The sequence below is a fragment of the Agelaius tricolor genome, unplaced genomic scaffold (assembly GCF_023055355.1).
Source record: "Agelaius tricolor isolate 1412-34295 unplaced genomic scaffold, bAgeTri1.0.p SCAF_10, whole genome shotgun sequence".
Lineage (NCBI taxonomy): Eukaryota > Metazoa > Chordata > Aves > Passeriformes > Icteridae > Agelaius > Agelaius tricolor.
In genome coordinates this window covers 35,817,672-35,922,612 of record NW_027269270.1, presented here as the reverse complement: position 1 = coordinate 35,922,612, position 104,941 = coordinate 35,817,672, and the positions used below count along the sequence as shown (strand labels likewise).

Sequence of the window (104,941 nt, the reverse complement as noted above, 5' to 3'; positions counted from 1 at the left end):
TACTGTGGTGGAGGGCAGTTTGTTTTCTTGCAAAAGGAATTTAGCCAGATGATTTTTGCTTGTGACGGTGTAATCACAGAATCCTAGAATGGCTTGGGTTGACAGGGACCTTAAAGCTCATCCAGTGCCATGGGCAGGGACACTTCCCACTGTCCCAGGTTGCTCCAAGCCCCGGCCAGCCTGGCCTGGAACACTTCCAGGGATGGAGCAGCCGCAGGTTCTCTGGGCAACCTGTGCCAGTGCTTTTCTTCCTAACATCTAATCTAAATCTCTTTTAGTTCAAACCCATTCAGATATTGCAGAAACGCTGCAAACTGTTCAACACGTTGCTGTTCGTGGGTGATTCGGTGCAGCCTGATGGAGAAGTCCCGGGGCAGGTGCCAAAAGGCACGGATGGGGATTTGGCAAAACTCCCAAGATTAAAAACCGTCCTTGTCCCAGGGCCGGTTTTGCGCAGCTCTGCGGGCAGAAGCCCCGAGGGCGGCGCGGCTGCGGCGCGGAGCGGGGCCGGGCGGAGCGGGGGCTCGAGGGTCCCCGGCCCGGTCCCCGCTCCGCTCCCGGCGCTGCCCGGCCCCGCTGCCGGCCCGGGGGGCGGCGGAGCCGAGCGGGGCGGGGGTCCGGGCGGGGCTGGCCCGGGCCCCTCCCCGCCAAAGCCGCTAAAGCCGCGGGCGGCGGGGCCGGTGAGCGGCACCGGCGGGGGAGCGGCACCGGCCCCGGGGCCATGCGGGGCGCGCCCGGCTCCGCGCTGCGGGCGGCGCTGCCGCTGCTGGGCGCCGCCGTGTCCCTGTGCGCAGGTACGGCGGCACCGGGAGCCGGGGAGCGGCACGGGGAGCCGGGGAGCGCGATGGTCGGGGCGCTGCTCTAGAGCCCCGCTTATCCATCCCGGCCGTGCGCCCGTCGCCGTTCGGGGGGTTCGGGCTCTCGGTGCCTCCAGTCACGGCCACGGGTACCGGTAACTGGGTCAGCGGGGACTTACCGGAGCGGAATCCCTGATCCCCGGGGCTTCCCGCGGCATCCCGGGCGGATCCGCCCCGGGGCTGCTCGGGGCAGATCCTCGGACGGAGCGGCCCCGGTGCCGGTGCAGGAGCCGTCCCGGCGCCCGGCGGTGCCCGTGCCCCAGCGGAGGCGGCCGGGTCCTTCCGCACAGGTAGCACAGCTGGGGAGGCGCTCCCTGCCCTCACTCGGCCCTTCACAGCCCCAAGCCGCGCTCCCCGGCAGCGCTCTGCGAACCAGCGGTAAGCGAGGCAGCGTAGCACAGAATATTTTACAGTTTTGCTGTTGGGTTTACTGGGTTTTACCTTTCTGTCCGTGTTATACCAGAGCAATTTCTCTGTGTGGTGCTCGTTAGGACCTTGCAGAGAGGGGAGGTAGAGCCCCAGGTGCAGGAAGGACCGCGCCCATCCAGTGCCCATCCAGCTGCTCACAGAACCCCTGCTTTTGGCAGGGAGGAGGAACAGAGCCCAGCTGTGGGCTGTGAAGTGCTTCTGTGTAGTACTGCACATCTGGTAACCTCTGGTACCTCCACGGGGTGTAAATCCTGCTCTGCAAGAGCTCTTCTCCTTATTTCTGTGGAGGTGTGCTGTGTTTGGAGTGACCCCAGGGACAGCAGCCCGGCGTGCCCGAGTTAAAGCCGAGCCTTGCAGCGCCGTGGCTGTTGCCAGCTCCCTCTGGAGAGCCTCCAGAGCACTACGGAACCCGCTGGATTTGATTGTTTTGTGAATCAAAGTCCTGCATTGCTTTGCTCTCCGCAGGTGCAGTGCAGGGTCCTCTCCTCCTGCCCTGCCCCAGAGCCGGGCTCAGGCCTGGGGTGTGCACGGACCAGACAGGCAGATGTGTGGCAATAGGGGGACAGGCAGTGTGACTGTCGGGATGGAAAATTCCTTGTCAAACCCCTCAGACGTGACTTTAGGAGTGCTCCGAGCTGGGGACTCTCTTGTGCAAGCAATTCCAGCCTTGCCGTGGATCAGAGCTGTCAGCCTGGGTTATCTCAGCTGCTCCCCTGGAGTTTGTACTCTCAGTCCCTCACGGGCTGGGACCAGCGGGTTCTTGTTCAGCTCCGTGCAAGAGCTGCAGGACACAAAATCCCTGCGCTCACAGCACTCTGCTGTGACACTCGTGTCCCATAAAACCTTCCCAAGGATACCTCGCCTGCTCAAACCCAAAAATGTCCTTTGGCAGCTTATTCCACCAAAGGTAATTTCCCTGGGTGTTGTAGCCCTTTCCCTGCCCTGTCAGTGTTAATTTCAATGCCTGGACCCAGCTCCTGCCTGCTGGGTTTTGCCTTGGCTGCTGAGCTTTTCCAGAATGGGGATTTTGAGCGTCCAGCATCCTCCTTCCCAAATAATGATACTTGCAAATATTTATAAAATCATTCCCCAGATGTTTATTTAAGAAATCAAAACTCTAGAACTCTGTGATGTCTCTCATTCAAAGACATTTTCTTCTCAATTCTAGAACAAATACTTTTCCTCTGTTCTCTACAACTTTCTAGTTTTTGTCCTGTTTGGTATCAGCCCTTCTTACGGTATATTTATATAGGGAGTGTTTCCTCCAACTATTTTCTTTCAGAGCCCTCTCCAGAGCGGGAACTTCTCCATATTTTTCATTATAGTCCAAAAAGCAAATTTTTTTTTTTTAAGACCTGTCATTGCTCAAAATTCTGGTTTTGCCTTCTGAGGAAATGTGTTACAAGAGAATAAATTTGTCACTTCCATGGCTGGGGCTGGATCTGTCGCTGCTGTGCTGAGGGGTCCCTTGGCACCCCCAGCCCCACAGCAGATGCTGGAGGGAGGATGGGCTGCACTGGGGGGCTCTGGGCTGGGAGCTGCTGCCTCTGTTGTACCTGTGGCAGCTGCTGGGAGTCCCCAGCAGGCGCAGGTGGGATGGGCTGTGCCTGCTGGGTACACCTGGAGAGGGAGAGGAGAGGTTCCTCCCTCCTGCTCCGTGGAAGTTTGCAGCCTGGGCTGCCCAGGGCTTTTGAGTGCCTGTGAAATGGTGAGCACCCGACCCCATTCATCTTCTAGGTGTGATCTATGATTTCTTCATAGAACCCTCACACCTCTCCAGAGCTGCCTTTGACATGGCAGCTCAGCTTCTTAATGCCTGATCCCCCCGCTCTCTGTCCTGCAACTCTTCCTGCTTCTCCCGTGCCTTCCTGAGCTGGGTGACAGTGTCTGATCCCACATGGCAGAGCAGGGCTGCATCTTCTCCTGGTGTCTCCTGCTCTCCCCGGGGAGGCACAGCCCTCTGTCCCCAGGGGCTGAGAGTGTGCTGAGTGTGCTGTCCCTGCTCGGGCCAGCTGAGCCCGTGGTTCCGTGTGATGTCGCTGTCCCTGCCTGTTTGTTCTGTGTGATGTCGCTGTCCCTGGCTGTTGGTGCCTCAGCACAGGCAGGGATGGAGTCCCCATCCCTGGAGGGACCCACAGCCCCTGGGTGTGGCACTCGAGGACCCAATGGGTCAGCAGTGACCTCAGCAGAGATGAGGAACAGTTGGACTCGGTCTCAGAGGCCTTTCCAATCCAAACAATTCCGTGATTCTGTGGTGAAATTGTTTTGCAATGCTCTGAAGTCAGTCCCGCTCGTGCCTTCAGCAGCCCCCGTTACCCACTGCCCCTGCAGCTCCCGGGGCTCTCAGCCCGGCCCCGGGGCAGAGCCCGGTGGGTGAGTTAATGCTCCTTCCACAGCCCCATGGCCACAGCCCGGCGGGTGAGCTAATGCTCCTGCCCCAGCCCGGCAGGATGAGCTGCTGCTCCTGCCCCGGCCCTGGGGCCACAGCCCGGTGGGTGAGTTAATGCTGCTCCTTCCACAGCCCGGCAGGATGAGCTGCTGCTCCTCTCTGACACAGCCCGGCAGCCCCAGCCCCAGCTGCTGCTCCTCTGCCCCAGCCCGGCAGGCTGAGCTTCTCTGCCAGCAGAGTTTCCCTGCCGTGGTCAGTTCCCAGCAATTGTGCAGTTGGAGAGCAAGGGCTGTGCTAGACCCACGCCCTCCCCACAGCACCTTTACTGGGGCTTCTTGTCCTGGCTCCGTCACCAGCACGGGGCTGGACCATGGGAAACAGCCAGGCTGTAATTTTTAGGATCTCCTTTGAGCCCCTTTGTCCCACAGTGAAACTTTTGTCAGCTGGGCCCCTTCTGAGCCCGGTCAGTCAGGTCTGGGTGTGTGTGCTGTGGTGAGAAGCATCCCTGCCCAGGGATGGAGGTGCCAGGGGCAGCTGTGTCCTGGCCCTGGGGTCTGTGCCTGGGGCAGGGGATCCAGCCCCTGTGGAGAGCCCACAGTCATCGGAGCCCCAGCTCTGTTACTTGGAAATAAAATCAAATTGTGTCTAGAAGGGCACAATAGACAATGACCATAAAAAAAGATCAAAGATGGAAATGTTCTGGATATTCAGCATTTCCTCCCATCAGGCCACTTAGATCTTTGCTTTCCAATTTAATTTTGAAATGCTCTACTGCTAGCTGTGGTGAGTAGTGATGGATTATGACTTTGTGGAAGATTAGTGCCCTGTTAATCTGTGTAGTAAAAAGTTTGTGCTGAGATGTAGAACCTTGTGTGGCTCATAAGAGAGGGCAGGTCTGGGCTTTGCTCCCCCGGAGATTTTAGTTAAAAATCTCAGTTAAAAACAGAGTTTTAGCTTTTAGTTTTCTGTTAGCCCCATGGTATGTGGGCTTGTGTTAAGTGTTCAGCTCCTTCCATTTAACTTTCGAAGTTGCACTATGAATGTGTTTCAATTATTTGTTGTCTTCACGAAGCTGGTGTTTGAAGCCCTGTTCTGCCCTGCAGTGTGACTCTCTTGCTCCTCAGCTATCGGTGATTCTGTGCTTGAGGCTGACACTCGGTGGCCAAGGGCTGGAAGCACACAAACCCATCTCCTGTGTTTGCTGGGCATCAGGTGCTGCTCCAAGGCTCACTGCAGGGCGTGTCAGCCTGTCCTGTGTTTTCTGGCAGTGGCACGGAGAGCTAACAGGCAGGAAATGTCGCTTTTTGGGGAAGTCAGGCAGATTATTTTCTTCTTTGAACACTAAGTCATCCTGCCCTTGATGCATGGTGGGGCTCATCCAAGAATCTGGCGTGTAGTCCCAGCTCCTACTGCAATAACAGCAGGAAAAATGTCCTTGAAAACCATGAATATGTTAAAAACACCAGAGAAGGGAAACCTCTGCTCCTGGGGTGTGTGTACCCAAAATCTGCTGTCCTTGTGTGCCAGGGTGGCATCTCCTGTGCCCTTTGGCTGGCTCCTGTACCCAAAATCTGCTGTCCTTGCGTGCCAGGGTGGGCATCTCCCGTGCCCCTTGTGTGCCAGGGTGGCATCTCCCGTGCCCCTCTGCCAGCTCGTGTTCTCCTGCTGCTGTGGGGCCCTGTGGCTGCCCTGGAGGGGTCCCTCTGTCCCTCTCCTGTCCGTGGCTCCTGTCCCTGCCAGAGGGAGCCTGTGGGGTCCCTGTCCTGCCCAGCTCTCCAGGCAGTCCTGGTGGGCAGCCCAGGTCCTGCTGGGGTGGGGATGGGCTCTGGGGAGGCTCGGGGCACGCTGGGGAGCGATGCTGCAGAGCTCCATGCTCAGGGGGCTGGCACAGCCTGTGGCCAGGCCTGCATGCCTGCCGTGCTCTCTGCAGCCCTGGCGTGCCTCAGTCGTTCACTTTCTCCTGATTTCTCAACCAGAGAATGGAATGTTTTCAGGGAATTGTTGTGCTAGAGTAAATAAAGGAGTCCTGCTCATTACCAGATTAAGGAGTGCCTCATTTTGAAAGTCTGGGGGCACATTTTCTGCCTGTCTCTTTGATCCTTTAACTCTTTGACAGTCACCTTGTTCCATTCCTTGGTTTCCAGGGGGTGGGAGTCCTGACTTTTGCCCTGAGACAGAGCATCCCCAATGGCATTGCCAGGACTGTGCTCAGGGATGGCTCTGGGGAGGGAGGAGACATTTCTTGCTGCATAGAGGATTTCAGTCAGTAGTTGCCAATTCTTCCTCTTCTCTCGTGCTCTGTGGGAAGGAAGCAGCTCAAGGGTGGTGCTGGCTTGGGCAGTGGGAGGAGGCTCTCCCATCACTGTGCTGCTCCCCTGTGGCCTGCAGGCTGAGGGGGTGCCTTGCTGGCCCCTCTGGGACAGCACGGGGGAAATCAGAGCAGGAATGATCCAGATGTGTGGGGTGAAACTCGGGACACATGGCCAGTGGCTGTAGATAGGCTGGTCATGGAGCTGACCTCCTCTCCAGTGCAAGGAGCTGTTGTGAATGACCAGGAGCAGCCCTGGGGCGCTCCTGATGGAGCAGAACAGATAAAGCACGAGCTCTGGTGAGTGCTGTGTCCCTGAGGATGTCAGCAGGGCTGGGACACAGCCCCCCTGGAGCAGCAGGGGTTGCACAGGTGAGTGAGGAGCTCTGTGTGAGGCACAGCAAGGCTGTGACACCGGGTTTGTCACCCCCTCACGGGCTCCTTTGAGCAGCAGGGGTTGCACAGGTGTCTGTGAACAGGAGGAGCTCTGTGAGGCACAGCAGGGCTGTGACACCGGGTTTGTGGAGCAGCAGTGGTTGCACAGGTGTCTGTGAACAGGAGGAGCTCTGTGTGAGGCACACTGGGGCTTTGACACTGGGTTTGTCACCCCCTCATGGGCTCCTTTGAGCAGCAGGGGTTGCACAGGTGTCTGTGAACAGGAGGAGCTCTGTGAGGCACAGCAGGGCTGTGACACCGGGTTTGTCACCCCCTGCCCAGTGGGGTGGCAGTGGCAAACCCTGGATCTTCCCAAGGGAATGTGCCAAAGGGCCCAGGCTGCTCCCCTGAGTCCACAAGAGCTGAGGCAGCTGAAGTGGCACGGGTGCAAGAAACCTGTGTTTCAATGGCTGTATTCAATCACCTTCCTGCTCTGTTAACAAAGGGCTCTGGATGGACACAAGTGCTCTGGAAACAGGGCCAGGCATTTGCACCAGGTTTGTGATTTCTGACAATTTTTCTGCACGAGAAGTCAGCCAGCAGCACAGGCAGGTGTCTGAGCAACCCGAGGCTTCTGCTTTCGTAGAATTACATTTTAAAGGGGTCTCTGACAGTCTTCTGTGAGGAAAGTGTCTTGTCTTTCCCACAGCTCCAACTCTGGTCATGTCTCTGAGCAGATTCAGTTACAGTTTTCCATTTTCCCCCTGTGTGAGGGCAGGATTGGGTGGTGCAGAGCCCTTGTGGTTGTGGCAATGGCACTCTCAGGGTGAGGGTACAGAGCTCCCCAGGCATCCTCCACTCACCCCATGTTTGTGGGGCTGCTCAGGATGTGCAGGGACAGTTTTGATCAGCTCTGCTCTCAAGTAATCTGCCAGTACAGAGCATGGATAAATCTGTCAGTCAGCCACTGCAGATGACGTAATAAAGATAATTTTCCATTTTTAGACTGTGAGAAAGGGAGAAAAACACCATAATGACGTGTCTAAAGCCCCGAAGACACTTGCAACAATCCTAGACTCATTTCCTCAATAATGCTTTTATTTTGCAGTTGTGGTGATGATGTGTCTGTTTTCCTCCTGCTAGATCTCTAATTTATTTGGGTCTGATGAGTCTTTCTCCTGGCAGCAGTTGTAGGAGCAGGGTGATGTCTTTAGGGAGAGGTTTGGCTGCTGTGCAGGGTGTGGTGGATGGTGCCTGCTCCCGTGCCCTGCTGGCACAGCCTCACCCAGCACAGACACCGTGCCAGGGGGGTTTGCTGCGGGCCCAGGGTGCACACAAACAGCCCCGGCTGTCGCTGCACAAGGGTGGCACAGGATGGGGATTGCGGTGAGGGAGGCAAAGAGGGGCACAGAGACAGAAATCAGGTTTGTGCTGCTGTCTGTCAGGACTTCTGTGTTCCTCTGGGAACTCTGGGATTGCAGAGTTGTGGAATGGTTTAGGCTGGAAAACCCCCTAAGGTCATCGAGCCCAGCTGTGCCCCCAGCACTGGCAAGCCCACCAGTAGCCCATGCTTTACTTTTCAACTCTCTCTTATCCTTAGGTAAAAGAAAGGCCCTCACAGAAAGATTTGTGGCTGAAGTGATTGTCCTGAGCAGAGCAGGGCTCAGACTGGCAGAGTTGGAGGTGGCCTGGACAAGGTGCCTCATCTCAGCACACACGGGGAGGAGGAGGAGGAGGAGCTGTCCCTGTGTCTGTGCCCATGCTGGGGCGCTGTGTGTTCCACCTGGCTGGGGCTGTCACCCACTCAGCTCTGGCACAGCTGGGCTGGGGTGGCCGCTGTGGGCAGGTGAAGGGACAGGCAAGGGGTGCTGTGGTTTTGGGAGCCAGCTTTCAGGGGAGCTGCTTTTTGGGGTGGCCATTCTTCTCCACCACAAAAGACAGATGACAACTCTAAAATCCCCTGGGGCCGAGGTTTAAACACTTGTCACCTGTGGGTGCTGGGGCCCGTGCTGCTGGGGTGCCCGGGGCAGGCAGCTGGCACTCTGTGCTGGGCTCTGCGTGCCCCCGACAGCTGTGCCCAGCTGTGCCCCGCTTGCAGGCCTGCAGTGCGTGTGCCAGCTGTGCGAGCACACCAACTTCACGTGCCAGACGGAGGGCGCCTGCTGGGCCTCGGTGATGCTGAGCAACGGGCGCGAGGAGGTGGTCAAGTCCTGCGTGTCCCTGCCCGAGCTGCACGCACAGGTCTTCTGCCACAGCTCCAAGAACATCACCCGGACCGAGTGCTGCTACACCGACTTCTGCAACAACATCACGCTGCGCCTGCCGCTCGGTGAGTGCCCCGCTGGCCTGGGCTGGGGGCACCTTCTCAACCAGGCTGGGGCTGCCTGGGCACACTGCGGGCTGGGGGCACATTCTGAACCAGGCTGGGGCTCCCTGGGCACCTTCTGAACCAGGCTGGGGCTGCCTGGGCACCTTCTGAACCAGGCTGGGGCTGGGGGGCACACTGCGGGCTGGGGGCACCTTCTGAACCAGGCTGGGGCTCCCTGGGCACCTTCTGAACCAGGCTGGGGCTGCCTGGGCACCTTCTGAACCAGGCTGGGGCTCCCTGGGCACACTCTGTCCCGGGCTGGGGCTGCCTGGGCACACTGCAGGCTGCTCCCAGCTGCTTTCACACAGCAAACCACAAACTGCAGCTCTGCCATAAACTGCAGTTTCCTGCCTTTCTAAGGGTGTCCCAGCACTGGCCTCCATGTCCTACAGCACTGTCCTAGGGCAGAGCAGTGGGGCACCCCAAGGCACTGCTGGGACCCCTTTGGCCCAGGCACTTTCAGCAGCCTGAGCCTGGGGTGGATGTGAGCAGCCTGAGAGGCAGCTGGTCTGTGCTGTCACCCCAGTGTCACCCCAGTGTCACCCCAGTGTCCTGCTCAGCAGGGCTGGGAAGGAAGCTGTGAGATTCCAGCTCCCCATGAGAGGGAGGAAAAAGGTTGGCACTCCCAGGAGCCCGGTGTGTCACCTGGCTGGTGCAGTGTGTGAGTCTGCCAGGCTCAAAGTTGTGTAACAAAGTTGATTTGGTGCTTTCTAAAAATAAATATTTATACTATTTTTAGCGCAATTTTAGTTTAATTTTTTTCTTCTTTCCAAGATTTGGAAAGAAAACAAATTTTGTGTTTATTCCAGGCTTTTATAAAAAAAGGTGCAAAATACACAGTTTTATCAGATAATACCTTTTGTATACTCACAATAGTGAGATATGTTGCAGGTAAGAAAGATGCAAATTAGCACACAATCTAAAATTATAGCTTGAATTCAAGAAGCTATCATGTATCCTTAATGGAATTTGAAAGGCTGTTGCTGGGCAGACCATGGGGGAGCCTTGGGCACTGTCACCTCCTGGTGAACCCTGGTACCAACCTCACCTGAGCCGTGGGGCAGGAATCAGGATTGTTTAATTGGTGCTAAGGATGATTTGTGTGATGCTTACAGATGACTGGGAATACAAGCATCATCAAGTCACCCTAGGACATTGTTTTTCTTTCAGCTGGCCACAGAAGGGACACACTAATTGTGGTCATGCTCTAGAAATAAAGTGCCATGGTGGTTTTTCTGAGTTGGGAAGAAAGCTGCTATTTCTAGAGGAGCAGTGGAGGCACATCTGCTGTTCCAGCACTTGAGCTGGGACTTGCAAAGCCTCTGGTTTCATATTTCCTTTTTTCCCCAAAAAAATGACTGAATTATTACCCTGAGCCCTTTGCTCCAAAGGTTCAGGGGAACCCGTGTGAGTGGGAATTGTGGCAGTGCAGTGAGGTTTCTGTGCTGGAATTGTGGCACTGCCAGGAAGGAGCCTGGGGACAGCTCCAGGGCAGGGCCCTTGTCCCTGACATCTGACAAGTGGCACCTGGGACAGACACCTGGGTAGGGAGGGTCGCTGTGCCTTGTCTGTATCCATCCATGTATCCATGTATCCATCCATCCATCCATCCATCCATCCATCCATTATCTATCTCTCTATCTCTGTGCTCTGTACCCGCTGTGAGCCTGTCCTGCACAGTGTCCCCTGCACAGAGCCACTCCTGCTGTCCCACACAGTGTCCCCTGCACACTCTGGGGTGGCAGGGCTGCCTCAGTGAGGTGCCAGAGCTCCTGGGGTAGGGGATCCCTCTGTGTTGTTCTCCATCCCTGTTTCAGGGAAACCTCAGCCCGGTGGAAATAGAATGAAAAGGGTTTAGGAGATGCTTGCCATGTCAGTTAACAAGCAGCAGTTCCAAGGAGGAATCCTGCTCATAAATCCTCTTACAAACTTCCTGGATCACCCCTGGAGCAGCCTCTTGAAGGCCTCAAAGGGAAAACCTGTGAACAAAATGTACCAGCTTTGTGCTCAGGAGGGTTGGGGTTGCTCTGGTGAACAGACATGTGGTATTGACTGCAGGAAGGAAGCAGTGGGTGCTGAGCCTGTTTGCTGCTGCCTTTGAGACCCCACATCACCGTGGTCACTCTCAAACTCCAGGTTAAGGTGTACTTGAGGCCCAGCTTCTCCCTGAAGGGAAGGAGTAACCTGGCATGGGGTGGAGTTTGTTATCCTTACATCTGCTGCAGCTCCGAGATCTCATTTGTACTCACGGTTCTGAGCGTTGAGGGTTTTTTTATGGGTCATATTTCTGGTTTGTTTCATTTCAGGGGAAAGCACTCGTTGATTTTTCTTTTAAACTTATTTCAAATTTTGGGGACATGGAAAGAATCCTGTGTGTGTGTTCCTGTGCAAGTGAATCCCTCAGCAGTGTCTTCCTAGAGCTTCTTGATATCGAGCTCCATGGGTGGTGGTCAGAATGCTGGCCTGAGACCAGAACAGAAGCTGTGTGGGGGAAAAGCTCCATCACTTACAGACATGTGGTCTGTTCTGTCTGTCCTGTCTCCTGGCCAGGACCATGGTGGGAAAGCATCGAGTGGAGGAAAGGAGACTCAGGGGTGACCTTATCACTCTCTGCAGCTCCTGAAAGGAGTTGTGCTCAGGTGGGGTTGGTCTCTTTCTCCAGGCAGCACTGACACAACCAGAGGTCCCAGCCTCAAGCTGCACCAAGGGAAATATAGGTTGGATATTAGGAAAGAGTTTTTTACAGAAAGGGTGATAAAGTTCTGGAATGGCTGCCCAGGGAAGTGGTGGGGTCACCATCCCTGGGTGGGTTTAACAAAGCCTGGGTGTGGCACTGGGTGCCAGGGTTGAGTGCAGGTGTTGGGTGGGACTCGATGAGCTTGAAGGTCTCTTCCAACCCAGTGACTGTGTGAATCTGTGATTGTGTGATTCTGTGATTGTGTGATTCTGTGATTGTGTGATTCTGTGTGATTCTGTGTGATTCTGTGTGATTCTGTATGAATCTATGATTCAGTGATTGTGTGATTCTGTATGAATCTGTGATTCTGTGTGATTCCTTGTGATTCTGTGTCATCCTGTGTGAATCTGTGTTCCTGTGTGATCCTGTGTGAAACTGTGATGGTGTGATCCTGTGTGATTGTGTGATCCTGTGTGAATCTGATTGTGTGATCCTGTGTGAGCCCATGACCGTGTGACGGCTGCGGTGTCCCAGCCGAGCGGGTCCCTGTGTCACACCGCTGCGTCACGCTCCCCGTGTGTCTGTCTGTCTGTCTGTCTCCCGGCAGCAGTGGTGGAGGCTGCCATTCTGTGTGAATCTATGATCCTGTGTGATCCTGTGTGCTTGTGTGACGGCTGTGGTGTCCCAGCCCAGCGGGTCCCTGTGTCACGCTGCTGTGTCACTGTCCTGGTGTGTCTGTCTGTCTGTCTCAGCAGCAGCGGCGGCAGGAGCTGCGATTCCGTGTGAATCCATGATCCTGTGTGATCCTGTGTGATCCTGTGTGATCTATGTGATTGTGTGATTCTGTAATTGTGGGACTGTGTGACCGCGGCGGTGTCCCAGCCCAGCGGGTCCCTGTAGCCCCTGTGTCACTCTCCCGAGTGTCTGTCTGTCTGTCCAGCAGCAGCAGCGGAGGCTGTGGGGCGGTGCCGCTCGGTCCGTGTGTCACTCTGTCTGTCTGTCTGTCTGTCTGTCCAGCAGCAGCGGCTGCGGGCGGTGCCGCTCGGTCCGTGTGTCACCCTGTCTGTCTGTCTGTCTGTCCGTCCAGCAGCAGCGGCTGCGGGCGGTGCCGCTCGGTCCGTGTGTCACCCTGTCTGTCTGTCTGTCTGTCTGTCCCGCAGCAGCAGCAGCAGCGGCGCGGGGCGCTGCCGCTCGGTCCGTGTGTCACCCTGTCTGTCTGTCTGTCTGTCCCGCAGCAGCAGCAGCAGCGGCGCGGGGCGGTGCCGCTCGGTCCGTGTGTCACCCTGTCTGTCTGTCTGTCTGTCCCGCAGCAGCAGCAGCAGCGGCGCGGGGCGGTGCCGCTCGGTCCGTGTGTCACTCTGTCTGTCTGTCCCGCAGCAGCAGCGGCGCGGGGCGGCTGCGGGCGGTGCCGCTCGGGTCCGTGTGTCACCCTGTCTGTCTGTCTGTCTGTCTGTCCCGCAGCAGCAGCAGCGGAGGCGGCGGGCGGTGCCGCTCGGGTCCGTGTGTCACCCTGTCTGTCTGTCTGTCTGTCCCGCAGCAGCAGCAGCGGCGCGGGGCGGTGCCGCTCGGGTCCGTGTGTCACCCTGTCTGTCTGTCTGTCTGTCTGTCCCGCAGCAGCAGCAGCGGCGCGGGGCGGTGCCGCTCGGGTCCGTGTGTCACCCTGTCTGTCTGTCTGTCTGTCTGTCCCGCAGCAGCAGCAGCGGCGCGGGGCGGTGCCGCTCGGTCCGTGTGTCACCCTGTCTGTCTGTCTGTCTGTCTGTCCCGCAGCAGCAGCGGCGGAGGCTGCGGGCGGCGCGGGGCGGCTGCGGGCGGCGCTGCTGGCGGCCGTGGCGGTGCCGCTCGCGTTGCTGGCGCTGCTGGCGGCGCTGCTCGCCCGCTCGGCCCGGGGCTGCCGCCGCCGCCCGCCCAACGTGGAGGAGCCGCTGTGCGAGGGCAGCCTGGCGGGCACGGGCAAGACGCTCAAGGACCTCATCTCGGACATGACCACCTCCGGCTCCGGCTCCGGTAGGTGCGGGCCCGGCCGCCCCCGCTGCGCCCGTGCGGCTCCGCCTCTGCCCGACCACAAAAATTCGGTTCTTGTGGGAATGGAGGCGTTAAAAAAGGGAGCTCGGAAATCAGAACCGAGTGTGAAACCCAGCGCTGCCGGCCCATGCAACGTGGCAGATAATGGACGGTGCTCAGCTCACCTGAGTGGCTCAGGATGCTGCTTCCCAATTTTTGTTTTTGTGTTTCGTAGCAGAATAATGTTCTTCCAAATTCTTGTTTTGAGCAGAACATTCATATTTTAAACATTTTCCCCATTTTTTCTGTGACGCCTCCATTGCTATTGAGAACTTGTTAAACCAAAGAAACCTAAAAATGAGGTGGGAATTCACCAATTCCAGCTCATTTGACCAGTGATGTACAACCCAACGTTCCCTAACTAGAGCTTTTATTGAAAAGTATGTAAACTATGCTTGCTTTTATTTGTAAGTGAAAAACGCACAAATGATGCCTAATTTAATTTATTTCCATGAGCTGCATACCTCTGAGGATTAAGTTGTTGTTCTTCCCTAATGCCTTTTCACAGCTCTAATGAGCAGACTTTGGCGTTATTTATGCTGAAGTTTTTAACTGTTCCCAGCCATCCCTGAGCCAGGAACAGGGCTGAACTCGAGCAGAGCCAGAGCCCCATGCACCGGGGTGGTTTGTTGTGATTTCAGCCAAAATCAAGGTTGCAGTTATTAAAAAAAACCCCAAAAACAAAAAACCCCAAACCCCCTTGTTTTAAGTCCCCAACAAATACGGAATTAAATCAAACCAGGCAGAATGTGTGGCTGGCAAAGCACGGTGGAGCTGCTATAATGATTTATTTTTATTTTCAAAAATTTCAGCTAGAGTAGAACAACTGATCGACTGCAGGACAGCTGCAGTCTGTATCAAACCAAATGGAGTAGCTTGGGCCAAATTTTAAGATTTTTACTGGGGTTTTAACAAGTTTTTTCTATGTACAGACACTGGGAAGTAACATCAAAAAGTCTGATTTGAGGAGATACTGGTTGGGAGAGGATTTTCCCTTGGCACGGTTGGGAGGCAAAGCCATGGGTGCAGCTCACTGGGAGAGGGCAGTGCTGGGGTTTCAGGTCCCAGCTGAGCCATTTCACAGGCACCTGCCTCTCTTTTTCTCCAGGCCTGCCTCTGCTGGTCCAGAGAACCATCGCCAGGACCATTGTGCTGCAGGAGATTGTGGGCAAAGGACGGTTTGGGGAAGTGTGGCACGGGAAATGGTGCGGGGAGGACGTGGCTGTGAAAATCTTCTCCTCCAGAGACGAGCGGTCGTGGTTCCGGGAGGCAGAGATTTACCAGACAGTGATGCTGAGGCACGAGAACATCCTGGGCTTCATCGCTGCCGACAACAAGGGTGAGCAGCACGGGGGCTGCCTGCCTCCTGCACGGCTCTGTGTCACAGACATCTTTTATGGAAAAGCCTTTCCTTGGGATTTCTCCTCCTGAGAAGCTGAGAGGCCTCAGGAACAAAATGTACCCAATGGTTATCTGCTGCTGTGGGATGCAACAGGAACAAAATGTACCCAATGGTTATCTGCTGCTGTGGGATGCAACAGGTGCATCTGGGATTGGGCTCATGGGGTTGTTTCTAATTCATGGCCAATCACAGCCCAGCTGGCTCGGACAGAGAGCCGAGCCACAAGCCTTTGTTATCATTCCTTTCCTTTCTATTCTATTCTTAGTCAGCCTTCTGATGAGAACCTTTTCTTCTATTCTTTTAGCATAGTTTTAATGTAATATATATCATAAAATAATCAATCAGCCTTGTGAAACATGGAGTCAGATCCTCGTCTCTCCCCTCATCCGAGAACCCCTCTGAACACCATCACAGCTCTGCCAGCCCTAGCAGCTCTGATTCTGTGGGCTGGGCTGGGTGATGGTTGGACTCTGTGGTCCTGGAGTGCCTCCCAGCCCCAGTGGTGGCACTCACAGATCCTGAGTGTCTGTCCCAGCACAGCTTCTGCTGCCCCAGCTCCATCTGAAACACAGCCCTGGGCTCTTCCCTGGCTCACCTCCCTGCTGGCATTCCCCAAAAAGGGGAAGGCTTTCCCTGGCTAACATTTCTGTGAAAAACACCAATCACTTGTTTTTGAAATTTTAGAAGTTTAATAGTAATAAAATGGTTATAAAAATAGTAATACAATTAGGGTAATAATAATTTGGACAATTTGAATTAGGACAATATGAGACAATAAAGACAAAGAGTTATGCACGTCCAAGTACCTTTTTCTGGGCAGCACGAGCCCGAAAAAGGACACAGGTTAACAGAGGATTAACCCTTAAAAGCAATAGCCTGTTGCAGATTCATACACCTCATACATGATACATAAATTCCATTCAAACACAGGATTCTGTCTGGTCATCATCAACTTCTTCCTCTGAATCCTGACAGTGCCTTCATGTCCTGTGGCTGCTATCTTGCTGCGAGTCCTTTCTTTAAAATAAGCATCCTTCATAGCATAGTTTCTACTTTAACATTTTTTTATAACCTAAAACTATATTTAACACACTACTTAAGAGAATTAATACAGCATCACTTTCTAACACAAAACATATAATATGAATTTTAATATTTGCAAAAAGCCGATCATAAAATACATGCATTTTTCACAATTTCTAATACTCCTACTTCCTCTGGCTAGATAATGGGACGTGGACTCAGCTGTGGCTTGTCTCCGAGTACCACGAGCAGGGCTCTCTGTTTGACTACCTGAACAGGGGCACGGTGACCGTGGAGGGCATGGTCAGGCTGGCACTGTCCGTGGCCAGCGGCCTGGCTCACCTCCACATGGAGATCGTCGGCACGCAAGGCAAGTGCTGCCCTCCCATTTTCCTTACAGTGCTTTAAGGAGCCTCGGTGCTCTCAAAAGCGTTCATGGGCGGCGTGGTGCCGTGAAGCGTTTTCCAAGCTGCTGACGCCAGGGGGAACAGTGTGGGTGAGAGTGGTGCAGTGCAGACAGGGGAGAGGGACGCTCCCTTCCCACGTCCACTGTCTGTGCTTTGTCCATGCCTCCAAAGAGATGCCTACAGAAGTAGCTCTGCTGAAGGGGAGTGAGCGCTAATGAAGGAAAACTTGGAGAAATTTCTTCATGGGGAGGTTTGCCCAGCCCTGGCACAGGTTGCCCTGGGCAGTGGTGGGGTAAAAAGCTGTGTGGATGGGGCACTTGGGGAAATGGGTTAGTGGTGGCCTTGTGAGTGCTGAGGAATGGTGGGACTCGGTGGTCTTAGAGGGCTTTTCTGACCCAATCCATTCAGTGATTCAGTAATTTTCTAAACAAATTTGGACGGTGAACTTCCAGTTTCTCCTTTTGTGCTTTATTCCTGAAATACAGATATTGAAAAAAAAAATGCTCCTAAAGTTTTCTTTTGAAGTTAAGAACATTTAGCAGAGCTTTTCTTGGTTCAAAATAGGCTTCAATATTTCTATAGGGTACAGTAACAAAAGTGAATAAAACTGTTTTTACATCCTTGCTCCTTGCATTAAAATCCACACTGTTGTTACCAAAACTGGAGGCGGTCTCTCTTGCTGCGAGCAGGGAAGCCAGCGATCGCTCACCGGGATCTGAAATCCAAGAACATCCTGGTGAAGAGGAACGAGACCTGCGCCATCGCTGACCTGGGCCTGGCCGTGAAGCACGACTCGGTGCTGAACACCATCGACATCCCCCAGAACCCCCGCGTGGGCACCCGCAGGTGGGTCAGGCACTGCACCCCCTGAACATCCCCCAGAACCCCCGTGTGGGCACCCGCAGGTGGGTCAGGCACTGCACCCCCTGAATATCAGCCAGAACCCCTGCATGGGCACCCGCAGGTGGGTCAGGCACTGCAGTCCCTGGGTATGGGTCAGGCACTGCAGTCCCTGAACATCCCCCAGAACCCCCACGTGGGCACCCGCAGGTGGGTCAGGCACTGCACCCCCAGAACCCTGGCATGGGCACCAGGAGGTGGGTCAGGCCCTGCGGCCCCTGAACATCCCACAGAACCCCTGTGTGGGCACCCGCAGGTGGGTCAGACACTGCAGTCCCTGGGCATGGGTCAGGCACTGCACCCCCTGAACATCCCCCAAAACCCCAGCATGGGCACCAGGAGGTGGGTCAGGCACTGCATCCCCTGAACATCCCCAGAACCCCCGCGTGGGCACCTGCAGGTGGGTCAGACACTGCAGTCCCTGGGGATGGGTCAGGCACTGCAGTCCCTGGGCATGGGTCAGGCACTGCAGTCCCTGGGCATGGCCCCTCGCAGCCCTGTCCCCATCAGCCACGTCCCCTCTGCCCTGGCACTGGGCAGGGATGGCCACAGCCCCGGTGGGGAGGGAGGGAGGCTGGGTGGGTGGGGGATGTTGCAGGTCCTGCTGTGGATGGATGGAGCTCTCTGCCCTGTGTGAGGCATCATGTGCTGGTCACCCTGGTCACCATGGCACTCTGGGCTGGGCAGGGCACAGCTGCAGCATCACGAGGGCTCACAGGGCTCCCACGGGCACGTGGCAGCACAGCTGTGGCCTTTGGTGGGAGCTGCCCCAGCAAAGTGACCCTGTGTGCCCCAAAGGTACATGGCCCCCGAGATCCTGGAGGATGCGATGAACACGAACATCTTTGAGTCCTTCAAGCGGGCAGACATCTACTCCCTGGGGCTGGTGTACTGGGAGATAGCCCGGAGGTGCTCCGTTGGAGGTGAGGCTTTGGCCTTTCACCCAGTCCCAGCTGGGTTTGGGTTGGGAGGGACAGTAGAGCCCTCCTCATTCCACCCCTGCCGTGGGCACCCACACAGTGATGCATCTTCCCAGGAATCACCGAGGAATACCAGCTGCCTTACTACGACCTTGTGCCTTCTGATCCTTCGATAGAAGACATGAGAAGGGTTGTCTGTGAACAGAAGCTCAGACCAAGTATTCCAAACCAGTGGCAAAGCTGTGAGGTAAAAGCAATTTTCTAGTTTATTCTAGGTTTATTTTGTAGGGCTTTTTTTTTCTAGTTTTATTTTATTATTTATATTTTCAAGTTTAAATCAAGACAGAACTTTTCAGGGAGAGATAGGGCACTCAGTGCCCAGCTTCTCCTGAATTTAGAAACTTCATATGTCTAGCTGTCCTTCAGATCAATACAGAAAAAACTCTCTGCACCAAGTGCTTGATGCTGTTCAAGGCAGGTCTTAATTGATGCTGCTGCTGTTCTGTCACTGTTTCAGAGCACTGCACTTTATCTCCCTGTATTAAAAATGGAAAGCAGGGGGTGGTGGTTGTATCTCTGGCTGTTGTCTGTCCTCCTGCAGACCCTGTTTGTACCTGGGTCCCATTTCTATCCCCCAGCCCCTATCTGTACCCTGGTCCCATTTCTCTCCCCAGTCCCTGTTTGTACCTGGTGCCATTTCTATCCCCCAGTCCCTGTTTGTACCCGGGTCTCATCTTTGTCCCCAGCCCCTGTCTGCACCCGTTCCTGTCTCTGTCCCCCACACCCAGTCTGTTCCCAGCCTCGTCTCTGTCTTCAGCCCCTGTCTGTACCCGGTGCCATCCCTGTCCCCACACCCTGTCTGTACGTGCTCTGTCCCTGTCCCCAGTCCTGGTCTGTACCCGTTCCCATTTCCGTCCCCAGCCTGGTCAGTGCCGACTCTGTTCCCATCCCCAGCCCCTGTCTGTGCCCATTCCCGTTCCCATGCCCAGCCCCTGTCTGTGCCCATTCCCATTCCCATCCCCAGCCCCTGTCTGTGCCCATTCCCATTCCCATCCCCAGCCCCTGTCTATTCCCATTCCCATCCCCAGCCCCTGTCTGTACCCATTCCTGTTCCCATTCCCAGCCCCTGTCTGTGCCCGTTCCCATTCCCAGCCCCTGTCTGTGCCCGTTCTCATTCCCAGCCCCTGTCTGTGCCCATTCCCAGCCCCTGTCAGTGTCCATTCCCATCCCCAGCCCCTGTCTGTGCCCATTCCCGTTCTCATCCCCAGCCCCTGTCTGTGCCTGTTCCCATTCCCATGCCCAGCCCTGTCAGTGCCCATTCCTGGGGTGCCAAGTCCCTGTCCCCAGCCCCTGTCTCTGCCTGTTCCCATTCCCATGCCCAGCCCTGTCAGTGCCCATTCCTGGGGTGCCAAGTCCCTGTCCCCAGCCCCTGGTGAGTGCCCATTCCTGGGGTGCCGAGTCCCTGTCCCCAGCCCCTGGTGAGTGCCCATTCCTGGGGTGCCGAGTCCCTGTCCCCAGCCCTGTCAGTGCCCATTCCTGGGATGCTGAGTCCCTGTCCCCAGCCCTGTCAGTGCCCATTCCCTGGGGTGCCGAGTCCCTGTCCCCAGCCCCTGTCAGTGCCCATTCCTGGGGTGCCGAGTCCCTGTCCCCAGCCCTGTCAGTGCCCATTCCTGGGGTGCCGAGTCCCTGTCCCCAGCCCTGTCAGTGCCCATTCCCTGGGGTGCCGAGTCCCTGTCCCCAGCCCCTGCTGAGTGCCCGCTGGTGTCTGGCAGGCGCTGCGGGTGCTGGGCCGGCTGATGCGGGAGTGCTGGCGCGCCAGCGGTGCCGCGCGTCTCACGGCGCTGCGCGTCAAGAAAACCATCTCGCAGCTCTGCGTGCCCGAGGACTGCAAGGCCTGAGCCCCTGCGGGACGAGGGGGATGAGGGGCCTCTGCTGGCTCCCCACAGGTGTGGCTGTGTTGTTGTTTCTGCTCTACCTCAGACGGCGCGGTCAGCGCTGCGGTGCCCGAGGCGGCGCCCAGCCCTGGCACTGTGTCCAGCCCTGGCACCGGGCAGCTCGGCGCTCACGGCTGGGGTTTGGTACAGCAAGTCCGTGACTTGCTCTGGCTTTTTTCGGTAAATCAGACACCGGTGAATGGCAGGAAGGAGCTTCAATCATCATGGCAGTGTAAAAATACCTTTTGCTGTTGTGCTTTTCATCCCTGTCAGACCCCAAACGTCCTGGAAGTGTCTGGTGTTGGTTTAAGCCTGTTTGTGAGACAAACCTCGTATTCTGTCCTCAAACCAAGTAAAAGACCAAATTAACCCAGTTTTTTTACCTGTTTTGTTTTTTTTTTTTCAATTTTATTTCAGGGATCTGAAAAGTGGTTGTCAGTAAATGCATTTTGAATTACTATATTTATAATTAACCAAGCAATTAGAAAAGATGAAATTTCCACTAAGTGTGTACACTGTGAGCAAAACCATTGAGTCAGTTCCCTATTAACATTTATTTTTATTGTCTCAATTTCACATACAATATCATGGTTAAAAATTGAGTTGTTTTACTCTCTCTTTTGTTCATTGAACAGATCAATCAAGGGACAACTTTTCCTTTTAACAGTTGTTAGGAAAAATAATTGAGGCAACACTTTCCTGTTAGCTGTGAAGGGATGAAACAGGAGAAATTCTACCTAAACTGAGAAAATATTTATTTTTAGCAATGTTTTTCCAATCACTGGCAGCATTTTTTTAGTGCCTTTTGATGTATTAAGGGGAAGCTTTAACAAAAGCCAGTGCAGCGTGTTCAGAGGTTTTTTACAGAATTCTGTAACAACATGAGGCTGGTGATGAATATTTACATTTCTGACCAGGTCTCCATAATATCAGAAGCCAGCAACGTGAGTTGCTATGTTAAAATTCAACAAAGTTCTGGCATTTTGTGAATTTTCGCCCACTCCATGGCCTGCATATTTGAATGTAGTGTTGGAGTATTCTTAATTGGCTATTTACATGTTTCTAAATCCATCTGGCCCATGGGAATTAATCCTGAAGATGTTTCCAGAATAGCAAAGCTTTGCAGAAATCCGGTGTGGCCCCTGCAGCTCCGTGGCAGGAGCTGTTGGCACAAAGTCTCTTCACTGCAGCTGTTGCAGGGAAGGAGGTGTTAAACTTTTACTGAGTGCAGGGTCAGTGGTGCCATCCATTGCTCTGGTTTCACCTGCTGTCCTCGCCCTCAGGAGGCCGTGGGTGGCTTTGGGCACCTTGAGGGCTCAGCCTGCAGGGCTCTGAGAGCTGCAGCCCAGCCCTGCATCCTGCTCCCCTCCACTGCAGCCCAGCCCTGCAGCCCAGCCCTGCATCCTGCTCCCCTCCTCTGCAGCCCAGCCCTGCATCCCAGCCCTGCAGCCCAGCCCTGCAGCCCAGCCCTGCAACCTGCTCCCCTCCACTGCAGCCCAGCCCTGCATTCTGCTCCCCTCTGCTGCTGCCAGTGCTGCTGCAGGGCGGCTTCTCACACCTAACCAAGGCTGAATGAGGGATCCAGGATCCAGGGCAGGCTGGATGGGGCTTGGGGCAGCCTGGTCCAGTGGAAGGTGTCCCTGGGAGGTAAAACGAGGCAAGCTTTAAGGTCTCTGCTGACCCAAACCATTCTGGGGTTCCGTGATTCAATTCTTGTGTGCTTCAAGTGCAGGAACTCCCCGTGGAGCTCAGTGATGTGGCTTTGCAGGCTGTTGGAGGGGTGATCTGGGCAGCTGCAGGATCCAAAGCCTGGTGCTGGCTTGACTATCAAAAAAAATTGCAAAGCTAAGATCCAGCATCTGTTCTTGTAGTATGTACAAGAACACATTTATCTTAGAAAGGAAGAATCAAAGCTTTATTTTTTTTAAGTGGGAAAATAGTTTCAGTTTCTCCCCTGGAGTCTCTGACAATTGTTGACCAGCCCAGTAATTTGAACAAGACCCTGCTGGTGCCTGGCTGGGAAGTGTGGGTGGAGGATGCTCAGGCTCAGCTACTGCTCACACAGGTCACAGCTCCAGCCCCAGAAGTGCTTTAACCTTTTCCCTGGACACAGCTCTTGGCGACAGACATTACAGTCTGTTTGCCCTGGCTTTTCACCCAACTCAGTATTTTTGCTCTGGTTTTCTTTTCTCTTTTGTTGTTGAGAGGTGAATGTACATTTTGATGAATTGGAGTTGAGCGTAACTGAGCCAAGGGGCTGATGTTGTGTTGAGCTCTGAAATGTTTGTAAACTCTACAGTCCTTTAGAAAAACTCCAAAGAACCCTTGTTTTAGTGGCCTTTCCCCTCCCTGTGGGTTTGTCTTGGTCTAGTTTAAGCACAGAGGTTATGCCAAGACACTTCTCTGCAGTTTAGGGAGGCTTAGGTTTCCTCAGAGGTCACAATGTTCCTGGTAATTTTCACTTAAAGCAAAAGTTCCTAAGGTCATGAAAATTTTCAAGGTCAAGGATGCTCAAAACCTGTTACCACATTCAGCTTCTCCTAATTGATGCTTCTAACTGGGGGGGAGTAACCAATATTTTATAATTTGCTTCTAATAACAATCTAAAGTTTAATGTAGGGATTATGCACTGAAAGGGAAAGTTCATTAATGTTTCCTGTAACACCTATTTTTTTTTGTATTACTTGAACTGCTGCCCCCACACACTCCTTTAGAAACTCAGGCTGTGATCTCCTCTGCACTTCCCTACTTTTATAATTTGCACTTAATCAAGCTCATTCCCTCACATGACACTATAAAGAGTCCTACAATGTTTTAGTAATTGCTGTGTCACTTTGCTTGGTACTAGATTCAGGAATTATGAATAAATGAGTTTAGAAGTGTGCCCAGTCCCCACAGTGGGTCTGGGCTTTGAGCAGGGCAAGTTCTCCCCAGTCCCTCGAGCTCCTGTGCCAGGATGGGCTCAAGGCTGCCCCAGCTCATGGGAAGGAGGAGTTTGGGCTTTGCCTGGGGGCAGCACCGCAGGACAGGGCCAGGGTGGCACCGGGGGCTGCAGGTGGGCACACGCTGGGCACCTCCTTTGGGTGCAGGGGACGGGCACAGCCTCTGGGTGTTGGTGAAGGTTCAGGCTCAACCCCTGCTATGGGTCTGTGGGGGTGTCCTGGGGGGTCCTTGGGGAGCCCCCAGCAGCCCTGCATGTCTGTCCCCTCCTCTGTGGTCCCAGGGACCGTCCCCACAGGCTGTGGGACCCCAGCCCCCAAAGCCTTTAGGGAAAGATGTGCACGTTCTGCTCTAATGGGCAGAGCAACATTTATGAATGTACAGGGAATAAGCATCGAGGTACAATATATTTCTACAGAATATAAGAAATGTGCAATAAATTGTAACTTACACTGAATGTATTTTTGGCATAAATGGACCAGATGTGTTTTGAATGTAGCTATGACATTGTGTCTAAGCCTGCTGTGATTCTCAGTCCCAGGAAAAACGTGTCATGTTTTGTCAATCTACAAACCACTTCCTCAGTGTCTGTTTTTAAAAGAAGTGTGAGTATTTTATCTGGAACACTGTAATATTTCTGAACTAAGTATAGCAGTGCAATGCTCACTTCAACTCTCGTGTTGTGAAATATCTGATCTGTGTACACTTCAGAGTTATTTTTAAAACTATTGCTAAAGTTATTGCTTGATATTGCAGCTGCCTGGATGTAAATAATGGTTTAGCTGTTGTATTTTGTATGCAATTTGGGGAAGACGTGGCAATTTTAATAAATTCGGCATACTCTGCCCTTGTGCTCCCGTGGCCTGAAATTGTTCTAATTTTGATTGTGTGAGGGGAGAAGGGTTGAGCCTGTGGAACCCTTCCCTCGTGGCTCTTGCACCCACAGCAGTGTGAGCTGTCCCTGAGCTCCCTTTCGTGCAGCACTCCCTGATCCTGCTCTTCCCCCTAGTGAGATTTTCAGTGGTGCAAATCTGAGTGGGACCAGCTCACCCTGACACTCAATTCTGGAGTGTGAATGCTTGAAAATTCCCCTGACACAGCCATAATCCAGGAATTTAAGTCAGACTTTATTTTAACTTAAGGCACGTCAACATGAAATCTGATGAGCTGTGACCCAAGAAAGCTCAGTGGCTTTTGAAGGGTACTGTGGGGTTTTTTTTGTTTTGTTTTTAACCAAAACAGACCTTTGCATTGTAGCCATGACTCGTGGGCTCTCTGCTCCCTGCCCACGTCCAGGGCGGTGTCGCTGTCACGGCGGTGGCCGTGCCCCGGCAGTCGGGGTCCCGCAGAGCTCGCGGTGAGCATCGGCTGCCATCCCCTGGCCACGGCTCCGGAGCGCTGCCCTTCCAGCACCGGGGGCATCTCCGTCCCCCGGATTCATTCTGTTCCAGCACACCTGGGAAGGTGGAGGCGGGTGATGCCTCTGCCCTGGGTGCCCCAGCTGCGCATCCCAGCCCTCGGGGCTGCCACCCGGGGGGCACCGCTCGGTGCGGGGGCTGAGCAGGGCCTGATTCCCCCGGTTCTTATTGCCGAGTCAATCAACCCCGCAGCAGCCCCCGGTGTGCGCTTGGCAGCCGAGGAGGGGAGCGGCTCCTGGGCCCCCGAGGGCTGCGCCCACCGAGGGAGGATGGCTCCTTCCTTTGTCCGGGCAAGGCGCTGTGGGCAGACTCCCTGCGGGCGCTGCAGCCTCGGAGGGATGAGTGCCCCATCCCTGGAAGCGTTCAGGGCCGGGCTGGGCCGGGCAGGAGCAGCCTGCTCTGGAGGAGGGCTGAGCCCCACGGCTCCAGCCCTGGCACAGAACCAGCGCCGTGCCCGGGAGGAGGCTGGGGCAGGGCATCCGTGTGTGACCACCGCGGGCACCGTGAGCCCTGCCGGGGCTGCTCTGCCCTGAACCGGGCACCGTGAGCCCTGCCCGGGCTGCTCTGCCCCTGAACCGGGCACCGTGAGCCCTGCCCGGGCTGCTCTGCCCCTGAACCGGGCACCGTGAGCTCTGCCGGGGCTGCTCTGCCCTGAACCGGGCACCGTGAGCCCTGCCGGGGCTGCTCTGCCCTTGAACCGGCACCGTGAGCCCTGCCCGGGCTGCTCTGCCCTGAACCGGGCACCGTGAGCCCTGCCGGGGCTGCTCTGCCCCTGAACCGGCACCGTGAGCCCTGCCGGGGCTGCTCTGCCCCTGAACCGGCACCGTGAGCCCTGCCGGGGCTGCTCTGCCCCTGAACCGGCACCGTGAGCCCTGCCCGGGCTGCTCTGCCCCTTGAACCGGCTCCAGGCCCTGCCCGGGCTGCTCTGCCCTGAACCGGGCACCGTGAGCCCTGCCGGGGCTGCTCTGCCCCTGAACCGGCTCCAGGCCGTGCCGGGGCTGCTCTGCCCCTGAACCGGCCCCGAGCAGCTCCGAGCCCTGCCGAGGAGGAGCAGGCGGGCCGGGAGGGATGGCTGCCGGGGGTGTGGGGGCGTGTGCTGTGATGAGGGGTGCGTGTCGGAGGTGAATGATGCCTGCCGGGGGTCAGGGGTGCCTGCCGGGGATGCAGGGCGCAGAGCAGCACAGGGTAACGGGTCTGCTGGAGCAGCTCGCACCAAGGTCCTGCTTTGTGCTCTGATGAGAGGTGTCGTTTGTTTCTGCCCTCAGCTAGTTTGCAGATGAATCACTGGGTTTCAGGAACGTCAGAAAGGGCTGCCGGAGGAAGCGAAACGCGCTTTGTTTTCAAGCACTCAGCGGGGTGACCGTGAGCAGGAAAAGGGGAAGAGGCTTTGAGTCACCCGCTCCCCGCGCTGGTCACCGTGCCTTGGCAAGTGAGCAGATGACACCCAGGGGTGCAGATATTTTTCTCAGCAAAAGGGAGAGAGCTTTCCCCCTTGCCTGCTGTGCTTTTTGAACATCGTTTTTCTTCCCCTTAGCCCGGAGGGGTTCTCCCAAGGAGCTCGGAGGTGAAGCACAGACATCTGAATCCGTTGTGGTGGTGCTGCTGTGTGCAGCACTTCCCTGTCGCTGTCTGTCCGCCAGGAGAGGCACAGGGACCGCAGCCACCAGCCCTCCTCCAGGTGGGAGGAGCAGATGTTTCCTGAGAGGCTGCTTCTCTGCTCTGAGATGCTGGGTTTTTGAGGGATGAACTTTTAGGATGGGTTTGTACTGACACTTCAGCCATCCAGGGCAATGAGGGGATCCCCTGGCACGAAGAGCTCATCTGCACCAGCCAGTGTAGGCACCTCCTCCATGGTGACCCATCCCTGTCCCTTGTCCATGGACACCCATCCTGCAGCTCCTCTGCTGCAGCTGGCAGAGGCAGGGCCCTTACAGAAGGTGCAGAGCAGCTCTGCCTTGATCTGCTGTGCCAGCCTGCACTGAGCTTCCCCACAGCTGGCAGGCCAAGCCAGCACCCTCAGCCCCAGTCCTGGCTGCTCCCTCTCCTGCCTGGGCCCTGCCAGCCTTTCCTCCTGGAGCTGGCAGCCCCAGGTGTGTGTGGCAATACTTCATCGAGGCACATAAAAGGTCTCTACTCAGAAAAATGACAGCAACCTGTATGTTTTTATTACTTCTCTGTTTTGATACAGGGACCCTGCTTTTCCCCTTGCAGGCTCACATCCCAGCCAGGGTTACTTGTGTCCAGGTCTGGCTGCTCTGTGCACTTACTGCCCCTGGTGTTTGTCCCAACAAGAGCTGTCCCAGTGAATGTCTGTTGGGATGGCCAGCCTGTGGCAGCAGCTGCTGCAGGTCACTGCCAGCCAGCAGTGCCAGCAGTGGGGACATGGGGCCATGTCCAGGAACAGGGACACAGGGCCGTGTCAGGAACAGGGACATGGGGCTGTGTCCAGAAGCTGGGACACAGGGCTGTGTCAGGAACAGGGACATGGGGCTGTGTCCAGAAGCTGGGACACAGGGCTGTGTCAGGAACAGGGACACAGGGCCATGTCCAGCAGTGGGGACATGGGGCCATGTCCAGCAGCAGGGACATGGGGCCGTGTCCAGGAACAGGGACACAGGGCTCCAGCTGTGGCTGCAGGGCTGGTGCCAGGGCTCTGTGGGTGTTTAGGGCTTGGCTGGTGGCTGCCAGGGCTGCAAACTGCTCTGCCCAGGGCTCGCCTGCCCTCCTGCACTGCTGACCTGTGACTGAGGGGCAGCAGGGACAGGCACCCACTCCAGTGACCCCCCAGCCCAGGGCTGCTGCCTGTGCTTCTCCATCACGTCCAGGAGCAGAAAATCTGAAGGCTCTTCAAGGCCACGCTGAAGTAACAACAGGTCAGGTAATAAGTGGAGAGAAAAACCAACTCAGCCAGAAGTTGTCAGAGCCATCGATCTTCCTCGAGCCCTGGCCATGCAGGAAAGGTGCAGGGATGGCATCTGGCCAGGGCTGTCGCTGGCACCGTGCCTGTCCCTGGCAGCGCCCTGTGCCCTGGGGGCTCTGCAGGGGTTTGCTGTGTGCTCCCAGAGCTGCCGTGCCTCGGTCCCCACTGAGACCCGAGTGCTGGCTGAGGGCACTGTCCTGCCCTGCCCTGCCATGCCTCAGCCTCTGCTCCTGGCCTGCAGCTCCTGCTTCCCTCTGCAGCTGGAGGAACTGCGCTGACACCATCAGCCGAGGGCAGGGTAACTTTCCCATCCTTGCCAAAAGGTGAGTGCAGGGATGCCAGGGATGCCGAGCAAGTCAGAGTGTGAACAGGTTGAGGTGAGGTGAGTGCCCGAGGCGGGCAGGGCTGTGAGGACAAACCCCGGCAGAGCAGCAGCTGCTGGTGAGAACTGTGCGCAGGAATGGAAAAATTAAGCAGATTTCCGTAACTGCCAAGCCCCATTCTTAACTCCCGTGTGAGCACAAGGCGCACCGAGAGCCTGGGGCTCTGCTAGGAGGGATTTGTGTAAGTCGCACCTAAACCACAGATCACGTGGAGGCCCTTCCGCCCTCGCCCTGCTCGGAGCGGGGCAGCGGGGCCCGGCACAGCGCTCACCCTGAGCCCGGCACTGCTCACCCCGAGCCCGGCACTGCTCACCCTGAGCCCAGCACTGCGCTCATCCTGAGCCCAGCACGGCACAGCGCTCACCCTGAGCCCGGCACTGCTCACCCCGAGCCCGGCACTGCTCACCCTGAGCCCAGCACTGCGCTCATCCTGAGCCCAGCACTGCGCTCATCCTGAGCCCAGCACTGCTCACCCTGAGCCCGGCATAGCGCTCACCCTGAGCCCGGCACAGCGCTCACCCTGAGCCCAGCACTGCGCTCATCCTGAGCCCAGCACGGCACAGCGCTCACCCTGAGCCCAGCACTGCGCTCATCCTGAGCCCAGCACGGCACAGCGCTCACCCTGAGCCCGGCACTGCTCTCATCCTGAGCCTGGCACAGCGCTCATCCTGAGCCCAGCACTGCGCTCATCCTGAGCCCAGCACGGCACAGCGCTCACCCTGAGCCCGGCACTGCTCTCATCCTGAGCCTGGCACAGCGCTCATCCTGAGCCCGGCACTGCTCACCCTGAGCCCGGCACAGCGCTCACCCTGAGCCTGGCACAGCGCTCACCCTGAGCCCCGGGAGCTGCCTTGAGCCCGGCCATCGAACAGCGCTCACCCCAAGCCCGGCACTGCTCACCCTGAGCCCGGCACTGCTCACCCTGAGCCCGGCACAGCGCTCACCCTGAACCCGGCACTGCTCACCCTGAACCCGGCACTGCCCACCCTGAGCCTGGCACAGCACAGCGCTCACCCTGAGCCCAGCACTGCTCACCCCAAGCCCGGCACTGCTCACCCTGAGCCCGGCACTGCTCACCCTGAGCCCGGCGCTGCCCCGAGACCCGCATGGCCCTGCGGCGGCTCCTGCAGCCCAGCTCCAGCCTCAGCTCCTGCGAGGAGCAGCCCGCGGACGGCAGGAGGATGCAGCACCTGGCCAGCACGGTGGGCACGCTGCCCCGCGGGCGCAGGCAGGTACGGGCTGAGCCCCCGGCCCGGGACGGACCCCCGGGCTCCCCGGGCTCCCGGGCTGGGCTGGGCGGCTGGGAGGGCGGCCGCGGGCTGGTTTGGGGTGGCAGGGGAGCTTTGGCAGCGCTGGCAGAGCGAGGGATGCTCGGGCTGTGAAGGGCGGTGGCAGCTGAGCCCGGCCCAGCTGAACTCTCAATTTCCAGCCCTGCTGGCAGCCAGGGAGGGTTTGTGCTGTCTGGGCGCTCCTTCAAAAGTGCATTTACCTGGGCCAGGCGGCCTGGCTGCCCTGTCCCGCAAGGCTGCCAGCAATAACACCACGAGCCATTTCCGTGTGGATCCGGGGAGTTCCTGTACCGCTGCCGGGGCTGACTCTGCCGCTGGGCTTTTCCCCAGGGCAGCACCGGGCAGCACAATTCCCTGGGTTCCCACAGAACCGTGCTGCTGTGGCTGTCAGTCGCTGGCCGAGCAGCTCAGCTCAGGGCTCTTTGTCTGACACGAGCGAGCCCCAACAGAAAGTGCCTGTGGGGGCGTGAGGATCCGAAAGTATAACCAGAAACTCCTGTGCTCTCCAGGCTTTGCTTTGCTCGGCTGCAGAAGGGCCCTGAGCCTTCCCTTGGTTCGTGTGTGAGGGGACGAGGCAGAGCCAGAGCCGGTGCTGGAGGCGCTGCCCCGGGGGCAGCAGCTCCTGCAGCCCCTCCAGAGCCGGGAGAGGCGAGGGGATGGTGGTGGCTGTGCTGGGCTGTGGCTGGCCAAGCTGAGCTACACCAGGGCCACGGTCACACTGCAGGGCCTGTGCCCAGGGCAGGGGTGCCTCGCCAGGCCCTCTCATCTCCCCCCAGAAGGATTATGCAGCCTCCCTCTCCTCCCCCTGTCCCTTGGCGGTGAATGCACCACGTCCGGGAAGGGGCTGTTTCTGCAGCAGGTCACACCGTGGCACCACTTCATCCTGCTGAAGAGACATCATCTCTGCTCACTGTTACTCCTGTCCCTCTTTTAGGGGCAAACCCCATGTTTGACCTGGCTCTTCCCAGAGACCTCTCCAGGCACACGCGTCCCTGGCCTGAGCAGGGGCCTGGCTGGGAGATGCTGTGCAGACACTGCAGGCCTCAGGGTGTGCACTCCCTGCCTTGGTGGTGCCTTGTGCCTCTCCTGGCAGTGCTCAGTTTGTAAACACCCACAGAATTTCAGAGGAAAGGGAGTAAAGGGAGATGAGCTCTTGGCACAACAGAGATGTGATCTGTGCTCTGAGCTTGCTGCCAGCATCTGACAGGAGGATTTGACCTCCAGATGCTTTTCCTCCTGGTCAGAAAGTTCAAGCCCTCCTTTGACCAAGGCAGAGGTGTTGGTGGGATGCAGCAGCTGTTTTTAGTTCTTCTCTAAGCTGCTGGTTTTATCTGTGTGCCTCAAAAAACCACAAACCTACTGATGCCTTTCCTCTCCTGTTTCACAGCTCGCCTTGGCCAGATCCAGCTCCTTGGGCGACCCCACCAAGCCACAGAGGTATGATTCTATGATTCTGTGATTCTAGAGTCACTGTTCCTGGCTTGTTCTGCATGAAAGGTGTGTCTGGAGAACTGTGCCAGCCCAAGTGGGATCAGGGTGCAAGGCAGAGAGTGGTACCCAGCATTTGGGATGGGCAGGTGCAGCTGTGACCTTTGCCTTGGGCATGGGAACAGGCAGCACCACCGTGGAGGGGCAGTGTGGTGACACCCCACGGCGTGGTGACACCCTGCAGGTACAGGGAGGGACAATGGGGGGACACCCCATGGTGTGGTGACACCCTATGGGCACAGAGAGGGGACAGTGTGGTGACACCCAGTGTGGTGACACCCTGCAGGCACAGGGAGGGACAGTGTGGTGACACCCACAGTGTGGTGACACCCTGCAGGCACAGGAGGGACTGTGGTGACACCCCATGGTGTGGTGAACACCCCATGGGCACAGAGAGGGGACAGTGTGGTGGCACCCCAGGGTATGGTGACACCCTGCAGGCACAGGAGGGACAATGGGGGGACACCTCTGTTTTGGGTGGAAATGAGGCCCACAAGGAGCAGCCCCCCACACTCCCATGAATTCTGTGTGCTCCTCCTGCAGGCACCTTGTTTCTATATTGAAAGAAGACAAAGAGACGTTTGGCTTTGAAATCCAGGTGAGACCTAAGTGACAAGTTGTTTCACTAACACCAAAATGTGGTGCAGAGTGTGAAGTGTCATATCCCCCAAAGCAGCTCAGGCAGGCCAGAGCAGAGGAAGGGGTCTGCCAGAGCCTGTGAAATCCGAAGGGCTTGCAGCACTCATACAAGACAGGGATGTCTCACCAAGGATTATTTCGTAGTGAAGGTCATAGATAAGAATTTCTGGTCTTCTCACAAGTCAAAGTGTTGAATGTAGGAGAAATCCCATCCAAATCCAAATAAGAGGCAATGACAGTGCCTTCTTACCTCGACAGGTGAATGTTTTTGGGAGAATTGTATATGAGAATATTTTCAAACAAGTGAGATCAAAAAACTCTCTTAAAATCACCTTATGCTGGCTTTTTTCTACCTCCTTTAATATGCACAGAGAGATATGTACTTTTCAAGATGTACAATTTTTTTCCATAAATACCTGCTAAGCATGACTTTTGGGGCAGGAGTGAAATCCTATAGGAAGAGATTCTGTTTGGTGTAGAAGTCAGTAAGTCATCAAGTAGGAGAACCAGAATGTTACCCAAGTACTGCTAGTGGGAGATTCTGTGTTTGTGGGTTTTTGTGAGAAAGGAAACTCCTGATCAGCAGGTCTGCTAAAATCCCGGGTAAAGCTAGAAAATGATCCCAGCAATGAAGAGATGCACTTTGGGAGCAGAGGGATCTGCCTGCCAGCAGTAGGGCGCTTTCAAAGTGCTTTCCTCTGTCTGCACACAAAGGGAAAAAGTGTTTTCTGTGAAATTAGTGTATTAGGAAAAGCTTAACTTTGCCCAATTTGGGTCTGTGACTAATGAGGGGGTCAGCACTCAGCTCATGAACAGAGGAGAGCTTTCAGAAGGGAGGATAATTGAGTCAATTATTGGGCCTTTGTGTAAATTGTCAGGGCAGATTTTCATTAAATGTGGCATTCTGATTAAAAATAATTGTTTTTGGCACGTTTTCCTCCTGAACATACATTCAGTGTGAGCACTTCATAGGAAGTGCGGGCTGCAGAAAGACAGCACCCATCAGCTACTGAGGATGTTTAGAAGCTGCAGTTCCATCACTGGAGATAAATTCAGGCAAAGCAGAACAAGATGATGTGAAGCTTTAGGCCTACATCTGCAGGGGGCTCATGCTTCACTTGTCACTCCTAGCTTGGGCACCAATTTTACTGCTAGTCCAAAGGCTGGAATCACCAAGGCACGGGGGGATTCGGCCAGAGGAGCTCTGAGCTTCCCCAGCCTCCATCCCTTTGTTCCACCCTGGCTCCAGTGTGAGCTGTCTCTGGGTTAGAAGTGGCAGTCGCAGGTTTCCAGGAAACAGATGTGGTATTTGCATGTCACAGAAAAGGTTTCCTGCTGCCATGGGATCCGGACAGGCTGCGGCACCGCATTTTGCATTTTTCTGAATTCATGTCAGCACCCACAACCACAAGAGGGATTTAGAGTTATTAGAGTTACTAAATGTTCAGTTAAATATGCAAGTCAAGAATAAAAAGCATTTTGAGGAGTGTGGGGATGTGTGTGGGTGACAAGTTCCAGAGGCCAGAAGAGCAAAATTAAGTTTAAATCTTCCGTCTTTTCTGTTCCAATGCAAACTGAGCTGTCTGGTAGCAGCAGCTGACTCCACACAGCATTCCCAATGAATAGGAGTCAATCCCTTGGAAAGCCCCAGTCCCATCCTGTCATGTTCCCCTGGGAACATGAGACATCATTCCAGAAAGCTATTCCCACCCATGCTGACATAATCTTGCTTGAAGTTACAGAGTTTTTAATGCTGAATAACCATCTTGCTGTAAAACTTTTTGTTTAAAAAAAAAAGAAAAACAAAAAAACCAAAACAAAACAAAAAACCAGGCATCAGCCTGTTTTTAAAACTTATTTGTTGTTTTTCTTCCCTCCCCAAACCCTGTCTACAGGCACTTGTTAAGTGTCTACTGTTTTCTGCTGCACAAATGCATTTTTAATTGTTGGGTTTATAGCATTTTGATCTCACTCACTTGAAATGCACTCATTGAAAAAGTACTGAATTTGAACTGGCTTTTGTGGCTCCAGGATTGGTAACTCTGTCCCTTTGGCTTTCACAGACTATTAGGTTCCCACCCCAGAATGATTTCCCAGTGGAGGTGTGCACTTGTGTCTGCAGGATCCAAGAGGAGAGCCCTGCCCACCTCTCTGGCCTCCAGACTGGTAACTGCCCTGGGTGTTCCTGACCCTCCTGTGTGCCCGTGGCTGCTCCTGTGGGGCAGGGGAGGTGGGCAGGGGCTGCTGATGCCCACTCTGGCCTCTGTGTGTGTCTGGCAGATCACATCCTCACCTGCATCAACGGCGTGAACGTCGAGGGCTTTGGCCATAAGCAAATAGTGGACTTGATAAAGTCTTCAGGGAACTACTTGAGGTGGGTGTCTCTCCTTTGGATGGGGTTTGGCCTCATTTCCTCTGCCACCGAAGGCAGGACCTTGCTGCCCCACAGCCCTGCAGTGCCTGAGGGGCAGAAATCCCACGGCTGGGCTGGGCAGAGCCTCTGTGCCTCAGGGCAGCATCACCCTTCCCACAGGTTAGAGACTGTCAACGGGGCCTTGTTCCTGAGGAAAATGGAGCTGGAGACCAAACTGCGGGCTCTCAAGGTAATAGGATTAATTGTTTGCTCCCCTGTCAAATGGAGATGTCTGTGGGTTCACTGCTGATGGGGGCAGTGGGTGCCCATGGGACAGGGGGTCCTGGCAAGGGCTGATGCCTGTGTGTTCCCTGCTGGCAGCACCCCCAGCCACCCCAGCCCTGGTGCCCCTGATATTATTTTTTGGAAACCAGGAATAGAGAAGAAATGTGGTCACAATCCCAGGACTGCCTGGGTGAGCTGAGGCTGGTCACTTTGGGTGTGGGAATCTGCAGAGAGTCACTGGACTGGTGGGGAGGTGCCTCCTGTGGCTGTCCCCAGGCACGGCCTCGCCTGTTTGGCGATTTTGATCAGCTCTGCAGTGGTTTATGTCACCCCCAGAGCTGACCTGCAGCACAGGGATAGAAGCGTTGCTGGGTGTTGGGTGACTGGTGGCACTGGGGCTGCCAGGATTTCCAGGTGTGCTCCCAGGGCAGGCAGGGGTGGCTGTGCCATTCCCACACTGTGAGGAGAGGTGGGGTGCCTGCTCTGGTGGGTGCTCCAGAGCTGGGCAGGGCTGCAGAAGGACGCTGGCATTGCCTCAGCTGGGTGAAGGTGGGTCCATGCTCTCCAGGCAGGTTCCAGGCTGCTCCTTTCCCAAACGGGACCTGGCAGCGCTTCGGCCAGAGCGCCTCAGCCATGAGCCAACCCCTGCTTTCTGGGAGAAATTTGCCGAACTCTGGCACACCCGGGTGTTTCCTGAGTGTGACCTGCACGTGCACAGACTGTTCAGTTCCCTGGAGTGACGGAGCTGTTCCCTGTCCCACAGCAGGCGCTGCACCAGCGGTGGGGGGAGCTGCGGGCGCTGCTGGCCCGGGAGCGGCTCCTGCTGCACGGTACGTGTGGGGCCCTTCTGGGCAGCCCTTCTGCCATCTCCAGCTTCCCTTCCCTCCTCAGGAGGGCAAGGGCCTGGCCTGGGAATGCTTTTCTGCCAAGGGGAATGACCCTGGCTGCTGCTTGACCAAGGGCTCTTTGCATCACTCCTGGGCTAGGAGTTTATGTGGGTGGGAAAACTTTTTCCATTCTTATTTTGGTTATACCGGGGAAGGGGCTGGGTTGGGTTTTGCATGGACTGCCCAGGGTGCAGGGAGCACCTCACGAGCAGGAGCAGCTGCCCACGTGGGAAGGGGCAGCTCCCTATGCCAAGGGGTTGGGCAGGATGCTCCTGGTGCTGCCAGGGCACAGTCAGGGTGCTCCCAGCGAGGAGCAGGCTGGCCAAGCTGCTCTCTGGGCAATGCTGCTCTGTGGCCAAGCTGCTCTTTGGGCAACGCTGCTCTTTGGGCAAGCTGCTCTCTGGGCAAGCTGCTCTCTGGGCAAGCAGGTTTCTGGGCAAGGCTGCTCTCTGGGTAACGCTGCTCTCTGGCCAACGCTGCTCTCTGGCCAACGCTGCTCTCTGGCCAACGCTGCTCTCTGGTTAACGCTGCTCTCTGGGTAACGCTGCTCTCTGGTTAACGCTGCTCTCTGTCTCATGCTGCTCTCTGGTTAATGCTGCTCTCTGGCTCACGCTGCCCTCTGGTTAACGCTGCTCTCTGGCCAATGCTGCTCTCTGGGTAACGCTGCTCTCTGTCTCACTCTGCTCTCTGGCTAACGCTGCTCTCTGGGTAACACTGCTCTCTGGCCAACCTGCTCTCTGGCCAAGGCTGCTCTCTGGTTAACGCTGCTCTCTGTCTCATGCTGCTCTCTGGTTAACGCTGCTCTCTGGCTCATGCTGCTCTCTGGCTCATGCTGCTCTCTGGTTAACGCTGCTCTCTGGGTAACGCTGCTCTCTGGGTAACGCTGCTCTCTGGCTAACGCTGCTCTCTGGTTAACGCTGCTCTCTGGGTAACGCTGCTCTCTGGCCAACGCTGCTCTCTGGTTAACGCTGCTCTCTGGGTAACGCTGCTCTCTGGTTAACGCTGCTCTCTGGTTAACGCTGCTCTCTGGCTCACGCTGCCCTCTGGTTAACGCTGCTCTCTGGCCAATGCTGCTCTCTGGGTAACGCTGCTCTCTGGCTCACTCTGCTCTCTGGCTCACTCTGCTCTCTGGTTTCCAGGAGAAATGAACGACAACGCCCTGCTGGGTTCGCTGGAGCCGGGGGAGCCCGGCTCGGCTGGCGGCTGCAGCTCCCCGGGGCCCTTCTCCCCAGGCAAGCCGCGCTTCTCCAGCGAGAGCAGCTCCCGCAGCCGGCTGAGCTCCATGACGCTGGGCAGCGAGGACAGCTTCTACCAGGGCAGCGCCTGCGAGGACTGGGCCGCGGAGAGCCTGAGCCGGCAGTCCAGCCTGGACGATGACTGCGTGTTCCCCAGGGACGGGGCTGTGCGCAGGGGCTCCGTGCGCCGGCACCGCAGCATCAGCCTGGCCAGCAGCAGCATCAGCCTGGCCAGCAGCGGCTCCGCGTCCCCGCTCTGGGACAGCGGCAGCTGCTCCAGCAGCTTCGGCACCCTCCCGCGCAAGAGCCGCAGAGCCAGCGTCCGGCAGCACCTCCTGAAACTCATCCCGGGCTTCCACCGCGCAGTGGAAGAGGAAGAGAGCCGGGTCTGATGTCACCGTGTCACCCTCGATGGCCTGAGGCTGCCCCGCTGGGGCACACCGCGGTGGCACCGCAGGGCCCTGCCCCAGACAGCAGCTCTGATCAGAGTCACACGGCTCTGGGGCTTTAATTATTTTCATTTTCAATCAGAGCACGCTGAGGACCTCTTCATTAACGTGAAAAATGAGTGACTCCAAAATGTGAAGAACCTTCGCAGAACTTCCTCAGCGAACTTTACTGTTAATAACAGTTTTAAATTGAATGTGAAGTTGATAGCTATTTATTTCCTGTTACCGGAGTCAGTGTCTTCCAAAGGTCTTTAATAAAATGAGTGTTTCTACTAAAATCAGTTACAGAGTCTCACGGGAAGAGGACGGAGCCCGGAGCGTGTGGCAGAGAGAGCCCGGGCAGGGCGTTCTGGAATGAAACTGCTCTGCCAGGTTTGCATCCCTTGCACAAACGGTGCAGGAACCCAGAGCTGGCTTGGTCTGACCAGCTGCAGCCTCTGCCAGGTGCTGATATCCCGTGTCTTGCCAAGTGTCCCATTCCAGGGCATGTGGAGTGGAAAGGACCCTCCCGAGGTGCACATGTCCCCAGGCTGCTCTGCAGAGCCCTGAGGGGTGTCTGTGACACTGCCCGGAGCAGCTCTGTGTGCCCAGCAGGGCTGGCCTCCCTGGGGCAGGAGAGAACAGATGCAGAGGGCTGTCCTGCAGGGACAGAGCAGGTTGGTGACATCCCTGAGGCAGGAGAGAAGAAGGGCAGAGGGCTGTCCTGCAGGGACGAGCAGGATTGGTGGCACTGGCAGGGCTGGCCTCCCTGAGGCAGGAGAGAGCAAATGCAGAGGGCTGTCCTGCAGGGCTGAGCAGGATTGGTGCCTCTGGCAGGTTGGTGACATCCCTGGGGCAGGAGAGAACAAATGCAGAGGGCTGTCCTGCAGGGACGAGCAGGATTGGTGGCACTGGCAGGGCTGGCCTCCCTGGGGCAGGAGAGAACAAATGCAGAGGGCTGTCCTGCAGGGCTGAGCAGGATTGGTGGCACTGGCAGGTTGGTGACATCCCTGAGGCAGGAGAGAGCAAATGCAGAGGGCTGTCCTGCAGGGCCGAGCAGGTTGGTGACATCCCTGGGGCAGGAGAGAACAAATGCAGAGGGCTGTCCTGCAGGGACGAGCAGGATTGGTGGCACTGGCAGGTTGGTGACATCCTGGGACCCCCCTGGAGTGCTGTGCTGGGGACCCTGCCCACCCACCAGTGCAGGAGCTGCCCCTTGGTCCCACGTTCCCTCTGCTCTCTCTCTCCACACCTGCTCACATTGATTTCAGCTGAGGCTTCAGGCAGCAGGGATCACACGAGAGCGTGTGTGAAGTGGGGATTAATAACCATGGGCGCAGAGGTGAACAAAAAGAGGTTTTTTGCTCCCTCTCAGTACACAGAAAAGGCTGTTTGTTCAGCCCAAGCAGCCTAATGATGTTTTTCAAATACAACTGGAAGCACTTTAAATATAATTCAAGACCTTGTGTGACTCATTTGGGCAGCCTGTGCAGTTGTACCCTCAGGTGCTGCTGTGCCAGGGTTCTCTGGGCTTCTCAGAGACCACAGGCTAAATCCAGCAGCTGCCCTGCGAGATGAGCTCCAAACAAAAACAATCTGTTCCCAAAACTCCTCTGATTCACCAGCGTTGCTGAGACAGAAGAGTCAGCACTGGCCTCTGTAATTGCTGTGGAACAGATTGAGTAGGTGGAAATATGGCACAGCTCCTGGACAGATGAGGGGCACCCAGGGGAGATGGGGGACAGTCAGGGGGATGGGGGACAGTAAGGGGATATGGGGGACAATCAGGGGACACTGGGGGACAGTCAGGGGGCAAGGGGGACAGTCAGGGATATGGGGGACAATCAGGGGATATGGGGGACAATCAGGGGGCTGGGGACAGTCAGGGGGATGGGGGACAGTCAGGGGGGATGGGGGACAGTCAGGGATATGGGGGACAGTCAGGGGAGATGGGGGACAGTCAGGGGACACTGGGGGACAGTCAGGGGACACTGGGGGGCAGTCAGGGGGATGGGGGACAGTCAGGGAGATGTGGGACAGTCAGGGGGCTGGGGGACAGTCAGGGGAGATGTGGGACAGTCAGGGAGATGTGGGACAGTCAGGGGACACTGGGGGACAGTCAGGGGACACTGGGGGACAGTCAGGGGAGATGTGGGACAGTCAGGGATATGGGGGACAATCGGGGGGCACTGGGGGACAGTCAGGGATATGGGGGACAATCGGGGGGCACTGGGGGACAGTCAGGGGAGGAGCTCCCATGGTGTGTACATGGTTGATGCCCTGTCCATGCTGCTGCACCGAGTGCCTGCAGTTCAACCTGGGAGCCCCTCTGCTCTGGGTCCAATATTATGACCCATGATTTTCTGCCTCAAAATAGAGTTTTACTTTTCATTGCCAGTAGCACCAGCTGAAAGGAGAAAAAAAATCAGAGTCTGGTTCTATTTAGCCAAAACGTTGCATTAAGAGCAGATGTGGGGGTGTGCAAAAGCAACCAGGGGCAGAAAAACCAGAACATCTGGTGAGAGTTGTTGTAGGGCCCAAAGGGAATGGACAGCTCCAGCACTGAGAAAGGGACCCTGAAGTATTGCAGAGTGCAAAGGTGAGATTCCTTCAGGTAGGAAGGGTTAATTTGCCACAGTTTGGGACACAGGCACTCCCTGTGAGTGTGGAAAGGCTGGGGGAGCCCGAGCACCCCAGAGGCTCAGGGCAGGCTGAACAAGTGATGCTCTCCCAGCAGGGTGGGGGCACGCTTTGGGTGCCTCCGGATGACAGCTGACACGTTGTCACCACAGTCACAAACAGGATGTGGGTGACAGCACCGAGCCCTGCTGAGCCCCAGCCGGGGGAAGGAAGGAGCTCACAGGCAGCCGGGGTGCTCAGAAAGAAAACCAACCGCAACAGCTTCTGAGCAAGGCATTTCTCCTCGCAGAGAGCACTTTGGGTGGAGCAGGGTGGGTGTGCAGGCAGCATGGGACAGTGACACCAGGGCGTGGGGCTGGGCTCCCTGGGCCTCCAGCAGCAGAGTTCCCACTGATCACAGGGGTGATCACAGAGCTCCCAGCAGCCAATGGATCTTTGCTTATCCCCCGGGGGCTGAGGGGGTAACACGAGTTTACTGCAGCTGGTCCTCGACGAGTGCAATTGGATTTTAAACTCAACATTTCAATTTATTTGATGAATGCTACAGAGCCTGACCTTCTCAGGGGACTTAACTGCTCAGCTGAGTGTTGCCCACTGTCCAGACCCTCACGCCAGGTCCTGACTCCAGGGCTCCATCCTGCCCCACACTCAGGGATGTGGTGCTGCCTTTTGGGTTCCATCCTGCCCCACACTCAGGGATGAGGTGCTACCCCCCTGGCTCCATCCTGCCCCACAGTGAGGGATGTGGAGCTGCCCCAGTCAGGGATGTGGTGCTGCCCCCCTGGCTCCATCCTGCCCCACATTCAGGGATGTGGAGCTGCCCTACAGTCAAGGATGTGGTGCTGCCTTTTGGGTTCCATCCTGCCCCACACTCAGGGATGTGGAGCTGCCTCCCTGCTGCTGCTCTGCCGGGCTGGTTCCTGCAGCCCCACCCCGCGCTTCCTTTCCCCATGGCTGTGGGGCCCCGTTCCCCCGTTCCCCCGTTCCCCCGTTCCCCCGTTCCCCCGTTCCCCCGTTCCCCCGTTCCCCCGTTCCCCCGTTCCCCCGTTCCCCCGTTCCCCCGTTCCCCCGTGCTGGTCACACCAGCTCTCTGCGCTCAGAGCAGAGGATGGCACAGGTGGTTATCAGGGGCAGCTGAGCCTGGCCTGCCAGCGCCCCCAGGCAAAGGGGACTCACTCTTTATCCACAGACAGAGCCAGGAGTGAGTCCTGGTGCTCCCGGCATGCACCAGCTGCTGTGAGTGGTGTCACATCCAGCTGTGGCTGTGCCACACCAGATTGGACAGAACAAAGCTTTTTCATTTTTAAAAGCTTGAAGAGGCAGAAATCCACCCCGTGGGGGTTGTGGAGAAGGAATTGTTCCCTGCCCTTGAGGGGTAGTTTTGCCCAGCTGTTCACAAACAGCTGCCTGCGGTGGGAAGAACCCACAGCTGCCTTTTCCTTCTGCAATCCTGCAGCCCAAATTGTTCTGTGATCCTGTGACAATAGGAAAGAACCTTCTCCTCTCCAGTCACCAGACCTTGCTGGGTGCTCAGCCTCTCCTCCTGAGGGCACCAACAGCTGCCCATTGTCAGCTCACATTCAAACCTTATCGTTTGCTTTTCTTGGACAACATTTTCCAGCAAAGGATGGGTTTTATAAATCATTCACACCAAATTAATTTCAAAACAATAATGAAAACTTGTTGATTTAAAGACACAAACTCAAGAGATGAACAGAAGCAGTGGAAAGTGTTTGGGTCCATTTCTAACCAGGGGCTGAACTTGTCAAGAGGATTTCCAAACCCTAAAGCCCAAAGATACCAGAAATGCTGTATTGCACCAACACAGAATGTCATTCACAGCAGGAGATTACACTGTTATGTAAACCTGGCTTTGGGCACCAGGGTTGAGACGAGTTCAGCTGCGGTCAGAAATGCCCCAGTGCTGCTTGGGTGACTCTCCAGCTTCCCTCTGCAAACCTCCCTCTGAATCCTGCCAGCCTTAAGGGTGACTGAGAGTCACTGAGGGACTCATGGAATGTCTTGGGTTGGGAGGCACCTTAAAGCTCTCCCTGTTCCAGCATCTTGCACTGCTCCAAGCCCTGTCCAGCCTCGCCTGGGACACTTCCAGGGTTCCAGGGGCAGCCATGGGCCCTCTGAGCAGTGATGGCTGTCCAGGGTGTGTGGCTAGGCAGGGGTGGACAGTGTGACACAGTGCTGTATGCAGGGCCTGTGCCTGTCCCACTGCTGGGGCTGCTCCCCAGAGGGCAAAGTGCACCCATTGTGCCCCAGGGCACGGTGAGGTTCATCCATGGTGATGTTCATCAACAGTGAGGCTCATCCACAGCGAGCTTCATCCATCCACGGTGAGCTCCATCCCTGGCAAGGGTCATCCACAGCGAGGTTCATCCATGGCAAGCTCCATCCACGGTGAGGTTCATCCATGGCGAGCTCCATCCACAGTGAGGTTCATCCACGGTGAGCTCCATCCCTGGTGAGGTTCATCCATTATGAGGTCCATCCATTGCGAGCTCCATCCTTGGCGAGCTCCATCCCTGGCGAGCTCCATCCCTGGTGAGGTTCATTCACGGTGAGCTCCGTCCATGGCAAAGTTCATCCATGGCAAGGTCCATCCACGGCAAGGTTCATCCATGGTGAGCTCCATCCCTGGTGAGCTGTGTCCCTGGTGAGGTTCACCCATGGCAAGGTTCATCCACAGCGAGGTTCATCCACAGCAAGGTTCATCCATGGTGAGTTCCGTCCACGGTGAGATCCATCCATGGCAAGGTTCATCCATGGTGAGCTCCATCCATGGCAAAGTTCATCCATGGTGAGCTCCATCCATGGCGAGGTTCATCTATGGCAGGGTCCATCCACGGTGAGGTTCATCCACAGTGAGCTCCACCCACAGCAAGGTTAATCACCATGGAGGTTCCTCCATGGCGAGATTCATCCATGGTGAGCTTCATCTGTGGTGAGCTCCATCCATGGCGAGGGTTATCCATGGTGATTTCCATCCCTGGTGAGCTCCATCCCTGGTGATTTCCATCCCTGGTGATTTCCATCCCTGGTGAGTTCCATCCCTGGTGAGCTCCATCCCTGGTGAGTTCCATCCCTGGTGATTTCCATCCCTGGTGAGCTCCATCCCTGGTGAGTTCCATCCCTGGTGCGCTCCATCCCTGGTGAGTTCCATCCCTGGTGAGTTCCACCCCTGGTGAGCTCCATCCCTGGTGATTTCCATCCCCAGCGCGGTTCCCCGGTGCAAACCCGCTGGGGAATGTTAAGCGGGTTAGGTGGCAGGCTGGGGAAGGTGGTCACCCTCCGGGGATTAGGGGTCAGAACAAAGGCTGTGCCTGTGGCCAGCAGGGACACAAAGAGCCATTGTGCCCAGAGCACAAGCTCCTGTTTATTCCTGCGGGGCTGACATGCCCACAGCCCCGCTCTCCAGGCCGGCACAAAAGCTTCCTTGCTTCAGATTGTTTGTTTATGTAAATCATAATGGTGCATTTAATTATGCAACGGGCAGAGCCTGGCGACGAGGGAGGTGCTGATTGGGCTGGCAAGCCCCGGGCACAGTGGATGGTGCGGCCGGGGCTGGGCACAGGGGACGCGCCAGGGCCACTCACGCAGGGGACAGACCCCGGGGCGAAGGGGCCAGGAGGAGCTGCCCACCCCGGGGCAGGAGCGGGGCCCGGCCCGGCACGGCCCTCAGCATGACAGAAGAAGTGCCCGCAGCTGCCACCATGCCGGCATGCAACGGGAGCCTTCCCCCGCAGGACGGCCCGCTCCAGGTCCTCGGTGGCCTCCAAGAAATTGCAAAATCTCTTGGGACAGTCCCGTTCGCAAATGCTGAAACAAGCCCTGACACCTCACCTGCAGAGGAAAATCTGGAGGAAAATATAAATTCACTGCCAGAGGACATCACTCCTGAGAATTTTGCTGGAGAGCAGCGATGCCAAGGTATCGTACGGGGCTGCCTGTCTCTGGGTGTTGGGAAAGAAAAGTTCTGTTTTATCCAAAACCTGATGAATAATGGGATGTGCTGTGTGTTAGCCAAAATTCCCAGTCTGTGGTAGCTGTAACAGTGACTTGGAGTATTTCGGAATCTGGGACACATTTGAGGGATGCAATGAAAAGACCATAACGAAAGAAATGAGCAATTCTAAATCTGCTCTGAAAACCTGCTGATCTGCAGGTTGCTAATTGCTCCGTCAGCCCATGTCTTGTGCTTTGTGTTTCCAAAGAAAAGCGAGAGGAGAATGCTGGGACACCACAGCAGGGACCAGCGGATATCCAGGACGCAGGGACCAATGGCCAGGGATCAGGGGAAGGTAATGCAAAATGCCATCCGATGTGGGGTTTCACTGGTGTGTGGCACAGACAGTGGATGCAGGTGGTTGTTATTATTTTCTAATTGGGTCAGACCCTTCTATTCCGGGGAGTAGTGACTCATCTCTCACCTGTGAGTTGCTGCACCTTAGAAACCACAGCTGGTATCTTCCTGCCAGAGTTTTACGTGTCTCATGGGCCATGGGGCATCCAAGCATTGTGGGGTCTTCAGGCAGGGGGTCCCAACAGCCTCATGGGGTTGGGAGATTCTCTGTCTTCTGCTCCATGCTCAGAGGAGAACCTCATGAGGCTGCAGGTGCTCACAAAACCCAAATCCTTTTCCTGCCTGATTCACCAAGTGTTGAATCCCCCAATGCCCAGGTATCCACACAAAATTGCTCTCCTAAACACCCGTTCCTGGGTGTTGCTGTGCTCATTTCTGGGTGAAAATGGTGGAAATGAGCAGGAGCCAGGGCTGGAGCCTCAGCTACCTCCTGTGGTGAGTAGGGCTGCAGGGGGATCACTGACTGTCCTGGTCATGAACTAAAAATGTACTGAGTATATACAGAAACGAACATGTTTATTTCACTATGCAAACTGCAGCCTCTTCTCCAAAAGGAGGAGCATTCCATGGTGTGTTAGTGGAGGATAACAGCCACGTCTCTCCAAGGGGGGCTCTGGGCATTATTCCTTTCCTCATCTCCCACCACGGGCTCCTCCTGTCTTGTTGGCTCTTTGGGACAAGAGTGGCTGCACCGGGAACTGCTGGTGATGCTCTGCCCTGAGCTTTGCAGTGGGCTCTAAATGAGCCATGGGCTGTGCCCTGCAAGCAAATCCTGACTCCATTAACAAAAGGAAAAATATCCTGAACATTTGTCATGGCCAAATTAATATTTCATAGCAATTGCCTAGGCTGTGAGGAGGTGAATAGTGGTGGAGGCTTTCCCATTTAGAGCTGACATCCATATTCCAGCTGTGCTGCTTTAGGAGCACACAATAAAACCTATTAAAGGATCTCTCATGGGCCCCCTGCACCCGCCCTGCAACCACAGCGCTTTATCTCCAAATTGCAGGCAGCTTTTTAGTACCCGACCAATTTAGTCTAATTAATACTCTGGACCCCACAGGCAAAACCTTGAATAGACCATTTGTTTCGACACTAGAGCATCATTAACCGCAGAGACGTGCCAAACAGGGCAAATGGGAGATGGCCATGGCAGCAGGGGTGGCCACTGATGAGGAGGGGACACGTCCCGTCGGGGCACAGCTGGGCACTGCATGCAGAACGGCTCCCTTCCCTTCCCTTCCCTTCCCTTCCCTTCCCTTCCCTTCCCTTCCCTTCCCTTCCCTTCCCTTCCCTTCCCTTCCCTTCCCTTCCCGGAGGGGTCATTCCAAAGGACAGGGGGTGGCTCTGGGAGCTGTCCCCAGGTGTTGGGGTCCGGCCTGGCCCCGTGTCACCCCAATGGCGAGTCCGGGGGCAGGAGCCGGTGGTGCCGCAGCCGCCGTGTCCCCCGTGTCCCCCGTGTCGCGCAGGGCCGGCTGGCACGGCGGGGACGGGCACGGTGCCCGCAGCCGGCAGGGAGGCACCGGAGACCCCGGCGGGCAGCGCCGAGCCCCGAGGGAACGCAGCCCGGGAGGAGGAGGAGGAGGAGGCGGCGGAGGAGGATGAGGACACCGAGGAGGACGAGGTTCAGGTGATCGAGATGAAGAAGGAGAGCAGCGAGGCGTCCCGGCCGCAGCAGCGGGACAAGCAGCCTTCGCCCCCGGGCAGCCCTGGCTGCAACTCCCCGCTGGAGAAGGCTGGGGAGCCGCCCAGCCTGGGGAAGAAGAACGACATCTCCCGACACAGCTACTCCAGGTACAACACAATCTCCTACCGGAGGATCCGCAAAGGAAACACCAAACAACGCATCGACGAGTTCGAGTCCATGATGCACTTGTGAACTGAGGGGGAGCGCCCGACGCACCGAGCCCTTGCTCTGGGCTTGGCTTTATTTTGCTCCCCCAAAACGTGTCTCTTCACACAACACGAGGCCACTGCTTTTCTTCTTTTTGTACATGATTTATAATACACTGTGAAACTTTAACATCTTGGCTTTGACGGGGGCACAGGCATCCGTAGCGCAGGAAAATAAATAATCAGTTTGCTAAATGCACACCACTGGATGTCCAGGTTACCCTCCTTTCTCCTCCCTGCCTTTGTAACTGCGTTGAGACCAGGGCAGGGCTGGAGCTGGCTGGGCCCCTCTGGCTGCCGGCTGTGCTGTAAGGAGCTGGCAGCGTGGCAGCTGTGACCCTGCCAGGGCAGGGGCACCAACAGGGACAGCTGTGACCAGCCCCGCTCTGTTCTGCAGTCTGTCTGTCTGTCCTGGTGCCCCCTGCCAGCCCTGCCTGTCCCAGCTCGTGCCCAGGTGCCACCACTGCTGCTGGTGCTGGCTGGCCACGGTGCCAGCCCGGGGTGGCTTTGGGGCACGGGTGACCAGTGCCACCTGCAGAGGCACAGCCGGGCTCTGGGCTGGCCCCGGGGGCAGCAGCTCAGCTGGCACCCCCCTGTCCGTGCCTGTGTGCAGCTGGTGAGCCTGGCCACCACCAGGAGCACCTCTTGTCCCAGTGCTACCACTCAGACTCTCTCAGGTGTCCTGACTTTCATCCTAAGTTTAGGTGCAAAATTTGAAAGATTATTTTGTCAAAACCAGGAGGGTTTTAATCCATTATTTTTGTCTCACCTGGATATTACCCTTCTCCATTTTGAAGGGCCTTTGTGTAAGCACCATGCAGTGGTGTCAATATTTTTAAACTGATTTACTCTAGATTTGTCTGGAGTTGGGACTTAGCTTTGCACTTGTCATCCCAGAAAGCATCTGGGAAAGCTGAGGACTGCTGGCAAGGGAGAGGAGGTAAGGAAGGAGTTATACAGGGCCTCCTGCAGCCATAAGTGCCTTTTAAAGGATTAGTTTTACATCTCCAGCAGCACTGAATATCGCTTTGGCTTTTCTTGTTCTACATAAAGGCAATTATTTATTGGCAACGTGAAAATAATACGGGGCAATTCTGCATTGTGCCAGCAGACATAGCCCTCATTGTGCCATTCACACTTGTTTGTTTGCTCCTTGGCCTGGGCAAGTTCTGAGCGTTGCTTGTACCAACCTATACTGCGGGTCTGTTGCTGCTGGCAGCTGCCCTGGGGTGGCCTCTCGGGGACAGCCAGGGCCACCGCAGCGCTGGGACAGCCCGGGACGGGGAGGCGTCCCTGCCATGGCCGGGCGTGCAACGGGACGGGCTTTAGGGCTCCTTCCAACCCAAACCCACTCCAATTCTGTCGGTGTCTGCGACCACTCCCCGCACTTTCGGTGGAAAGGCTCCCCAGGGCTTTGAGCACCTTGGACTGGCTTTTGCCTCCTTGCAGAGCGGAGCTCGCTCAGCCCAGGACCGCAGCGCCCTCTCCTGCTCTCCTGGGTGAAAAAAGTGAGAAAATGGAAGCGCTGGGATGCTCGGTGGGCCGAGAACCTGCCCACCTGGCCGGGCCCGGGAGGGAGTGGTGTGAGCAGCCGGGGCTCACCGGCAAGGGACGGGCACGGACTGGGCGCTGGAGCTCTGGAATGGCCGGGGGCACAGAGTGGGACAGGAGAGGAGCAGGGATGAGGGACTGGAGCTCTGGAATGGCCGGGGACACAGGGTGAGACAGGAGAGGAGCAGGGATGAGGGACTGGAGCTCTGGAATGGCCATGGGCACAGAGTGGGACAGGAGAGGAGCAGGGATGAGGGACTGGAGCTCTGGAATGGCCGGGGGCACAGGGTGAGACAGGAGAGGAGCAGGGATGAGGGGCTGGAGCTCTGGAATGGCCATGGGCACAGAGTGGGACAGGAGAGGAGCAGGGATGAGGGACTGGAGCTCTGGAATGGCCGGGGACACAGGGTGAGACAGGAGAGCAGCAGGGATGAGGGGCTGGAGCTCTGGCATGGCCATGGGCACAGGGTGAGACAGGAGAGCAGCAGGGATGAGGGGCTGGAGCTCTGGCATGGCTGGGGACACAGCGTGGGACAGGAGAGCAGCAGAGATGAGGGGCTGGAGCTCTGGCTGTGCCCGGGGACACAGCGTGGGACAGGAGAGGAGCAGGAGCTGCCTGCACTGTCCTGAGGGCACACGCAGGGATCTGCTCGCTGTCCCTTGCAGCAGAGGCACTTGGAGGCTGCTGCTGGCCAGGCCATGGCAGCCACAGCCCGAAAATCCATTTTCTCCGTTTCTGCCGGGGCCGGGCTGACGGCAGGTGAGGGGTGTGTCGGTGACAGGTGACAGGGGACAGGTGACAGGGGACAGTTGTCACAACAGCTGCAGCGGCTGTGGCTGCAGCAAGCAGCTCGGCTCCGTGCACGGAGTGAGGAGCCAGGAGGCCAGAATGCAGGGAATTGGTGCTTTGGAGGCTCCTCCTGGGGCGATGCTGTACGGCTCAGCCTGGCAGCAGCTCGGGGGCAGCCTCTCAGATTGAACGCTCTGTGCTCAGAGGAAGCCGCTCCATCCACTACCATTTATTCCTTTTTATTTAACAATTCAGCACCAGGGACAGCAGGGCCCCCTGTCCCCACCCCACACACGGGTGTCCCAGCCCTGCCGCTCCCGGAGCCCAGCCTGGGGTGCCCGCTGGCACCGCTGTGCCTGCTGGAGAAATGCTCTGCTCTCCTTTCTGGAGCAATGCTCTCCTTTCTGGAAGACTGGGCTGACTGGTGCCCTCGGAGTGGTCCCAGCACGGAGCAGCAGCGGGGCCCAGCTCACTGCCAGCCGCCCCCGGGCAGGCTGCAGTCCCTGAGCACAGATCCAGCATTTCCAGTGAGCATTTCCAGGAGCGGGCAGCGGCTGCGAGTGACAGCGCTGCCGATGGGATGTGACCGTGACATCTGACTGCCTGCTGCCCGCTCCGTGACAGCTGATTGAATGTCAGCAAACAGAACCTGATGAAACTCATGCTCCTGATGCGAGCTGACTGCCCGAACAACGTCTGTGTCATTTTTCTGATGGTGACTGCGGGCTAGCTGCGCTGAAGGAGGCAGAGAAAATCAGGAAGACAGCTGGAATAGGAGTCAACTGGGGAAACCTGTGGGGCCAGTCAATATCTTGGCAGACTGAGCCTGTCAGATGCTGTCAGCAGTGATGCACATGTCAGAGGCAGTGCTGGGCCCAGGGCAGGGGCAGGGCTGTGAGGCAGGGCTGGGGCCCGGCCGTGCCCACCGCGAGCACCGGGTGCACGTTCACCCCACGCACCCCAGCACGGGGCAGGGGGCAGGAGGAGAGCACGGCCTCCCACTGCAGCCCTAGGGCACAGGGAGCAGCATCCCACTGCAGGGACTCCCAATGGGAGCAGCGGTGGAAACCCTGCCTTGTCAGAACCCAGGACATTCCTCTGGCTGCCCTGCCCAGGGGGCTCAGAGACCTTGGCACAGGGCCCAAGACCCCTGTGCCTTTGATTTAGCCCTTGGAAAAAACAATTACCAACCTTTATAGGAAGAATTACAAATCAAAAGAGATTAAGTAGAATAATAGTTCGTTTGTCACAGGGTGAAAAAAATAGATTTTTTGAGGTTTTTAGAATGGGGGCTTGGGGTCCCAAGATGGAGGAATTTGGGCGTGCCCTGTCCTTTTCCCTTCTTCTTCTTGGCCTCCATTTTCTGGGTGATGTTGGCACTTTTGGATTGGTTTAGAGTAGAAGCTCACTGTCTAACACAGGTGATGGGTATTGGGAAGTCATTGTAAATATTGTACAGGTAGTTTTTAGTATAAAAAGATAACACAGCCCCAGGGCAGGCAGAGTGCCTCTGTCTGTCCTGCTGAGCAGACCTGGGCAGGTCAGAGAAAGAATTTTATAGATAAGGAGCAATAAACAACCTTGAGACCGAGAACTGAAGAGCTCTGACTCCTTCTTTGAGTGCCGGGCTGGGAAAAGAGAATTTCTGACACATCTGGGGGTCACTGTGAGCAGCCAGAGACCCCAACAGCAGCACAGAGGGCTGGGGAACCAGGGCAGCCCCCGTGCCCAGGAGCAGGGGCTGGGACACCTCCAGGGAGAGGGGAAGCCACCACAAAATGTGGGCTTCATAGATGTGCGAGCGGCTCCTCACAGACCCCTGGGCCTCACCTGTCACACAACACCTCCCACAGGGAGGGATCCTGCAGCCACATCCAGCATGGACATGGTACTGGATATTTTCGATGCATTGGTCAACAAACGTCCAGTTTCTGAGGAGGAATGAGCAGCCCAGTTTGCTGCTTACAGGGCCCCAGACGTATTTCTGTAGCTTATGCTGCTGTCAGAGGGAGCTGAGGGATGTTTGCTTACAGTAGGATGGGGACTCTTTTTTTCAAAAAATATTTCCATTTAATAGCACAGAAAAGGAGTTTTTCCCAAAGTCTCCCACAGAGAGGGGAAATGCTGCTGCTCTGGGCGCTGGGGTCCCTCCACGCGCAGGTCTCACGTCACACGCTGCAGCTTCCATGGGAGATGCGCTTCCCCGTGGCCAGGCACAGCAGGGCAGCGCCGTGGCGCCAGGCCGCCCTCAGTCTGCGTGGTACCTGCTGAACTGCCACTTCTGCCGGGGGTTCCCGGCCTCACAGCCCCTCAGCCGCAGGGCCCTGAACGCGGCATCCACCTCCAGGCACGCCGGCTGCTGCGGGAGGCGCGGGTGCTGCGAGACCAGGTGGGCACTCTGCGGGACAGACAGGGGCTCAGGGGGCTGCCCTGGGAGGCTCAGGGGGTGCTTGGGCTTCGGGGCTCCTGCACCAGCAGCAGCAGCAGCAGCAGCAGCCCTGCTTTCCCTCAGAGAAAGCCCAGCTCCTCACAGTGTGCCCTTTTCTGGCTCATCCCTAACACCTGAGATATCTCTGCTGACTGACAGGGACTGTGGCTTGGGATCCAAGCCTGCACCTGCTGCTGAGCCGGGGTCACAGCACAGCTGTGCATTCACAGCACACCTGTGCATTCACACCACACCTGTGCATTCACAGCACACCTGTGCATCCATACCACACCTGTGCACTCACAGCACACCTGTGCCCTCACAGCACACCTGTGCACTCACAGCACACCTGTCCTGGGCTGTGCTTGGCTGGGAACAGAGGGCTGAGCTCTCTCACTGCCTGTGTGGCAGCTGCCAGGGCAGGGAGTCCCTGGGGCGGGATCTGCTCCACAGGGAATGGATGTGCAGCAGGACCCTGGTTTCTGTGCTTAGCCTGTGGCTGATGAACCCGCTCTCAACCTGGCACAGTCCCTGCGCTGGCAAGGACGTTGGGTGACCCAGCCCCAGAGCCCGAGTGCTGGGGCAGGGAAAGAACAAAGAGTCTGAGTGCCCTCCACCCTTCTGCTTTTCCCATCTGCTTGGATTAACCTCTCTGAGCCCGGGGATGCTGCAGGTGCTGCCACAGGCATGGGACATTCCTGTGCCACTCCTGGCACTGCGGTGATGCTCAGGAGCAGCTCGGTGACACCGAGGTGAGACACTCCTGGTGTGACCTGTGCAGGGGCCTGGGCAGGAGCTGCCCCTTTGTGCAGACAGGAGCTGCACATCCTTGCACAACACAGTGCCTGATGCCAGGAGAGGGCAAAGCACTGCAACTCCTTCAGGCAGCAGCCACTGAGCTCTCCTCATTCTCCTGTTGCTGGCACCAGCAAAAGAGCAGCACCAAATCCATCTCACCCTCAGCTGAGAAACCAGGCTGTGACAGGAGGCAAGACCTGCCCCTGCCCTGTAACAGCTCCCTGGGCACTTCTGCCTACTTTTCACAAAGTGAAGTGACAATTTCACAATTTTCAGTAAGTGGATAAAAATTTTCCCGTATTTTTCCCTAAACACCCAACGTGAGCCTGCGGCACTCTGGCATTCACCACTTTAGGCTGAAAAAACCAAAGGGCAACAGGAAATTGTCTGTGTATTGAATGCTACACTTTTTCTTTCTTAAGTGAAGAGTGTTTTTTTCCCCAACAATAGACTATGCCATTTCAGAGCATTTTGGACAATTACTTGCACCAGGCTGACAGAGGTAGAGCCATGACTCTGTGCAGTGCAGGCAATTAGTGTAAGTATCCATTCTCCTCCTTTCCATAAGTGCTGTCTTTAAACACCGCTGTGAGCTGAGAGCCGATCGATGCTGACTCATCTCCCTTTAAGTGCTATTGACGGTTTCTGTGTAAAACCAGGCTGTTTTGGCTGTTTTGCTGCTGCTGCTGTGGCTGTGGCAGCGCCTGCAGGTCCCCAGTGTCCCCAGGCTGGCAGCCGTGTCGGGACGCTCAGCACTGGGATGGACACAGCCCGTGACAGAGGGGCATGAGGGCTGGGGGCCTGGGCACCAGCAGGTCTCAAGGGGACAGGCAGCCTTGGCAAAGCAGGCAGCAGAGGGTGGGGTGCCCCTGTGCCAGGCTGTGCCCCCATCAGTGCTCTCCTGGCAGCCTGACGCACCTGGGCGGGCAGGGCCACCCCTGTCCCCTCCTGCCATCCCTGGAGGCTGCAACTGCAGCATCACTCACCAGCCCTGGCTGCACACTGGCCACCCCTGTCCCCTCCTGCCATCCCTGGAGGATGGAGCTGCAGCATCACTCACCAGCCCTGGCTGCTCAGGGGCCACCCCTGTCCCCTCCTGCCATCCCTGGAGGCTGCAGCTGCAGCATCACTCACCAGCCCTGGCTGCACAGTGGCCAGGTTCCTGTGGAGCCAGGCCAGGCTGCGGCTCCTGCCCTGGCACTGGCGCAGGCCCAGGGCTCCCAGCACGCCCGCCGGGGCCAGGCACAGCTCTCCGTGCTGGATCAGCCTCAGCCAGGTGTAGTTGAACTTCTGGTTCTGTGGGGAGAGAGCAGGAGGAGACACAGCCCCGTCTCAGGCTCCATGGCAGGGCTGGCCGCACTGCTCTGGGCACCTGTGCCAGGGCTGCCCACCCTCCCAGCCAGGAACTCCCAATTCCCAGCATCTCCCCCATCCCTGCCCCCTGGCAGTGGGAGCCACTCCCTGTGTCCGGGCACTCTGGGTCCTTCTCTGGCCTTCTCAGAGCACTGCAAGGGCTGTGAGGTACAGCTGGATGGATGCACACAGGTCACAGGCTGCTATTTAAATCTTTCTCTGTTTTCATGTGCAAACTCACAGCTTTACAAACTTTCCTAACCAGCCGAATTTGCTGTTTCTGTCGCTGTTGCTCGGCCACAGGCTGTTCCTGCCCCTTGCAGGCAGGGCCTGGCTCTGTCCAGGGTGGGAAGGGCTGTGCTAGCCCCGGGGAGGGCACAGGCCACAGGGGAGGCTCGGGGGCTCCGTGCCCGGTGCCACAGGCAGGGTGGCACACCCGGGGTGCCTGCAGGCTGTTCTTACCGTGCTGTTAGCATCACACTTCTCAAAAGCCAGGGCGGTGCCTTCCACAGCGATGCACCCCGCCAGGGCCACGTTAGCGAGCTGGGAAACAGCAACAAAAGGCAGATTTGGAGAGGAACTCCCAGGATGGGGGAGAGGATGTTGCACTGCACTGGAACTCCTGGGCTCACGGGACACTCTAATTAACACGGTCCACATAACGAAGGGAGGCAGAACAGAGTGTCCAGGCCAGGCTGGACAGGGCTTGGAGCACCGTGGTCGAGTGAAAGGTGTCCCAGCCCATGGCAGGGATGGAATGAGCTGAGCTTTAAGGTCCCTTTCCACCCAGAGCGTTCTGGAATTCTGTGGTGCTGGAGAAGGGGAGCCTGACCCGGTTTCTCTCACCAGGCGCCGAGCAAGAGCCTTGTGCAGGCAGCATTGAATCCAAAGCGACTTTAAAGCGCTCTCTGCCCGGTGCCCCGGCGAGGCGCAGGATCCGAGCGCGGAGCGGGGCCGGTCCCTCCGCCCGTCCCGCAGCGCCGGCAACGCGAGCGGCTGCTGCGCTCTGCTGGCGGCGGAGCCGTGCTACAGACCCTGTTCTAGAGACCCTGGCCCTATAGACCCTGCTCCTAGGGACCCTGGCCCTATAGATCCTGTTCCTAGAGACCCTGACCCTACAGACCCTGCTCCTAGGGACCCTGGCCCTATAGACCCTGTTCCTAGAGACCCTGACCCTACAGAGCCTGCATCTATGGACCCTGGCCCTATAGACCCTGTTCCTAGAGACCCTGACCCTACAGACCCTGCTCCTACAGAGCCCGACCCTACAGACCCTGCTCCTAGAGACCCTGACCCTACAGAGCCTGCATCTATGGACCCCGACCCTACAGACCCTGCTCCTGTGCTCCCACTCGGCCATCCAGACACGCAGCCAGCCCTCTAGAGGGAAGTCATCCCTTCTGTCACCTATTTCTTTATAAAGATGCCCAGGAATGCAGGCCTCTGTGCTGTATCACACACCCCAGAAGCTGCCAGAGGCCCAGGAGCAGGGCACAGGGCACAGGCAGCCCCTGGGAGCAGCCCCTGGGCACGTACCTGCCCGCTGGCCTTGACCAGGGGAGCCTCCAGGTCCGGGTAGACGTTCTGCAGGTACCAGCGGAAGGTTCTGCAGCGGAGCCTCTGCCGCAGCCGGATCTGCTGGCTCAGGTCGCCCACATCCACGCTGTGCAGCAGGTGGTAGGCATGGCCATAGAACAGCTCCTTGTACTCGTCCAGCCACACCTCGGCCACCCGCGCCAGGTTCCTCTCCACCGTCCTCACCCGGTCTCTTGGGAAGGAGTAGGGATTGTCATTCCTGAAAATGTGCCCGACCCTGGAGCACGGAACTATCTCGATCTCTCCTCCGCACATCCACACCTGAGGAACAGGGATGGCTGATGGACGCCAGCTGAGCGTGGGCGCTGCCTCGTGCAAGCCAGGAGAGGCAGATCAGGTGTCCAGGGAGATGGAGCTGTCCCTGGGAGCCCCTGCCTGCGCCCCATCACCCACCCAGGCTGGCAGGGGTGCAGCTGTGGCACAGTCACCTACCTTGAATGAAATCTCCATGTTTTCCCCTCCCCAGACATCCAGTCCTGGGTCGTACATTCCCAGCTCAGAGAAATACTTCTTATCGATGGAGAACAGGCCACCTGCCATGACGGGGCACCTGGGGACACGGAGGCCACACAGGGTATCAGAGAGGGCCTTTGGGTGGCCTGAAAGCTGTAATGGGGCAGGGAAGGGCAGGAAAAGCAGTGCAAGAAAGGCAGTGAGGAAAGAAAAGCACTGCCAAGAAAGGCAGTGAAATGTTCTCCTGGCTGACACACCAGCATGAGTGGGGAAAAAGGCCTCAAGGACTTTGCCCATGCCTGATGGGGGGATTGCCTGTGCCTCACCTGTCCTGGAAAGCACAGGAACAATACTTGGCCACAAAATAACATCATTTGGCCTCAAAGGAGCCTCTGCTGCTGGATTATTACCAAAGGAACGGGCTGGTTTGCAAAGCTCTCGCATCTCTTTTATTTACCTTATTATATCAGTTTCCTTGATCTTATTTTTCTCAATGACCTCTTGTGGAATCTGCCTCCATCCAAAATTCATTGGCCAAGTGAAAATCCCACGCTGGAAGTTGTCCACGGTCATGTAACTAAACAGAGGAAAGATCGGGCTGACTAATTCTGAGTCACACTCCTGATTGAAAGGTCACCCCTAATGAGAGAAGATGAATGTCTGTGGTAATTAAACCAGGATTTTAACAAATTTCATCAGGAATCCTCTTCATGTACTGAAAGTTGTGAAAAATCAGAAAGGTGTGTGATAAACAGGGGCCACATCCCCAGCTAATGTTTGTCAGAACTCAGCGCATCCCTCCGGGTGTCCAGAGCTGCTGGGACCCCTGCCAGGGGGCTCAGAGACCCTGGCACAGAGCCCAGAGCACCTGCGGGTTTGATTATAACCCATGGAGCAAATTACCAGCTTTGTAGGAAGACCTGAAAGCCACAGAAGTTTAAGTAGTGTAATAATAAAATTATCCCTGGGTGAAAAAGTAGATTTTGGGGTTTTTTAGAATAGCGGTTTTGGGGACAAGATGGAGGGACTTAGGCGTGTCCAGCCTTTCTTCTTCTTCCTCTCTACCTCCATCTTCTGCTGTGAAGGTGGCACTTTTGGATTGGTTTAGAGTAGAAGCTCACTGTCTAACACAGGTGATGGGTATTGGGAAGTCATTGTAAACATGTTATAAGCAGTTTGTAGCATAAAGAGATAACACAGCCCTAGGGCAGGCAGAGTGCCCCTGTCTGTCCTGCTGAGCAGACCTCGGCTGGACAGGAGAAAATTTTTTTTAGATAAGATACAATAACCAACTCTGAGACCGGAAACTGAGGAACTCCGACTCATTCTTCGAACGTGCAGCCGAAACAGAGACTGCCCACGTGTCTCGGGGCTGCAATGAACCGCAGCACATCCAAGAATGTTCATTTCCCAGCAATGCCTGTGTGCCCCGTGGAAGGCTCTGCAGGCTGTGTGGGCTCTGGAGCCACGGCTCCATGCCTGCAGCGCGTGCTGGGGGTGCCAGGCCGTGCCGGGCACTGCAGGGACGGGCTGTCTCACCTCATGTCCCTGTCGCTGATGACCTCGATGACGGGGCAGGCCACCTTGGTGCGGCGCAGGCGGACGCGCTCCAGCAGCGGCTCCAGCCAGCCCACGTTGCACTCCACGTGCGAGTCCAGGAAGGTCAGCACAGCGCCTGGGGCACAGCAGGGCAGGGTCAGCCCCGGGCACCCCAACCCTGCCCTGCTGGCAGCCCCCTGTGCGCTTGGGGTGCTGCTGATGTGCCACGGCCCTCCTTTGCAGCCATGGTATCTTCTGGAAAAGCCTTTCCTTAGGATTTCTCCTCCTGAGAAGCTGAGAGGCCTCAGGAACAAAATGTACCCAATGGTTATCTGCTGCTGTGGGATGCAACAGGTGCATCTGGGATTGGGCTCATGGGGTTGTTTCTAATTAATGGCCAATCACAGCCCAGCTGGCTCAGACTCTCTGGTCAGTCATAAGCCTTTGTGGTCATTCCTTTTCTATTCTTAGCCAGCCTTCTGATGAAATCCTTTCTTCTATCCTTTTAGTATAGTTTTAATATATCATAAAATAATAACTCAAGCTTTCTGGAACATGGAGTCAACATTCTCGTCTCTCCCCTCACCCTGGGACCCCTGCAAACACCACCACACTCCCTGACTCCCCAGACCTGCCCAGCCACAGCCAAGAGCGTTTTTTCCCTGCTTGAGCAACTCCTGACAGAAATGGGCATTTTGGTGCTGACACAGCCTGGCAGGGCAGGTGGTGGAGCCGGGGCTGGAGACGATGGCAAAAGGACGCCCTTGGTGCACTGGGAGGGACAAAGGCCGTGCTGGAGGGGGAGCCCAGCACCTCTGGGGTCCCCTAAAGCGTGTTAGCCCAGCAATTTTTTGGGTTTGATCACTCCAATTGCGTTTTCTTGTTTTTCCTCTAATCCCAGTTTCCCCTCAGCATCTCGTTAAGCCATGTTGATGGCAGAGAAGAGCTCTGGTGATCCCTCTGAGCCCCTGCACTAAGCATCAAGCTGTAAACTAGGAATGTAAGACTCTTGTCTGAATTAAAGTCTTTTCCCTGGCATCGCTGAGCGTGGGGCTGCCCTTGGGGGGGCTGTAGGAGGTGCAGAGCCCCCCACCCCTGGCTGGGAGCTCTGGCAGCCCTGGAGCTGCCCCATCCACCCCGGATCCCCCATACACACACTGCCAATCCCATTGCAGCTTGGCTTGTGTCCCCAAGGCCTGGCCCACCCCGTGCTCCTGCCCTACCTGTGGCAATCTCAGCTCCTGCCAGCCTGGCCCGGATCAGGCCGTGCCTCTCCCGGAGGTGCAGCACCTTCACCTTGGGGAAGCGCGACATGTACACATCCAGCTGCTCCTTCAGGTACTCTGCAGAGGGAACAGCGACCTGGCTCAGCCCCTGTGCCCTCTGACACGGTGAAAAGCTGCAAGCAGATCTTCCCAGGCACGCCAGGAGCCCAGGTCTGGGCTGTGAACACCTGGGCATGGCTCTTTGTGCCCGTGGTGTGAGCTCTGGGCCACCTGGGACAGCGCTCTCCTGGAGAACCAGCAGTGGGGAAATGGCACCACTCCTCTGCCACAGACATCTTTTATGAAAAATCTTTTCTTTACGATTTTTCTTCTTGAGAAGCTGAGGGACTTCAAGAACAAAATGTAAACAATGATAATTTGCTGCTGTGGAATGCAACAGGTGCATCTGGGATTGGTCTCATGTGGATGTTTCTAATTAATGGCCAATCACAGTCAGCTGGCTCGGACTCTCTATCTGAGACACAAGCTTTTGTTATCATTCTTTCTTTTTCTATTCTTAGCTAGCCTTCTGATGAAATCTTTTCTTCTATTCTTTTAGTATAGTTTTAATGTAATATATAAAATAAAATAATAAATCAAGCCTTCTGAAACATGGAATCAGATCTTCACCTCTTCCCTCATCCTTGGACCCCTGTGAACACCAGCACACTGCTCGATTTTGGAGGGCTGAGCCCAGCAGAGAGTGCAGGGCATCACTGCAGGGGCTGGGTACCAGCTGGAATGGCGATGGAGGGCCCTGTGCAGCACAGATCCTGGCTCAGCACTGCTCCCACTGCAGCTGCCTGCCCTCTGGGCCACCCCAGAGTGTGTCCCCTGCACTGGGAGCTGCACACTCGGGGCTGGGAGCACCTGATTGCACAAGCCCTTGAGCCAGGATGCTCCAAAGACGAACGGGCTGGGCAAGACCCAGCTCCCTGGTGCTCCTGGAGCCTCTGGCAGCCTCCTCCTTCCTCCCCCAGAGCCAGCCCCAGCACCCTCCTGCCCTCTGATCACCCTCAGCCCCAGCGCAGGCCAGGGAGGCGCTTCAATACAGCGGAAGGAGAAAATGTGATTTCTCTCCTACTTGGAATTGAATTACAGCGGACAAATGGCATTTTGCCCCCAAGTTACATTAGCTCCATAAGGCAGAGAGGCTTCCCCTACCCTTGGTGCTGCAGTCGTCCACCAGGATGATCTCCTCGAGGAGGCGCGGGGGAGAGCGGCTGAGCACGCTGTGCACGGAGCGCAGCAGGGCCGACCACACCTCGTCCACAAAGCACATGATGACGCTGGTGGTCGGCAGGTCGTCGTGGACCTGCTGCTCAGAGCACCTGCAACGGCAACACGGGCCCACAGGTGATGGCCAGGCACGGTGTTCCCGGGAAAACCTGTGGGGAAAGGGAGAACGCCCGACGCGACACGCGGAGGGAAAGCCCTGCAGTGCTGGGAGGGGAACACAGGGAGAGGGGGGACCCCACACGCGGCCCCAGGGCCCCCCGCATGGGCAGCCCCATGGGACTGGATGGATCACTTGGTTCTGACACTGAAGGGAATTCAGAGGTACTTCAGGGCTTCGCAGTTAATCAGAAGTGCTCTGGCTAAGTGAAATTCACCCCAGAATTACTCCGTGTCACAATCCTCGAGATGTGTCTTTCTGTCTCAGGGAGGTCAGTAGGCAGAAAACACCAGAAAGTCCATTTTGGATCCAGCCCTGCCTCACCTTGCTGGGCAGCTGGTGAGCAGAACTGGGTCATGCCCCCTTTGTCCTCCACTAGAGAATCCTGGAATTGTTTGGGTTGGAAGGGAACTCAAAGCCCATCTCCTTCCAACAGCTCCCATGGCAGGGACACCTTCCCCTAAACCAGGCTGCTCAGAACCCCATCCAGCCCGGCCTCAAGCTTCCAGGGATGGGGCAGTCACAGCTTGTCAGGGCACCCTGTGCCAGGGCCTCCCCACCCTCACAGGGAAGAATTCCCTCCCAATATCTCATCCATCCCTGCCCCTGGGAGTGGGAAACCACTGCTCCTTGTCCTGGCACTCCAGACCCTTCCCCAAAGTCCCTCTTCACATCTCTTGGAGCCCTCATGCACTGGAAGGGGCTCTGAGGTCTCCCTGGAGCCTTCTCTTCCCTTTTTCCCTCAGCCCCAGGACTCCTGATCCAGGCTCTGCATGGGATGCTCCCCACAACCCTCCTGCCCCCCACACCCCTCCCCAGGGCTCCCTCCCCACACCAGCTGCAGGGACACAGGGCCCATGAGTTCAGCACTGCCAGTGAAGCTGCAAAGGCAGCAGGCACTGAGCACAGGGAGCCATGGATTGGCCAGATTTGAGTGCCCAGTGCAGTACTCCAGGCAGAACCACAACAGGAACTGGAGTCTAAATTGGGACAGACTGGAATACACACCCAAAAAAAATTATTGGCTGCCAAGAGCTGCCACCAGCCCCTTCCCTGAGCTGGCCCTTACAACCTGGTTGTGCCAGCGGGCTGGTGACAGAGCTTGCACAGGCTCCTGCCAGAAGCAGGGTGCCCAGGGCAGCTCCGTGCCCTGAGGCAGCAGCTCACATCCCTGTTTGCCTAAGGCGTTCCTAGGACAGCAGCTCATATCCCTGTTTGCCTAAGGCGTTCCCAGGACAGCAGCTCAGACCCCTGTGTGCCCAGGGAGTCCCCAGGACAGCAGCTCAGACCCCTGTTTGCCCAAGGCGTTCCTAGGACAGCAGCTCAGACCCCTGTGTGCCCAGGGAGTTCCCAGGACAGCAGCTCACATCCCTGTTTGCCCAAGGCGTTCCTAGGACAGCAGCTCAGACCCCTGTGTGCCCAAGGCATCCCCAGGACAGCAGCTCAGACCCCTGTTTGCCCAAGGCGTTCCCAGGACAGCAGCTCAGACCCCTGTGTGCCCAAGGCATTCCCAGGACAGCAGCTCACAGCCCTGTGTGCCCAAGGTGCTCCCAGGACAGCAGCTCAGACCCCTGTGTGCCCAAGGCATTCCCAGGACAGCAGCTCACAGCCCTGTGTGCCCAAGGCATTCCCAGGACAGCAGCTCAGACCCCTGTGTGCCCAAGGCATTCCCAGGACAGCAGCTCACAGCCCTGTGTGCCCAAGGCATTCCCAGGACAGCAGCTCAGACCCCTGTGTGCCCAAGGCGTTCCCAGGACAGCAGCTCAGACCCCTGTGTGCCCAAGGCGTTCCCAGGACAGCAGCTCAGACCCCTGTGTGCCCAAGGCATTCCCAGGACAGCAGCTCACAGCCCTGTGTGCCCAAGGCATTCCCAGGACAGCAGCTCAGACCCCTGTTTGCCCAAGGCATTCCCAGGACAGCCCAGGTCCCCTCCGGGCCAGGTGTGTCACTCACTGCTGGAGGCGGTTGCTGCCCGGCAGCTCGCACAGACCCGGGGCTGCCTTTGTGCCACCGGGGCCCGGGTCCCCTGCTCAGGAGGCTTCTGCAGGTGGCCCCAGGAAGCAGCCCCAGCCGTCTCCCTGTCCCTGCTCCACTCCTGCTGTGCGGGTCTCACCTCGGGCAGCGCCACCAGCACGGTGGCAATGTCTGCACGGTGCTGTGGGGACAATCGTGGCACAATGCCCAGCCCTCCATAACCCCGGTCTGTGACGGGGGGAACAGGGACATGGGGGGGTCTCTACACGGGGCAGGCCTGTCACCTTCCCAGGGACTCAGAGGTGTTTGCAGGAAGGGCTGAGTGCAAGAGAGGAACCTGGCATTCACCTGAGCTGGAACCAACACTGAATTCTGACTGCTCAGAGCTGCACCTGACACCCCAGGTAACCAGAGCTGCACCTGACCCACCAGGTTATCAGAGCTGCACCTGACCCACCAGGTAACCAGAGCAGCACCTGACACACCAGGTTATCAGAGCAGCACCTGACCCACCAGGTAACCAGAGCTGCACCTGACACACCAGGCAATCACAGCTGCACCTGACACACCAGGTAACCAGAGCAGCACCTGACACACCAGGTAACCAGAGCCGCACCTGACCCACCAGGTAACCAGAGCAGCACCTGACCCACCAGGTAACCAGAGCTGCACCTGACACACCAGGCAATCACAGCTGCACCTGACACACCAGGTAACCAGAGCAGCACCTGACACACCAGGTAACCAGAGCCGCACCTGACCCACCAGGTAACCAGAGCCGCACCTGACCCACCAGGTAACCAGAGCCGCACCTGACACACCAGGTAACCAGAGCAGCACCTGACACACCAGGCAACCAGAGCAGCACCTGACACACCAGGTAACCAGAGCAGCACCTGACCTACCAGGTACAGCGTCCCAAGGCACAGAGAGGCCTGAGCCCATCCCCTGTGCTGGCTGTCCTGGCCCCTTGGGCAGCTGGGCTCAGTGGGTTACAACCTGCAAACTTTACCCAGTTTTATGTTTAACAACAGGCTGCTCTGAGCTGGACAGGCAAAAGCCATCTGACAGGTAGCACAGCTGAAGTGGAGGGCTTGCTGTGCCCCCAGCAGCCCTGCCCAGAGCCACGGAGCCTTTGTGCAAGGGGAGAAGATCTTACCCGGCAGGCCTGGTGTCTGCGATGGCTCGATCCACAGGGATCAGGTCGCTGAGGTAGACATTGAAGTTTCCTTCTTTCCATCTACTTTTTGCTTCTTCTTGTTTGTCATCAGGGACAGCAACAGGGTGTCCAAACTGGCCGGGAGCTCGGGGGTCTCTCGGGGCGAGTGTTGCATCCATGGATAGGACTCTGTGCATCCCTGGGCTGCTCCCTGCTTGTTCCTGCCCATCCTGGCCAGTGCCATTTGTTCCAGGAGCTGCTCCCCTCTGCTCCTGCCCATCCCAGACAGTGCCAGTTGTTCCAGGAGCTGCTCCCCCTTGCTCATGCACATCCTGGCCAGTGCCAGCCGCTCCAGGAGCTGCTCCAGGAGCTGCTCCCCTTTGCTCCTGCATATCCCGGCCAGTGCCAGCTGCTCCAGGAGCTGCTCCCTGCTGTTCCTGCTCATCCTGGTCAGTGCCAGCTGCTCCAGGAGCTGCTCCCCGCTGCTCCTGCTCATCCTGGTCAGTGCCAGCTGCTCCAGGAGCTGCTCCCCGCTGCTCCTGCTCATCCTGGTCAGTGCCAGCTGCTCCAGGAGCTGCTCCCCGCTGCTCCTGCTCATCCTGGTCAGTGCCAGCTGCTCCAGGAGCTGCTCCCCGCTGCTCCTGCTCATCCTGGTCAGTGCCAGCCGCGCCAGGAGCTGCTCCCCGCTGCCCCTGCTCATCCTGGTCAGTGCCAGCTGCTCCAGGAGCTGCTCCCCGCTGCCCCTGCTCATCCTGGTCAGTGCCAGCTGCTCCAGGAGCTGCTCCCCGCTGCCCCTGCTCATCCTGGTCAGTGCCAGCTGCTCCAGGAGCTGCTCCCCGCTGCCCCTGCTCATCCTGGCCAGTGCCAGCCGCTCCAGGGGCTGCTCCTGGTGTCGTCCCCAGCGTCCGGCTCCGGCCAGCCCCGGCAGTGGCCCCAGCAGTGGCAGTCGCAGCGTGTGCACGGTCACTGCTTTTTTCAGCAAGTTCTCTGTGCTTTCCACGTCTCTCTGTGGCGTTGCCCGCAGAGTGGGGCCCACGGCGCGGGGCTGCGGGGCCGGCGAGGTTCACCCCCTCTTTGCTAATGAGGATGAAGCGAGTTTCGGAGGGAGTTTCTCCGCGTCCCGTGTCGGTGTCCCGTGCTCCAGGCTGGGCTGCGGTGCCCGCACCCCGGGCTGCGGGGCCCCTCGTGCCGGAGGGGCGCTGCTCGCTGCCGGGGGCTCCGGGCAGCGCCGAGCCCGTCCCGCCAACGGGGCCCGGGGGCTGGGGCGGCGGCGATGGCCCCGGGCCCCCGGGGGCTGCTCCCGGCTCCGCCGCTGCCTTCGCCGGCGCCCCGGGGCCGCGCCGGGGCCGCGCCCGCCCCATCCCCATCCGCATTCCCGGCCCCATCCCCATCCCCGGCCCCATCCCCAGCCCCAACCCCGGCCCCGGCCCCGGCCCGCGCCCCGCCGCCTCCCGCAGCAGCCGCCCGCCCGCCTCGCCGAGCGAGAGGCGGAGCGCGGCCATGTCGAGCAGCAGCCAGGCCACCGAGGCGGCGAACACGAGGGCCAGGGCCCGCCCGCTGCCGCGGAACAGCCGCCGCAGCCCGCTCATCCCGGGCGGGCAGGAGCCGCCGGGCCAGCGGCGCGGGAGGCGGGCACGGGGCCGGGCACGGGGCCGGGACGCGGCCGGCCCGCCCCAACCCGCCCGGGATCCGCCCGCCCTGGAACCCGAGCCGAGGATCCGCCCGGCCCCTGCGGGACATCCCGGGAGGAGCGGGGCTGTGCGTGGGGGAGACAGCTCGGGGAACGGCTGGTGTGGCTGGGGGCACAGCCCGGGGATCAGAGATGGGGATGGGGGCACAGCCCGGCATGGGGTGTCTCTGTCCTGGCTGTGTCTGGGGGTCCCCGCCGGGGCGGAGGGGCCGTGGCCCGGCGGAGCCGTGTCCTCGCTCCACGTGGCAGCTGGCGCGGCGCTCGGTGGTTGAGCCGCTGCAGAGGACGTGGGTGTGTTCCACATCCCGCTCAATTACAGGGCACGGGAGCCACGCTGGCGAGCACGGCAGCCTCCGGTGGGCTGAGCCGGACAACGCCAAGGAAGGAGCCAGCGAGGAACCACCCTCCTGCTCCTGTTCGTGCTCCTGCTCCGGCAGGCTGGGACGTGGCAGGCTTTGCTGTCAGGGTGCTCGCTGCTCTGGATGTGCCACCTGTCCTGGCTGTGCCAGCTGTGCCATGTGTGCTGGCTGTCCTGGCAGGCCAGGCTGCACTGGCTGTGCTGGCTGTCCCAGCTGTGCTGGCAGTGCCATCTCTGCCGGCTCTGCTGGCTGTCCCGGCTGTCCCAGCTGTGCTGGCAGTGCCATCTCTGCCGGCTCTGCTGGCTGTGCTGGCTGTCCCAGCTGTGCTGGCACTGCCATCTCTGCTGGCTCTGCTGTCTGTCCTGGCTGTCCTGGCTGTCCTGGCTGTCCCAGCTGTGCTGGCAGTGCCATCTCTGCTGGCTGTCCTGGCTGTCCTGGCTGTCCTGGCTGTCCCAGCTGTGCTGGCAGTGCCATCTCTGCTGGCTGTCCTGGCTGTCCTGGCTGTCCTGGCTGTCCCAGCTGTGCTGGCAGTGCCATCTCTGCTGTCTGTCCTGGCTGTCCTGGCTGTGCTGGCTGTCCCAGCTGTGCTGGCAGTGCCATCTCTGCTGGCTGTCCTGGCTGTCCTGGCTGTACCGGCTGTGCTGGCAGTGCCATCTCTGCTGGCTCTCCTGGCAGTGCTGGCGGCTGAGGGCTGTGCTGCCTGCTGGCCCCAGGTGCTCCACCTGGGAGTTCAGGTGGGCTGTGCAGGGCACCCTAAGAACACACCAGCAAGCCTGGCCTGTGGCTGCAGCCATGGGCTGACCTCCAGGTGTCAATCCCCTGGGCTTGGCTGCTGCTGGGTCATGCAGGGGACATGTGGTGAGCCACCAGAGAACCTGTTCCAAGAACTCAGGGTACAGACACTGAAGTGAAAGAAAAAAAGCCTGAGCTGGTATTTTGCAGCTTTACTAAACTTAGCTTAAACTCTCCTCAAGTTCTGCTGGTATTAATAAATTCAATAGCAATGCACTGTATTTCAAATCCTAAAGCAGGAGATTTTGTTAAATAAAGGGCTCCAACCTACTGCCAGTGGATATGAATATTGAAAAGAAATCAGTGGAAAAAAATACATTAATATTCATACTTCAAAAAGCTAGTAATATCAAAACCCAGCCTATGGTTACATTGTGTGATGGAAAAGAAAGGAAATGGCCATGCTGTTGTTTTTCCAAGGCTTTTCTTTGCCAAGCAAACTCCTTCAGACGTGGCAGGCAGTTCTGATTCCCGAGGATTTGCATGTGTGGATGGTGCTTGGAGACTCTCAGTAAGCAGGAGGGAAGGATAAGGTTGCAAAAATTCTCTAAAGGGAAATAAAAATGAGCAGCAGCTTGAGAGTAAGCAAGAGATGAACTTAAATGGAACAATTCTGTTTGTTTAGAAATAAAAGTTTGACGCACACGGTCTGTGCTTCGTTCACCATGCTGGCACAATTTTCCCATTTTCATTTGGTTTTTCCCCTTGCTGGTGCTGACCCTCCCTTGGGCACGGCTGGGTCCCCACTGCTGGGCCCTGCCAGCACACCCCAGGGCTGTGTTTTGGGGTTCAGCCGCGGGCACAGCGGGCTCAGCACCCACACAGGGAGCCCTGGAGCTGCTGGAAGTGTCTCCTCTGCCAGGGCGCCAGGCCAGCAGCCTCTTCCCCGATCCCTGGGCACAGGATCCAGCCCTGCTAGGGCAGGGGGAGACCCGAGCCGCGCGCTGAGCCTCAGCCTTACGCGTTGTGACAAAGTCTCGGCATGGTCAGACACTCCCTCCTCGCACTCTGCGCCTTGGCTCCCCTCCCTGGCAAGTACAAACGTTCCAGATAGCTGAACAGATTCCATGACACAAGACAGCTGCTTTTGTAGGGAGGAATTAATTTAATCAAGTACTCCATCATTAAAATAATCTGACGCGTCAGATGGAAAAGCGCGGAAGCAAGCTTGCTTGAAGATGAAAACTCAACACTTTTTCAGCCAGAAGTGTCCCAGAAGATAAGGAAATGTTAATAAAACCCAGTCTGGGTCTCTGTATAATATCTTAGCAATGTAAATAATATATTGTCTGAAAAGAATTAGTGAGGGAATGATGTCTTGCCAAAGCCTGGCTAGCTTGGTAAATTGTATTTCATACGTGGAGCACAAGAATCTCAGAATGGTTTGGGTTGCAAGGGACCTTAAAGCTCATCCAGTTCCACCCCCTGCCTAGGGCAGGGACACCTTCCACTGTCCCACTGAAGGAAACACTGAAGCTGGAGTACCCTGTCCCGCTGGGGTGTTTGGTGCTGTTCTGGAAGTCAGATGGGAATGAAAATGGAAACTTTGGAAGAAGAGCTTGTGGTCATGTTCTGCAGGAAAACCGCGAAGCTGTACAGGCAGAAAGCTGGGAAATACTGTGCAATTGTGTGCTGGATGCTTAGAAATCTGAAGACACTAAGGTTCACATTTCTATTTTGGAAGGTTTCTGGATTTTTCAGTGACCTCGTTATCCCGGGCCGGGTGACAGCAGCGAGGCCCCGGTGTTCGAGGGCTGTGTGCACCACGTGTGACTGAGGGCAGCTCTCCCCAAAACAGGGCTGGTGACGCAGTCAGAGACTGGGAGAGCTGCTGCTGGCTGGGTTTGGCTGTAGGTGGTGCCTCTGGTGACTCTGTGGCACTCCATGCCCTGGCACAGGAGCGGGCCCGAGTGCCGCTGTTGTCACCGGGAATGGGAACAGCAGCGGGCACCCTGATTTGCATAGAGGTCATGTTTTGCTAATATGTGTCTTGTAGAAGCAGACAGCATGTAAAAGAAGATGGTTAAAACCTGACCCAGCGATGTTTTTAAATTTCAAATTATGCATAACGTATGCATTAAATTAATTAGGGAATTCATTAAGAAGGGAAGAGTAAAGAAACTAGTGAGCAGTGTGCAGCATTAGTAATGTAAGCCATTTTCTATAATTGTTATATAGAATTTGTCTCATAACATTATCCTTTGATAAATTATTGCAGCATAGTATGATATATGTAGCTTATTAACAGTTTCATTAATTACTATTAGAGCAAAGACACTGAAGTCTGGCACACACAGAACAAGTGCTGAAGCAGATGGTTGAAATTAGTGAAATGCAATTGGTTGCTGAACCCTTTTACCTAATTACATTATTACATCAAAACAGTTAAACCAAATTTGTCAAGTTGTCTGCTGAGCACTGGGATGTTTGGAGCAGGGCTGGCCCTGGCCCCAGCTCCCCACGGGGTGCAGGGACCCTCTGGGCACCCTCCCCTGCCTCTGGGGCAGGAACTCCTGCAAAGCTCGACCTGGACTCCCTCACCTGCATCCCAACTTAGTCTCATATTCCTTTCCCCCTAATTTCCTACCCAACCTCGCTGTCCCCAGGGCTGTGCAGGGAAGTAAGGCACCAGCTCTGACCTGCTGGTTCCTTTATCAGGAGCCTTGCCGCATCCTCACTGCTGCTGGATTCTGTCAGGGAACCTTGTCCTCCACACCTCACCTGGAAGGTTTAACCTGGGGATCAGTCAGGCTGATGGACAGCACCCATTCCCCAGCAGCATTCCTCACCAAAAGCAGCACTCCACGAGCCTCCTTCCTCATCCTGCCCATGGCTTCTGTGAGCAGGGTGAGCTCTGAGCTGCTTTAGCCCAGTCAGGCGAGGGCTGGGCTGCACACACCCCTCCTCCCACAGGGCTGGAATGCACCAGCCTGGCCTCCCTTGGCACACGGAGGAGTCTGGGGGTGCAGGGGTCCCTGTGCAGCCCGGGCACCCCGCCTGGGGGGGAAAGCTGGGGTGTTCCTGTGTGCAGGGCACACAGCCTGCTCCCACTGCAGGTGCTGCCTCTGCCTCCCCACGCCCTGGCACGGAGCCTGCGCTGCTCCAGGTGGGCCAGGGCAGCTGGAGGCATCCCTGGCAGGTCCCCAAACCCCGTCAGGCTGGGCCCAAGGAGAGAGAAAATGGGGAGCCCTAAATACAAAGCATGAAAAATCTATCAGTGCTTCCTTTCTGCCTGAGCAGCAGCAGGTGTGTGGGAGCAGTGGGGGAGTGTGGGGACTGAGTCACTGAACAGGATTCCTTGTGCTTGGGACTTACTTTAGTTATTCATACTGGCAGTTTTCAGGGGATCTCACACCTTTGTGCTACCCCAGCACTGCCCATGGGCACCAGTGTCCATGGAGACAATGCAATACATGGGGACAAACCTTTAGCAGGGCCTGTTGTGACAGGACAAGGGAGAGGGGCTTTGAAATGAAGCAAGGGAGATTTTGGTGAGATGTTAGGGAGAAATCCCTGGCTGTGAAGGAGGTGAGCCCTTGGCACAGGGTGCCAGAGCAGCTGTGGCTGCCCCCAGATCCCTGGCAGTGCCCAAGGCCAGGCTGGACACTGGGGCTGGGAGCACCTGGGACAGTGGGAGGTGTCCCTGCCATGGCAGGGTGGCACTGGATGGGTTTTAGGTCCCTTCCAACCCAAACCAGGCTGGGTTTGGGGTGAGGTCTGTGTGTCCCTCTGCCAGAGGGACAGGTGAGCTGGGGATGGCACTGGCTGTCCCCGGAGCTCTGCCAGCCCTGTCCCAGTGTGGAACCAGCAGGGAACCAGCATGGAACCAGTGTGGAACCAGCACAGAACCAGCGTGGAACCAGCATGGAACCAGTGTGGAAGCAGCATGGAAGCAGCACAGAACCAGCACAGAACCAGTGTGGAACCAGCACAGAACCAGCGTGGAACCAGCATGGAACCAGTGTGGAAGCAGCATGGAAGCAGTGTGGAAGCAGCATGGAAGCAGCACAGAACCAGCACAGAACCAGTGTGGAACCAGCACAGAACCAGCGTGGAAGCAGCGTGGAGCCAGCACAGAACCAGCACAGAACCAGTATGGAACAAGCATGGAACCAGCACAGAACCGGCACGGAAGCAGCTGCAGAGCAGGGACAGCAGCTGGAGGGCCTGAGGGCAGCAGGCAGCACTGGCTGTGGTCACCCCAGGGCTGCTGAGGAAGGGTGGCAGCCAGGAGTGTCAGTGCTGTCCTGTGCACACACAGCAGGGGACTCTGACCATGGTGAAACACAGAGAATGCAATAAAACAGCTTCTGCTGCAGGCACCAATTGATGTGGGGGCTCTCTGTGGCCGGGGGTGATGGGGAGGGGGCACCCTGCCCTCAGCACTGCCCAGCATGAGCCTCGCAGTGCCAGGGCTGGCAAAAAGGCTGGGAAACCCTGGGTGAGGGCAGCTGAAAAGCCTCTCCAGAAACATTCCAGTGCTATTTGTGATGCTTGTGCGACCGAGCAGGCACCTTTTTTTATTTCTATTCCGCGGGAATTAAATTAATTTTAGAAATGGCACTATAACTATTTTCCTGCCTCAGGGACCATTTGTTTTAAAATCATAAAAGACTTTTATATGACACTGCACTGACATTTGATGTGAATAAATTAAGGGAATTAGTACAAAACTGCTTTCTTTCTCTGGAACTTCCCAGCACATCTCTGCCTGCACACACAGTGCTGAGGGTGTGGGCAGGCCCTGGTGCTGGTGCCCACAAGGGGATGCAGGTCCAGCCCTCCGAGAGCTCCACTGCTGCAGGAGGGTGATCCCCTCTCATGGGGCAAACCCCTCAGTGAGTCCCTGCTGGGCAGGGGAATCACGGATGCACAGGATGGTTTGGGTGGGGAGGGACCCTAAATCCCATCCAGTGCCACCCTGCCATGGCAGGGACACCTCCCACTGTCCCAGGCTGCTCCAAACCCCAATGTCCAGCCTGCACTTGCAGGAAAAATTTCCTCTAATACCTAATCTAGATCTGCACTCAGACCCCAAGTGAGAAGTGCTCAGCCTTGTTTTGCTGTTTGAGAGGAGCACTGGGTGCCCATGGTGTTTGGCTCTCCATGTGCACAGCTAGACAGGGGGTGTCCCTTGGCTGTGCCTCTGACTCCAGCTGTCCCCTGCTCTCTGGGAGGCTCCCGCTGCTCCTGCTGACACCAGGGGAGTTAAAGGCACCCGAGCTCTGGCAGGAGATCACATCCTTTTTTGTGCTCTAACCCCACCATGTGATATTTAAGCAAATTGCATTATTCCATGATCACTTTCCTCCATGGGCACGTATAGTCAGAAGGGTGCAGGATGCAGGATGGAGGGATGCAGGGATACAGGGTGCAGGATACAGGGTGCAGGATGCAGGATGGAGGGATGCAGGGATACAGGGTGCAGGATACAGGGTGCAGGGTTTTGGATGAAGGGTGCAGGATGCAGGATACAGGATGAAGGATGGAGGGATGCAGGGACACAGGGCTGCAGGGTGAAGGGTGCAGGATGCAGGATGGAGGGATGCAGGGATACAGGTTTTTGGATGAAGGATGCAGGATGCAGGTTGTCAGCAGCTCTGCCAGGACCCATCCAGAAGCATCAAACCCGAGCAGCTGGGGGAGGGCAGCTGCTCAGTTCTGTGGAGGGACCTGAGGGGTCTTAGGGCCACCACCCCCTGTGCCCTCTCTGGCTCTCTGGCCCTGGTGGCCGTGTCTGTGATGTGGTGGCTGTGGCTGTGGTGGCTGTGGTGGCTGTGGTGGCTGTGGTGGCTGTGATGTGGTGGCTGTGGTGTGGTGGCTGTGGCTGTGGTGGCTGTGATGGCTGTGATGTGGTTGCCGTGGCTGTGATGTGGTGGCTGTGATGTGGTGGCTGTGGTGGCTGTGATGTGGTGGCTGTGGTGTGGTGGCTGTGGCTGTGGCTGTGGTGGCTGCGATGGCTGTGATGTGGTTGCCGTGGCTGTGATGTGGTGGCTGTGATGTGGTGGCTGTGATGCGGTGGCCGTGGCTGTGGCTGTGATGGCTGTGATGCGGTGGCCGTGGCTGTGATGTGGCAGCTGTGGTGGCTGTGATGTGGCCATGGCTGTGATGTGGTGGCTGTGATGTGGTGGCTGTGGCTGTGGCTCTGGTGGCTGTGGTGTGGTGGCTGTGGTGGCCATGGCTGTGGTGGCTGTGGCTGTGGTGGCCGTGGCTGTGGTGGCTGTGGCTGTGGTGGCTGTGATGTGGTGGCTTTGGCTGTGATGTGGTGGCTGTGGTGACTTTGGCTGTGGTTGCCATGGCTGTGGTGGCTGTGATGTGGTGGCCGTGGCTGTGGCTGTGGTGGCTGTGGCTGTGATGTGGTGGCCGTGGCTGTGGTGGCCGTGGCTGTGGCTGTGGTGGCTGTGATGTGGTGGCTTTGGCTGTGATGTGGTGGCTGTGGTGGCTTTGGCTGTTGTTGCCGTGCCCCTTCACCACCCCACGTCCACAGGAGGTGATCCCAGTCCCAGGTCTGGTCCTGGAGCCCAGACAGGAGGGGCCCAGGCTGAGCTCGTTGCCTTCCCCTCTGTCATCTCGTACTTGTACAGCAAAGTGCTGTTAATAATCATTTAAATGCTTTGGTGTCACTCACTGCTCTTTCTTTGTAAATGTTACTCATTTCATAAATAAATCAAAACCTGCAGACCCTGGGTTTTCAGAAACTTGAATGCTTTTGTTAAAATTGTATGAAGCAAATTCACAAACACATGATTTATATTATCTCAGTACAGCACGGGAGATGATAGAATATACTATTTAAATTAACTCCTCTCCCAACAAATGAAATCAATTCTGTTCTTGGGTTACTTTTCATCTGCCTTTTGTCTTGTTGCTGAATCTTTTCTGTTTCTTTCACTCATTCATCTATTGTGCCCTTTCCTTGATCTGATAGCATTAAACATATAATTAAGTCATAAAGGAGGGAACTGATGAGTATAGCAGATGGTAATTGCTTCCTACATTTGAATGAAATGATATGCATTGCTACAATTTACAGCTCTCGCCTCATATTTTATTCAGGAACCTTTTATCTCTTTTCCTGCAGAATTATTCTGCAATAAATTTAGACATCTTATCAATAGCTTGGGTGATAGTCACAGAAACAGGGGAAACTGAACTTTGTGCATCTTAATGTTTAAAATAATTTTCTACAATAATTGAATTATCCCCCAGCAAATATCATAGCGAGAACCTGCCAGACTCGGTTGTTTTCCTTTTAAAAGCTCATCCTGTGATTAGAGAGAAAAATCCACTGGTGTAATTACACTTATGGAACGAGGAGGTGCAGGAGGCTCCTGAGCTCCATCTCCTGGGGCTGAGTTTGGTTTCCCAGGAGGTGCCAGGGGAGGTGGAACCTGCTGGGTGCTCACAAGGCACTCCCTGTTCTTCCACGCTTACAATAGAAAAAAAAAAAAGTTTAAACTTGTTTCCTCTGCAAATTACACCCAGCAGGGCCTGAGGGTGAAGGAGCATCTGTGGCCTTGGGTGAAGAGGGTTTCTTCCTCTGCTGGGCTCTTTAGAGGAGGAGAATTTACAGCTCACACAGAGAATGGCAGAGGCACTTGGCCATAAAAGTTCAGGTAAAGGAGGGAATGGGTGTTTTGGGGAAGAACATTCACATTTGGATGCCGTTTTCTAAAGAGCCAAAGGGGTCAGGTAGAAGCACTGGAGCAGAATGAAATCAGTTAATTTAGCTAGGTGGAGAAGCTGGGAGAGAAATTAGGCATATTAAAAGCTAACTTTTTTGTTTTAAGTCCAACTTCAAGAGCAGGAGTCCTTGTTCTACTTGTCAGCTTTTATTTTATCCCTTAGGTTATGTTATGTTACTTTTCATTCTATTTCTTGGCTTTTATTTTATTTCTTAGGTTTTCTTCAAGTCTATTCTGTTTTATCCTGTTTTTCTTCTTCTTTTTTCCCCTTCCTCCTCTTTTTCCTCCTCCTCCTCCTCCTCCTCCTCCTCCTCCTTTTCCAGCCATTCTCTCCATCGATGCCACTGTGTCCCAGGTCATTAGAACACAGCCAGTTGCTGTCCTGCTGGAAGGATGTGACTGGGGCAGGCTGAGACCTGCTGCCACTCGTGTCACTGCTGTGACCTCGCACCTGGAGGCTGGAGGGGCTCAGGATCCTGAGCTCACCATGACTGGGTGGGTCCTCAGCCAGTGCAGCCTTGCCTTGCCTTGCCCTGCCCTGCCCTGCCTTGCCTTGCCTTGCCCTGCCTTGCCCTGCCCTGCCCTGCCTTGCCTTGCCTTGCCTTGCCTTGCCCTCCCTTGCCTTGCCTTGCCTTGCCTTGCCTTGCCTTGCCTTGCCTTGCCTTGCCTTGCCTTGCCTTGCCTTGCCTTGCCTTGCCTTGCCTTCCCTTCCCTTCCCTTCCCTTCCCTTCCCTTCCCTTCCCTCCTGATAAGCTTTTTTGAGAGAGATGTGTGAGATCAGGAGATGCAATCTTGATAGGGATGAGTGAGGTTTTTGCTCTCCTTGCAGAAAAGCTCAGTCTCTGTTAGGCTGTGGTTCCCTGCAGCCCAGGAGCTGCCTGGGAGCACAGGGCAGCAGATCCCTTCTCTCCTGGGTGGTGCAGCTGCCTGGGGCACCCACCAGGGCAGGTTTGCACCCACCAGGGCAGGTTTGCACCCACCAGGGCAGATTTGCACCAGGGCAGGGAAGGTTTGCACCCACCAGCACAGGGAAGGTTTGCACCTGGGCAGGGCAGGGCAGATTTGCACCCACCAGGGCAGGTTTGCACCAGGGCAGGGCAGGTTTGCACCCACCAGGGCAGGGCAGGGCAGGGCAGGTTTGCACCCACCAGGGCATGTTTGCACCAGGGCAGAGGGGTCTCTGGCTGCACTGTGCTTTGTCCTTGTCACACAGCTGGAAGAAGAGGGACCCTGTGAATCCACCTGTCCAGGAGCAGGACCAGCACTTGGCTCTTCCCTCTTTACAGGGGCAGAGCTGTTTCCACTTTTTCTCAGGATTTGTATTTTTAGCACTCGAGCAGGTGCTAAAAAGCACCCAAAATGTTCCACAGTTATTTATACCCCTGCTACGTGACTTTGGCCATATTTAGACAAAATTGGACATTGGAAACAATGCACACTTGCAGGTTCTGTTACCTCCAGTGAAGGTAAAACCTGGGTGTCCTGAGCATACACAGCAGCAAATCCATGAGCTGATGTCATGCAGAGCATCCTAACTCCTCACCGTGCTCCTTCTGAGGGGTCAGGCAAGAAAGACTTGTCAGCAATAATTTCCTGAGTGATTTTTAAGGGCCTGTGACTCCCTCCCTTATAGGCTTTAATAAAAGAGTCACTGCTCCCTAAGCTCACTCAGAAAATTATTACCCCTCAGCAAGACAAAAGACAAACACATGAGCTATTGACAGCAGCAGAGGCAGCCCTGGTGGGGCTATGGAGAGACAAGCCTTGCCTTTTCTGCACTGCCTGCCTGAAGTTCTTGTGGAGGATCAGAGCTCTGCCGAGGCCTGAGCTCCCTCCAGGCCTTGGAGTAACAGAGAGCTTTGTGTTGGAAGAGACCCCACAGTTCAGGTCACCCTGTTCCAGCCCAGCGCCAGGGGACCAGGCTGCTCCAACCCTGCCCAGCCTGTCCTGGAGCCCTTCCCTGGCTCTGGGCCCTCTGTGACCATGGCAGTCCTGCACAGAGCACCAGTGGCCCCTGGAACCAGCACCTGGGTCAGCAGCACACGCTGGGTGTGACCCTGTCCCTTCCTGCAGAGCCAGCTGTGCAGGAGAGAGGGACAGGGACAGGGAACAGGGACAGGGACAGGGAACAGGGAACAGGGGACAGGGACAGGGACAGGAGAGGGAACAGGGAACAGGGAACAGGGAACAGGGGACAGGGACAGGGACAGGAGAGGGAACAGGGGCAGGGAACAGGGACAGGGACAGGAGCAGGGACAGGAGAGGGAACAGGGACAGAGACAGGGATGGGGACAGGGACAGGGAACAGGGACAGGGACAGGGAACAGGGGACAGGGAACAGGGAACAGGGACAGGGACAGGGATGGGGACAGGGACAGGGAACAGGGACAGGGACAGGAACAGGACAGGGAACAGGGGACAGGGACAGGGACAGGGAACAGGGACAGGAGAGGGAACAGGGACAGGGAACAGGGAACAGGGAACAGGGACAGGGACAGGGACAGGAGCAGGGAACAGGGAACAGGGAACAGAGAACAGGGACAGGAACAGGGACAGGAACAGGAGCAGGGAACAGGGACAGGAGCAGGGAACAGGAACAGGAGCAGGGAACAGGGACAGGAACAGGGACAGGAACAGGAGCAGGGAACAGGGACAGGAGCAGGGAACAGGGACAGGAGCAGGGAACAGGAGCAGGGAACAGGAACAGGAACAGGGACAGGAACAGGGACAGGAACAGGAGCAGGGAACAGGGAACAGAGAACAGGAACAGGAGCAGGGAACAGGGACAGGAGCAGGGAACAGTAACAGGAGCAGGGAACAGGAACAGGGACAGGAACAGAAACAGGGACAGGAGCAGGGAACAGGGACAGGAACAGGGACAGGAACAGGAACAGGGACAGGGCTAGGCAGAAGGACAGGGCTGACCATGTCATGCGGGGCTGTGCTGGGCTGTGGCAGCCATGGGCCGGTGCCTGTCCTGTGCTGGCAGTGAGAGGAGCAGCAGCTGTGATGCCCGTGGGGCTGGCAGGGCACCTGCAGAGTGGCTCTGCCTCTGGGCTCAGGGCTCGCTGCCACCTCCTGCTCCATGGAACCACAGCACAGTGGGCAAGTTTGGGTGGGGAAAGCCCAGTGAGCCCAACCAGCTCCCCAGCACTGCCAGGGCCACCCCAAAGCCATGGAGTGGGGACCGTGCCAGGGACAGCAGGAATACCCCTGATTAATACCAGCTTTGGCAAAAATGCACTCCTAGGAAACACCAAAATCCACTGGTTTGCTCCAGTGGATGTGGCAGCCAGGGTGACACGGGCTGATATTAGGACACATCCTCAGAATCCTACCCCTACATCCTCCTCCCTAGAGGGGAGAGCCTGGCTGGGCTCTGGTGCTGTCCCCAGGCTGTGACACAGCCATCACCACAGCGCTGGAGTTGGACACAACACAACTGATTCCCAGCATTTCATGAAATTCAGTTTTTCTACCTGTCACCATGGAAAAAATGTGGTTATAATGCTGAGATCCTGTTGTTTGGAGGGGAAGGAGGGAGACAGGAATGATTTGGGTTTGGTGAACAGAGGCTGAACATGCAGCTGTGTGTGGTCAAGCTGCTATTGATGCCTGAGAGTTTCCAATTGCTGGTAATGGACTGGGGGAAAAGGATAATGTGTTTGATCGATCAGCATGGACAAATTTCATTTAGGGGATCAATAACAGTTTATACTTGACAGAGCAGAGGGACCGCATTTATTTTTCCCTTTGATTGAATAAATGTTTTCAATGAAGGTGCAGAGGTGAAGCAATGCTGCATGTTCCTTCACCAGAGGCACAGCTCTGTGCTGGTGTGGCTGCAGAGGAGGTGTGCTTAATAGGAGTGAGGTGTGCTTAATAGGAGTGAGGTGTGTGCAAGAGCAGTGAGCAGTGTTAAAGGAGTGAGGTGTGTGCAAGAGCAGTGAGCAGTGTTAAAGGAGTGAGGTGTGTGTAACAGCAGTGAGGAGTGTTAAAGGAGTGAGGTGTGTGTAACAGCAGTGAGGAGTGTTAAAGGAGTAAAGTGTGTTTAAGACCAGTGAGGAGTGTAAAAGGAGTGAGGTGTGTTTAACAGGAGCGAGGTGTGTTTAAAGGGAGCCCTGGGAGTAACAGCAGCGTGTTTAACAGAGCCCTGGGTGTGACTGCAGCGTGTTTAACAGAGCCCTGGGTGTGACTGCAGTGTGTTTAACAGAGCCCTGGGTGTGACTGCAGCGTGTTTAACAGAGCCCTGGGTGTGACTGCAGTGTGTTTAACAGAGCCCAGTGTGACTGCAGTGTGTTTAACAGAGCCCTGGGTGTGACTGCAGTGTGTTTAACAGAGCCCAGTGTGACTGCAGCGTGTTTAACAGTGCCCTGGGTGTGACTGCAGCGTGTTTAACAGAGCCCTGGGTGTGACTGCAGCGTGTTTAACAGAGCCCTGGGTGTGACTGCAGTGTGTTTAACAGTGCCCAGTGTGACTGCAGCGTGTTTAACAGAGCCCTGGGTGTGACTGCAGCGTGTTTAACAGAGCCCAGTGTGACTGCAGCGTGTTTAACAGTGCCCAGTGTGACTGCAGCGTGTTTAACAGAGCCCAGTGTGACTGCAGCGTGTTTAACAGAGCCCTGGGTGTGACTGCAGCGTGTTTAACAGTGCCCTGGGTGTGACTGCAGCGTGTTTAACAGTGCCCAGTGTGACTGCAGTGTGTTTAACAGTGCCCAGTGTGTGACTGCAGTGTGTTTAACAGTGCCCAGTGTGACTGCAGCGTGTTTAACAGAGCCCTGGGTGTGACTGCAGTGTGTTTAACAGTGCCCTGGGTGTGACTGCAGCGTGTTTAACAGTGCCCTGGGTGTGACTGCAGCGTGTTTAACAGAGCCCTAGGTGTGACTGCAGCGTGTTTAACAGAGCCCTGGGTGTGACTGCAGTGTGTTTAACAGAGCCCAGTGTGACTGCAGTGTGTTTAACAGTGCCCTGGGTGTGACTGCAGCGTGTTTAACAGTGCCCAGTGTGACTGCAGCGTGTTTAACAGTGCCCTGGGTGTGACTGCAGCGTGTTTAACAGAGCCCTGGGTGTGACTGCAGCGTGTTTAACAGTGCCCAGTGTGACTGCAGCGTGTTTAACAGAGCCCAGTGTGACTGCAGTGTGTTTAACAGAGCCCTGGGTGTGACTGCAGTGTGTTTAACAGTGCCCTGGGTGTGACTGCAGCGTGTTTAACAGAGCCCTGGGTGTGACTGCAGTGTGTTTAACAGAGCCCTGGGTGTGACTGCAGTGTGTTTAACAGTGCCCTGGGTGTGACTGCAGTGTGTTTAACAGTGCCCAGTGTGACTGCAGCGTGTTTAACAGAGCCCAGTGTGACTGCAGCGTGTTTAACAGAGCCCAGTGTGACTGCAGCGTGTTTAACAGTGCCCAATGTGACTGCAGTGTGTTTAACAGAGCCCTGGGTGTGACTCAGTGTGTTTAACATGGCACTGTCCCTCCCTGCTGGGGCTCAGAGGCCTGGGACACCATTCAGGTGGATCCCACAGTCCTGCTGGAAAGTTGCTGGCTTCCCACGGGCCCTGAGGGTCCCCATTCCTGGAGATGGCCACTGCTCTCAGGGGTTTGCCTTCTTTAAGAGGAGCTGTGAGTGAGGGGGAGGAGGGTGGCTTTGATGAGGGCAGGTGCAGAGAGGCAGATCTCTGCGCTGTGGGTCTGCAGGTGCCCCAGGTGAGCTCTCCCACCCCACTGGGCCAGCAGGAACAGCCCCTGCCAGTCATGTCCCACTCAGGTCATCTTCCAAAAGTGTCCCTGTGCCAGGGATGGGTAAATCCTTTCCTTCATTCTCATCAATGCTGCCTTCATCTCTCCTGCTCCAGGCAGTCCCTATCTCCTCCCATGGTTCGGGTTTGCTCCCTCAGAGCAGAGGAAATTTTGCTGGCATTGGCTCTTTTGGACCATTTCAGGGTGCCCTTTGCAGGCAGCCCCTGCTGACCAAGCACACGGCCCCAGGGGCTCCCAGCACAGCTGCTCCTGAGGGGCTCGGGTTGGGGCGAGCTTCTTTTGGAAGGCACAATTCCCCCCCGTTTTGTTGCTGTGCTTGATGAACTCTCTCTGAGAGAGGCTTAAACTCAGATTTGGCTGGTGGCAGAGCGTAATTAAGCTCCAGATGACGCAGATGATAGCTCTCCCTTCCAATATGGAGCAAATGCCAGCAGCGCGTGCAGCCAGCTCCGCGCTCCAGATGCACCGGCTCCCTTCGCTGGCTCTCCGAGGCCGGGGCTGGGAGCGGCTCCTCGCAGGGATCAGGGCCCCGTGGCTGCTGGGGGCAGGCAGCCTGGGCTGGTTTGAAATGCATATTGTGTGTGTACATTGCAATAAGGCAGATGCCAGGCCCCGGGGGTCGGATGGTGAAGTCCTCAGGACTCGCAGCCGTCGATGGCGCTCCCAGGTCGCCGTCAGCGCGGCCGCGTTGGAGGCAATGCTTGACCTTCTGACAGCACTGCGGGCTAGCACGGCTTCCCGAGACACAAATAACCAATCTGCTCTTGCGAGGGGTATTTATTTAAAAATGCAAATGCATTACAGCATATGTGACTTAAGGATATTCAGATGGGAAAGCAGAACGCGTTTCCTCCCGTTGCTTTTTCCCCAGTGGCTTTCCAAATGAAATGTTTAATGGGGGAAAAGGGAAGAGATGGAATAAATAATAATAATAATGATGAAGATTGCTTACCTTGTTCTCTTTATGATTGTCTAGTACCTTTTTGTCAATGGCATGCTCCATGCAAAGAGTCTTCTCGCGGCTGAATTAAGTTTGTGATATTAATAAAGAAAACACTCAGTAAATGGCTTGTCAGCTTTGTTTCATCCCATGCCTGATGTCTAGAAAGGAGATAATGCATCTGTGACCTTACTTTATACATAATGTACTGCAGTGCACACGGAATGGGGAAGCTTTCAGAAGTCTTTTCTTTTGCCTTCAATAAATTGTAAAACCAGACCTTTTAAAATCCTGCCTATTGCACTTTGTGGTGACCCGACTTCAATGCAGAAGCCATTGGCTGACTTTATTTTTATCCTTGCAGGAAAAATAGTTGTTTATAAAACTCAACAAGCATAAAACAATATGCTTCAGGATTATAAATAGCATTTGAAAAGGTTTGGAGATTACACACTCTGGCCTGAAAGACTACAGGGCAAAATTCTTCATCTCCATCCAGTTAAATGAGGAGTTTTGATGAAAGAAGAACAGCCAAAGCTTTAGGATGTGGCCAATAATAACTCAATAAATCAGCAACGATGCCATCTGATAGTGTTCAGCTTCCTTTCAACACATAATCAGCGAGCACTTAATTGTTAGAAGTTGTGTAATTACAGCACAGCCATGCGGGGCTGCGCGTTCTGTGTCACCCTAATTTCCTGTACCTGTGCTGCCGGGGCTTTCATCAGGGGCTGGGATCAAGCTGCTGCTCATCAGAGGAGCAGCACATTTCAGAGGTGTGTGCTGAGAGGGGCCATGCAGGGTCCTGGCTGCAGGAAATGGACACTGCAGCTGTTCCTGGGTACATTTGTGGGGGATTTGGGAATCTGACCCTGCAGCTGCCGGAGCCAAATGCACAGGATGAAAGGATCAGGTGAATTAATGATGGCTGGGTTAGGTGATCTCGTGGCTCTTCCAACAGTGGTGATTCTGTGACAGCAGCAGGGAGATCACAGACAGAGCAATGCTGCCTGCACCGGCCAGTGTGCAAGCTGTACCCTCTGCCTTGCACCCCCCTTTCTGCCCAGCTGCAGAGAGCGTGTCCCCACGGCCACAGGAATGGGGCTTGTGCTGGACCTGGGCAGGGCCAGCTGGTTCCTTGCCAGGGCAGCTGCAGGGCTGGACAGAGCAAAGCCAGCCCGAGTGACAGAACAAGCCATGCTGGACAGAGCAAAGCCAGCCTAGCTCTGGCTGGCCACTGAGCCCCCGGCCACCCACTCACCTCCCAGTGGGGTTGGCAGAGAACTGGGACAGTAAAAGTGAGAAAACTTTGGGTGGATTGAGATCGCATTCTCTTTGCAGCCTGGAGTATGAACTCAGCTCTTGGAGAGGGGAGCAACTCCTGCATCCCACACTGGGGCTGCCCCTCGTTCCCCCCAGAGCCACCTCCTGCCATCCCCACCCGCCAGACCCCACGGGAGCCCTGCTGAACAGTCCTGGAGGTTCTCGGTCTGGGGTCAGAACCAGTCTGAAACCCTCCAGGAGGTGGGGAGGAGGTTGAATCGCTGGCTTTATTGCCCAAGAAAAATCCTGCATTTTGCCGGTGTTATGAATTAGCAGAAATTAAAGAATAGGGTTGTCTACACAACGCTTGGAAATTGTTTACAGCAAATAATGAAGCAAGGCAGGAGCATTGCCAGAGGCCGGGGTCTGGAGATGCTGTATCACATTATTAATTAAAATACAAGTCAGCTCTTTCCAGTGCGTGTAGCCTGTGGGTATCCAACGTGCTCCACTTGATTGAATCAGGTACTGGCAGCAAAGGCATTTTTTATTTTGTGCTGGAAGGGATAACAAAAATGTAAAGCTGTTTTCTGCTACTTCATTTGAAAAAATATTATTTTGCAATGAAAGCACAGCAGCTGCAGCAGCTGGACAGCAATAACGTGTGCACCTCTGCTCTGGAACTGGAGCACAGGGGCTGCACCTCAGCAGCTCCCCGGCCAGCAGCCATGGCAGGCAGCAGGTCCTGGCTTGGGGAAGGCAACTCCTCCCAGCAGGATTTTGGTTTATCCCCTTACAAGGAGATTTTCCTCCTTCTTGCGTGGAAGGGTCAGTGAACGGCCAAAATCACAGAATCGTGGAGTGGCTTGGGTTGGAAAGGACCTTGGGGATCAGCTGGTCCAGCCCCCTGGGCAGGGACACCTCCCATTAGACCAGGTTGCTCCAAGTCTCTCCTTGTCAAACCTGTTCATGTCTGGCCCATTCCCAAAGGCCACGTGCCCTTCTGTTCCTCTGTTTTCCAGAGGGGGAAAAAAAAAAGAACAAAAAGAAAAATTTACTTTTTTTGTCTATTTTGAAGCTAATAAAGGAAACAAATATTTTTTTCTGCTTGAAACAAGCAAACACCAACCAGAATCTCTGAGGAAGCAGCAGCAGCAGAATCGTGCTGGTGTTTGAGGGCTGGCAGAGACAGGGCCGAGCCTCTCCCTGCCCAGAGCAGGTCTGTGCACACCCCAGCACAGGGCAGAGGCTGGGGGCCCACCTGCCTCTGCCAGCTCGGAGCCACAGGAGCCCTGGCTCCAGGACCATAGCTGCTCTCCCATGGAAAACCTCAGGGTTTGTTTTCTCCCCATGAGGAGGAGCAAACAGAATTGCTGTGTTTGAAATCCCTCTCAGCTGGGCTCCCCACCGGGCGCCAGGGATGCTCAGCCTGGGGGATGCTGAAATTCCTGGGGTGCCTTGGCCACGCTGGGGCCAGCAGCCCCCAAGCCCCTCCCAAAACCTCTGGGTTTGAGCTGTTTGTCCACAATAACAGTGCAAAATCCCCCCTGAGGAGACACCTCAGCCCCAGCCATGCTCTGTCTCAGCCTGGGGACCCATTCCCAGCCTGTCAGGCTCAGCAAGGCCATCTCCAAGGGCTCTGAGCCCACACGTGGCATTTCCTGCCACAATTCCCTTTGTTTCAATAGTCTGAAACACTATCATATTTTAATATTGCTTATTTTACCGGCCAATTATTAATATTTACAATTAGATATACAGAAAAACCACATCAAACGGGTGATGCCTCAACTTAGCATCGCTGGAGTAACCTTAAGTTATGGAATTTCCTGACTTCTGAATGCTTGATCCTGCAACATGAACATTGCACCAACACAGAGGGGCTTGCACTTAATTTTATAAAGGCCAGGGGGAAAATAAGCTATTTCTCTGCTGCCCAGACCTGAAATCCATGCTCAAGTGCACACTGGGTCAGCCCCTAACCAGCTGCAAGCACACAAGCCAAGTTATTGGATTTCCAGATGATGAATAGAGATCAGGAAACGCACCTGCCTGGCTGCAGGGGGATTTGCATGAAAATGAAGATTCTGTACACCTGCGTGTGTGAAATATTGCTGAACAGAGGCGAGTGTGAGAGTGCAAACCCCACTGCAGCCCCCTCCTGAGCGGCCCTGCCGACCTGTGCCCAGCCCAGACAAGCTGGTGTCCCGGCCCTCATCCTCCCTCCTCATCCCTGGCACAGGAATGCACGGACAAGTCCAGTTCACGTGGGTCAGACAGGTGGGACTGGGGCTGGGAGTGCCCCGGGGTCTGCTGCCCTCTGAGTGCTGAGGCTGCTCCATGGTGGCTCTCCTCTCCCCGATGATATTGCTTGGATTGAAGTGTTTTCCCACCCAAAAGGGAATGTTTCCAAGTAGATTTCTCACAGGTTTTATATTGCCCTTAATTTAGGAAAACACTTATAAATAGCAGAAGGTACATTCCGTGTGTGCACAGCCACTTCCCGGTGGCTCTGTTGTTGTGTGTGACAGGAGCAGAACGGATGGGTGGTGATTCCAATTTGCCAATTGCACCAATTGCTGCATCCCTGGGGAGCCAGGCAGGAGCTGCTGGGGCTGCTGAGCCTTGGGGCTGAGCACACAGGGCGAGGTACAGGGGATGGGGATGAGAGAAAGGGGCTGGGAATGAGGGACAGGGGCTGGGGACAAGGGCTGGGGATGAGGGACAGGGGCTGGGGATGAGGGGGCAGAGACTGGGGACAAGGGACAGGGGCTGGGGACAAGGGACAGGGGCTGGGGATGAGGGACAGGGGCTGGGGACAAGGGACAGGGGCTGGGGATGAGGGACAGGGGCTGGGGATGAGGGACAGGGGCTGGGGACAAGGGACAGGGGCTGGGGATGAGGGACAGGGGCTGGGGATGAGGGACAGGGGCTGGGGATGAGGGGCAGAGACTGGGGACAAGGGACAGGGGCTGGGGACAAGGGACAGGGGCTGGGGATGAGGGGCAGAGACTGGGGACAAGGGACAGGGCTGGGAATGAGGGACAGGGGATGGGGACAAGGGACAGGGGCTGGGAATGAGGGACAGAGACTGGGGACAAGGGACAGGGCTGGGGATGAGGGACAGGGGCTAGGGACAAGGGACAGGGGCTGGGAATGAGGGACAGAGACTGGGGACAAGGGACAGGGGCTGGGGACAAGGGACAGCAGCTGGGGACAAGGGACAGGGCTGGGAATGAGGGACAGGGGCTGGGGATGAGGGGCAGAGACTGGGGACAAGGGACAGCAGCTGGGGATGAGGGGCAGAGACTGGGGACAAGGGACAGGGGCTGGGGACAAGGGACAGGGGCTGGGGATGAGGGACAGCAGCTGGGGATGAGGGGCAGAGACTGGGGACAAGGGACAGGGGCTGGGGACAAGGGACAGCAGCTGGGGACAAGGGACAGGGGCTGGGGCCAGCCCCCAGGTTTTGCTGTGGATGGAGCTGGGACATTCCTCGTGGAGCAGGTCACTTCCCCACACTCTGTGTGGCTGGGAAGGAGGGTGAGGGCTGTGGGGCTGAGGGGACACGTGTCACAGTGGTGGCAGCCTTGAGGGGCCCTTGGACGCTCTGCCTTAATGGCAGGGCCATTAGAGGATCACATTAATGAAGCGTTATTCTTAAATGGAGAGGAATCTGTCCTGCATCAGGGCAGCCTCAGGCCATGGCAGCCAGCCCTGCCCACGGCTCAGCCCCACGGTGCTGCTGCCCAGGAAGGGCTGTGGCAGCTCCAAGGGCAGGTGGCAGGGTGTGGCGGTGCCAGGGCCCCTGTGCCACACGGTGCCACGCCACCTTTGGGCTTCCTCTCTCCCTGGAGGTGTCCCAGCCCCTGGGCACGGGGGCTGCCCTGGCTCCCCAGCCCTCTGTGCTGCTGTTGGGGTCTCTGCTGCTCACAGGGACCCCCAGATGTGTCAGAAATTCTCTTTTCCCAGCCCAGCGCTCAAAGAAGGAGTCAGAGCTCTTCAGTTCTCGGTCTCAAGGTTGGTTATTGTTCCTTATCTATAAAATTCTTTCTCTGACCTGCCCAGGTCTGCTCAGCAGGACAGACAGAGGCACTCTGCCTGCCCTGGGGCTGTGTTATCTTTTTATACTAAAAACTACCTGTACAATATTTACAATGACTTCCCAATACCCATCACCTGTGTTAGACAGTGAGCTTCTACTCTAAACCCATCCAAAAGTGCCACCATCACAGCAGGAGATGGAGGCCAAGAAGAAGAAGGAGAAAGGCTGGACACACCCAGATGCCTCCATCTTGCCCCCTGAACCCCCATTCTAAAAAACCCAAAATCTACTTTTCCACCCCATGATAAATTCACTATCATTCCACTTAATTTGTGGAATTGATCTTCATCTAAGGTTGGTAACTTGCTCCATGGGTCATAATCAAACCCACAGGGGCATCTTGGGCCCTGTGCCAGGGTCTCTGAGCCCCCTGGCAGGGGTTTTGGCTGTCCTGGCCAGCCAGAGGGGTGTTCTGGGTTCCCACATGCTGGAAGGGATCAGCACCCCAGACTCTTCAGCTGCCCTGGGAGGGTGAGAATGTGCAGGGATTCCTGGCAGGCAGCTGCTCCAGGAATGAGAGCACACATTGTAAAGGGACCTTCTGAAACAGTCGGCTGGCAAATACCAGTGATAACTATTTTAATTCATCTCCTCTGACATGAATAGGAACTTTCTCTTACAACTGAATATAAATAGAAGTTGGACATAACATTACTATATGAATAAATGAATTAATCAATCAATGACAGAAACACACTATGTAATCAAAAGATTTTTCATGTTAAGATTAATTTAGTGTAATACACACCTAAATATTACATAAGCCCCCTTGACATTGAATTATAGGGCTGGTGGTTGGGAAGGGAGCGGGCTGTGCAGCAAGGGAAGGTGGCACAGGGCTGGGGAAGGGGTCCCACCTCAGCAGCCACGGCACAGGAGCTGCTGCACCCTCACAGCCAGGAATTCCCAATTCCCAGTGTCCCATCCATCCCTGCCCTCTGGCACTGGGAGCCATTCCCTGGCTCCTGTCCCTCCATCCCTTGTCCCCAGTCTCTCTCCAGCTCTCCTGGAGCCCCTTCAGGCCCTGCCAGGGGCTCTGAGCTCTGCCTGGAGCCTTCCCTTCTCCAGGAGAACATTCCCAGCTCTCCCAGCCTGGCCCCAGAGCAGAGCCTCTTGGAGCATCTCTGTGGCCTTGGATGATCCCTGTGGCCTTGGAGCATCTCTGTGACCTTGGAGCATCTCTGTGGCCTTGGATGATCCCTGTGACCTGGCCTTGGAGCATCTCTGTGGCCTTGGATGATCCCTGTGGCCTTGGAGCATCTCTGTGGCCTTGGATGATCCCTGTGACCTGGCCTTGGATGATCCCTGTGGCCTTGGAGCATCTCTGTGGCCCTCTCTGGAGAGGCTCCAAGGACCACAGGTTGTGGGCTCGTCCTGCAAGCCCACGAGAAGCAGAACCTTCCTGCAGCACGGGGTGCCTTCCCTGCTCAGGGAGTGGTGGCAGCTGGGGCTCTGCTCCCTCCAGAGCTGCGTGTGAGGCTTCGCCTGCGCAAGTTAATTAATCTAATGAGGCAACTTCTCTCGCTATGCTATGTGCTCTGTGTGCTTTTTCCCAGCAAACGCTCACACTTCCTAAAAATATAATCTTCATTCTCCACTTGAAGTTACTCCTGGAAGTGGAGGTTGGAGGAATTCAGCCTTGAAAGGAAATGTGATTTCCTAGCAGGGAGCAAAGTGAAACACATGGAGCTGGTCCTGGGCAGGCAGCACAGACGGGGCTGTCACTGCAGCGGGGCCACACAGCCACCCCAGCTGGGGTGGGGCTGGGCATGGCCAGCTCTGGGCCCTGTGCCCTGTGCCCTGTGCCGCATCCCGCTGGGCTGGTCCCGGCTGGAGCCATGGCATGGCTCCCATGGCGTGCTCCACACGGGAATGGGCTCCCATGGCGTGCTCCACACGGGAATGGGCTCCCGTGGCGTGCTCCACATGGGAATGGGCTCCCATGGCGTGCTCCACACGGGAATGGGCTCCCATGGCGTGCTCCACATGGGAATGGGCTCCCATGGCGTGCTCCACACGGGAATGGGCTCCCATGGCGTGCTCCACATGGGAATGGGCTCCCATGGCGTGCTCCACACGGGAATGGGCTCCCATGGCGTGCTCCACACGGGAATGGGCTCCCATGGCGTGCTCCACACAGGAATGGGCTCCCATGGCGTGCTCCACACGGGAATGGGCTCCCGTGGCGTGCTCCACATGGGAATGGGCTCCCATGGCGTGCTCCATATGGGAATGGGCTCCCATGGTGTGCTCCACACGGGAATGGGCTCCCATGGCATGCTCCACATGGGAATGGGCTCCCGTGGCGTGCTCCATATGGGAATGGGCTCCCATGGTGTGCTCCACACGGGAATGGGCTCCCATGGCATGCTCCACATGGGAATGGGCTCCCATGGCGTGCTCCACACGGGAATGGGCTCCCATGGCGTGCTCCATATGGGAATGGGCTCCCATGGCATGCTCCACACGGGAATGGGCTCCCATGGCGTGCTCCACACGGGAATGGGCTCCCATGGCGTGCTCCACACAGGAATGGGCTCCCATGGCGTGCTCCACACAGGAATGGGCTCCCGTGGCGTGCTCCATATGGGAATGGGCTCCCGTGGCGTGCTCCATATGGGAATGGGCTCCCGTGGCGTGCTCCACACGGGAATGGGCTCCCATGGTGTGCTCCACACGGGAATGGGCTCCCATGGCATGCTCCACACGGGAATGGGCTCCCGTGGCGTGCTCCACACGGGAATGGGCTCCCGTGGCGTGCTCCACACGGGAATGGGCTCCCGTGGCGTGCTCCACACGGGAATGGGCTCCCGTGGCGTGCTCCACACGGGAATGTGCCCTGCCCTGCCCACTGTGGGAATGTGCCCTGCCCTGCCCACAGCTGCTGTGGCACCTGCAGAGGCAAAGGCTGGCCCTTGGGGTTACCCTGTCACCCCTCTAGGAGGCAGGGAAGGTGTGTGTGCTCCCGTGTGTCCTGTGGGACCGGGAAAGGCCCCGAGCCTCCGGGATGAGCTCAGCCCAGCTGCCCCTGGCTGGGTGCCACAGGGACCAGCCCCGGCGCTCCTGGTGCTCCATGAGCCCAGCAGGCACAGCCAGCTCCACTGGGGTCCTGCTGGACCGAGGGGTGCGCCCCACCGGCAGCTCTTGGCAGGGATCCCTGACCCACAGGGACCTCTGACCCCAGGGATCTCTGACCTTTGGGGACCTCTGACCCCGGGGATCCCTGACCCATGGGGATCTCTGGTCCTCACAGATCTCTGACCCACACAGGTCTCTGACCCACAGGGATCCCTGACCCTCGGGGATCTCTGACCCAAGGGGATCTCTGACCATCGGGGATCTCTGACCCCAGGGATCTCTGACCCACAGGGATCCCTGACCCACGGGGATCTCTGGTCCTCACAGATCTCTGACCCACACTGATCTCTGACCCACACAGGTCTCTGATCCATGGGTATCCCTGACCCACACATCCCAGGACACCCAGGCAACTCCAGCCTGCTGAAGGGTCTGGGGAGCAGTGAAAGGTGCTTTGGGGTTTATTTGCTCAGTGCTGGCAAGATGACACCATCAGGGGAAGAACCCTTTGATTTTGCATTTATGTTGCCTATTGATTTCCTTTAAAGCAGTGACATGGGCGATTGCTAATGCCTGTCTAGTTAATACTTAATGGCAACTGCACTCTCACAGCTCGGGAGCAGTTGTGTAATAAACACCAGGAAACATTCCTCTGTACATCCAAAGCTTTTCTCTTTTCTTTTCTTTTCTTTTCTTTTCTTTTCTTTTCTTTTCTTTTCTTTTCTTTTCTTTTCTTTTCTTTTCTTTTCTTTTCTTTTTTTTCTTTTCTTTTCTTTTCTTTTCTTTTCTTTTCTTTTCTTTTCTTTTCTTTTCTTTTCTTTTCTTCTTCTTCCCCTTCTCTTTCTCTTTTTCTCTTTCTCTTTCTCTTTCTCTTTCTCTTTCTCTTTCTCTTTCTCTTTCTCTTTCTCTCTTTCTCTTTCTTTCTTTCTCTTTCTCTTTCTCTTTCTCTTTCTCTTTCTCTTTCTCTTTCTCTTTCTCTTTCTCTTTCTCTCTTTCTCTCTTTCTCTTTCTCTTTCTCTCTCTTTCTCTTTTTCTCTTTCTTCTTCTTTTTCTCCCAAATTTGCACAGATCTCAGCTGACAACATGGAGACACAAGGGTCAGCTCTGCTGTCCCAAGAGGTTCTTGCCAGGCAGGTTGGGTTAGATTTGCTCTGCTGCTGTTCCACAGACAGGGCCATCACATTGGGCAATTTTATTTTATTTTTTTTTTCCAACGAATTTCTCCACAGAGTAATCTGCATCAGCACTGAAAGGGAAGGCAGGAGTTCTGTGTGCCCAAAAGCACCCAGGCAGTGAGAGGCAGCTCAGGGCAGCAGCACTCCGGGCTCTGCCTCACTCAGGTTTTGGCCAGGGCTGGTGCTGGCACAGCCAGGGCCGGGTGCCGGGTGCTGCTCAGCACGGGAGGAGGGTGTGAGGAAGGTGATGGCTGGGATGAAGGCAGGGCTGCACCCTCAGAGAGCACCCGGCTGGGCTGGGCTGGGATCAGTCCCGTGCAGTGCTCTCAGTGAGACTGATGCCTCTGCAGGAAACAGAAACTTTCCTTCTCCTGGCCCATGGATCTGCCAACCCCCTTTGGATTAACACGAAATTCTCTGTTCTGTTTGCAACCTGCTGCTGCTAAAGTTTTTGAACTTCTTATGACAGGAGGGATTTTGGATGGAGACAGGTGGACAGGGGATGCGGGAAAGGAGCTGAAATGAAAATGTTTGGCGGTGGGAGAGCAGGAAAGCACGGTTAGTGCCATGGAAGGATGGAATTAGAGCAGCCAGGAGGGGGAGGAAGTGCTCTTTACTAGGGGAAGGAGGCGGAGCAGCATCGGCGGCTGAGCCGGCGCTGAGGGAGCGGCAGGACCGGCGGGGTCTGAGCTGCTCCTTCAGGATCAGCATCAGCATCAGCGGGGGCGCCCATCCCCAGCTCCCCAGGCTGTCCCCATCCCACTGCCCAGGGCAGGATGAGCCTCCCCCGGCCCCACTCCTGCCCTCTGGGCTCCTGCCCGGCTGCTGCAGGGCTGTCACTGCCCAGCCCCTGTTCTTGGGTGACGTGTCAAGGGACAGGTCCCACTGCAGCAGCCCAGACCTCACAGCTCAGTCCTGGGGCTTGAGGGAGCCTCAGAGGCCTGGACAGCCTCAGAATCAGAGAATATGCTGAGTTGAAAGGGATCCATAAGGATCCATAGGATCCAACTCGTGGTCCTGGACAGGACAGCCCAATGGTCCCACCCCGTGTCTCAGAGCATTGCCCAAACCCTCCTGGAGCCCTGGCAGCCTTGGGGCTGTGCCCATTCCCTGGGGAGCCTGGGCAGTGCCCAGCACCCTCTGGGGGAAGAACCTTTCCTGATTTCCTTTCCTAAACCTCTCCTGACTCAGGCCCAGCCATTTCCTTGAGCCCTGCCAGAGGTCACAGGAGTGAGGAGATGGGTACCTGCCCCTCCACTGCCCCTCGGGAGGAATCCCAGAATGGTTTGGGTTCCACCCCTCGTTCCACCCGCTGCCATGGGCAGGGACACCTTTCCCTGCCCCAGGTTATTCTGAGCACAGCCATGGTGCATTCCCAGACATCCCTCAGGTGCCTGTGATGGGCACAGGGATGCAGGGACTGCTCCCCTGCTTTCACTGCAAAGGGAGGGCAAAGCCTCCCGTGTCCCTCCACGTGCTGGGCTGCAGGTGCAGAGCAGGGCATGGGAAATGCAGGGCTCTACTTTGCACCTGCAGGAGGAACCAGCCTTGTTCCTTTGCAAATCTACCCCATAATGAGAAACATATGTCAGAGAACATAATTTTCCACAAACCAAGCATTTGCTGCACAGTTTATGGTTAAGTCTGTATGTAGTCACAGCTGCCATGGGAATTATGGGTTCCTTGATTTTCATAATTAAAAAAGAGAGAGAAGGAGAGAGAGGGAAAGGAAGCAGGAGCCCAGAGCGGGGTTCTGTGGGCACTGCCCGCCTGGCGCAGTGGGAGGGAGAAATCCTCCCCTGGAAATTCACTGAGATATTCCCTGTACTGGCAGGGTGTGCAGGAAACACCGTCTGCCTGCTTCAGTGCTTAATTAAATAAAAGATATTCCAAATAAAAAAAATAGATTCTGGGTTGGGGCTCTTGGGAAATCATTACTGGCTCATGACCTCTCTTAACCTGGATAAGGTTCAGGCAGGAGATGTCAAGGCGTGAGGCACGGCAAATACCCGTGAGCATGTACAATTACAGGTTTATTAAAGGGAAACAAGGGCCGTGTGATAAATGGAAATAAACCTCTCCTGGACATGGGGAATGGGCATTTCCAGAGAGAGCCAAAGCGGTTTGGGAAGGGGCTGTGCCCCCCAGTTCCAGCCAAGCTGTTCCGTGTGTGGGAGCCCTCTGGCAGCGCCAGGGATGGGCTACCTGGGCACGGCAGGGCCGCCCGCCACTCCCACCATCCCCACAATTACAGCTCCGCCTAATTAATAACGCCTTCATGAAGGGCATTTCCCTTGCAGTGGGAAACAAGTGCAATCACAGAGCCTGTATATCAAGCCGAGTACAAGTCACTTGGGGAATAAAGCAGAGATGTAATTGAGGAGCCGCTATTTATCACCCTGCCCGGGCTCACCGCGCTCGGCGCTGCCGCTCCGACGCTCGCGCTGCTCTCCACAACTTGCCTGCCTGCCATCAGATACATTTTTTTTAAAGGAAATAAAACACCCAACTACTTTCCAAAGACTCTTTGACTTTCAGTCACGAGCGTGTTGCTTATTAGCCAGATGAATTTATAGGTAAAGTGCTCAGCTTTTACAATCACCCTTTTACAGGCAGATGCCATCGGGTTTGCATAAGTGGTGACATTAACCGCCAGCTTCCAGTAGAAATCCAGGCGCAGAAATGTAAATAGCCGCTGGATTTTAATACGTAATTAGCGATGCCAAGCCTCAGTTACAGTGTTTAATTACCCAAACTGGGTCTGCTTCCCCACACCCATCCCAAAGTGGAGCCCTCTGATCCACGTGCCGCTGGTGGAGCTGCTGACCTGGAGCTCCGGCACTCAGGCACGGCCGGGCTGTGCAGATTTGTGCAATTGGATAAAGAACCCCAGAGTCAAATCCTAAATCCTCTCTCTTTGCGGGGATTAGCCCGTTCTGCTAATTCACTGAGGTAGGAATTTCAGCTATTCTTCCAGCCTGCCCGGCTGCATCCTGAGGGAAATCAGGCAGCATCTCTGCAGCTTGTGCGCTCCACAGCAGGTACGTGCTGCTGCTGCTGCTGCTGCTGCTGCTGCTGCTGGTAATGCTGGTAATGCTGCTGCTGCTGGTAATGCTGCTGCTGCTGCTGCTGGTAATGCTGGTAATGCTGCTGCTGCTGCTGCTCAGGCACATGGCCCCAGCAGAGAGAGGGAAAGCTGCACACTTGGCTGCCCGCAGCCCCATTGCAGACACATTAGCAAGTGCATATAGCAAGTGCATTTTCCCCCCTTCAGGTAGAAATCCACCTGCCCTCCCCTCCTCCGGCCACATGCCTTAGAGAGTTCTATGAGATCTCCAGTGTCACTTCCCAAGGCTGCTGGGAGGGGAGGAAAGCAAAGAATTAGACAAATAAAGGACAAAGGGAGAAATGTTAGTTGATTTATGTGGAGCATCCTCGGGCGGAGCTCCCCTTGGCTCCGGTAGCGAGAGCAGTCGGTGCTGCAGGATTGGTTTATGGGTTTTTGGGTAGCTGAAGGAGTTTTTCCTTGGATCCTTGCACCACTGCAGGCTGTAGGCATGATTATGGGTTTTGTGTGTGCATTCCTGTTGTTAATTCTGCCCCTGGAATGCTCTGTCCAGGCTGGAGCAGGATGGGGTCTGGGATGCAGCAGGGAATTTCAGCCTTTCTGCCGTGCCTGTTTTTCCCGTGGCAGACCCGTCTGGCACACACCCTGCAGGCTGGTGCTGCTCTCCCCAGGCCTCCGGGAGCTGAGCGTGGTCCTTGGGTGTCCTACAGCAGAGAGAGGTACAGGTGTGCTGGGGAACCCCCCTGCACCCAGTGCTGCTGTCAGCGAGCTGGGCCCCCTGGCCCTCTGCAGCTGGGCCCCTCTCACCCCCCAGGCTGGGCTGGGGGCTCCCACGGGCATGGGCTGGGTGGGAGAGAGGGGTGTGGGAACTCAGCACATCGTTCCCGATGTCCAGAGATGCCAGGAGAACCCTTGGGGGTCTCAGAAATCCTGGAATGTTGCCAGGAGTGTTTGGTGGCTTGATTTTGATCCATCCACAGAAGTGACAGCAGTTTGAAGACATGAGAATCACTTTAGAGTGAAGGGTGTAAAAGAGACACATTTAGAGGGTGAGATATAAACTTTAAGGTTTTTGGTACAGGGGGGTTATGGAGACAAGATGGAGGGATCAGGGTGTGTCTCGTCCTTCTTCTTTCTTCTTCTTGTCCTCCATCTTCTGTAGTGATGTTGGCACTTGGGGATTGGTTTATGGTGAAGGTGCACTTGCTAACATGGGTGAAAAGTATTGGGAAATAAAGGTAAATATCATGTAGGTAGATTTTAGTATAAAAAGACATGACCACCCCATGGGTGGTCAGAGTGCCCTTGGCTGCCTTGCAGATCAGACCTCTGTTGGGCAGACAGAAAATTTTGTAGATAAGAAACAATAAACAATCAGAAGATCGAAAAGCTGAAGAGTCCAGACTCGTCCTTTGCATCGTGTGCCACCCAAGAACCACTCTACCCGTGTCAGGGCACAGACAGACAGACAGACCCGACAGAGGGGCACAGAAAAGGAGCTCACCCCAATGCTCTGCCATGGGCATGGGCTGGGTGGGAGAGAAGGGCACAGAAAAGGGGCTCACCCCAATGCTCTGCCATGGGCATGGGCTGGGTGGGAGAGAAGGGCACAGAAAAGGGGCTCACCCCAGCTGCTCTGCCATGGGCATGGGCTGGGTGGGAGAGAGGGGCACACAAACGGGGCTCACCCCAATGCCCTGCCATGGGGATGTGGCTCAGGTGGGAGAGAGGGGCACACAAAAGGCGCTCACCCAGCTGCTCTGCCATGGGGATGTGGCTCAGGTGCTCTCTCTCAGGTGAGCTGTCAGCTGGATCCAGGTCTGGGCAGCCAGTCCAGGGTCCAGTCTGAGGTGTGGCTGCACCAGTGCCCCCAGTAACTGACCAGAAGGGAATGGGTGCGTTGCTGCTCCTGTCTCTGACTCCATTTACCAGTGAGGATTTCACTTCTTGATGAGATGAGTGGAAAAGGTGTCATGAGCACATCAGAGAAAGTGGGGAGCTGGAAGCACAGCAAGGATGGGAGGGTTTGGAGCCAGGGGTGTCTGCTCCTCAGCCTGCAGGCAGCACAGTGGCAGCTGTGGGGCTGTAAATAACTGAGGGAGGAGGAGAAATTCAGCAGCCACGGCGAGAGGAGAACCCTGTGGTCTCTGCAGGCAGGCTGAGGGCTCTGCTGTGCCCTGCCCACGGGTCTGCTGCCTCAAAACTGATCCTGGCACTCCAGCAGCGGCCCTGGGCACTCACCTCTGCTGACAACACCCAACCAGGGCCAGAGAGCGGCTGTGCAAACACAGACACAACTCTTCAGCATTGCAACCCCTTTTAAAAGTTGCCCCCCCATCCCGAAGCGGCGGTGGGAGGCGCTCGTTGTGCCACACACATTAATTCAGCTGGCACATTACAATGTTAAACTAAATGACATTATTACAAAGCTGTGCTAAGAAGTGTTGACAGGTCCATATGGTAATTTTACAATGTATAATGAACACACAGACTCCTTTCTTGCAGAAATTTATAGTTCAAATCTATACCCAGGATATCCAGTTTTATTTCCAGAAACTTAAATTGACTTATTACGATGTAGTGAATGTATAAATTAGTTCCAGTAGTTAAACTGAAGCATTTCCCTACAGACTCAATTAGATTCATTAATCTACTGTGTAGACCTGTAAACGGTCCATTGTTCTTTTCCCCCCAAAATGTCAAAAACTATTTCTCTAACTATAAAATATTTCCTGCAAAAACTGTTTTAAATGGTAAGAATTATTTAAGATTAGGAACCCAGATCCACAAATTATTTCAGCGCCCTTGTTCTTCTTCAAAAGAAAAATAGGGTTCAGCCCTTGCCGGATAATTTAGTGGGACAGAGGCTGAATTCACTCTCGTATTAAGCTTAAGAGCTACCAGCACAAGCCAGATCGCTTCCACCCTCGCTCCAGGGAATGCATCAGCTGGAACGGGGATCCCGTGTGCTTCTGGCACTGACGGCACCTTGGGCCAAGTGTTTGTGTACAAGCAGATGCTGCTGAGGGCTGACTGCAGATGCATCCACAGGGACCAGTGCTGGGAATGAGCCCCTGGGCACCAGAACCTTCCACATTCCACAGGGACCTCGCCAGCGCCGGAGCTCTGGCAAAGTCCCTGTGTTGTGGAGCAGAATGGCTCTGTGCAGTCAAAGTCCTGAAAGCAGCACTGCCTTGGCACCATCTGTGTTATTCACACCTGTGGGCACAGCTCCTGCTCCAGGGTTTCCTCCTCTTTGGTTCTGCTGAAAAGCAGTGCTGATTGTGGTCTGCTCTGTGGAAGGGACACAGAGCCAGGATCAAAGTGCCCAACTGTGTCCTTGTCCTGCTGAGGCCTCAGGGAGCTGCTCCAGCTCTGTGCTGACAGTGGCACAGCACCATTCCCAAACAGGGGGGCTCCCAAACAGAGGGATTCCCAAGCAGAGGGATTCCCAAACAGAGGGACTCCCAAACAGAGGGATTCCCAAACAGGGGGGTTCCCAAACAGAGGGGTTCCCAAACAGAGGGATTCCCAAACAGAGGGGTTCCCAAGCAGAGGGGTTCCCTAACAGGGAGGTTCCCTAACAGAGGGGTTCCCAAACAGAGGGATTCCCAAAGAGAGGGGCTCCCAAACAGAGGGGCTCCCAAGCAGAGGGGTTCCCAAACAGAGGGATTCTCAAACAGAGGGGTTCCCAAACAGGGGGGTTCCCAAACAGGGGGATTCCCAAGCAGAGGGGTTCCCAAACAGAGGGATTCCCAAACAGAGGGGCTCCCAAACAGTGGGATTCCCAAACAGAGGGTCAGGGCAGGCCCGTGGGGCTGACACTGGAGCTGCTGAGCTGGGGGGCTGCAGGGCTGGGCAGTGCTGGAGCACCCACCCCAGTGTGCCCTGACCCCCCATTCCTGAGCACACACGGGCTCACTCCTGTTTTGGAGCAGGTGCTGTTGCAGGCAGATTGTTGGTCTGGGCACTGACTTGGGCACTATTTTTTTTCCTTAAAAAACCACAGCAGACACCGTGTTTCCACAAACCTTAATAGCTCCCTTCAGGGAGAGATTTCTACCTGGCCTTGCTGTGCCCCCAGCTCAGGAGACCTCCTCCTCCACAGTGGAGGAAACCTGTGACTGTGCTGGTGTTCCCAGGGGTCCCAGGGTGAGGGGAGAGACGAGGATCTGACCCCATGTTTCACAAGGCTGATTGATTATTTTATGATATATGTTATATTAAAACTATACTAAAAGAATAGAAGAAAGGATTTCATCAGAAGGCTGGCTAAGAATAGAATAGCAAAGAAAGATAACAAAGCTTCTGTCTCAGACAGAGAGTCCGAGCCAGCTGGACTGTGATTGGCCATGAATTAGAAACAACCACATGAGCCCAATCCCAGATGCACCTGTTGCATTCCACAGCAGCAGATAACCATTGGGTACATTTTGTTCCTGAGGCCTCTCAGCTTCTCAGGAGAAAAAATCCTAAGGAAAGGATTTTCCATGAAATGCGTCTGTGACATGTGACCATCTGTGTGTGAGCTGCTGATGGAGGCAAGACGTGCCCTGGGCCCTGGAGGCTGCTCTGGGGCTGTGGGGGCTGCGGGGGGACCCTGGCAGGGTGGCAGGGCACGAGTGTCCCTGTGAGTCAGCATTTCCAGCAGGGCACTGCCAGCAGAGAACGCCCGCTTTGTCCTGCCCAGGAACAGCGGGGGCTCACACAGGGATGGGGCCATGGAGGGAGCAGGGCTCTGCAGGGGTTCCTGGGGGCCCTGGTCCCTTTGGAAAACCAGGCTCTTTCTTGCTCCGAGGTTGGGGGAATAAAACTCAGGAGAGGTTGAAGGTTAAATTCAGAAAGCCCGAAGTTTTCAGAGCTCCAACATGGTCCCTGTGCTGTCTCCAGCATTCCTGGCTCCTGGTCTCAGGCACATCTCCCAGGACACAGCTCCTGCACCCCTCCAGCTCTTGCAAGCTTCATGGGACCCTGTTTCCAAGCTCTCATTTCCCAGGATCAGTGGCCTGTTAATTAGCCTGTGGCTCATTACCCTGGGCTCCCAGCTGCGACCAGCACAGCTGAGCTCCTCTGGTGAGTTCTGGTGGGACGAGGACCCTGCCCAGCCTCGGTGCCCATTCCTGCTCTGGCTGCCCTTCAGTGCTGGCACCAGAGCAGCTGCTGCTGTTGGGCAGCCAAGGCTCTGCCAGCGTGGACCCTCTGCCAGCAGCCAGAGCAGGGCAACCTGGGGGCTCTGGTGTCCCCAGCCCCCTGCCCAGCGTGGCTGGTGAGGGTCAGTGTGCTGAGAATGGTGCCGCTGGGGCACACAGAGCCATGGTGCCTCTTCCTCCCCAGCTACAGCTCTTCATCACTGGAAAGAGCAGGAGCTGCTGCTCTGAGTCACTCCCAGTATTCCTGTCGTGGGTGCCAAAAGAAAGTGGGCATTGATGGGGAACAGCCTGGCTGTTCAGGGTGTCCCCCTGACAGGCACAATGGGAAGATTGTGGTGGAAGAATTTCAAGCAAATAATCTGGAAAATATTTCAGATAAATGGGGGCACTGCAGCAGAGCTTTTTGCTTGTTTGTTTTTGCCCTGGGAGCGCCCAGAGTGGAGCAGGAGCTGCTGCTGTGCTGCTGGCAGGGCCTGTGGCTGCCAGGGAGCTGCCTGGCTCCGGGGTGCAGGAGCCATGGGCACAGCCTGGTCAGGGCAGCTGCCAGGGGTGAAGGGTGCAAGGCCAGGGGCTGTTCTCACCTGTGTTCTTGCAGGAGACTGTGGGGACAGGCTCCAGGCTCATGGAATCAGAGAATCCCAGGCTGCTTTGGTCAGAGCTCACTGCCTGTTAGACCAGGTTGCTCCAAGCCCTGCCCTTGGACCCTGGCAGGACTGGGACACCAGAACTCACCCCTGTTGCAGCCAAAGCGGTCCCCATGAGCCGTGTCTGTTCACAGGAGCTGCTGGAGCAGTCTGGAGCCCCTCCAGCCAGAGCCCCCAACTTTGGCCACCCTGCTGCTGTGTAAAACTCAGCTGAGCTGGCCAGGCCCTGGCGCCAGAGACGGGGCTTTATCACCGTCACCTTTATGTCAGCAAACAGATTAAACGCTGCCAATATCTGCCTGTTCTGTACGGCGGCGATCGCACCGCGATAGGGCACTGGATACAGTTGTAAACCTTGGAGGAATAAGGGCTGCCTAAGAGAATAGCTTTTCCTAGCTTAACCACGTTACAGCAGCGAGTGTAAATCACTTGTCAGGCGATGGCAAACGTACCGGTGTTATAATCGGAGGAGAAAAGGAATAAAGTGCAGATAATCTTTTTCGCCATTTTGCTGGCAGCGGCGGCGGCGGGAGACTGACAGCCCTTCGCTTGAGTGGCAGGTGTCCTTTGAAGCGCCTGTGAATCACTATCTGTGCAGACTGTTGAAATGCATATTTCCATCCTTATCGTGAAGGAATGGATGGGCAAGATAGGTGCTGTTAACATTGCAAATAGCTCCGGAATTATTCATTGTCAGCTCCGGGCAAAGAATAGGGGGAAAGTTTTATTATTCACCGCGCACAATAGCCGGATGCTTAATGATTCCCACTACCTTGGCAGGATTGTCTGCCGACTTCAGGCGCTCGCGGTGGGTGACACAGGTCTGGCCAAGTGTTAGAGCAAGATCATACAGCCCGGGCCCATTTTAATTTCTAATACATTAATCTTTCCCTCGCAGATGCACAATGAATATTCCGCAGCCCCTTGTTTGTCAGGAGCCGTCCGCCTTTCATCTATTCAGGTGGGTGCATTGACTCCGGGAGCGCGCTCAAAGGGCCCGATCAGTCACTGACAGCGGCGGCACAAAGCGGGGGCGCCCCGCGGGCCCGGACACGCTGACACCGCTCCCCGGGGACCCGCGGGCCTTATCGCGGCCGCCCGAGGTATCGCGGCTCCGCAGCCGCCGGCCCGGCCCGGCCCGGCGCGACTCACACGGCTTGAGCTGGCTGAGCGCTGCTGCCGCACGCACCGCGCCGCCCGGCTTTCATTTCAATCCTTTGTCTCGGCCTGCTAATTACGATTGTTTTAAGTTCATTATCCCGGCGCGCACATTGTCGCTGGCGGGATCCGCGCGCTTGTAAGCGCTGTCCTCACTTTTGCAGGTAGTGACCCTTGAATTGTCAAATGAGCCCGTGCCGGCGCCGAACAGCACTCTCTGATCCGCCATGCGCTCTCGGCTCGCCAGCTTCTCCTCCCTCATTAATTAAGCAGCAGCCCCACAACGGCAGCGGGGACGAGGCGCTCGGAAGCAGCCGGGATGGGGCAGGCTGGGGTCCGGGACACCCCGATGTCACAGCTCCCATTCCAGCCTGCATCCCTGTGTCCATCCCGGCACAGAGCCCTGGGCTGTCACAGGAGGGATAGCTTGGATACTGCGAGAATTCATCCAAGGAAAGGTCTGTCCAGCCCGGGCACAGCTGCCCAGGCAGGAGTGGAGTCCCCAGGCCTGGAGGGAGTTCAAAGCTGCGTGGATGTGGCACTTGGGGACATGGGGCAATGGTGGCCTGGGCAGTGCTGGGGAATATTCAGACTCGATGGTTTGAGAGGGGTTTTCCAACTTCAACCATTCTGGGTTTGAGAGGGATTTTCCAGCCTCAACCGTTCCTGTTTTCAGTGATCTCCTGCCAAGGCACCACCGCCCCTGGTCCCTCCTGCCCTGGAGGAAAACCAGAGGCCCCCAGTCGAGGCAGATCCATGGGGAGCAGAGCACATCAACAGCTCACTGGGCAGGGGGTGCTCCTCCAGCTCCCTCAGGGATCCCCACACTTGTCACAACACCGTCCATCCAAAAGTGCCGCCCATGGCTCTGGCTTTAGGATGTAATCCCTGATGGCTGAACCCATTGGGCACCCACACCGGCCATGGCCCCAAATCAAACCCAGAGGGCTGCAGGGGGGGAGCTGTGAGTTGTGCCAGCCAAAAATGAGCCCAGTGCTGCTGGCACTCCTGCATTGTCCCCTCTCTCTCATTAGAGGGGGACTGTTACACCTTCAGCGTCCTCCTGATTCTAATTTGTGCGTGTTTAGGCCAAAGATAGCCTGTGGGGGTGACAAGGGTTAAATCTGGTTAGATCTGTCCATGGAGAGGGGCCTGGGCCGGGGTGTGCAGATCCCTGGTTCCCAGAGCACCCCCACCCCGGGATGGAAGCATTCCTGCCCCCCCAGAGCCCCAGTCCCCATCCTGTGCCCCAGCCTGGGGGCTGCAGCCCTGCCTGGGCTGGAGCAGGAGCTGCTCCCCTCTGCAGGGCCCAGGGCCTGCAGGGCTGAGAGAGCCTGGGGGGCTCTGATCCCAAACCCTGCAGGGCTGAGAGAGCCCGGGGGGCTCTGATCCCAAACCCTGCAGGGCTGGTTCCTGCCCCTCTGACCCCAAACCCTGCAGGGCTGAGCTCCTGCCCCTCTCTGACCCCAAACCCTGCAGGGCTGAGCTTCTGCCCATCTCTGACCCCAAACCCTGCAGGGCTGAGCTCCTGCCCCTCTCTGACCCCAAACCCTGCAGGGCTGGTTCCTGCCCCTCTGACCCCAAACCCTGCAGGGCTGAGCTCCTGCCCCTCTGACCCCAAACCCTGCAGGGCTGAGCTCCTGCCCCTCTGACCCCAAACCCTGCCCCTCTGACCCCAAACCCTGCAGGGCTGAGCTCCTGCCCCTCTCTGACCCCAAACCCTGCAGGGCTGAGCTTCTGCCCCTCTGACCCCAAACCCTGCAGGGCTGGTTCCTGCCCCTCTGACCCCAAATCCTGTAGGGCTGAGCTCCTGCCCCTCTCTGACCCCAAACCCTGTAGGGCTGAGCTCCTGCCCCTCTGACCCCAAACCCTGCAGGGCTGAGCTCCTGCCCCTCTGACCCCAAACCCTGCAGGGCTGTGCTCCTGCCCCTCTGACCCCAAACCCTGCAGGGCTGTGCTCCTGCCCCTCTGACCCCAAACCCTGCAGGGCTGAGCTCCTGCCCCTCTGACCCCAAACCCTGCAGGGCTGAGCTCCTGCCCCTCTCTGACCCCAAACCCTGCAGGGCTGTGCTCCTGCCCCTCTCTGACCCCAAACCCTGCAGGGCTGAGCTTCTGCCCCTCTCTGACCCCAAACCCTGCAGGGCTGAGCTTCTGCCCCTCTGACCCCAAACCCTGCAGGGCTGAGCTCCTGCCCCTCTGACCCCAAACCCTGCAGGGCTGAGCTCCTGCCCCTCTCTGACCCCAAACCCTGCAGGGCTGTGCTCCTGCCCCTCTCTGACCCCAAACCCTGCAGGGCTGGTTCCTTCCCCTCTGACCCCAAACCCTGCAGGGCTGAGCTTCTGCCCCTCTCTGACCCCAAACCCTGCAGGGCTGTGCTCCTGCCCCTCTGACCCCAAACCCTGCAGGGCTGAGCTTCTGCCCCTCTGACCCCAAACCCTGCAGGGCTGAGCTCCTGCCCCTCTGACCCCAAACCCTGCAGGGCTGTGCTCCTGCCCCTCTGACCCCAAACCCTGCAGGGCTGAGCTCCTGCCCCTCTCTGACCCCAAACCCTGCAGGGCTGGTTCCTGCCCCTCTGACCCCAAACCCTGCAGGGCTGAGCTCCTGCCCCTCTGTGACCCCAAACCCTGCAGGGCTGTGCTCCTGCCCCTCTCTGACCCCAAACCCTGCAGGGCTGAGCTCCTGCCCATCTCTGACCCCAAACCCTGCCCCTCTCTGACCCCAAACCCTGCCCCAAACCCTGCCCCCTGCCCGCGGCGCTGGGCTGGGCAGGGCGGGCTCAGGTTTGAGCAGCCCCGGTGCCGAGCAGCGAGCTGAGGCTGCCCTGTGCTCTCAATAAAAGCTCATTAAGGAAAGATTATGAACATATAACAATACATTTTAAGTGCGCTGCAATGATCCATAAAATTGGTGTGGCTAATTAGCAGATCAAATCTCCATGAGAACTGGATCACTTTAATATCCTTGGGTAGTTTAATTCTGTAGGTATTTTACTATCCACACATGTTTAGTAAAATTAAATAACAGTATAAATGTTCAGTGGGATTAAAACAACAGTAAAATGAAACCAAACAAAATGAATTTATTTTGTTAATAGAATAACAGAGAATCCCAGTGTTGATATAACATTACACAAAATCTAGAGCAAACACAGCCTGAATCCCAGTCTCATTTCACATGTAATTAACCTTTCTCAATCAAGCTAAGCAGACCTGATACCTCCTGCACAGCGTCTGTGCACCCACGGCTCTGCCTGTGCGGGGTGAGAGGCAGGAGCAGCTCAGGGCAGATGTTCCCAGTGCTGGTGAGCGCTGGTCCCAGTGCAGCCCGGCTGGGACGGGGCTGGTGCCCTCCCCTCTCCCTGGAGACACCCTGAGCCCGGAAAGCACCCGGCAGGGGCCGGGCAGGGAAATGCTGGGAATGGTCAGGACAGCTGGGGACTTCCTGAGGAGCCCCCAGTGGATGCACTTTGCTCGGGGAAATACAGGTTTCCCCTTTTTATGGTTCTCCAAAAGAGCATCCAAAGATGCTCCTGCAGTGCTTTGAACCTGCACCTTTGTGCAACTCATAGAATCAGTAAGTTGGAAAAGACCTCCAAGATCATCCAGCCCAACCTTTAATCCCTTATGAAAAAACTGTGTCTGGAGTGAGGCATCAAAAAGAACTAGGACTGATTGAGATATATATATATACATATATATACCTATATCTATATCTATATATATATCAGTCCTAGTTCTTTTTGATGCCTCGGGGTCTTTTAATTTAACCAAAGTAAAATGAAATATATATATATATATATATATATATATATATATAATGAAATATATATATATTTCATTTTATTTTGGTTAAATTAAAGACCTGAAAAAATATAAAAAACAACAAAAAATTTGAAACCTCCTTAGCTTTCCTCCCATACAAGAGTGCTAAAAAACTTGCTGCAGAATCACAGCTTGTTCAGGAATTAAGTGGAATATCCCTAAAATCATTGAGCCCAGCCATTGACCCAGAACAGCCAAGTTTTCTTTCATTTTGTTTTCAAGGGTCTCTACCTCTCAACTTAGCAATTAAATTAGCAATTAAGTCCAAAAAGAGAATGAATCCTGAAATAGGCCATCATTATTTTTAATATCCACAGCGATTGGTCCTGAGTAACAATTTGGCATTCGGAGGCCAGTTACAGTTTCAGCAATAAATAAAATAAAACCAGATATGAGATCCTCCTGGGAGGACCTGAGTGTGCCAGGGCAGCAACAGCACTTTGCTGGGGACACCAAGGTGGGCATGGCAGCCAGCACGATGGGAGAAGGGATGGGATCCAAGGGAAGGGATGGGATCCAAGGGAAGGGATGGGATCCAGGGGAAGGGATGGGATCCTGGGGAAGGGATGGGATCCTGGGGAAGGGATGGGATCCAGGGGAAGGGATGGCACCCAGGGGAAGGGATGGGATCCTGGGGAAGGGATGGGATCCAAGGGAAGGGATGGGATCCTGGGAAAGGGATGGGATCCAGGGGAAGGGATGGGATCCAGGGGAAGGGATGGGATCCAAGGGAAGGGATGGGATCCAAGGGAAGGGATGGGATCCTGGGGAAGGGATGGCGCCCAGGGGAAGGGATGGGATCCTGGGGAAGGGATGGGATCCAGGGGAAGGGATGGGATCCAGGGGAAGGGATGGGGTCCAGGGGAAGGGATGGCACCCAGGGAAAGGGATGGGATCCAAGGGAAGGGATGGGATCCTGGGGAAGGGATGGGATCCAAGGGAAGAGATGGCACTCAAGGGAAGGGATGGCATACTGGGGATGGCTGGGAGAGCTGGGAATGTTCCCCTGGAGAAGAAGAAAAGGCTCTGTGAAGACCTCAGAGCCCCTTCCAATACCTAAAGAGACTCCTGGGGGGCTGGAGAGGGACTGGGGACAAGGGATGGAGGGACAGGAGCCAGGGAATGGCTGCCAGTGCCAGAGGGCAGGGATGGATGGGACATTGGGAATTGGGAATTCCTGGCTGGGCTGGGATTCCCAGAGCAGCTGGGGCTGCCCCTGGATCCCTGGCAGTGCCCAAAGCCAGGATGGAGCAGCCTGGGATGGTGGAAGGTGTCCCTGCCATGGCAGGGTGGGACAGGAAGGGCTTTACTGTCCCTTCCAACCCAAACCATTCTATGGTTCTATGATAATTTCGAGCAATAATTACATTTTTATTCAATAGCTATGGGAAAACACCGAGTTGAATAATGAGATAAAAATGAACGTCTCAGTCCTAAAAGGACATTAATCAACATATTAACTGTGTAGACAAACTGATTTGATGCTGTTACAGCCTAATTTGTCTCAAAATCATTCTATTTTATGTATTGCATGATGTACTTTAAGGGGCGTGTTGGAGCGCTCGGCTGTGAGCGCGGCAGTGCCAGGGAGCCGTGCCGTGCTGTGTTGTGCCCGGGTTCACCATTTCAGTGGCATTTCACCCTTCCAGGCAGCTCACCCCGAGCCCGCGCCGCTGGGACCAGCCCGGCACCTCCCGCTGTCTATCGCAGCCTCTGCAGAGCGCTTCCTCCTCAGCCTGGGGTTTCCAAAGGGCCTGGATTAGCATATTCCATCTCTCCGGGCCCGGCCGTTGGCTCGGCAGCCGCTGCCCCTTGGCACGCCCCGCTCGGGTTTTTGGCGGCCGCTGCGGGCCCGGGAGCCCGCGGCGCCGCCGGAGCGAATGTCAGATGCCAGACGGGCTGGATGCCGGACAAAGAGCGGCAAGGGCTGGCTGCGCCTCCGCCTCTCGCCGCACAATGCGCCGGGAGACGGGACACAGGACGGGCAAAGCCCTGGAGGGAGTTCCGTGGAATCCTCATAAAGGAATAAAAGCTGCGGTAGTTTTTTTCCCCGTCTGCTCTGCCAGCACGCGGGGTCTTGGTCAAGGTGCTGCAAAACGCATCCCAGGTGCTCAGCCCCGAGGAATTTCCCCCCTGGCGTTTTGCTGTCCCGTTCCGGTGGATGTTTGTGTCCGTCTGACCTGGCAATCTGCACCCGGGGCTGTGACTCCGTGTGGTGCCACATGCCAGCCCCAGGCCACCTCTGGGCGACAAGACAGTGATCGGTCAATGTTTGGGCTCGATGATCTTGGAGCTCTTTTCCAGCTTAATGATTCCGTGATTCTGTTCTGTGATTATTCTTATACTTAATTCCTATGCTTTTCCTTCTTTGCTCCCTTTGGTTTTCCCTTTCCTGTTATCTTTCCTCCTTTTCCTTTTCCTTTTCCTTTTCCTTTTCCTTTTCCTTTTCCTCTTTTTTCCCTTATCCTTATCCTTTTTTTACCTTTCCATTCCTTTTCCCTTTTCCTTTTTCCTTTTTTCCCCTTTTCCCATTTCCCTTTTCCCCCCTTTTCCCTTTTCCCATTTCCCCTTCGCTTTTCCCTTTTCCCTTTTCCCCTTCCCTTTTCCCTTTTCCCTTTTCCCATTTCCCCTTCCCTTTCCCCTTTCCCCTTTTCCCTTTCCCCTTTCCCTTCTCCCATTTCCCTTTTCCCTTTTCCCTTTCCCTTTTCCCTTTCCCCTTTTCCCTTTCCCTTCTCC

General features: G+C 56.2%; 5 protein-coding genes across 6 annotated transcripts; 3 read left to right on the top strand and 2 right to left on the bottom strand.

Moving 5' to 3' along the window:
* Positions 1-645: 645 nt before the first annotated feature.
* Positions 646-23,851, top strand: ACVR1C (activin A receptor type 1C). Its single transcript, XM_071435545.1, has 9 exons — positions 646-794; positions 8,457-8,687; positions 13,171-13,407; positions 14,573-14,803; positions 16,092-16,259; positions 16,986-17,142; positions 17,995-18,119; positions 18,233-18,363; positions 19,889-23,851. Exons 1-9 carry the CDS (start codon positions 722-724, stop codon positions 20,012-20,014), a joined length of 1,479 nt encoding a protein of 492 aa, XP_071291646.1. The 5' UTR covers positions 646-721; the 3' UTR covers positions 20,015-23,851.
* A 3,551-nt stretch (positions 23,852-27,402) lies between these two features.
* CYTIP (cytohesin 1 interacting protein) lies at positions 27,403-36,614 on the top strand. 2 transcript variants are annotated; one of them, XM_071435542.1, is made up of 8 exons: positions 27,403-28,943; positions 30,388-30,437; positions 31,032-31,086; positions 33,191-33,293; positions 33,408-33,501; positions 33,661-33,730; positions 34,532-34,595; positions 35,792-36,614. In XM_071435542.1, exons 1-8 carry the CDS (start codon positions 28,818-28,820, stop codon positions 36,277-36,279), a joined length of 1,050 nt encoding a protein of 349 aa, XP_071291643.1. In that variant the 5' UTR covers positions 27,403-28,817; the 3' UTR covers positions 36,280-36,614. The 2 variants fall into 2 exon arrangements, with proteins under 2 accessions (XP_071291643.1, XP_071291642.1); XM_071435541.1 differs by having other exon boundaries at positions 27,407-28,943; positions 34,529-34,595.
* A 5,850-nt stretch (positions 36,615-42,464) lies between these two features.
* ERMN (ermin) lies at positions 42,465-45,419 on the top strand. The gene is made up of 3 exons (XM_071435540.1): positions 42,465-42,894; positions 43,179-43,265; positions 44,797-45,419. Exons 1-3 carry the CDS (start codon positions 42,648-42,650, stop codon positions 45,204-45,206), a joined length of 744 nt encoding a protein of 247 aa, XP_071291641.1. The 5' UTR covers positions 42,465-42,647; the 3' UTR covers positions 45,207-45,419.
* A 3,956-nt stretch (positions 45,420-49,375) lies between these two features.
* GALNT5 (polypeptide N-acetylgalactosaminyltransferase 5) lies at positions 49,376-62,882 on the bottom strand. The gene is made up of 10 exons (XM_071435539.1): positions 61,523-62,882; positions 58,158-58,324; positions 56,952-57,071; positions 55,729-55,864; positions 54,647-54,766; positions 54,169-54,286; positions 53,677-53,997; positions 52,603-52,683; positions 51,922-52,083; positions 49,376-49,959 (listed from the first exon to the last, which is right to left on the bottom strand). The coding sequence occupies exons 1-10, from the start codon at positions 61,912-61,914 to the stop codon at positions 49,810-49,812; spliced, it is 1,767 nt and encodes a 588-aa protein (XP_071291640.1). The 5' UTR covers positions 61,915-62,882; the 3' UTR covers positions 49,376-49,809.
* Positions 62,883-85,771: 22,889 nt separating this feature from the next.
* On the bottom strand, positions 85,772-87,445 carry ACRV1 (acrosomal vesicle protein 1). The gene is made up of 2 exons (XM_071434222.1): positions 87,426-87,445; positions 85,772-87,005 (listed from the first exon to the last, which is right to left on the bottom strand). The coding sequence occupies exons 1-2, from the start codon at positions 87,443-87,445 to the stop codon at positions 85,772-85,774; spliced, it is 1,254 nt and encodes a 417-aa protein (XP_071290323.1).
* Between the last annotated feature and the right edge of the window lie 17,496 nt (positions 87,446-104,941).

Coding starts and splice junctions, on each gene's coding strand:
- ERMN (XM_071435540.1), top strand. CDS start 42,648: ATGACAGAAGAAGTGCCCGCAGCTGCCACCATGCCGGCATGCAACGGG. Junction 42,895..43,178: donor TGGAGAGCAGCGATGCCAAG/GTATCGTACGGG, acceptor GTGTTTCCAAAG/AAAAGCGAGAGGAGAATGCT. Junction 43,266..44,796: donor TGGCCAGGGATCAGGGGAAG/GTAATGCAAAAT, acceptor CGTGTCGCGCAG/GGCCGGCTGGCACGGCGGGG.
- GALNT5 (XM_071435539.1), bottom strand. CDS start 61,914: ATGCAGGAGCAAAGGGGAGCAGCTCCTGGAGCAGCTCCTGGAGCGGCT. Junction 57,072..58,157: donor GGACGACTGCAGCACCAAGG/GTAGGGGAAGCC, acceptor TTCCCTCTGCAG/AGTACCTGAAGGAGCAGCTG. Junction 54,767..55,728: donor ATCAGCGACAGGGACATGAG/GTGAGACAGCCC, acceptor TCCTCTGTTTAG/TTACATGACCGTGGACAACT.
- CYTIP (XM_071435541.1), top strand. CDS start 28,818: ATGGCCCTGCGGCGGCTCCTGCAGCCCAGCTCCAGCCTCAGCTCCTGC. Junction 28,944..30,387: donor TGCCCCGCGGGCGCAGGCAG/GTACGGGCTGAG, acceptor CCTGTTTCACAG/CTCGCCTTGGCCAGATCCAG. Junction 33,294..33,407: donor CCTCTCTGGCCTCCAGACTG/GTAACTGCCCTG, acceptor TGTGTCTGGCAG/ATCACATCCTCACCTGCATC.
- ACVR1C (XM_071435545.1), top strand. CDS start 722: ATGCGGGGCGCGCCCGGCTCCGCGCTGCGGGCGGCGCTGCCGCTGCTG. Junction 16,260..16,985: donor GGAGATCGTCGGCACGCAAG/GCAAGTGCTGCC, acceptor TGCTGCGAGCAG/GGAAGCCAGCGATCGCTCAC. Junction 18,364..19,888: donor ACCAGTGGCAAAGCTGTGAG/GTAAAAGCAATT, acceptor GGTGTCTGGCAG/GCGCTGCGGGTGCTGGGCCG.
- ACRV1 (XM_071434222.1), bottom strand. CDS start 87,445: ATGGTCAGAGATCCCCTTGG. Junction 87,006..87,425: donor ATGGTCAGAGATCCCCTTGG/GTCAGAGATCCC, acceptor TTGCCTCTGCAG/GTGCCACAGCAGCTGTGGGC.